Source organism: Girardinichthys multiradiatus, chromosome 15 (genome assembly GCF_021462225.1).
Source record: "Girardinichthys multiradiatus isolate DD_20200921_A chromosome 15, DD_fGirMul_XY1, whole genome shotgun sequence".
NCBI lineage: Eukaryota > Metazoa > Chordata > Actinopteri > Cyprinodontiformes > Goodeidae > Girardinichthys > Girardinichthys multiradiatus.
In genome coordinates, this window is record NC_061808.1 from 13,673,902 (window position 1) to 13,817,910 (window position 144,009).

Genomic DNA, 144,009 nt, shown 5'->3' on the forward strand with positions numbered 1-144,009 from the left:
TATACAGATGTTGGAGCTACTATGGGTGTGTTTTCAGCACTTGGATGTTTAAATGAATAATAAATCATTTCATGTTAGATGTTCAACACTCAAAGAATCAACTTACTTCTGGGGTGAGAGAGTTGATAAGGTAATTGTAGGAAAATTAGTTCCAATTCATTTAAAACAAGTACCATCACAAACTAGGGGTAATATACCTTTAGATAGCAGTAGTTACAATCATACAAACCTTGCACTTTGTAAGTTGAAAAGCAATATACTACAAGCTTCCTACTAAAAAAATTAAAGAGTAAAATTGCTGAGAATGACCTATCACAAACAGCACTGTGATAACAGTCTTTGAGGCACTTTCTTTATTTGATGTGAGACCTATCTGGGTAGAATGAGAGAGTGAGAAATGAAGAAAAAATTGGAGTCTCACTCCAATGAGAGTGAGAGTCGGTAACTCTGCTAGACCCTGCCCAAACTGGGTGTGATATGACTCTCAAATCCGATTTACGATACAAACTCACTCTTATTCTAGGTAGATAAACTTATCTCAAAGTAATCTACTTTATTCTAATTCTCTTTTCAATTAATCTCTTTCTTGTGGATAGGGAAAACCAAGAATGTCTATCTGTAGGATGCAGCACAGATTAATTGTTTTTTAAAATCAAAGTGAGCTTGAGTTAAAAAAAAACAAAAAACATTTGGTCTCTCTCCACAATAGTATGCCACTTTTCTACACATTTTGTAATGTGCTTGCGATAACTTTTTGTTGTGTTTGGGAAAACTGATTATATTTTATCATACCTCTCACTTCTATAATGATGCTGCAAGTGTTTGTGTAGTGGTCTAAAGTTACAGATGGAACTCAAAGTGAAGCACGAGAAGTAAGTCTGCCCAACTGCAGTTTCTAGAAGTAGGGATTTGTGGGCATTCGTCAGCACTAAGTGGAAGTGACAGTGTGCAGAGAGGTCCTAATTACTGTCTCACTTGACTAATTGTCGTCTCATAAGAATGTATTCCAACTGAGGACCCTGGGAGTTGGCGAGCTCTGCTCAAGACGTATAGACCTTCACCACACTGTGTTAAAAGGCATTTCCACAAGTGGTAAATGTAAATACATCGAACTCAGAACTGCTGGAGTGAGGCACAAACACTGCAGTGTACTTGCTTGGAGACATCCAGTGATAGTACAGCAGGAAAAGGGAACAGGGTTATACATTTTGCATGTGTGGAGAAAGTGTATGCATTTCTGTTGGGTCTTGCCAATGTGTTAAAACATCCTTAGCCACAGTCATCCTTACAAGATGTAATGAAACCATCTGTGGCTTTCACAAGCCAAGGATGTTAAAATAACCTGTAGCATTCAAAATAATGCAGCAGAGATGAGCCTTTAGTGCAGGCGCAACACAACTGAATGAATCTCTTCTTTTTCAGGGTCTTACCATTCAAAGTGCATCAGCTTTTCGTTTCCATGGTTTCCTTCCCTGTGCCAGTGCTATCTATCCACCAGTCTGCATGTGTGAGAGAGCGAGGGAGGGAGTGTAGTGCAGACAGGAGAGAGAACGCTTTTTGCAGTGGTTATCACTTCTTTGCATAAAGTCCCCTTTGCATTAACTGCTCCATGAATGGAGTTGGAATAAACGCACCAGCCAGCTCACACAGATGTCTCTGTGGGTTACAAGTGAGTGGGTGTGTATGAACTCTTCTAATTTGTGCTCTCCTTCTAAAATGACACAGCCTGATCTTGGATGCAAATAAAAGATCATCCATCAAATGGCACAGGGGTATTTTCCTATTAGCAACAACAAGCTAAAGGAGCGGGAATCATTTCAGCATTACAATGAGGCAATTTGCCATTCCCATATCCCCCTCTTGTCTAACCGGGTTACTCAGAGTTGTCTCATCCACTCTAGCTATTGTAGAAAGCTAACATTTGTAGCTTATGACTGGTAATAAAGGCTTTCTAACATAACAACATGCTAATATATAAATTAGGTAAAGTTATCATTCTAGGGGCCATTGTTTGCATTCAACATTTTTATGCTCATTAAGGAAGAATAGCCAGAATCAGGCTACACTTTCTTCATGTTTTTTGACAATACCTTTGTTTACATAGTTATCAAAAACCATAAAGGTACACCTGTTCAATTGCTTGTTAACAAAAAAGCAACTCAGCGATCACATGACAGCAACTATATGCATTTAGCCATCCAGATGTGGTAAATGACTTGTGTAGTGCAAAGAGAGCAACAGAATGGGGATGGTGGTTGGTGCCAGACAGGCTGGCCAGAGTCTTTTAGGAGATTCCTTATCTACTGGAATTTTCACGTGTAACAATCTTTTGGATTTACAGACAATGGTTTGAAAAAGTGGAAATATCAAGTGAGCAGTATTTTTGTGCATGGGTAGAATGGGCAAATGGGTAGACTGGGTCAAGATTATAGAAAAGTGAGCAGTAGCTCAACAACAGAGGAATGAGGATTTTAATCAATAAATGCACAACACATCGAGCCTTAAAGTAGATGCGCCAAAGCAGCAGGAGAGCAGACTGGGTGAACTGAGCTTCTAATCCCACTATCCCACTAAAATTATAATACTACAAAGTGAGAGAAAATTAAAATATTCACAGCAATATCTCAGCCAAAATGCCTATCCATAGCTAGAAACAGAAACACTGGGACAGGTGTACCGTATATGGAGAGAAAAATAACACAGAACATGAAGTTAGTCACAGCAATAACTACAGAGTGCACAATTGGAGATTAGTAGGAAAAAACAACAGAGTGAGGAAAAGTGGTCATAATGTCCAGCAGCATAAGTCTATACCACCATAACTACTAAGAAAGCTCAGATCAAATCATGCCACTCTACCTAAAACCTTGCACAAAAAAGAAATAGCTTTAGTCTTAAAAGTAGACAGGGTGTCTGCCTCAAGATGATCTGTAACAGCAAGTCAAAAACAGGGACGAATAGCTGTTGCTAGATGACTTGTCCCCAGAAAAAACATAACATGTAAGCCTGGTATGTCAAGATAACATGAATGAAATGTTATCACTACAAAACAAGCTTCTTTACCACAACATATGGACATAAATATGTTGTTATTTTGAAATATTGCCAGGAAAGTAGAGTATTGCTTTTCTTGTCTTTTGTAGATTTGTTTTCTCTGAGATCAATAAGGATTCCTTTGATGCTGTCTAAGGCTCTGCTGACTTATATGGAAACCCCAAATTTCTCCATAATTATGCTAATGGTCCAGATGGTACCATGATGAGTGCCATTCTCTTTGATATTCACACACTTCAGAGTGCTGGTGTGCCGACCCACGCACCCCGACACAGGTTCAAAGTCAATGTTCACACCACCTACTGGATTCCATGTAATTACTTCGTTTTTCCTTTAGGAAGCACCCTCTCCACTGTTAAATGCATTTGCTGGTATTTGTTAGGGGGATTTGACAGATCATGTGAAGTACAACGCAGCAACACTTCAACAAAGAAGGCAATGATGATGAGTTTATTCATGCATTTGCAATATAATTGGAATTCTGCAGGGAAATAAACATAAAGAAGTGGCCAAAAAAACCACTGAATGAACCTACTTCAGTAACATCTTAGTGGGTTTTTTTAAATCAGCAGAGATTAACTCTCCAAAAATCATTTAAATACACAGTAGGCCACCTATAAATACTGATAGTTTTTTTAAAGTGTTTCTTCACTCACAGGCAGGTCATTCACACTTAACCCTCACAATGACTGTGTTCATTCACACTTGGACTGCGATGGCACCAATCAAAGAGCTTCTTTCACATCCCCATGGGGATTAAATAACCATACATCCTCTCAGGGCGGAGGTGCGCCACTGTACCTTTGCCTCCAGCTGATGCACTGGCCTATGAAGAGCTGGTCATGGGGGCGGACACTGATAAGGTGCATCCAGATGGCTTGCGCAAGAGCGACAGATATGCATCTTCTTGGTGCAAAGACATGTCATAGAGTACAGCCTCTTTCAAAAGCATCAATCAGATAAAAAGTGTGATGGGCTCTGAAGATGTTGGTGAAAATCAGCCAGCTTTTCCATGACACAAATACCTTTTCATAAAGGTAGAATGCCTCACTCTAAAGAACTCAAGTGTGTTGCCAAGGGAGCTTTAAAGTCTAAATGGAGATATTTGCATATGTTAAATATTCGATTCCTCTAGCAGCTTCTGTCGACATGACGGATTTGTGGTTCTGCCAATTTTAACTGGTTCCATTCCACTCCTCCCACACTGCTGAGTAGAAAGAATGCTTATTAAAATTCCATAAATGAGGATTTGACAGGGAATTTGTTACTGACAACAACATGAAATAGGCCTACAAAGTTGGGTTATTAGCATTTATAGTCTGCAATGCTGTTATTCAGAAACATGTGTCCTGCATAGTTTGCTTCATCTATCCCGCATGTGAACAAATGTTAAGTCTTACAGGTTGTTTGAACACTTCAGGATCTAGGATTGCAATGTCTCTGTCCATGGTGCTGAACGATGAACACACAGGTGAGAATACAGCTATAGTGCCTTGCAAACATATGTATACCTTTCAAACGTTTTTACATTTTGTCATGCAAGGCATAGTAAACTTTAGTGTATTTCATAGAGATGCTATGTGACATAAATTTAAAGTGGAAACACACTAATATATGATTTTTACTATTTTAAAATAAAATGTCTGAAAAGTGTTGCAAACATTTGCATTCAGTCCCTAAAATCTGATACAACTAAGTAAAATGCAGTCCAATCAATTGCTTTCAGAAATGATCTCATTAGTAAATAGAGCATGGCTGTGTGTAATTTAGTCCCAATATACATAAGCTGTCCTGTAAAGGCCTTAAGGTTTTTAGTGTCAAAAAGACACTAAAAACCTGAAGCAGGTCAGGGATAAAGTTGTAGAGAAGCTGGATTAGGTTTTAAAAGAATTTCCCAAGCTTTAAATGTCTCCGCTCAGGTAAATCCCCTATTCAAAAGTCAAGAGTGTATGGCACAATTCCAAACGTCTGTCTGTCCACGTAAATTAAGGGGTAGGGCAAGGAGAGTATTAATCAGAGAAACAGCTAAGGGGGCCACTGTAACTATGAACAAACAGCAAAGATCCACAGCTCAGATTGGAGACTGTTGACAGTATGACTATTACTCATTCATGCCACAAATCTGCTCTTTATGAAAGGGCCAAAAGAGGTCACCTTTACAGTTTGCCAGAAGTCATGTAGAAGACTGAGCAACAGAAGAAGGTGCTCTGGCCAGATTAAACCAGAACTGAGCTTTTTGGCCTACATGGAAATGTTGTTGGGTAGAAACTTAGCGGTATACATTACCCTGAATACACCATTCTCACTATTAAATATGGTGGTGACAGCACCCTTTTTTTTTTCAAAATTTATGCTTTTTTACAAAGAAGATTCAACAAAATGTTTGACTCTAGATGTGCAAAGATAGAAAAAAACATACTGAAAAAGAATTACAAGTGAATTACTGCCAAAGGTTGTTCTACCAAGTCCAACCCCAATTCCAATGAGGTTGGGACGTTGTGTAAAACATAAATAAAAACAAAATACAATGATTTGCAAATCCTGTTAAATCTACATAAAATTTAATACAGTACAAAGAAAAGATATTTTCTTAACAATTGACTGCTGGAGATAGACACTGCAAATGTTACTGATGAGTGGATATAGATGTATGTATGGATGGATGTAGGTATGGATGGATGGATTTAGCATAATTTTTCTACTTCACTAAGGTCCACTTTGCATCGCAGTACTTTAAATCCCAAATCATTGAATCTTGTGTATTTTAACATGACAAAATGTGAAAATAGTTTAATGGTTATAAAAACTTTTGCAAAGCAGAAGTTGAAACACCAACCACATAAAATTGGTCCCTAAGAATTATGAGCATGTCTTTTGATCACTCCACTGAAATTGCTGTGAAGTACTTTCTTGTTTCATGGAAAAACTCGGATGGTAGTTTTGGAATCATTTCAGAAGTTTTGCTGTCAACGGGCCATATGCGTACTTTGCATATTCATCCAGCTCACCAACAGTTCAAGTGCTTGGCGCCAAGTTGTAGGAAGGCAGAGAAACTGCTGTATATGTGGAAATAATTAGGTTTTCCACTCAATCCAGACTTCACTGATATGCTATCCTTCTCGCTTTACCCGCTTTTGTATTTTTCTTTGTGGATAGTCTCTTTATCTTTCTCTCTCTCTCTTTTGCCCTCTCACTCACTCACGCTTTCCGTCTTTGTGGTGCTCGTTCACAGCACCAACCTTGGCTCGACGTCAGAGCCTGTGCAGCAGTGCAGTATAATGGGAGAGCAAGCAACACAGAGAGCCTCATAGGGGGGCTGCATATCGCTGCTGTCTCCTCTGCTTGGCGCTCTCCAGTATCCTTACCTAAAGCCCGTGCTGGGGTTCCCCCTCCTCTCCGCCGGATCCATACCCTTCGACATGGATGTCCCATCATCCCTCGACCCCGAGGACTGCTGTTTCTTGGCGCAGTGAAGAGGAGGCGGACGAAAGGAGAAAGGGATCATGCCGGGATCGCGAATGGATTTCGGGAAAGCGCGAGTGACCATGCCGTGATCTTGCACATCCAGGGCCGCCGCTACCCAGCCTTTGCCCAACAGTCGTTGAAGAATCACGGGGGAATCAAGCCCGCCGCGCACCGGGGAGGAATTATCCACTGTGCATTTGCTTTGGAAACATCATGAAGATTACCTCCCATCATCTGATGATAACCGGTCTCGCTATCAGGTTCAACCTCAGGCTGATCCCGCTTCTGCTGCTGTTTCTTGGATACACTCGCGGGATGCCGCACGTTCTAAGATTTGGTGAGACAAATATAATCTGTGTTATAAAGTCCAACGGCCACTCTGATAAGGCATGAGCAAATGTGTATAATCTTGCCTGTTGCTCTTATTGTTAGAGTAGATCTGAGGAAGAAAAATGTACGATGCGCTTTGTAAAATAGTGTATTTTAATAACATGGTTTGCAACACGACTTTATAAGGGTTAGGGTTTCGCTGTGTTTACAGAGTTTTATCACGTACACAACTCCATGGAGGACATGCTTGTTTTCCATGAAACATGAAATCACTGTCACACTAACTCGAGAGACCGTACAGTAAATCTGAATGAGTAAGCAATAGTTTCTGGCAACTGACTGCAAATGAAACTCAAGAAACACCGCTTTTAGGCTTATATGTCCTAACAGGTATCCAGCCGAGGATCCCTGTATCTCAGTGGCCGTTTAAAACCCCCGACTGCACAGCATGCCCGCAGCATTGAAGGTTTCACATGTAAACATAACCCCTGAAGCTCTGAGAAGATACAATCTAGTGCGCCCTGCGGTGCTTTTCAAGTTTAATTCAACATAGAAAATTCCCACGGTTTTGCTTGTACTCACACAGTAAAGTAAACGTATACTTTGAAAATCTTACTTAGAGAAAAAGTTTCAGTTACTGAAACTTAATAGAAACTGGCAGCCAGGATTTGTTGATTGCAGTCACCACTTATGTAAATAATGTTTTGTAACTTCAATACACTAAAGCAATTAGTGCGTGTAAAGCAACCAAAATCAGACCTCTCCAGGTTTCTCCTGGTGCCTAATTAGATCCTCATCTTTCAATATGGAGATGGAGAGAGCTTCTTGCCTCTCTATCCAGCCGCTGTATTTACAGAAAACATCTCGGAGTGACATAGAAAACGAATGTCATGTAGTCCTGACAACTCATCATTTAACGAACCCCCCAATATCTTTCCCCACACCCCCGTGGGAGTCCTGCTTAAGAGTCAGGCCGCGTCCACTATAGCCGCCGCTATGGCAACGGGAAGTGCTTGTCTTCCTGCTGCATTTTCATCCCGATAAGTGACTTTAGGTCTCACACTTTGTCTGACAGACGCCAGGCATCTATTCTGGTATTTTATTTTAAATAGCTTTTAGGTAGACGGTTATTGTGGATAAAGTGAAAAATATGAGACATATAAAGTATTTTACACTTTAAAGCGAAGTTCAGAATAGAATAGAATAGAATAGAATAGAATAGAATAGAATAGAATAGAAATAATGTTTATTGTCCCCCAGTGGGGATATTCAGGTTTACCAGCGGCAAATTGAAGCAAGCAGATTTACACAGAAGTAACAACATAAAAACAGAAATTAAGAATAAGAGACCGTACAGTTACTGTACAGCATTACATTGTGATAAAAAAGTATAAGATAGGATAGGATAGGAGTATGATAATTAAAAAAAAAGTACAACATGTGTGTATCTTTGTGCAAAAAACCAACAACACACCATTTACAAGAAATGTAAAAACTGTGCAAATAACAATAGCTCCACTCAAAACATACATAGTCCACACTAATAAAACAAACTGTTATAATTTTACCAATAAAACTGGTGAAACATATTGCACACATCCTATTTGTGTACATTTTAATTAGTAAGTCTGAGTAGAAATTTTGTATCTTAGCATCCAAACGACTATTAAATTAAGTAGTTAAATTCTAATAATTTTATGATTAAATCATTTATTACTCAAATTAATTTGGTTCTACTTATTCTGTTTTATGCAGACTTCACCTTTAGACAAAACAGTCAGTATTTGTTAATTTATGTTTTTACTAATCAAATCAAAGTACAACAAATCTACACAATCAGTAGATCACAACCACCAAAATATTTAAGTGTATTACAACACATTACTCAGTCCAAAATATTTTTGTTTCCTTAATATATGTATATTTAAAAAACACAAGCTAAGATTGACCAAATACACTATGAAACATTTGTTGAGTTGTCATTTAGCTACATGCTTTGTACTTATGTATACTGATGAAATAAACCACATGCAAACCAACCTTTATTGTTGCTATTACAAAGTGATGTGTTAAACAGAAATAAAAAAAATAAGAAATAGCTTTTAATGAATAAAATGTTACTGAAATCGTAATACAGTTTTAAAATATATTCTAACAAAGTTACATGCAAACCCTTTTCTCTGACAACCACAGCTACTATCTGCCCTTTATTTATTATAGCCATTCATGCCTCTGTCATATTGAGTTTAAAGGATTTGACCCACATGCAGAAAGCAATTCAGGAGACGGTATTGTTCGGTAATGTGTTTATTTACAACTGGGTGAATAATGCAGGGAACTGGAACCAGGATGCAAAGTGTAGAAATAAACAAGAAGGTAAACAGGGATAACTCTGGGGCTGAACTCATGAAAATAATAAATCTGTCTTACAAAGAATGGTGGAGGGATCCGCTAGAGGGGGAGTGGAGAAACCAAGTGGTTGTTTGCCGGTGAGAATGAAGTTGGTGGATATGGTAAGCCAGGAGAGTTTGTAATCCACAAGGTGCGATGGAGGGAGACGGTTTATCCAGGCAGGATTCAATGCAAGACAAAATCAGGTTCAGGAAACCTGCAGGATACAAAGACAAAGTTACTTGGTGTACAAGGCAAGGTCAAAGGTAACATGGCTGAGTAGTATCACTAAGGGCAACACTCTGGCATGTGCTGAAGACAAAAGGTTTGACTTGAGAGACATGAAATACAGGGTGGATGCGTAGACTGGAAGGCAGGCGTAGGCGAAGAGCCGATGGACCGATGACAGAGTCAATGGTGTAGGGGCCAATGAAACAAGGAGACCATTTTTTAGACATAGCCTTCAAGGGTATGTCTCGAGAGGACAACCAAACCTTTTGGCCAGGCTGGTACGTGAAATTGCTCAAGGTGTGCTGAAACAAGGAAGCGAGTTGTTCGATCTGCTGATTGGTCTGTTTCTGTTGTTCAAAAAGAGAACGGAGAGAAGAATCATGAATAGCGATCTGGTGGTGTTGTTCAGATAAAGTTCTCCTGAATGCTTCTGCTGGGTCAGGTTGGCCAGAGTGTTCTGTCATATTGAGTTTAAAGGATTTAACCCACATGAAAATAATAAATCTGTCTTACAAAGAATGGTGGAGGGATCCGCCAGAGGGGGAGTGGAGAAACCAAGTGGTTGTTTGCCAGTGAGACTGAAGTTGGTGGATATGGTAAGCCAGGAGAGTTTGTCATCCACGAGGTGTGATGGAGGGAGGAGGGTGGAAAGGGTTCGCAGATGGAGGTCCGAGGTACGCAGGAATCAGGAGGCTGCCAGCCGGTGTGATCCAACGAAGTCATGAGAGACTTGAGTCTTTGTTCATGGAACTGGATTGCTTCCTTCCAGATGACGGTTTATCCAGGCAGGATTCAATGCAAGGCAAAATCAGGTTCAGGAAACCTGCAGGATACAAAGACAAAGTTACTTGGTGTACAAGGCAAGGCCAAAGGCAAAGGTAACGTGGTTGAGTAGTCCCACTAAGGGCAACACTTTGGCAGTGAGTTGCTGGCAGCCTCCTCCTTAAATAGTCCTCTGCAGAATAATCAGGGGAATAGCGTACACCTGTCATCTCTCCTCCAGATTCCACGCCATCTAGGGGCTGAGCACAGTAAAAGCACCAACAGACACACAAAGCACAGATCCTGACAGCCTCAGGGTTACAAAGCTCAGCTGGTTAGCAAGTTTGACTTTAGCAATAGCATTAGCACTGTTGCTAAACTAGTTGCAAACTGGATGCTAACTTAAATAGTTGCTGCAACACAGAAACTTTATCAAACAGGGCTTTTACTAGTAAAATGAAGTCCAGCTATGTGAAATCTAAGTGTCACATGATCTGTCAGTATTATCAAACCTCTTCTTAAAGGATCCAGAGACTGCAACACCACTTATCAAGAGGCATCACACCATTAGGTTCAAGGAGCTCTCCAAATAAGACAGGGACAAAGTTTTTGAGAAGTACAAGTCAGGGTGGGGTTACATAAAAATCTCCTTCTCGGAAAGCTGGATGGTGCTAAATACAGGGGGATTTTTTTTCAGCAAAACCCGTCTCATTTTGCCTGTGGCTAAGACCGAGATTGAGAACGGGTTGACCCGAAACATACTGCTAAAGCAGCACTCAAGTGGTTGAAGGGGAAACATTTAAATGTGTTGAAATGGCCTTGGGAAAGTCCAGACCTCAGTCCAGTTGAGAATCTTTAGTTAGACTTGAAGATTGCTGTTCACAAGCTAAAAACATCCAACATGAAGGAGCTGGAGCAGTTTTACCTTGAGGAATGTGGAAAAATCCCAGTGGCAAGATGTGACAAGCTAATAGAGACATATCCAAAGCTATTTGCAGCCGTAATTGCTGCAAAATGTGGCTCTGCAAGGTATTGACTCTAGTGGTGGGACAGTTAGGGATGCTAAAGCTTTCTGTTATTCTGTTATATTTGTGGTTTGTTTTACAATAAAGAAATATACATCTTTAAAGTTGAAAATGAAATGTTGCAAACTCTCAGACAATCCAGTTTATTTCCAGGTTGTGAGGCAACAAAACATGAAACATGCCATGTGGGGTGAATACTTTTGCAAGGCACTTTAAATTCTAAATACAATGTTTGATATTAATTGTTAGCATAATAATGTAGTGTGGTTAGAATCAAATCATTATATAATATAAACTTACAAATGTGATCGACTAAGTCATTTTGATGGCTTAAATTTAAAAATCCTCCAAAAAATCCTTCTATAGTGTATATATAGTTTCTAAAAGATTTCATGAAGCCAAACTCTGTGTAAATTTATTTTATAAATTATTTTTATCTGTACCTGCTGTACTGTACTTGTCATTTCTGCTTAGGTAAAAAAAAAAAATCCACAGGGCATCTGGCATCAGTTGTGACAGACACGACTAAGTGAGATAAGACATTATTCATACCACTGAGATCATTTGCTCTACGGTTAAAGCTCATGCCCCACTCCACCAGCGAAAAACTCGGGTTTGTCTCTGTCCATGGTTCTGAAAGAAAAAACTGAAGCTATAGAGCTGTTTGTTCAGAACCATGAGCAGAGACACACATGTTCAGCACGACTGCTTGCTACTGAACAGTGTATTCAGTCACATTTTGTTACACGTTTAAATGAAGGGTGTTTTTGTGTGAAGCACTTTCTTTAGAAAAAAATTATACTATTTGTTCTTACTAGTCCAGTATCTAATATTTTAAGAAGAATAGTGTTTTCAATAGCTGTGTGCATGTGTATGTGAAGGATTTTTTTCAAAAAACCAAAATGTACATGTCAGTTAGAATGAAAGGAATTGCAAAAAAGAAAACCGTCATGTGAAGCAGGAGTCCTTTCCAGAGCCTTTTCTTGTCCTGCAAGATGTGCTTACTCAGCAGGATAATCCCAGCTGCTCCTGCAGGAGGCCAACTGAACGAGGGGGTCAGCTCCCCCGAGTCTGCCTGTTTCCTTTCTTGCCCCCATGCTACATTCTGTCCAGACAGGCAGCTGGCATTGTGCAACTGCTGTTCTCTTGTCAGACTGAAACCTTTACACACTGTAACACCACAGCACAGTCGGGCTTTTGTATTCTTAGCATCGGGCTCACCAGGGTAGAGCGACAAGTGTCAGAGGAAAATGGAAAAAAAAAAAACAGGTGTTTGGGCCACCAGCTGCAGGCAACGTAGCCGATCTTATTCCCACACAGAATTAGATTTTTGTGTTTAATGTTTCTTATATAAAACATGGAAGATGTACAGTGTGTAAACAGCGTACAGAAGATTTAATCAAACACCCTTTAAAGGTAGATTCTCTCTTTGACAGGCTCACACCCACCAAATAACACTTTGCAGTGGTGCTAAGGGTCTCCTAGATCGAGACAAAAATATCATGTTCCACCTGAGCAGTCACCACAATCAGAAATTTTACTTTTTACTTGCACTGACAGCTAAACATGAACTTTCATTAAATTAATTTGCAAGCTAAGCTGTGGTTTTCTTGCTCTTTTGACATTCTTTCTGAAATAAATAATAAATGTGCAGCAAACTCTTTCTCAGTTGTTGAACTTTATCTGTGAGATTTATTAAAAAATGAAATTTCCGAGTTGAGGTAAAATTTGTAAGATCAGATTCTTTTAAAGTGACATGAAAGGGCATTTGTATTTTTAGCCAAAGCTAAAATTTAGTACCCAGTACACTTAATACAGCTGCATAGTTAAGGATATACATTTCCCATGTATTTATACATGTATAGTTTACCCTTTGTATTTACACTTGTATTTAAACTTAATGTTTTATTGTTTGTTTCTACATGTTTGTAGTTAAAATGTACTTGTTGCTGATTCCTTAGAAATTTCACTGCTTAGGGGCAGATTCTATTCTATTCTATTCTATTCTATTCTATTACAAACCGTTCTATTTGACCCTATTCTGTTCTGCTGTTGCTCTTTCAACATAATGTCAATTCTTCTATTATATCATGTCCTATTCAATTATATTCTGTTCTCTTGTATTTTTGAAAAATTAAATAACTCAACACATTTGTGTTCAGCAGAGACTACTGAGCTATCCTGATACTCATATACTCATGTCTGTTAATCTTAATATAGAGGGAACATACTTTAACTTGGAATTGAAACACTCTGTTTTTTAGTATAGGGTCCACAACTTGAGAGTGACTGTGAAAGTATTATCGTAGCAATCTGCAAACAGAATCTTCTAAACCAATTTGTCTCTGGGCTGTCAGCTACTGGTGAAATCATTGTTGACTCATAAATGCTCTTTTTTTCTCCAATGGTTCTGTTTACATTTTCTCAGTATAGGCATATGCTGGATATATTTCAGACGGAAATGCAATCATTATTTTTCATTTTGAAGAAAGGAAAAAAAATCAATTATTTTCTTTCAGTCAACTGCCAAAAGACAAGAATCCCCTTTGGTCATGGGGTGGGGGGGGTGGGGGGGGGGGGGGGGGGGGGGGGGGGGGCTGTGCCATGATATGGGATCTTTTATAGTGTTTCTGATAATAAAGAGGTTTTATCCGGTGAACTATGTTGTGGTGAGGTAAAATTATAAGAGTGAGAAATTCAAGAGGAACAGGTCGCTAATTGACATTATTTGCTTTTGGTTTCTGCCGGTCTGAGTTATCGTCAGGCTGGAGTTCAGTTGAGGATTGTAAGAATTATGGCTAACACCCAGCACCCTGGCCGGCTGCCAGCATGTTCACAGCAAACCCATTTAAATACGCACAAAGCTGCTTAAAATATTCATCTGTCACTTGGCCTCGCTGTAGCTTATAGAAATGTGAAACTATCTCTGCTGGCAAATGATTTCCATGGTTTAAAAATACCCACTGTGGGTTTCAAGAACAAAGAGGAGATCTGTCTCACATTAGCATGCAGCACCACACGTGGACTCGAAGCACAGAACTATCTAGATGGATTTCTAAAACATGTTTACAGTCCCGACTCTTTGAAGGTCTCGCTGTCATGCCTCTGTTACGAAAAAGATCAATGTTGATTAATTCTAGGGTGCAGATTGTTACAGTTTTGAAATTGCAAATATCCGTGAGGTATGAAATTAGTTTTCTTGCTTTGCTAAGAATTAAGCCATTTTTGCAGATTTACCAACATTACTTTATAGGAATATTTACATAGGAGGTGGCTTTAGCTGATTGACCTTGTCTGCAGCATACACATGAGACCTGTGATTCCCTGTTGTTGTCTTTGCTTCTGTGTTGGATTTTGCTTTTCACAGCCTTTCACTCACTGTCATCATTGCTCATGAATTCATGTGCTAGGGTTAAGGGTTACATGTGCAATTGTTCTGTGAGAACTGTCCCTCGAGAAGAGTGCTTTACTGCCTGTTTGTCCTGCTTGAAGCTAACTGAAGGTCAGAGCTAAAAGCCCTAACACCAAAGAAGTTTTTTTCGTTGCATATTTTTATACATGCAGAGCTGTCCTTCTCGCTGTCCCTCAAAAGGAGATGGTGGCAAACACTGGTGTCATGGAGAGGTGTGAAAAAAGAATAGAAAAAAGAATGAGTTTGTTGGAGTGGGGGTTTGTGTAGAGTGTGAGTGAAAAAAAAAAACAGTGAGTGTTGAGGCCAGCAGATACAGAGTAAAGATAGATTAGTTTGCCTCAGAGCAGTCCACTCTCAACCCACTCTCAGTTGTGGTCTGTTATTGCCGTTTTCTTATGGCTTTTTGCAAAGAGAGACAGAAAAGGAGAGAGGAGTTTGCTGTGGAAATGTGGTGGGAGGCCAGGAGTCATGCACTGCATCTCTGAATAAATGTCAACAGAATCGTATTAGCGAGCTGAAAGTTTGCCTGTGTCTACAGATACAGATGGGAGGACTTTAACACAAGAGAAACATGTTGGTAACACTAATGACTTTGTGGTTTGTATGAAAGTGTAACTGGGGATGTGTCTTTATTAGGCTTTATTAGCAGTGTGCCTCGACCAACTGTAAACTGTAAAATGGTGGAAATCAATACAAATCAAAATGCTGCTAAGGGGAATTAAAAAAAAAGTGGAGAAGGAATCAGGCAGCAAAAAACACATAAGCAATTATAAGTACCAGATGCCATCGTCTTTTGTAGTATAACAGGTTCCCATCTATGGGAAAAAACCATAAAGAATTATAAAAAAAAGCAAACATTGATGTGTGCTCTAAGTTTGTACCATTTCCTGGTACAAACAGGAAATGTTTTCCTGGTACCAGGAAAACATTTCTCTGTAGAAAATCGACAATTAATGAAGAAATGACATGTTTCTGAAGTTATTTGATCAAGGCAAGATCTACAGTTAACTGATTTAATTTACTTTTAGCTTTTTACAATGTTCTTTTAAATGCTCACACAATCTTAATGTAGTGTAAATTTGCAGTGGGACCACCATGAGTTTGACTTTTCTAAAAGTGTACCGAGATTATTATTATTATTTTTTATTTGATTAATATATTAAAGGTACAGTTCGGGCGCGGCGCTGATGGTGTAGGTGTAGGTGTATGGACAGGTTCGAGTCCCGCACCTGGCGACATTTGCCCAATGTCTCCTCCTCTCTCTACCACTCTTTCCTGTCTGCCTTCTGTCAAAAAAAATAAATAAATAAATAAAGGCCACTACTGCCATAAAAAAAACTATCTTTAAAAAGGTACAGTTCAACATTAATTAACAAGATCAACACTTAAATGTGTCAGATTTAACAATTTCAATAGTTTCCCTTTATTGGTACTAGGCATGTTGATTCATTAAAAAGGAGACCAAATAAACAATATAATACACATACAGTTTTAAAATACATACTCTCTTAAAGCTGATGCTTTATGGGACAGACAACACATTTTGTCCAGTACCTCCAGTTCTGTATATGACTAAATCACATAACGAAGGTGGAGAGAGTCCATGCAAAGTCTTATATGTAAAACAAGCATATCTTAATTTAATATAATTCTCAAAACCCAAAAAAATGTGTTTCTCCCAAATGTTACAGAGGCTTTTAAAAAAGTCTTGATAGCTTTCTTGAACACTACTTATATTATTTTGTTTTGTGTTTGCAATAATTTGTGTTGGTCTTTCATATAAAAAAGATATTGAAATTTGTGAACATAAAAAAAAAGCGAATTAATACTTCAGCCTAAAGAAGAACAAGAATTACTGGAAATGATGGTATGGCCCCCTCAGAGCCCTGATCTCAACATCATCAAGTGTGTGCGAGATTACATGAAGAGACAGAAGGATGTGAGAAAGCCTACATCCACAGAAGATCTGTGGTTAGTTCTCCGAAATGTTTGGAACAACCTACCTGCCAGGTTCTTTTAAAAACTGTGTGCAAATGTACCTAGAATAATTCAGGCTGTTTTGAAGGCAAAAGGTGGTCACACCAAGTATTGATTTGATTTAGATTTCTCTTTTGTTCATTCCCTGCATTTTGTTGATTGATTAAATTAAATGATTAACACTTCCATTTATGAAAGCATTCTTTGTTTACAGCATTTTTCACACCTGCCTAAATCTTTTGCACAGTAATGTATATTTATAGTTCATATGAACTTCAGGGAAATTCGGGTTTTTTTCTGAAAACCGAGGTATCAACATGTTTATTCCAATCACACAGCCAAAGTAAACAAACCTGCAGCCAGATGCACCACAAATGAAATCTCTGACGTCCACACCTTGGAGGATTCTATAGTCAATCAATTACAGAAAGCCCCCCGGGTCTCTTTGCTATGATGTTAGACCCTGATCAGGTTGGATTATCACTTTCCAGCTAAATAAAGCTCTATGAGGACAAGTGGCACAATAGTTTAAAGGAGAAAGGACAGAATTCAGGCTTCAATTGATAAAAAAAAAAAGCCCGATGGAGGTGAGAACATTTCTCTGTGTGAACCAAGGACACAGGGAGAGATATGCTCTGTGGGGGCACATATTCAGGCAGGATTAATTTAAAATTATGTTCTTTGAATCAGCGTGGTGCTCTTTTGTCTAAAACATACCAGGGCTATACAGAATGTCTCCCCCTTAAACCTTGAATTTATCTTTCTATATTTTCACTTGTTTTTCTTTGATAAGTTGTGTGTTTTGCTCTCCAGTGTTTTTAATTCAAATAATCTAGTGAATGGAGATGTGAGATTAGAAATATGTAAGAAAAAATGTGTTCTAGACAGGCAATGCTACAATATTTATGCGGTAAGCTTAACAGTTTGATAAAGCTTTAACATTATTTATTTGGATCAAAGGTTTTGTTTGAATTTAGTATGTGTCCAAAAAATTACCAACCAATGTACAATCCCAATTCCAATGAAGTTTGAACATTGTGTGAAATGTAAATATAAACAGACTACAATGATTTGCAAATCCTGTTCAACCTATATGTAACTGAATACACTACAAACACAAAATGTAATGTTCAAACTTATAAATGTAATAGTTTTTTTGCGAATATTCACTCAGTTTAAATTTGATACTTGCAACACGTTCCCAAAAAGCTCAGACAGGGGCAACAGAAGACTCGGAAATTGAGTGAAAACCATAATATCATCAAAAGATTGAGAGAATCTGGTGTTAGTTGACAACTAACATTGAACATTTCAGGAGGCCCTGCATTAAAAACAACATCATTCTGTAACAGATATTATCACAGGAGCTCAGGAACGCTACAGAAAAACCGTTGTCAGTTAACACAGTTCTTAACTACATCTACAAGTGCAAGTTAAAACTCTGCCATGCAAAGCAAAAGCCATAAATCAACATCACCGAGAAACACCGCTGGCTTCTCTGGGCCGAGCTCATCTGAGATGGACTGACGCAAATTGGAACAGTGTGGTGTGGTCTGAGGAGTCCACATTTAAATTGTTTTTGGAAATCATGGACGTCATGTCCTCTGGGCCAAAGAGGCAAAGGACTATCTGGATTGTTATTAGCACAAATTTCAAAAGCCAGCATCTGTGATGGTATGGGGGAGTGTTAGTGCCTGTTACATGGGTAGGCACCATTAATGCTGAAAGGCACATGCAGGTTTTGGAGCAACATATGATACCATCCAAGCAACGTCAACAAACTCTTTACTATGCTAAAACAATCCAACTAAACTACCAAGCAGAATTAAAGAATAACAAAGACTAATGGGCTATGTACAATATAAACAAATTGATTAAAGATGGTTGAAACCATGACCGAAAAAGTGATGCAATATTACCATGCAATGTTTATGTTTGAGAACCAAGGATTATCTTGAAGAATCTGGAAACGGAGTTAAGTTAGTCTTGGAACCAACTTAGGCAATAATCAGCAAACCTTTAGACAACCCTTCACAATGCAAGATCAGATAAAATATTATTTTAATAAAATAATGTTTTAAGAATGATCTGCTGAATAAAACCAACCTTCTGGATGACTACTTCTCAACGGTGTCTCATTAGCTGCCTTTACTTATTAAAATAATATTCAAAGAAATATTATTAAGGAAGTGGTAAAATATTCAACGAAATATTTTGGAAAAGAGCCAAATCTTTCTGAAGAAATGGGGCTTAATGGTGTTTACTTAGTTATCAAGTTTAGTAAAATAATGTTTATGGAAATATTATTTAGTGGATTGAAAACTAACAACCTTTCTGGGTAAATATTCTTTAGCAGGCAAGCACATGTTCTTAGCTGTTAGCAGTTAAAGCTAACAAAAGAAGCTGATAGCTTAGCACCAAAATCAAACACACACCTTTAAAATACCGTTAATAAAAGGGTTAAAATGCATAAGCGCGGACGGCTTGTTATGATCAATCTTCTGTGTTTAAAATCACCCTTCAAGTAAAGTTTGTCTTAACTTTAAAAACACAAACACAGAACACAAAGCTGAGCACTTGTGCTGCAGATAGCCTGCTAGCACCAAGATAGCAGAGATTCACAAACAAAACCAAACTTCATAAAATGAAAAACATTCAGATCATTTCATCCTAAATCACTTCTCTCTGCCCAAACCCCTAACCTCTCTTGAACCATGCTGAGGAGAAGTTGTCAGGGCGACGACGAAGTTTGTAGAAAGCTCTGTGAACAAAGGGTTAGCTTCAGCTAACCTCCGTAGCAGTGGGCGAAGGACGGCTTGCTCTGTCCACCAACCAACTGCACAGTTACTGTAACCACGGTGATGCGGTCCCTGCTGTCCTCCTTTCAGACCAGGAAACTGCTTCAATCTGCGTCGTAGAGACAGCGTCTCTCCTGGGAACAAAGTTTAATTTGTAGGCCTCAGAGAGAAAGTTAAGCAATGCTTGTACCTTAATTATCCCGTTCATGAATGAATCTACCGGATACACGAACAGTAATTCATTCGTACTTAACTTAAGTATTTCTCATAAAACACATATTTGTTATACAAAGGTTTAAATAATTTCATATTGACGTTGCTGCAGTTTCCTTCTGTATGACCTTTTATATCATTTTAACAATAATTCAATAAAACGTTCTTACCACATATGGAACGTGGAACATTTTCCTAGGTGTAGTAATATCTGAAAAACAAAAGGAAAAACCTTCCACATGTGAAAAGTTTTCCTAATGCGGTTTGACATGCGGTAATTATAGTGTGTAGGACCATGTACAGTACTGCTACATGTTGAATGTTTTCATCAATGGTTTTATCATATAGAAATGTGTAGTAACATTTATGAAGCACCTTTGTTCATGTAAAAAATGTAGTAACATGTTAAACACCTATGGAAATGCCCTCTACATGTGATAAATTTACATAAATGTGTTTTGCATGCAGAAATTTATTGCATAGTAACATTTAAACTATACTTCATGTACATTTTGCTATAATTATTTTCACCTGTGCTTTTTGCTGTTGTTGCTTATTTAGCATGCTATCATACTGTATATGAAAAAAATGTGAATTCATGTTAGTATTTTCCTTTTTCCCGTAAATAGCATTACTGTGGATTAAAACAGACATTTTTTCCATTTTAAGATTTTGAGGAAACATAATTAAGGCCGCAGCTCTGTTTCCTTTACATAACCACGTGTCATACATACAGAAGCCACGACTTTTTTTAACATGACAAAAGACTTAAAGTTTGCTGCCTGTCAAGGTGTGACTAAATGTCAAAAATAGTGAAATGTTGCAGACTGCAGATGAGGAGTGAGATTAAAGCAAACCTTTTGATTTTCCTGTAATTTCATCTCCGTTGTTTCTTGTCCCCTTACCCTCAATGATCCTTGTTTACAAAGAATAAAGTGGGCACGCATTTTTTGAGGGACTTCATTATTTCTTCTGTTCATTTCATTCATCTGCCTCTGGCTATTTTCTTTGCAAGAGTCACTCTGCAGGTCTCTTTCTTTTCTCTCACTCTCTGCTGCTGTGCAATTGCTAGTGGTTTTGTAGAACAAGTGAGGAAAAATTGACACACCTTTGCAGCAAAAGTGTACCTGCAGCTCTGATCATGAGCTAGCTTCTGAACAACATGGGAGGCTGATGAACCCAGACCAGAAGCTGACATTTTCCTGCCCTGCAGCAGAATGAATGGTGAAGGGTGTGCAGGTGTCTGTTCGGGTCTAATGGGCCATCCATTCAGTGCTTTAATTGAGTGTCTTTTATCTTCCTCTAGTGACTTCTTTTATTCTCAATTCTTCCCTCTTCGTTTCCTTCGCTAATCCATTTTTTGGGCCCCACCCATCCTTCCACATTTTCCTTTTTCTTTCCTTGCTGCCACAGTTCATAATTTTCCTCCTTTCAGTTGCAATACCACTGCTTCTTTTCTTCTAGATTCAATGTAACCTCTGGTATCTTGTTGTTTTCTAAACCCATCTGATGGGATAAAAGGAGACAGTATGACGACACGTAGCACTTTCAGCATCAAAATGATGTCTGTTTTGCTCTTCTTTTTTTTACCCACTTCTATTCATTTGTCCTTCACTGTCCTTTCACTCCCTTTGGCTCTCAGCTTGTCTCCTTGTACGTCCCCTACTTTGTTCTCCCCCTTTTTACAATCAAGCCATGCTCCAGTCTGTCCTCTGGTCTCAATATGCGCAAAGACAACGGCACAAATCCTCATTTGACATGCATTGTGAAGACTTGGATTTTCCGTTGTCTCTTTAAATCTTAAAGAAAAGAGTACTATCCCAGCTTTGCACTGCACATTTTGCATCAGGATTACCTTAATGAGGGATCTAAACACATTTGACTTTGTACATCTTTGTGTACAAAGATGAATTTTGTCTGAAAACTTATTTTCCAGTGCAGAAAAAACAGTGCCTTGATAAAAAAAAAAACCCGTACCCCTTAAATTTATTAACATTTTATAGAAACACAGACATTGTATTTTAAACTCCTACTTTTTATTCAGCCTCCTTTACTACGTTACCAATAAGTAAAATCCAGTGCACCTAAAAGCCTTCAGACGTGTTACAAAACAAATGCTTTGTAGCACCCTGAGGACATCATCCCTGCCATAAACATAATGGTGGCAGCATCTTGCTATGGGGGTGCTTTTTCAGCAGGGATGGGAAAGCTGTGAAGAGTTGGAAGAAGATGAAGATCGAAGGATCTAAACAGATGTCAACCCTGGGGATAAAAAAAGTTTAGAGGCTACAATAGACTTGAGACTGGTGCAGAGGTTCATCTTCTAGCAGAACAACAATCTTAAACATACAGCCAAAGCTACAAAGGAATAGTTTAGACCAAATCATAGATATATTTTAGAATGACCCAATCAATGTTTAAAACTACACTGTCTGGCCAAAACAAAGTCGCCACCAAAAAAGAAAACACACTAATATTTTGTTGTACAGCTTTTAGCTTTGATTACAGCATGCATTCGCTGTGGTATTGTTTCGATAAGCTTCTGCAATGTCACAAGATTTACTTCCACCCATTGTTGCATTAATTTTTCACCAAGATTTTTCATTGATGATGGTTGAGTCTGACCGTGGGCAAAGCCTTCTCCAGCACATCCCAAAGATTCTCAATGGGGCTAAGGTCTGGACTCTGTGGTGGCCAATCTATGTGTGAGAATGATGTCTCATGCTCCCTGAACCATTCTTTCACAATTCGAGCCCGATAATTCCTGGCATTGTCATCTTGGAATATGCCCGTGTCACCAGGGAAGAAAAAGTCCATTGATGGAATAACCTGGTCATTCAGTATATTCAGGTAGTCAGCTGATCTCATTCTTTGAACACATACTGTTGCTGAACCCAGACCTGACCACCTGAAGCAACCCCAGATCATAGCACTGCCCCCACAGGCTTGTAAAGTAGGCACTAGGCATGATGGGTGCATCACTTCACCTGCCTCTCTTCTAACCCTGATGTGCCCATCACTCTGGAACAGGGTAAATCTTGACTAATCAGACGATATGACCTTCTTTCATTGCTCCAGAGTCCAATCTTTATGCTCCTTAGCAAATTGAAGCCTTTTTTTATGGTTAGCCTCACTGACTAGTGGTTTTCTGTTCAGTCCCAATGCCAGTTTCCTTCACATTGTGCGTGTGGAAAGGCTCTTACTTTCATTATTAAACATAGCCCGGAGTTCTACTGTTCAAACGTTTAAGTCATATTTCTTCCTCAAAGACGATGGGTTCCGACTATCCTTCCAGTTTTTAATAATGCGTTTGACAGTTCTTAACCCATTTTGGTAGTTTCTGCAATCTCCTTAGATGTTTTATCCGCTTGATGCATGCCATTGATTTGACCCTTCTGAAACGTTTCCATGACAACGGGATGTGTCTTTTGACATGGTTGTTTAAGAAATGAGAAGCAACTCATTGCACAAGTTGGGGTTAAATAACTTGTTGCCAGCTGAAACATAATCACACATGTAGTAATTATCCAATGGGAGGCTCGTATCTATTTTCTTAGTTAAATCTAGATAATATGTGGCAAGACCTAAAAAATTGCTAAACACAGCTGCTCTCCATTTAATTGTACTAAACTGCAGTTATTTGGCAAAGAAGAGTTGGTCAAAAAATGTTTACATCTGGAAACATTTAAAGAAATTTACAGCTGTGATGGCAGCAAAAGGCAGGTCTACAAATTAATGAGTCAGGGGGGTGGGTATACAGACATGGCACATTTTTCAGGTTTTTGTTCTTAAAAATGTTTGAAAATTAAGCATAATTTTCCTTCCATTTAACAATAGTTGTTTTGGTCTGTTACCTAAAATCCCAATAAAATACATCAAGTTTGATGTTGTAATTTAATAAAATGTGAAACAGTTCAAGGGAGATAGAATACTTTTGCAAGGCACTGTAGCTTGAACAAGATAAACATAATTCATATTAACTTTCTTACACACAGTTTTAATTCTGTGCATCTATATCATAACAGCTGATATTTATTTTACATATTTCAGTTTTAAATAATATATGTTAACATATATTACATTTTCCAGACTGTGTTTCATTGCCTGAATGAATCACTTAAATGAAAAGGGATTTTTATCACATATGCATGGTTCTATATATATATGTATGAAGATTAAAGATTATACTAAACCGATTAACGAAACCTTTTCATTTTCTCCCGCTCTCTCCTTTACCCTGCTGTGAACATTAAAGAGCTGCCTCCTGAATTAATTTTTGACCTTTGGCTCTACAGGGAGATAACATCTACCCCTCTACATGGAAGAAAGTCTAATTTTACAGACATTTTGTTCCAAATTACATCGGTGAGTGTAATACAGGGCCATTTTAATGTGCAGGAGAACTGAGAATGGGAACGGGAGCTACTAAGGGAGCATAGAGGACAATAGAGTCTTGTATAATTTGCTGTGGCCTAATTGCAACACCATAATTTGAACTTTTCAGCTTCATGCCAAGGTCTGTTAAACATCATAAATATTAGAAAATTATTGTTACATATTTTTTCCTGCCATCCAGCTGGAAACGTGTGCCTATAAAGATTCTACATTTTTATCACATAGAGACAAATTGAACTCCCCATGCGTAACTTCGTGAGAGTTTGTTTTAAGACTCCGGGATCACTGTTAGCAGAGTCCTTATCCATATTTAGTTTGCTGACTGATGCTGCTCGAGGGTCTGAGCATCCTGGGACGCACCAAACAGTCCATCCTGCCTTGCACTTCGCATCTGCAGTGCCAATAATGGTGATTTTATCACAACAGGGGAAAGCGATAATGAACCAGTGATGCACATGCATAGTCACAGTATTCTCCAGGTTGGACTCTCCCAGCCCGCAGTGGATAATTAGCATCTCTCACATGTGCTTAGACTTGATTAAAACTCAGTTTACAGTGAGCGGCGCTGTGAGGTTGCCATCTGTCACCTGCAGAGGCCACCCTGTGATGTGCTCTTGTCTGGGAAAGCTGGTTGGAGTGTGCGAATGTGTGTGTGTATATATTTTGATGAAGGATTGAAAAAGATGTGGCATAGACAGAAATGAGAGAAACAAGCGAGGCATGAAGCCATCGGAAGCATTCCATTAAATAAGAGTTCCTGCTCTCTCCCTATGGGCTGTTTATTAGAGCCAATATACTTATTTTCTTTCTACAGAAAAGCCTTTGACTGCAGTTTTGATGTTTGTATTACTATATTTACTTGAACCATAAGACTGCAGCTTGCATCTTTGTGAAGTGGGTTAAAAAAGTACGAAAGCTTCATGGTTCATAAAACATTCCGTGTTTTAATGTCAAAAATATTTTTCCAAACAAATGCATGTTTACTGAGCCCTTTTATTCTTCTAAAACTAAACATTTCATCCCACACATGCAATAAAACGTTCATCAAACCTGCCACATTTACTGCAAAAAACACATTTGCGGTATTATTTATTTTTTTGGTATGAGATCACTGAACTTGTTACATGTAATAAATTCTGTTGCCATAGTGATGTCTTCTGAATTTAATGTTCTCTCATAAAATGTTTGGGCAATTGAAGAGGACACATGCAGAAATGAACCCTCATCCATATGTCAGATAAGGAGACAAGTGCCCTCTGGAAAAACAACATAGAGGAAATATTTGTTGAGGTCTGAGTGATTTTCCTGAGGCACTGCTGCATTATGCCACCAACCGGAACCATGTTGTTGTCTCTTGTTTTTGTTAGATTAGAGCCACTGTCGGGGACTTTGTTTTTGTTAGCTGTGAGTGCTTCTGAGGAAAAAGAAAATCTACTCTTTTATATGAATTGGGTATTGGTTATGGCTGTGGTTGGCAGGAAATCTAAAGTCAGTAAGCAAACGTTTATTGAATGAGGTGCTGCAAAAAAAGAACATTGTCAGTAAGATGTCAGAGATGTGAACAAAACCTTTCCTCTTTATGTGCATAAGTTATCACCTGCATTTGCAACAAACATACTTTACCAGCTACGCAGGTATGCATCACTATGGTGCTTCAAAGTAATGATGAGGTAATTACATTCATAATCAAATTTATCACTGATGCCTGACCTTTGACCACTTCCTGAAAGGGTTTCTGAAATTCCACTAAATCTAAATTGAGGCAAGCTAATTTACATACAGTAGGAATCATGAGTCCTCTAAATTACTTTGTTTTGAGTTCAGAAACGTGCTCTGTAACCAAAGATAAAATGCATCGGCAATAACAAGTAGCTGTATTTTTTTTTGGCCGTTTGTAGAAAAACGCTAACCTTTCAAGAATGTCAACTAAACTGAAAAAATCTGTCAGAGCAAAACAGTATTACTACTTGCAACCTGTTTAAAAGCCTCATTTAGTCATGTTCACAGGCCTTTGCCTTTCTCATGATAAATACAACCATCCTTTGAGATTTCTCTCCATATTTGGTTTTTCTTCCGCTCTTTTCTTTCACCATGTGTCTATCTCTCTCCAACCGTTGTCTGTAGACTACTATTAGGGAGAGCTGGCAATAAGCCTCAAAGAAACCCAGAATGCAATGAAGTCGGTGTCCATTCCCTGTAAATGAACAAAGCATACTTTACATGTCAAAAATCAAGAAACAATACAATGTGCCTTTGATTCACTTCCAATGTAAGTGCATAGGAGGTTTTAAATGGAAATTTAGCAGAGCTTCAGTGCTGATGCTTGATTGCAAATGTAGACACAAACAAGGCTAAACACAATGGAAAATAAACCACGAAGTGCAATCTTCATAACAAAATAAATAAATAAAAATATCTCCATGTCTTTACATAACTTTTATCACAGGTTCAGGTCATAGTTATTTAGCTTCTATTTTTTTTTTTTTTTTTTTTTTGCAGCTAACTGTTTCATCAATGCTCACTACAGTGCTTGCTAGCATTAAAGAAAAACAATGGTAAACACACTGAGGAAATACAAGTAAACACTATGTATTTGTCAAAATTGAATAGACATTTACAAAGTGTGTTTGTGTCCCTTTTTATGTCAATGGGAGTTTTAAACTGGTGCTTTTTTGTGTGTTTGTTTTAACAGCTAGCTTTGCTGCAATGCTAATGCTAACATGCGTGAACAGAAATATCGATACAGAGTTATTTTATTTTTGGTAATTTCTTTAAGAGTACTATTGCAGAAAATGTATTGTTAGGGTTTTGATCATTTCACTCTTCATCGTTATTTTACCAGTACAGTTTTGGTCGTTTTGTACCTGACTTTTTTGGGCACAAAACTGTTAAAGTTATTTGACTCCTAGAACAAATATCTATCAGCAGGGGGTCACTTATTATTTATTAGATTTGTTGGGTTATTTAGATTTGAAGAGGGATTTGTTGGGACCCACAGCCATGAATACAACATGAAAGATGCGGTACAAACTTTTCAGGAACTTTCAAAATAAATTGCATTTAACCAACCTCCAGAAACTGAGGAAAGGGGGGGTAGCAGCAGACTTCCCATGGTGCTGTATAAAAGCACCCCCTTTCCAAGGAATCTTTCTCTTCCACTGCTCCTCTGCAGGATCGGGACAGGAGAGGCACAGCGCGTTAATGTCTCTTTGATGGCAAACAGACATAACTCTTCAACTGGATCCAAGAGTGTCATACAATCATCGATCATATGCACTAAGATAAGTCAAAATGAATCACTGTATGTGTATCCGGTAGATTCATTCATAACGGGATAATAATTAAGGTACAAGCCTGGCTTGACTTTTCTCTCTGAGGCCTATAGAATCAAGCTGTTTTATAGAGAATTCCCGGTAGAGACGCTGTCTCTACGAAGCCGAGTGAAGCAGTTTCCCAGTCTGAAAGAAGGACAACAGGAGCCGCATCACCGTGTTTAGGGTAACATGTAGTTTGGTGGCCGAACGAGCCACTCCCCACAGCTAATGTGGACGTTTCTTCAAACTTCATCTCTACGACGCAGATTGAAGCAGTTTCCCGGTCTGAAAGGAGGACAGCAGGGACCGCATCACCGTGGTTGCAGTAACTGTGCAGTTGGTTGGTGGACAGAGCGAGCCGTCCTTCACCCACTGCTACGGAGGTTAGCTGAAGCTAACCCTTTGTTCACAGAGCTTTCTTCAAACTTCGCCGTCGCCCTGACAACTTCTCCTCAGCACGGTTCATGAGAGGTTAGGGGTTTGGGCAGCGAGAAGTGATTTAGGATGAAATGATCTAAACGTTTTTCATTTTATGAAGTTTGGTTTTGTTTGTGTTGAACTCAGCTATCTTAGTCCTAGCAGACTATCTGCTCACCACGTGCTCAGTTTTGTGTTCTGTGTTTGTGTGTTTTTGAAGTTAAGACACACTTTATTTAAAGGGTGATGTTAAACACAGAAGATGCATAAGCAGTCCGCGCTTATGCATTTTAACCCTTTTATTAACGGTATTTTAAAGGTGTGTGTTTGATTCTGGTGCCAAGCTTTCAGCTTTTTTTGTTAGCTTTCACTGCTAAAAGCTAAGAACACGTGCTTGCCTGCTAAAGAATATTTACCCAGAAACGTTGTTAGTTTTCAATCCAGTAAATAATATTTCCCTAACATTATTTTACTAAACTTGATAACTAAGTAAAACCCATTAAGCCCCATTTCTCTAGAAAGATTTGGCTCTTTTCCAAAATATTTCCTTGAATATTTTACCACTTCCTTAATAATATTTCTTTGAATATTATTTTAATAAGTAAAGGCAGCTAATGAGACACCATTGAGAAGTAGTCATCCAGAAGGTTGGTTTTATTCAGCAGATCATTCTTAAAACATTATTTTATTAAAATAATATTTTATGTGATCTTGCATTGTGAAGGGTTGTCTAAAGGTATGCTGATTATTGCCTAAGTTGGTTCCAAGAATAACTTAACTCCATTTCCAGATTCTTCAAGATAATCCTTGGTTCTCAAACATAAACATTGCATGGTAATGTTGCATCACTTTTTCGGTCATGGTTTCAACCATCTTTAATCAATTTGTTTATATTGTACATAGTCCATTAGTCTTCGTTATTCTTTAATTCTGCTTGGTAGTTTAGTTGGATTGTTTTAGCATAGTAAAGAGTTTGTTGATTGAAATGTTTGACTTTGAGTTGACTTATATTTGTTAATAAATTCTTGTATTTTAAGAAATTGTGTGAATTCATTCCATGTGTGTGCAGAGTTTATGCTGTTCAGTAATGTCAGAGCTTGGCTCACTCTTTTCAATCTTGTCCTGATACCACCGCCTTACTGGGCTGGTATTCACAGGACAACCCTTAATAGACCGAAATAGTATTTGATAAAATATTAAAATATTAATATTAAATATTAAATAATATATTCAGATTCATAGTCACAACAGATCTATATATTTTGTTAGAGACACCACATATAAATCAGATCAATACAATGCAATACAAAGTTTTTGTAATTTAAATTATGCATGACATTTGAAAGTTTTTATCATGGTTCAGACTCAGAATCAGAATCAGAATCAGAAAAGCTTTATTGCCAAGTACGTTTTTGGACATACAAGGAATTTGTTTTGGCGTAGTCGGTGCAATACAATACAAATTAAACAGTATAAACATATCTACAATATAATATAAATATATGTGCACAGTTTTAAGTGAGTGAGAGTAAATATAGAGCAGTATAGGATGCAAGAGCAGTACAACAGTGCAGGTGATCATTGTGCAAGTAAAGCAGGAGTCCATGCTGAGCGTTAATGTAACGCATAGAGTTGCAGGTTACAGGTGTCCTGTCAGCAAAAAAAAGGGGGTGGGGGGTGGGGGGAGGGAGAGTGTCAGTCAATATTCATCCCCTGAGTTTGTCAAAATACTTGGTTATAGTAAAAACTAAACTCATACGCCATGGTTTAAGTACATGGGTATCAAATTGTTTGATTATTGGTATGAAACAGAAACAAGAAGAGATTAAATGAAAAAAATGTAGAAACAAAATAGCAAAGTGGTGAATTGCCAACAAGCAATTTTTTAAACCATTTCGTGCTTAAAACAAATAATCTTCTCTGCAGCTTAATTATTCTTTCCATAGTTGTGTGTGTGTATGTGTGTGTGGCTGAGAAACACAGTTTACATAAAGGCAAATTAGTTTTTTATTCAGACTGAACAGTCTACAAACGGATTTTTTGTGAAAATATTTTGTTTTATTTTAATAAAATAAAAACAAATCATTATATGCTTATTCTACCACCGGTGGTGTTGCAACCTTGGTAGTACGTCCTTACTAATGTAGAAAACAGCTTTTCTTTCACAATGTCAGTTTAAGCCGTTAATAACACATTCTCCTCTTCCTCAAATTTGCTCAGACTTGTAAGTGTGTCTACAGAAAAACTGCTGAAAAGATACATTTATTTTAGTAACATCTCTATCGAAAATTACATCTGCACAAACTGCATCTTAATAATGACCTCTGGTAGTGACCTTATATTTATTCTTGTGTTTTGATGATCGCACCATAACATCATAACATTTTGACTTTAAAGAGCTCATCTAATCTCAAGAGCGGCCTCATATTTCATTGAAATCTGTGTGTCCGCCTGTTCCCTTCGCCAAGCATGTGCTCTTAGCACCCATGAATCTTATTTTCACAGCAGATAGGGTTTCTTTTCATTCACATTTGCATTTCGAGAGCTGTGAAGGGCTTGGAAACAGCCAGCACACAGAAGTCATTTAGGAATTCAGCAATTCAAGGCCCCTGGAAGTGTATACTCACAGTTTGGCTCAATTAGTACAAAAAAGGGGTCCCTGCTTGACAAATTAGCACACAAAATGTCAGCTGGTAGTTTAGCACATCCACAAAGAGTACTTGCAAATTAGCACATATTTTGAGGAGGGAGCTGGCACATCATTATGAACTGAAAGAGCCCAGGAAATTAGCACATCTGTTGCCAAAGTTGAGAATTAATACATGTTACACGATCACAGGTTTCCAACTTGGAGCTGGGTCAGGAACCATGGCCATGGCAACCATTTCTAATTGAGGAATGTGTATGTGCTCATTAAAAGAGATTGATGAAATTGATCTTGTGGCAACAAACACGCTAATTATTACACAGAGTGCAGGTATCCCCGAATGCTGCAGGCGTGCACTCTAAATTCCCACATCAGTCACATTTTCCCTGGACTCAGTTGTTTCTTATCCGACAGATTTATTTAGTCTCAATCATTGCTATGCGTGCTCATGTGTGTTCACACTTGCATCGTCAAGTGTGTGAGTCAGCTTGAGGCTTAGTGTCCAGCAGTGGCAGGTGACAGTCCACTCTAATGTCAAGAGGCTTTAGGTTGGCAGCATTAATTCTGTTCTGGAGGGAACAATCCCAACAAGCTAGACAAGGAATGGTCAGATGATGCTATGTTTAGTTTTCAGACTGTATCAGTTGCCAATCAACTGATCGATTTCAGATATTGATTTACTGACGGATTTGCTGTATTAAATAATAACCTTTAGTTATTTTTATTTCATGAATAGTGCAACTGTAAGAACTGGTTCAATTTGTGGTGCAATATCTTATTGAAACAGATGCATAAAATAGTTTACTTACTGGCTTCCATTCAGTTTTACATTTTATTTTATTTCATATAACTCTTTTACTAGAGTATGTCAGCCTACCTCGATTTCCTGCAATTAATTAATAGACAACCTCAATCTTATATTTTGCCCTTCATTTCAAAGTAGGCAATCACAGTTGTTTCTGTAGAGACGCCTTTGGGCAGACAGGCTTTGTTATTTACCCCTTGAAAACAAAAATTTCAGGGGCAGAGCTGTGTTTTTTAAATCAACTCACAAATGCAAATGTTTTCTCATTTAACATATTTTTAATGGCTCAAAAACCATCAAATGTCTATTTTGAACTATTTTAATATACTGTCTTACATTTAGTATTATTGTTAAACATTATTAACAAGGATAAAATTAGCACAAACGCTGAAATTCTTACATTATTACCACTTCTTAATTAAAAATATTTAGCCACCATTAAAACCATTATGATGTGTCATTTTGTTCGACATCATAGTCAAATTGTCTCAACAAGCCAAAAAAAATAAAAATTAATAGAACAATATTTGACTGTTTAAGCCTAATACCCATAACATTAAACATTACGCACCTCTTGGATAATATGTTGGTCCCCCTTTTGCTGTAAGCAACCATAACCCTTTGAGGCACTGTCTTTACCAGACCCATGAAGGTCTGATTGTGGTGTCTGGGAGCAAAAATTGACCAGCAGATCCTTTAATTCCTGTATGTTGAGAGGTGGGGCCACCATAGATCAGACTGGCTGTTCCAGTGCATCCCAGTCATCCTTGACTGCACTGAGATCTGAGGACGTTTGTTGTACAAAAACTCATAGAGTGTTTCTGAACAATTTTTGCTATGTGACGAGGTGCATTATCCTGCTGCAAGAAGCCATAGCCAAAACGGAATGCAAAGGAATAAAAGAAAATAAAGGAATAATGTGTCAATAAACGAATGTCCAAGGTATGCAGTAATTCTTAGGTAGGTGCTACTTGTCAAAGTAACAACAACATGGATGGCAGGACCAAAGGTTTCTTATCAGAACATTGGCCAAAGCATAATACTACCTTACCTTTTCCCTTAGTTTGTGTGGGTGCCATATACAGTATTATTGAATAAATTCGAATATTCATAACTTTCAGTAACTCAATCCACTAAGTAAAGCACAGTAAATTGATTAATTACACGCAGACTGATGTTCTCAAACCTTTATTTCTGTTAATTATGATGATTTTCCACTTTAAGACAATGAAAACACAACATTGGAGTTTAGGATTTTACATCAGACCAATATAAAACAACAGAAATGTGGGCTTTATGAAAAGAACAGCATGTTTAATACCTGTTTAAAGGTTGTTATTATTAAGATTCTTTTAATCTGACAAATGATCCTCATCGGAATGCATTTTCTAATTTAATAAATATGACTGTATATTACCCAGGTAAGCAATGCACATGCATCTGGCCATTTACTTTATTCTACAGACTAGGTTGCCTTGTTCCATGGTCCAGTTTTAAACCTCACATACCGATTATTGGCACTTTTGACATAAAAGCTGCAGTTTCTTAAGCTATCAAATTTTTTGTGAAACTCTCAAATCCTTCCTATTTTCCTTGCTTCTAACATATCAACTTTGAGGACATGATGTTGCCTACTTTTTACCACCTAATACCAGGGACTATGATAATCAGTGTTATTCACTTCACCTGTTAGTGGTCATAATTCTGTGCCTGATCTATGTATACTTTGACTAAAAGAACACCAAAATTACGGTAATGTCTAGGTTTGGTGTGCATATCTGTCCCTCGAGGGTTGCTGCCCTGTGGGTTAAATGTGTTCATGTTAGATCAGCTTCTTAGAGGTGTGTGCCATTTCTCAGTGAACTATTTTAACCAAAACTTGAATGAAGTGAAAGGAGACTGGGTAGGGGAAGGGGTAACACTAAAATTGGATTCACCGCTAATCTTAGCAAACATATTTTCTACATATTATTGTTTTGTTTTATAAGTTTTAAGTTTTATCAAAAAATGTATTCAATTGCAATGTATTTTACGTTATTATTGTAAAAGTGTTTACCGTAATTCAGAATGCAGACTCAAATAATTTTAAGCTGAATAATGATCATGCTTCATAAATCAGTGCTTATTAACTCTGAGCCAGCTGCTGAGTTAAGATTATTACCACAGATTTATTTATTGCTGATCACTTAACCAGTATAATTGTGATAATCCTAACTTTTTTATTTATAATGTTCATCACAATTTTATCTCTTGCCACACTACAGAATAATCTACCAAATAAGAATCTACAATAAAAGTAGAACCTAAAGATTAAGTCTTAAATTATGCATTGTAAATCAATGTTTGATGTGATTAAAGAGAATTAGTAAACGTATGGAAAAATAGATCTCTTTTTTGAGGATTTTAATGAACTGATCATCTTGTGATAATTAAAGTCTTTTATTATTTCTGACATTCCTCCTAATATCTAATTATTTTTCATGTAATTTTCGGTTTCTTTCTGTTTAGTTAGGTAGACTGAAATAAAAAATAGCATCAAACCGCAAAAAAAATAAAAATTAATGACAAATGATTACATGTCAAGCAATGGCACACAGATAATTGAAAAGATAGTTTTGTGCCCAGTACACCTACTATTTGGTCTGTTTATAATAGGTACTAACGACACATACCCTGTGCTCTGCTCAGATATCTGGGGATATATTTTCAGGTAGAGAGAGAGAATTGGCCCCTGTGCAGCACAGAAAGGTCACTCCACCACTCTACCAAGGGGAGCATCAGATTAATGACCGGGGGTGGCAACTCTCTGCAGGCCTTCATGCATCATGTCCCATTCACTGCCAAACATGTTGGGGAGCACTCCCACTGGGAATTTCAGTGATATTTATGGAGCATTCCCATCACTTTTGCCTCCTGCCTATTGGCTCTGAGTACTGATCCTCATTTGTTGAAAAATGGAGGGAGACAGAAACAGGCCATGGGGGGTTGGGATGCAGTGGGTGGTCAGAGGTCTTAGAGCCCCTAAGTGAGGGACTTCATGCATATACCTGGGCCAGCTGCCTCAGGCAGCCACCCTACAGCCCACCACCCTCCTGAAGCTACACCATTAGTCACAGAGACAAGTCGTCCATATTGTCACAATGCACACCCCCACCCCTTGCAGCAAGCCGCTGTTCAGATTCCAAAACTGTCAATGCTTCAGCACCATAGCATAGATGAGTCACTATGGCAACATATCTGAATCTCATCGCTCATTGTACAGAGCAACCTTGGGTGGAAAGAGCTGGCTGGATTTCTATTCATTGGTGTGTAAATAACTTTTTTCTTTTTGGAGCCATTTTCTCTGCAAAGATTCGAAGCACTCTGAAGTCACAAAAAATAGCCTTGGCTTTAATAACTTCTCAGAACAGCATGTGAACTGAAGAATGTTTTACGTAAACATGAATTACAATGATATTTTGTTAAGATTGCATGTGAAGATTTCTGTACACAGAAAAATAACATTTAAATCACACATTTTCATTTAGCAAACAAGGTGTCAACCAAGTTATTTATAAGGTGTTTAACACAATACAAAACTATAAAGGCTTGGAATTAAAGATTCTCTTGCATTGTATTTTCATTTTTGACTTTCTGCTCATTTTTTAAAATCCTATTCTGCTCCAAACACAGACACACACAAAAAAGCAAACATTGCATACACACACACAAACACATCTAAATACCCACAGACCATAAAATCAGCTGGCCTGTTTTCTCATCCGGTTGGTTATTCAGCTCATAACCCACTCTGAGCTTTCAGTTGCGCCATAATTTACACCGGTCCTGGCAAATGTGACTGCACAGTTCACAGAAACAGAAACACTCCCGCATATGCACACACACACACACACACACACACACACACACACACACACACACAGGTTTGCTGATTATCCCTGCTGTAATTCACTCACCTGCAATCAGACAGACCACAAAAGCAAGCATGAGGAGGATGGAGGAAATGATGAGATAGGTAGTATTATTAGGCTTTAATCAAGGAAAATATACCAGTCAGACGACAAGTAGGGGGAAAGACTTTTCAAAGGTTCATGAAGTTACTTGGGGAGAAATGTCATCAGTCACAGCAATCAATATAGGGACTATTTGATCTAAAAATTTTAATTAAGTATTCATGTTAAGTGTTGCATGCAACTAAAAATTAGCAATTTTTGTTTTCTAGTTGGTTGTGCGGTGTAAGTGTAAGTGACACATCCATGGCAAGTGTGGTGTGGATTCAGCCCCCTGAGTCAAGCATTGTAAAACCATGCTTTGCTGCAATTTTGGGTTGTCTCTTCTTCTAACATGATTTAACCCAGATTTGCCCTTTAGTTAGCTCCTTCCTTTGTCTCGTGATCTCTGACCAGGTTCCCTGTCCACGCTAAAGAAAAACAGCGTGATGCTGTGCCGCCGTGCTTCACTATTGGAATATTGTTTTTAGGATGATATGCAGTATTAGATTTCAGCCACACATGAGTGTTTGTATGAAGAATTATGAAGAATTTTGATCTCATTCGACCCGAGGATCATCTTCCACATATTTGCTGTGGTCCCTTGCTTGACTTGTGGCAAACAATGATTGAGACTGCTTATGGATTTCCCTCAACAATGGCTTTCTTCTTGCAACTCTTCCATAATTGCATAGCTAACAGTTGTCCTGTCAACGGCTACCTCAGCTGTGGATCTGTTCCACTCCTCTAGAGTTACAGTGGGTCTGTTGGCTGCTTCTGTCATTAATACGCTCCTTGCCTGGCCTGTGACTTTAGCTGGAACCGCATGTTTTATATATATAATTTTATTTGTAGATATCAAAGAGAAGAGGGTTAAAAGAACATTTATACCACACCTTTCAGATTTTAATTTGAGAAAAGATGTTGAAAATCATTTATTTGATTTTGTGTCTGCATTTAAATCTGAGGTTATACAGTTACAAACTCTTATAATGTGCAGGGCATATGAATAATTTTGGATGGTACTGAATGATTTCTGTTAAATCATGTTCAAGTCATTTAGCAACTCAAAGGAATCTGATGAGCATAATTTAACACCATTATGCTTAGCTTCACACTCACTAAAATAGGCCTGCAGTGTTCAATGTGCTTCCCTTGGGATTACATATAATAATTATCTATTAGGTCAGATAGACATAATTTCTATCATTCTTTATGGTATTCATTCTTTTCAAGACTAAAAAGAGAATGTCTACCACATCATACTGCTGTCTAAAAGAATTGCTGAAACAGGAAAAGTAATAGTTCCCCTAATTGCATACAAATAGGTTCAAACATTTACTATATTGCTTTGGAAATGTAGCCCATAATTCCTACTATAACTCCTACTTCAAAAAATGTTTCCTTAGTCTACACTGTGCTACCATAAATGCAGTATAAATGAAAATACCATACAATAGAGTAAAATACCCTAAAGTCTGGCTTCACAGTGGTGACAGTGATAAATCTCACTTTCCTGGGTTAATGACATGTTTTTTGCCCTCCTGCACAGACTTTCTATCACTCTCTGACACAGCCACATGCTATTTATAACTACAATGTCCAATACAGTACAACTACACTTCTTTCTTTTCACCATCTTTAAAAAAAACTTCAGTCTTTTTGTCTATTTTTCTTATTTTCCTTGTCTTATTTTCCCTCCATGTCATTAAACCAGTAAACAGGCTTTAAAGTTTTTCAGTTTAGATTTTGTCAATCCTTTTTTCTGCCCTCTGAGAAGACGAGAGCTTTGAATGTACTCCTGAACTCCACTCTCATCCCCAAGAGAATTTTGCAGACTTGCTCTCACCACCCTCTTTCATCTTTTTACTCTCAAATATTCCCTTTTAAGTCTGAATTTTATAAGCTTCCTTAAGATTTTGGTTTACTTTCAAAGGTGTGGCAGAGTGTTGAAATGCGTTTTTTTATTCTGTGTATTTTCATAGGTGGAAATATGGGTATGTGTTCCAATGAGGCTCATTTGTTAGAAAAATAAGTACCTTTTAAAAATAACAACCTTTAAGCAGGTATTAATCATACATTGCATTAGGCCCACCATTCTTTATGAAAAGTGCTTTTTTTTGTTCCAGTGCAATATTGTAATTTTTGCATAAATTAAATGTCGTGTTTTCATTAGCTGTAAGAGGAAAGTCATCATATGTAACAGAAATAAACGATTTAAAACATCAGTCAGTGTGTGGTTATCCAGTATTATGTTTTACTTAGTGAATTGAGTTACTGAATTTAATGAATTTTCCAATAATATTCCAATTTAATGGGATGCACCTGTAGTTGGGTGATTCTGTTGATGCACATTCATCCTAGTGAAAGATGTGTGGAAATACTTTGCCGTCATTCTCCCAAACTTAATTCAATTCTGAATTTATCTGTACCTCCTCTCATGGTAACTTATGGTTTGGATATTAGATGACAAATTTTTATCTCACCCAGGTCTTTCACATTTTGGCTGTGACAGCAATCTAGCCGCATAGTGTTTTTTACTTGTGGTGTTTGTTTAATGCATCCTCTTAGATTAGTTTTGACATAATCACAACATGTGGCACATTTTTCGTGAGTCGACTCCGAATGCTCGTTGTTTGAGATTGTAAATCACGTTGATGGAACATCTGGGGCTTTAATCATCTCTGTTCAGCCCAAAATAATTGACGAGTCTGGAGGGAGCTGTTAGAAACAGACAGCACCTTACTTCGCAGAAGCAATTATTTGTCTGATGCTGAAATGCTGCTTTTTCATACTGTGTCTTGGTTTTTTTTTCGTGGATTTTTTTTTTTTTTTGATTACGTTTTGTTTAGTAAAGGCAGCAATGTCCTACATATATCTTCATTTGTGATTTGAATGACCTTCTCCTTCATCCTCTTCCCCTCACTTCTCATATTTCACTTCTGAATTGTCCCATTAATTGTTATTATCTATTGTTGTGTCCTGATTTGTATCTTCTATTTTTTCTCTGTTGGCTGTATTTGTTTGCTTTTTATTTGAAAAATGTTCACATTAAAGGACCAAAAGGAGAGAGTGAGACTGTCTGTGCAAGGGAATTTAGGAAGGGCATCCACCCCTGAACTCACCTCCCAATGCAGCTAATAGCCCATAATTGCACTGACTGCTCTCACAGAATGTAAATCAGCTGAAATCCAAACATCTTATCCTCATTGTAAATTTGTTTAATGCCCAGGTATACCCAAACTTTGCATAGTGAACACAACAGTTCAACAGTATGGATTTAGGAGGAAAAACTAATGCTCTGCTTAAACTGTAATCGCCTGGATTAAATTATCATGTTCTTGTATTAGGCCTCCTGTAAGGGATCTGTTGTGATTACAGTTATCTGAATAGACTCTTCAGCAGACTCATTACTTTTATCTTTATTTCTTTTGCTTTCAGGGGGAATATTTGAATCCATTGAGAGTGGCCCCTCTGGAGCAGAGGAATTAGCCTTTAAATTTGCCTTGAACACAATCAACAGGAACCGCACATTGCTCCCGAACACCACACTTACCTATGACATCCAGAGAATAAACATCTTTGATAGCTTCGAGGCCTCCCGGAAAGGTGAGTTAAGAATTAAGGGAAACGTGTATAGCTCTGAAGTTCATAATTTATCAGAGAATTATTTTTTTTATAGTTATTCAAACAGTTGGTGCGATGCCCCGAATTTCATTGTCTATAAAGAGCAAATTAATGCTTTTGCTTCTGAGTCTGAAACATATGCATATTTTTAAATTACAGTAGAATTTAAAGGTAAAGGCAATTCTGCTTTCTGACTAGTGCAGCATGGCTCAGTGTCCCAGGGCAACATGGCCTTGGGGATGACACCCACACATAAAATAAAATGCATCTGTCAGTTGTTTTCCAAACAGGTTTTCTATAATTTATTGGCATATCCAGCTAATGTGGGATCAGGCACCCTCAGTGTAAGAAAATATTGCTAATAAACTGCAGATGGCTAATGACATCAGGTGGATATCTGATTGATAGCTTCTTCTTTATGTTAAAATAAATGAGTTTTTAGTTCTTTTTTTAAAGGAATGTGAGATGCATTTGGTCACAGAAAGCTGAAAATCTAAAATATCCTAACTGACTGGTTAAACCTCAGCTGAATTACCCTGAAAATAAATTGATTAAAACACAGTTTGAGGTTTATGAAACAGCATTTTTAAAGCTTTTTTTAATATTAGAACCATGAATGAAGTGTGAAAAACACAGTATATAGACCGGTCAAGCCCAGACTATATCATTCCAAACTGATTAGAGGTATTTAGAGCAAAGTTCGTTTGGTTTAGATTTTTATGGTGAAAAAATTTCCGAGTCATTTCCTATGCATTTTGCAACAAAATTAGGAGTATACAGTGCATAATAAATTAGGAACTTGGCTCAAAATTTCTCAAATCCTTCTGTTGTCAAATTGCTGCTCAAAACACGAAACAAGTTGTGAATGAGGAGAAAAATGATCCAGTAGTTTCTGACACATCTGTAACAGTAGTTTATATATATTGTGTTTGTGTATTATGCATCAAAAAGGACCATCTCCTTTAAACAGTGTCTATATTTTGCAGGGTGTCAGGAAATTATCCAGTAGACTTTTGTATATCTGCATTCCTAAAGAAACTAGAAGCATTGACCAATAATAGCCCAAAATACCAGAAAATAAAAACTTAAGCCTAAACATTTGTCCTTATCATTATTATTATCATATAATTTTTATTTTCCTCAACTAGATTTCTTCTTGATTTTATGAAGCAATACTTCTAATATTTTATTGTTATGTGACCATATTTTTGGGCAAAAATTCACTCTGAAGTTAACCTAACCAAAAATGAAAAATAAAACTGACTCAATGTATAATCTTTTTACTTCCATACAGCATGTGACCAGCTTTCTCTTGGAGTGGCTGCCATTTTTGGCCCCTCGCACAGCTCTTCTGCCAATGCAGTCCAGTCCATCTGCAACGCTTTGGGAGTGCCCCACATCCAGACCAAGTGGAAGCATCAAGTCTCTGACAACAGAGACTCATACTATGTCAGCCTGTATCCTGACTTCTCCTCCCTCAGTAGAGCCATCCTCGACCTGGTGCACTTCTTCAAGTGGAGAACCGTCACTGTGGTCTATGACGACAGCACAGGTACAGGTAGAGTCGGTGTTTGTCCTTATCCTCTACATTTACACTATAAATGTCTAAGAATAAAGATAAAAACAGGTTGTAGGTGACTGCAAAGTGTAACACTACTCCTGAGAGTTCAGTGAATGCTTTGTAACCTGTCAAGTTAATTCAGAAATCAATAGCTTATTGTTCTGTCTTAGTCCTCCAGGTGCTGCCAATGTCAGTCTTCCAAGAGACTGAACAGCAGCACAGAAAGAAAAAAAAAACATAAAGAAAATTACCCAGAATGACCCTGTGTCTCTTCAGCTTAATGTAATGCAAAACTGTAGTATGTGGGGGCTGACAACAGCCATTAATAACACACTAAGACACTTGATCTCCGAGGGTGGCTATCAAATGTGTCTGCAAGCTATTCTGTCTGAGCTGGAACTTTGTGGAGTGGCTTATAATATGCATTTAAAAGGCAAGTCATATTTTAGCTTGAGTACAGTGATATTTTTATGAGGTATAGTGTAATCACTCCGAAAAGGATGACAATATTCCAATGCTTATCCTCAATTTATGAGCTATTTGGCATGATGCGTCTGACAACTAAATGTAAGTAAATTACACAGAGACACAAGGAAAATCACACTTCAGAAGGATTGTCTGATGAATTCACTCCCCTGTTCACTCAAATGGAGAGTGTCTTGTGCTTGTTATGTGTAATTGTGCTGGTAAATTTATAAAACCCTGTTTTGTTGCTTTTCTCCATATACAGTGCTTTGCATAACAATTCATACCCCTGGAATGTTTTCATATTTTATCATGTCGAGTGATTTAAGGTATTTTACAAATAAAACCAAAAAAGTGGGCAATTCATGTTGTTCAGCCCCTTTGAAATTGATTACCCTAAATAAATTTTAGATAAAGACATTTTCTTCAGAAGCCACATAATAAGTTAATATTGTCTACTTGTGTGAACAAACGACATCTTAAATACCAAGGAACATGGCAGATAGGCCAGGAAAAGAGATGTGCTGCTGAATGTATCATCTATACATAGGGAGTATGGCAGAACTTCAAACCTTCTAAGAAATTCTTGTCAACGGGTGCAGCGCTGGTGGTGTATGGGTTAAGCATGCAACCATATGCAGAGGCTATAGTTCTCAGTGCGGCTGTCCTGGATTCGAGTCCTGAACCTGGCAACCTTTGCCGAATGTCTCCCCCTTTCTTTGCCCTCTTTCGTGTCTGCCACCAATTGGAACAATGAAAAAATAAAGGCCTCTATTTATAAAAAAAAGAAATTATTGTTCATCTAAACTGACAGGTCAAGGAGAGCATCAATTAAAAAAGCTGCAGACAGGCCCTGTTAGGGCTTGCGAGATATAGGACCCCAGAATGCAGACTAGAAGGCAGCATGTCGGTAAGTAAAAAAGGTTTAATAACAAAAACTCACTCACAGCAGGAGCCAGGAACAAAACAACAAACGGGCAGGCGAGACAGGCATGGCATGATCAAAAAACAAAACTTGGTTTGAGAAATGTTTCCACGATAAATGACAGAACAGGTGTGTATTTATGGAGTGTGACCAGGTGAAACAAGAAGACAGATTAATAGGTGCAGGTGATCCGAATTAACAGAACAAAACGTGGCTGGAGCAAAACAGAGACTCTTGAACACAAACTAACAGAAACTAGAAAAACATGAAGCAAAAGCATAACCAGATCCGAAAATCAAACTTAACAAAACGTGAACAAGATGACAAACTAAAGCACGACCAGGAAAATAAACAGAAACATGATTCAAAACTTGAACTGTGAATAAGACCAACAAAAACCCAGAAACCAAAAACCAAACAACCCCAAATCATAACAGGTCCATGGTAACTTGAGAGATCCACAGCTCACGATGGAGAATCTCTTGACCAAACAACAATTAGTCTCACACTCAAAAACTCTGGCCATCATGACAAAATACCACAAAGAAAGCCATTGTTACAACAAAGCCACAAGACCTGTTGTTTGCCACAAGTCACAAGGGGACAGATGAGATCAAAATTGAACAGACTAGCCGACATGCAAAATGCTATGTTTGGAGGAAATCTAACACCATTTAAGGTGAAACAAGTTGGTTTTAGAATCCTTGTGGAGAAATGCTTCTCTTTAGCAGTGACAGAGAAGCTGGTCAGAGTTGATGATAAGATAGATTGAGCTAAATACAGGATAATTCAGTAACTAACATACTGCAAAACACCGGAGACTGGGTCAGAGTTTCACTTTCCAGGTGGATAATAACTCTAAACATACAACCAGAGCTACATGTGTGATAATGGTCCTGTCCCAATGGTCCCAATTAAGAATATCTGGCAAGATTTGAAAACTGATGTTCACAGACTTTCTTTGTGTAATCGGATCCAGCATGAGCTATTTTGCAAAGGAGAATGGGCAAAACTGTGTACAGATGGTAGATACATACCTCAAAGGCCTTGCAGCTGTAAGTGCAGTTAAATGTGGTCCTACATGTGGCTGAATAGTACTCCAGACATTCCAGGTTTGGATTTGAACAGAATTTGAAAAACCACTGATGTTTTTGCTTCCATGTCAAAATTATGAACTAGTTTGTGTTGATAAAGACAGTCATGGGGTATGAAGGCATATGCGATGCATTATATTTCACACACATCCATCACATAAGTTTCAGCAAACAGTCAATCGCAGCGCATTCCAGCACCATTACGACCTCTTATATCCCATAAGCTCATTCCACTTGCCACATTATTCTGAATCATCTTCATCACCGTTCTTCACTTCCCTCCTCAGAGCTTGGCACCTTTCACACCCTTAATCCCCTTAAAATTGTCCCACAGAGATGCTAGCAGACAACCTCTCACTTTTCCCTCTCTGTCAGTCGGAAGTGTCCCGGGCCTCCTGCATGAATGTTTTTTTTTTTTTTTGGCAGTAAGACACCTGACTTTCGGAAAAGTGAGACAGCTGCATAGCCGTGTTCCATAGTCTCTTCCCGCTTCCCGCCCGGTCCCAGTCTCAGGCTGTAATCACACAGCTTCATGCTCCAGGGCCCTGCACCGCTGATTGGAGTCTATCTGACGGCTGGGAGGAAAAACTATCGGAGGGGATAAAATATTCACACACGGCCGTTAGAAGATCCAGGGGGAAAGTCTGAAGGCATTAGCCAGAGCTCACAAACATCCACACTGACAGTGTTTCCCAAACGCTGAGCTCCCTTGACAGATTTTTTTTCCTTGCTTAACACCTCCCAAAGTGTCAGCATGAACAAAAACAGAGAGAAGGAGACATGCCCCATAGTAGGGATCTACAGCGATTACCTGGGGACACTCGCGGAGTTTTAGAATTCCTTCCTCCTGTAGTTTTTTTTACAGCTAGACTTGCATGGATCTGTTACATACCAATTTTTCTATAGGCCTCAGGGAAACCAAGCCCTACGTACAGTGAGACCATTAAACTGCTCATACAGCACTTCGTTTAAAAAAAAAAAAAAAGCTGAGCTAACTTAAAGTGGTTCCAAAGGAGAAAAAAATAAATAAAAAATCCTATCTCTCTCCAGTTCCCTCTCAAACAACCTTTCTGCTCTATCCATTTTTATACCCATGACAAGTAATCATCTCTCCTATCAATCCAGCTCCTTTCATCCCTGGACTCTGAAGTTCTTTACCGAGGGAGAAACTCATTGTAATCTCATCACAGAGTCTCCTGGAGAGCTGTCTACCTGAGCGTGCGGTCGAGAAATGAAAGGTGAAGATTGTAGCTGAATATGTGACGGTGGTGTCGGGCTCCCCCAGGGGGGAAAGTACAAGCTGGGCAAACAGTCTCTCTCGTCAGAACACATCTGAAGTGTGTGAAAAGACAGAAGAGGGAGAATTGACCGCGACTTTCCATCAGGGTAAAATTGAAACAATTCTGCACTTTTGTGTGATGTCGTGGAACACAAGGAGCAAATAAACATTTTGCAGGCTGCTGTCAGATTGGAAGTTAATGTAGGAGGGTGCAAATCAAGGTTTTTCTCTGTTTTTTGCGCTTTTGGTTTAAAAGCACTGTGGTGGCGTGTTGTAGCATTTTCTTGATAGGTCTGTAGAAGTCTGCTTGCTTGCCAAGCATGTGTAGGAGGATCAATAGAGTGTGGATTAGAAAGGCATGCACATGAGCCTTTTTCTGCTGAGAAACTCTGATTCCATTTTTTTTCTTATGGCAACCCTTAGAATCAGAGATGCTTCAAAATGGCGACAGATCAAACAGTATGTTGCTCCATCTTTAAAATTCCTCTTTCTTGCTGTATGCTACTCTCTTTGTCCACAGGTCTCATTCGACTGCAGGAGCTGATCAAGGCTCCGTCACGATACAACATTCGTTTGAAGATCCGACAGCTGCCCACGGAGACCAAGGACGCCAAGCCACTTTTGAAGGAGATGAAGAAGGCGAAGGAGTTTCATGTCATCTTTGATTGTGGACACGAGATGGCAGCCTGGATCCTGAAACAGGTGGCGCCACCTTAATGAGCTGTGATAGCTTACTAGGCTCGTTGAAAAAACAAAGAGCTAGACTTTTTTTTTTCCTCAATCATATGATGAGTATTAATAGGAAGAATTGTGTTCAGCAAAACACTTGCAAATTATTCAACCCCAGAATTTACTATGTACGAACTGAGAGAAGCTAAATTGGTGAATAAATGAGCAATTTTATCATATTATGTTTTGCATTTAATTAAAAAGCTACCTACAGGAACAAAATTTACATAATTTCCCTCATAAAGTCAGGACTGAACACAGAAGCTCATCCCTCATTCATTATGTATAAGTGCTAAAACAATAGTGTGTTCACTTTATAACTTTTTCTGCTGTTGGATTTCTCCTCTCCTCTGCTCTGTGCATCTATATTCCCCTTGTAGATTATGAGATCTTGAACACTGACCGGTCCTAACATATGCTCTCCATTGCACAATAAAGTTTTTTTATTTTTTTTTATTAGAATGTATAACTCTGTTCACAGGCATCTTGAGTTCATTTAACAGAAGGTCATTGATTATTTATGACATTTGCCAGGGCCCTTACTGGAGTGAAGTGTTAAGTGAAGAATATTGTACCCAGTACAAATCTTCAAAAACCTTTCTCTATCATAGAGGAAAAGAAATGTCAATGCAGTCATTATTAATGAATTTACTGATTTAGTATTTTTGGGTATCAGTCTTGGACCTGCTAGACAACAAAGAAAAAATTGACCATCTTAAGCAAAACATCTCCTAGTCAATTTGGCTCAAGTTCAGTTCAGTCCTTGGCCAACTGGTACTCCCATTTTATCCCATTCTACCTCCATTTACCTGTAAACAGACCACTACGATATATTATTATCACATTTCCATTAACTCAATTAATTCAGTTACCTTTGCAGTAATTCAGAGCATGCATGAGGAAACAGTTGAAAGTAAGGACTCCCTTTTAACAGGAAGACAACTACAGCAGAACCAGGCTCAGTGTGAGAATATTCTGAAAAAATGCACCATTGATTTTGGTTCTGATCCCCATTAGGACCGTTCAGTGCTGGAAATTAATTAATGAATTGATGTATGGGAGATTATTTATTTTGCATATTCCATGTTTTTAAACCAACTCTGAGCGATCTCCTCTAGCAGATATTATTTACTGGAGTCCCACAACCACATTTTCTTACAATATGGATGGATGAATCAAAATTACTTTGCAAATTTGGATGATAAAGAGGCCCCAAAGCTGGTATGAAACATTCCTAGGACAAGTACAAATTGATGCACAATCAGTCTAGACCATCTGGAGGCAGAAGGCTCTTTGTCGAGTATGAAACTACCAAAGCACAAAATTGCAAAGTGGTGAAATGACTAGCACCCATTAATTTCTAATTTTGTCTTCAAGGATGCTCTGTAAATTATATTCTCACATAACTGCAAAGATTTAGTTTTAGACTAACGGGCCGCTTTTTTTAATGTGTTTGCCAAAAACAAGGTACAACAGTTTGCAGGTACTGCATCAAGTGAGAGCTGTGAAATAAAAAAAAATGTATCACTGCAAATAACACATTCTGTGTGAAAACTATACTTCAAACTGCTTTCTAAAGCAGATATTTCAACACTATATGTGAAAACAAATAAAAAGACAAAGCGGGATAGTTTGATTTCTTGTGAAGGCGGGTCCTGTGAAGTTCTTCATTGTAAAAAAAAACAAAGAAAACAGTAGGCTTCTATATATATACATATATGCACATAAAATGAGGCAACTGCGGTGTAGAGGTTTATAAAATAGGATTTGTGTGAACCACTAAAGTATTTTTTAGGAAAGAGCTGTTTGAAGATGAGAGAAATCCACTTTGGAAATCGGTCCAGTCTGACAAGCCTGTTAGCTTGATTCTACAGTATTTCTCAAAATTAGGCTCCTTTTAGTAGTGTGTATTGCAGGCAAGGTAATAAAGGGTGATAAAACTCAACAGACTGAATAGTCCATAGATCATGGTTTTTCTAACTGAAGGGTTCATAAACATATTACTTGTAGTTTCTATAGCCTGCCTTTAGTTAAAGATGTATTTTTATTCCCATCATTCTTACAGCCAAGTAGTTAGTCACTATGTAGGGTTAAATTAACAGCTGAATGAACACATCTTAGTTACTATGTCATTCTTGCAATGATTTTTAAATTCAAGTTATGCTTGATTTATACCTAACTATTTTTTTCTTGTAGGCCCTGGCCATGGGCATGATGACTGAGTACTACCATTACATTTTTACTACCCTGGTGAGTAAATTGGCATTGTTTTTTTTGCTGTTTTTGTTGAATGTTTTTTGCACTCCTGGTGAAACTTAGTAATATTTGTTTTGAACATTCCCTTTTTACCCAGGCTTCAGTTTTGTTTGTCGGAAGACAAAATGCATCTGTCTGGGAATCTGATATGAGCTTTTCTTTTCTCAGAACAACATTCAACTTACAGCAATCTGTAGAGAAAAAAAAGTCCAATCCCATTTTTATTGTGTGTGACTCACTGCAAAAAACCAGGTAGCTTCAACAAGCGACAACTGTGTTGTCATTGTCACATAGTCTGTACTCTCTTTACATGTTAAAATCGGTTGTGAAAGGTTAACAACAATAGATTTTCCTAATCCAGCGCCCACCTGGCTGACCTAAAACCTGGGTGTGGAAGACCAAAGCAGGTGGAAACATTTTATTCTGACTAGGTGCCACTAAAGTTCTCCAGAAAATCTTTGATCTTGCTTCTACAAAGATTGCCCACCACTGTGTTTCAGATGAAAAGCAGCACACCCCCACTAAACCCAGAGAACAGAAGACTGAGAGCTCAGATAATAGCCCCAAACAGATGATAGTGTCATCCATTTGGTCCATTATAGCTCTAACAAACAAATGATGCACTATGTTGTTTGGAAGTCCAAGGTAAAGACTGGAGCTAGAAAGAAATCCCGTGCATCTACACACATGTAGAAACCTGTCTGTATGTTGCAGTAGAGAGTGACAGCAGGTATGTCATTGAAAGACGAAAGAGAATGGTGATTTTGGCTGCTGAGATGGAAACATGCCCACTTTGAAACCAGCCAATGTTTGGCAGCATAGGGGCCACTGCGCTGGCCTGAACTACTGTATACTGGTACCGAGCCATCCGTGCTGGTTTCAAAACAGCAAATATTGACCATGGCACCCGTGTTCCACGTCCGTCACCTGCTGTTGCTCTTTCAACTGTGTTGTTGTGTCCCAGAGACATCTGCCTGGTTAGATGCCGGATATGCTGTATGCAGGACAATTAGGTTGTCCTTTCACATCCACATGATAAATGGCAACCCACCAAAAGCCTGACTGTAACCTTGAAATCTTGCCTTAATCAAGGCTACTGCGTCAGTATGAGGAAAAAAATAAAGAAATACCTTTAGACAAACCTCTTTGCTTCCAGTCATTAAGCCAGGACTGTCAATGAGCTAACTTCTCTTAATTATTAAAATGAAAGATGTATGGAAAACCTTTTTCAGATCAAACACAAATTACCCTTTCATCTATTTTTGCTTTTAGGACCTTTTTGCCCTCGATATGGAACCATATCGCTACAGTGGAGTTAACATGACTGGCTTTCGTATACTTAACACGGAAAACTCTCAAGTGTCATCAATCATTGAGAAGTGGTCAATGGAGCGGCTCCAAGCCCCACCCAAACCGGACTCAGGCCTGCTGGATGGATTCATGACAGTAGGTTTTAGCTGCTTGTACACTTACATAATCCATGTGAAAATATGCTTGTGGTCACAGAGTCTTTCTGTGTGACTGACCAAATCAATTGGACGCCATCGATAAAGTAATAGTAACTTTGACGATGCAGGAAATTCTGCTTGGGAACAGTCATCCATTTTTGTAATTATTTTTTGAATTATTCACTATTTACTTGAGTATAAAATAGCTGTGTGTGAGTTGTCAATCATAAGGCCAATGCTGCTGAGTTCCTGCGGTGGAAGCTGGAGCAACATAAATGCCCTCTGCATGGAGCTTTGGAGTTGGTGCCCCTGGGTCTAAATGCCCAGTAATGAGCCGGTGTGAATGGTAATAGCCGTTTATCTGCCCTCCTGCCTCTCACAGCACTCCTCTGGGAGCATGGCCAAAATATGACAATCTGTCAGTGTTCATGCAGGGAGAGGAAGCAAATTGGATGGAAATTATGGCCTTGGTTTTTTTAGGACGGCATCCAGAAAAACCCGGGGATAAGGTGATTTGAAAGTGAAAAAGGGAAGGGAGCTCGTCATGGACATTCAAGGTCCCTCTCTGGGTCTGTTGTTGTAAACAGTCAATTTACTTCACCTCCCTCACAGCACCTTCCTCTGAGACAAACACCATTTTTTCCCCAGCAATCCATTCTGTTTTTCTTGGCAGATTTAGAGTGTACTATGTAGAAATCTGTGCATTGAAAGAAATGTCTTTTCATCTGAGGTTTTCAGACCAGTCTTTGTCTGAACTAGGCACAGGTCTTAGTGTCTATTCACACATCAAGACATCAAGAACAGTCTTAATTCCCTTACTTATGATAAAAAAGAAAAAGACCATCAATAAAATCTATCTATCTATCTATCTATCTATCTATCTATCTATCTATCTATCTATCTATCTATCTATCTATCTATCTATCTATCTATCTATCTATCTATCTATCTATCTATCTATCTATCTATCTATCTATCTATCTATCTATCTATCTATCTATCTATCTATCTATCTATCTATCTATCTATCTATCTATCTATCTATCTATCTATCTATCTATCTATCTATCTATCTATCTATCTATCTATCTATCTATCTATCTATCTATCTATCTATCTATCTATCTATCTAATGGTTGATGCTTTTGAGATGCTTTAATCTAAGATATTGTGAGGGCACTGCTATTGTAACAATAGAAATGAATAACATTTCCTCTAAGCAGATGCATAAGCTTCTGTTTTCCTCTGTAGCACTTCATTTAAAACAAGTGATGGATACAGAAGGATGAAAATAACGCAAAAAGAGGTTCTTCACCAGAAACACAATTGTTTCTGTTAGTTTTAATTGTTAGCATTGTATAAATAGCTAAATAAGCTTGTGTGGTGCATACAGATTTACACAATTCTACTATAAATATGGTTCAATAAAAATAATTAAGTAAACACAATGTTGTTAAACTGATTTACTAGAATGGTCTATTCAAAGAGCCTTATGAAAATATTCATATAATTTTCCAATTTAGAATCCAGTTAAGAATCTGTGGCTAGATTTGAACATTGCTGTTCACAAGTGAAAACCATCCAACATGAAGGAGGTGGAGCAGTTTTGCTGCAAAAAGTGGCTCTAGAAAGTAGTGGCTTTTAGGGGTTGAACAAGAATGGACGCCGAAGATTTCTGTTATTCTGTCCTATTTGTTATTTACCTTACAATAAAAAATAATACATCTTTAAAGTTAAAGGCATGTTCTGTAAAGTAAATGTTGCAAACTCTCCAACAATCCAGTTTAGGTTTTGGCAACACAGCTTGAAAAATGCCAAGGGGGTGAATACATTTCTAAGTGTGGGGACTTTCAGTAATTAGAGCAGTTGTTCTTTTAATAACAGTTACCACTTGAGTGATTCTTAGGTTTGCAGGTATCAAACATAGTGTAAAAAACATCATACAAGAGCAATAAAAAATAACTAGTTCAAGTTCTTTTTTATTACTCTTGTATGATGTTTTTTTCTTTTTTGCTGTTTTTTTCAAAACACTAAGGCAAGAAAATGTTAAGATCCATTGGTGCTATATTTTTGGTTCAGGATGGGGTTTAATCATGCATTACATTTTACCTCAAAAGTCAAAACTGTGAAGTTGTAAGTTGAATTCATAAGCAAGTAGGTCTCATCAAGTCGGAATCCTTAGGAAAGCAGCAATGACTCAACAACACTGACTTCAAAATCCATTATGTGTTTAAAATGTAACTGCAGAAATAAACTGCTAATTTCCACTTGCAAGAGTTTAGATCCTAAATCCTTTGCACACAGAATACTGTACCACCTGTGTTAGCCAACATGTTCCTACAGGGTTTCAATAGACTAAAGGTGACAAAATAAACTGCTACTAGCTTGTATTACTAATTGTCAGCTTGTCACCTAGCACTAGCATATCCCAATGGTTTAATGATAGAGTTAGATATGATGTTATTCCTAGATACTAGACTCAGTCATAAAAAGTAGTCCACCTGACTTTTTCTTGGTTGTTTGTTTTCTACTTCAGTTTAAACTTAAAGTTCTTAACCCTTTAATACCCAATGCAAGAAATAATTGTAAAAAATGTTTTTTTTTTATATTTTGAGAGCATAATTGATACATTAAGCTTAATCATGTAATAATAACAAGCATAAATATATATCTTTGCATGCATTATAACTTTCCTGTCTCAGAAATATTTAAATACTTAAAATTATTTTAACAAATTCTGCATTTTCCATTATAGAGTTAAAATATCCTCCACAGCAGCCCTCATTTGAGTATTTTCTGTTTGAAGCAAAGGTTGTTTTTTTGTTTTGTTTTTTTGGACCAACTCCTCGTTTTCCCTGCAGCTCGCCAGCTCTACATCATAGTTAATTAGCAATTTATTTACTTTGTAAAGGGTCGATGCCAACATTTCTTTTAAGTACCCCTAAAGTGATGCTTGTGTCACAGGTTAAGAACCTAAGCATTGGAGCATGCCCACTTAAGAGGATTCCATGTCAAGATTGAATGGAGAGATTTCATGGTAAATGTAAAGGAAAGTACTTCCAAGGGTATGATAAAGGCATAGAGGAGGAAAACTTCTGTAAGTTTTAAAATATATATATAGCTTTTACCTTTTGTGTAACACAGATTTCTTTATTTAGCAAGCAGATTGCCTGACATTTATGCTGCAGCACTTTAGCTGAAGAATCCAACGTTAATGGCATCATTAAATTAAATAGAGGGTGGACTGCGGTAGCCAGAGTGTGACCCTGCACCCCCCCTGAACCTTCCACCAGCCTTTTATTGCTTCTCTTCAATGCCTTGTTCAACATTTGAGCTGCTCTGGCCCCTTGCTGGGCTTAGAGCTTGTTTGCACTCGTTGACCAGGCAACAGTTGTGTAGCAATGGTTACCAGGACAACACTGTACATGTCACCTTGTGATTTCATGAGTAGATTGATTGACTGAGATGGGAGGAAGGAAGGAGGAGTGTGGAGGAAGGTGACAGAGATTGCGGGCAAAGAGGGCTTTAATGTGAAGAAAGACAAAGGAATGGGCAGGAGGTATGATGTGAAGTTTTTCTTCCTTTTTCAACTGTTGGGAGTTGAACACAATGTTTTCTCACATCACAAGGCATGTGTAAATGCAGACCAGTGTAAAATCACAATGACAGTGCCTTTTGGGTGAGGCCGAGTTTCATCTCAGGCAAATATTCATTCCGAGAAGTCCATCCTCAGATGAGGCAAGCTCGCAGCCAAAAACATGCTCAGTGCATGCCTTCTAATTGTGTTTGAAAGAAATGTATCTGACATGTAGGAACACATAATGAGAGAATGGATACTAATTAGTACATTTTATTTTTTATAAACTGAATGTGTTGAACAGTCTCAGTTTCCTAAAGTGAAATATAGCTAGTGGAGGGTTGTTCTCTACATAATAAAGGAAGCATAGCAATACAATAGCATGCAAATGTTTGTGCATCCTTTTAACCATAGTTCCTCTTTTGTTGGTAACACAGTGTTTTAACTAGATTGTGACATCAAGGAAAAAAGCATCCCATTCTGAAGAAGAGAACTGTAAATGCAGAACCCTTGATCACAATACACATGCACCATTCAGAACAGGAGTACTTAAAAATGTGCCAAGTCTATATATCCAGCATAAATTTAAAAACATCATTGTGGGTTGGGGGATGTTCTGTTTCAGTATTCCGCTATGTTTAAGATATTGTGGTGTTTACAACACAAGGCCAAAGCAATGATACATTCTCAGGCTCTAAAGTTAGAGGTTTTCTTTTTGCCAAAATCTTCTCTTTTTTTCAGCAAGCATACATTTTACCAGTTCAGTTAAGAGGTTGCCAGAAGTTGATTTCTTCAGTGACTCCAGTGCTGGCTAGGATGCCGAGAAAGGCGTCCTAGCCAGCACTAGTTTTATTATGTTGGTTCATCGGTTAAGGTCAAATTTCTGTCAACGTTGCACATTTTAATATTGCAGCTGGACTAGTGTCTGCTAAACCTTCCAAGATGTTATTTGCCGCCAAACAATGGGTTTAACTTTTGCGCAATCCTATGCGCAATTCTCCCTAACGGATTACTATAAAATCAAAAACCTAACCTCAGCTATTCCTTTTATCTACTATTTCTCATCTACATTACAAAATGAGGGGGCACACTTTCAAATATTGTCTTTTAGCCCATGTTTAAATTTTATGATCATCATTTAGACATTAGAATGCCAAGCAATGGGTCTGGGGACTCCATGACTGCTGGTAGTTTGGAGAAATGTTTGAGCCGTCTGAGTATTTCTGTGACATTGAAATGAGAATCGCTTATCCACATTATTAATAACTGTTGGATATGTGGGTTATGAGAGCCTATGAGTTTTACAGCATCTATTTAATATAAAACTGTGCAAATAAAAATCCAGCTGTTATGCTTAAAATAATGAAAATAATGTTTCACTTTGAATACCTCAGCTTTGTTGCCTTATAGCAATGCTTCTGTTTGAAAGAGTATAGGCGTTCCAGCTGTGTCTCACACTGCAAAACCATAAATGTTATTTTAATTTAGTCTTAAAATTACTTTAGCAGTGGTAAAATGTGTGCAGACATGTCTGTCTTTAAGGTGGACTGGTGATAGGTTCAGAGTATGTTGCATGTCTTCCCTGACAGCGCAATGATGAAAATGAAACAAATATGCGTGTGAAAATAAGTATTCAATTTATTTTTCTGTTGCAATTTTCCTTTAGAATTAATTAAGTATTTGAACTGAACTAATCTGAATTTAGCACCACTCAACCTGGCTAGTGACAAAAATATGCCAATTTTGCCACAATTAGCTTTGAACAGTGATTAAAAAGATACTCAATAATCAAGATGTATTACATGCATCAAAGTTGAAAACTACTACTATTTTCAGTTCATAACGCATCAACAAAAAGCATCTTCTTTGTTGGACTTTTTTTTGAGTTCATTAAAAATCAGATTAAGGTTAGACATGGTTTTTGAATGGATTAATGGGGATAATTGTGTATTTACTTCAATTTCCACTGGATTCAAAACAACTTCCTCTAACAAAAACCTGCTCCACATGCTTTCTTTTATGATTGAAGGTTTAAAAATAAATGTTTGGATTAAAACAATGTTTGCATATCAGTGTGCATGCATAAAGGGTCTTAGAAAGAACATCAGAACTGGCCAAAATTAGAATAGGCATGTCTAACTACAAAGAAAAACACAGCATTGGTATTGGCCACAAATAGCATGACGCTAATGGATATATGAATGTGCAGAGTTACCACCATGAAAAGAGGTTCCCATCTGAAAATAATTACTTCCTACGAATCTAATGAGATAATTTGTTGGGATGGTTTACTTTAATTTAAATTCTTTAATCCTGATTAAATGAATTAAGAATGCACTTACATTTAACTAAGGGAATAGGAAATTGATCATATTCCCCTTTATGAGGCCTTAGACAGTTATTTTTCACCTCTGAATAATTTCACTGATGTCTGCATTTCACTGAGCTGTAATTACCTCCACAGAGAGCTGGATGTTCTCCAGTGTCATCAACACAATTGAAATTTCTGGTGTAATAGCTCACAATAATGACTTTTATTAATAGAACGTACACATGGCGGGGACCTCCTTTTGCTCATGTGGGGCACTGTGAGAAGCATGTTAGACTTAAAAACGTATAACGAACTGAAAACACAGCCAGCACTTGGGAAAACATGCAGGTTCACCAAACATTTGTATGTATGTTGTATTATATGTATTCAAACTGGTTTAGGAAAAATAAAATGTTATTTGTACCAGATAATGTGATTCATAAGAAGCCTTTTTTTCAGAATGCTTGTACAAATATTTCTTATCTGTAACTGCCTTCTTAAATAATTCTTTATAGCAGAGGGCCATTTCCCCAATGGGAAATAAGTGGCATGCAGGAGTGTACCAGCAACTGTTACATGCACATACTGCAAGCAGGTTTACCGAAGTTGCAACATGCTATTTAGCAACAGATAAATTAATTTATATTAATGTTCACACAACGCACTGACCAAGACTTTCTACGTCCGTGACAGGACCTTAAGCATGTATAATTTAAATGTGGAATGGCAGGAGCAAAGGATGAAAGAGGAAGACAAAAAAGCAGGAAGCAAGTTTGCTGGGATACACTTAGGGGCCAATAGAGGCTGGGTAGACATGTAGCTGCATTAATATGCACTGCTGGGAGAAGAGTGGATGATAACCACAGTGAGTGCTGGAAGAACCTGCAAAATGGCAGCTATACACTCCAATTAGAAAGTGTTTATAATGCATGTTTAGATACATGTCTGTGCTGTCCTGCCGGTAAGCCTTAAAAATGCTGAACACATGCTGAAAAATGTCTGATTCAGTTCCCTATTTTATTTTGCTCCCAAAGAGGAGTACTTGGCTGTGGATTGTTATAGCATTCACTTGTCTGAAATCTGGCAACTGAAGACACACAAGTCCCTGGATGCTTCATTTAAGCAACATTTCAACCAAATCAGGGTCCTCAGTGAGGGTTTTGAGCCAAATTAGGCAATCCCTAGTCAGTTTAATATTGAACAGAAGATGCAGGCAGTAGTTTTGCCTGATATGAATCACCGCACAAATAAACTTTACACAAAATAAAATTAAGCACTTGGGAAATCTTTTTATCTGCACAAACTGGTTGCTGTTTCTATCCTGCAGCCTATATAAGGTTAACATCTGAGAAGATTTCATACAGTTAATAGTATTGAGTAATAGGCTTCTCGTAATTCTGTTTGATGCCGTGTTAATAAGAAGCATTAGCATGAACAGACTGAGCAAAGGGAAGTAGGAGATGGAAAGAAACTTCCACAGTTTCACGTTAAGCTGTAATAAAGCAAATTATAAAATGTATCTGATGATCTAACATAAAAATATTGCCTTTTACTGCTGCCTCTAAAATAGCATCCACCTTCAGTGTAATATTTGATTATTATTAAAGGTATTTATAGCTATGATACTATTTATGATATGATAGTTATTTCAATATTTCAGCACATATTCAAATAAGAAAAAAACCACATTGGATTTTTTTGTTAACATTGTCAGCTGGTAGTTGATATACCAGATATTAAGCAGACCATTTGGGATTTATTTGAATAGAAGTTTAAAACAGTGGAAACCTCAATAATACTGGAATAATACCATCAAAGTTTAGTCCCTGTGCTGAGGCAAAATGATCCATTGCTAAACTTAACCATTCTATAATACATCATGGCAAAGTGAAGATTGACTAGTCAGTTTGCCTAAATAAAAGTATAGATTTAATCTCAAGCTAGCATACCATAAATTCAATGAGTGTACAGTCTATGAGCATTAAGTCATTATAATGAATAAATATTTTCCGTTCAGCTGAAAACAAACTGAGAACACCACACTGCTGATCGCTTAGCTTTAGCCAGAGTTAATTTGTTTTTCAAAACAAAATTTAAATACTGCTGTCAAGGTTCTCAGGTGAAAAGGATTGACGTGGGGCCAAACACCACCATTGGGAGTTGTATTCAGTGAATTATTACAGAAATGTTTTTTGAGGTGTCATTATGTCATTGATGTATTTTGCCTTGTAGGAGCCTGATCCTGGCAAGCTAGGTGAGGCAATTTATTAGCCATGTTTTCTGCTTCGATGGCTAACCTGCAGTAGGCTATTTATTTTGCAGACAGACATGCTACGGTTTAATTCATACCTCACCGTCCACTCTACTGTCCCCCAGACCAGAAAGTCTGTCAGATGTAGATTTTGCTATTAGTACCTACTTGCTATGACTCCCCACAGAGATCTGCACAAATCTGTGGATTTTTCTTACTTTGTTGACTGTGTGCACCCACACAGCCCTTAATAGTTTCAGTCAAAGGGTAGTGCCAATTATTCAGCAGATAAAGAAAAGGATTAAAGTTACAAGAAATTGTAAACAAAAAAATTGTAGTTTAATCTAAGGGGGAAAAAATGATCCACTTCTTTTTGTGTTTTCAGAGGGACTTAAAATAACACAAAGCTTTAATTATGTATTTGATACATTAAAGATGGAGCGAACAAAATGAGTTCCACACGAGTTCACAGGTTGATTGTGTCCATCGCAGCAGTGTGATCTGCCTCCCTCTGATCCTTCTTGGCAGAGAGAAGAGCCTTTTAAAGACAGCGACTGGGGAGAGCAGACACTCGATGCCCTGTGCCGGGCATCACCAGCTGGGCTTGGCACAGCATCAACATTATTAGCACCACTGCTGTCTTGGTCCATAGAAGTTATTTGTAGATGGGTGAAAACAGGCGTGGGGGAGAAAAGGAATTTAAAGTTAGGATTTATTGTCTCTTTTCTTTTTTGTTTCCCTTTTGCTTCATTGCAGTTCACAGCAGAGGTTCATTGATTTATTGGCATTACATTAGAATCACCTAATAACAAAAAAAGAGAATTAAGTGCAACAGAAATAGATAAAAAAAAGGACAAAGTCAAACAGATACTTATGCAGTAATATCCAGTAAATCATAGGTCCCTGCCCACATGTTATTGCACACCAGACATACCTCAACAGTAATGGAAGCAAGAACCTGCTGATGTTATAGAGCAATAAACACCTTTGCTATCAGGGACTACAACTATCATCAGATCAGTATCATACAATCGGCCCCTGAAGGTTAATGCTGCCAGAAGCAGGGGGTGAGTGTTTTATGCTCACCCTTGGACTTGAGGATATTGGATGGCCCTAGGACCCTGTGACACGCTATTATCATTTTCAGGGTTGATAGGCTGACCCTTATCATTTAGGTTGGGTATTTAATGTACATATATGCGGTAGAAATAAGTATATAGTAATGATGAAAAGAAAGTACACACCCTTAAAATTCTAGATTGGTATACATGAGCTGACCCTTCCCAGGTTCTAGGATTATTTAAATCTAATTTAAGTGTACAAAAACAAACCACCGATCTTTCCATCCATTTTTTTAAGAAGCAAAAATGAAGAGGTTTTGAGTATGCCCCAGCAACAATGCATCCAAAATATACAAAACCCTTAAATGTTTTTCAGTCTTAATAAATCAAACATAATTGATTATAAAGTATTTTACATCAGGATAAACTTGTCAAAGCGTTATGAACCAGTTAAAACTAACAACATAAAGCATCAATAAAAAATTTTAATGTATAGGGGTGCAAAAACACACCCATGTCAAATTGAATGAAAATATGTTTTTGGCAAAACTAAGAATGCATAAGTATTTATTGTATTTGTTTGTTGTTAAATATCCCGTAAGAATGTATGAGTCACAAACTGTTTTAAAAAAATCTGTGATCAGCGTAGATTATTCCAGTTCAGGTTTGGTCACCCAGACATTGTATAAATGCCACTTAATGATAATTCTAAGGTGACTCTACGATCACTTTTACTGTGTTTTCACAAGGATATAAAAATTTTCAAAAATTCCAAGAATCCAAGAATCTCTGTTAGTGTAGAATTATGCAATTTAGGTTTCAAACCAGGGATGATCAGATGTAGGGAATTGGGATTGGTGGATGAACAAAGCTTACACATCATGTATCACAGGCGTCATTATGTATTAAAAATCGTATTAGTCTATCGAATAACATATTAAGTATATCATTCTCATTCATTCATCTTCTATAACACTTATTCCATAGTGGGTCATGAGGGAGCTGGTGCCCATCTACAGCAGTCTATGGGCGAGAGGCAGGGTACACCTTGGACAGGTTGCCAATCCATCGCAGGGCAACACACAGACACACAGGACAAACAACCATGCACACATTCAGTCACACCTAAGGGCAATTTAGAGAGACCAATTAACCTAACACTCATGTTTTTGAAGGAAGCTGGAGCACCCAGTGAGAACCCATGCATGCACCCACGTAAAGACCCCCAGCCGAGAGACAAACCTAGGACCGTCTTGCTGCAAAGCAACAGTGGCACCAACTGCGCCACCGTGCAGCCCTGTATCAGTCTCAAGCCTTTTAAATGTACTGTTCTGGAGATAAGTACCAGCAGCCCTTGACAGAGTCAATGGAAAATGTATATATCTATATATATATACATTTTATCTATAATGTATATCTATATATCAATCTATATATGCAATTCGATTCAGTTTTATTTATATAGCGCCAATTCACAACACATGTCGTCTCAAGGCACTTCACAGAGTCAATTCAATCGAATCCTACAGATTTCAAGTCAGGTACATACATTCCAATTAATCCTAACTATCGAACAGTGCACTCAGATTCAGTTATTTATTCAAATTGGTTATAAAAGTTTTTCTATCTAAGGAAACCCAGCAGATTGCGTCGAGTCAATGACTTGTAGCAGTCACTCCTCCTGGATGAGCATGTAGAGACAGTGGACAGTCACTGGCGTTGACTTTGCAGCAATCCCTCATACTGAGCATGCATGTAGCGACAGTGGAGAGGAAAAACTCCCTTTTAAAAGGAAGAAACCTCCAGCAGAACCAGGCTCAGTGTGAGTGGCCATCTGCCATAGGCGACTGGGGATTTGAGAGAAGGGGGCAAAGACAGAAAAAGAACACAGAAGCACTGATCCAGGAGTACTTTCTATGGGAAATAAAGTAAATGTTAATGGATGTAGCTCCTTTAGTGGTTTCATCTAGGAAGAAAAAACAGAAAAACTCTGAGCCAGATTTCAGGTTTAGAGTATGAGAGAGAGCACATACAGTTAGTCACAGTAAAAGTTATGTAGCTATGTCAGTAGCTATGTCTAGCAGAAAAATAGGGTTAAACACTGAAAGACAGGGCCATGTGGATCATCGGTAGAAGATGAGCATTAAGTTGTTGGTAGCAGAAGCTTGGACGATGCCTCCCGTCGAGGAAGGTGTCACAAGTAGATACAGAGTCAGGCCAGGTGTAGCTTCTAGGAAGAGAAAAGAGAGAGAACATAAAGTTAAAAGCTGAAATAAGAGCAAATAACGCAAAATTGGAGAGTAGTATGAGAATGTAGCAGAAAGAGTGACAGTGGTCATTATGTCCTCCAGCAGCTGAAGCCTATAGCAGCATAACTACAGATATAGCTCAGGATAACCTAAGCCACTCTAACTATAAGCTTTATCAAAAAGGAAAGTTTTAAGCCTAGCTTTAAAAGTAGACGGTGTCTGCCTCATGGACTAAAACTGGGAGCTGGTTCCACAGGAGAGGAGCCTGATAACTAAAGGATCTGCCTCCCATTCTACTTCTAGAGACCCTAGGAACCACCAGTAAACCTGCAGTCTGAGAACGAACTGCTCTATATATATTATAATGTAAAAGGAGTATTTATATTGCTTTAAGCCGATAAAAGAATCAACAATTAAACTATTTGCAGTCACACTAATATAATAATTAACTAACTAACAAGACATACAAGAGATAAACAAACATGACATTTAAGAGTTGGAGAATGAATATCTAGGTTTTCTTCAGTTGATAAACCCTATAAAATGGTCTCTCTGGAACAGTAAACTCACAGTTTATGCACATAATTTGGATTTCTTGACTTGACAGGTAATACCTGACTTAACAGCTGAGAAATTTTGGAAAAGAAAAATGGAAGAATGAACTCCTGTTCAACCTTTTGTTGTCCAATATCAGAATATGTGTCACATCTCTTTTTAAACTGAGTTTGAAACTCAGCAAGTGTAGTTCCCTCACTTCCACCTCTCTGGTGCTGTCAACAGGGAATATCTTGAAACACAGCTAGTCAAACTAGAAGGTCTGTCTCCTGGCACTGCCTTACCATGTTTTGGTGGTCCCCTCATTTAAACTTCGCAAACAAACTGTAAGCAGTTCAAAAGACCATATTGCTGCTGAAAGATGTTGATTCAGTTGAGTCCGTCTTCTTGTTTCTGTCTGCTGACCAGTCAGTCAGTCATGGCCCATCTCCCTGGCTCTCCATTCTCCCCCTTAACACTTTTGCACCACTGACTCAGCTCTCAGAAGCACACAATAGTCAGAGAGTTATTTTGCCACGTCTACAAAGACAACTGTTAGGACCCACCAGTGGGTCCAGCTGACGTGATTTTAGAGGCGTATTTTTCTCCGCCTCTAAAATCATGCCGGACACAGCTGTTTTTTATTTCTTCCTAAATCCCTAACAAGAGGAGGCTTTAATATTTATAAAACTTTTTTTTTTTTTTATTTATAAAAAAATTTGTTTTGTCCCACATACGTTTGGTTTTACAGCAATTTAAACACCTACGATCACGTTTAAAGGTCCCTTAGACAGGGGTGACTCTAAGCAAAACGCAAAATAAAACCCCTTTCTTTTTGCAGCAAACACCCATGTCCGGACATGCTGGGGTTTAAAAAATTGGATTTTAATAAATATGTCAAATAAATCAAACATAGCAAGAGCTGCAATAGTGGTTACACTGGAAAATGATTATTTTATATCTTGCCATTACAATTGCTTCTAAAACCCTTAGGGCTTAACAGGTTAATGTCTGACACATACACTTCTTCTAAAAGGGACAATATCTTGATGTTCAGGAGCTTTTAAATTAACAGGAAGAGATTGCAAAATTAAAAACTTTTAACATAAAAAATACAACCTGTGGAATTAAAAGATGTTTAGTGATGTGTTTACATTGGTGTAGGCATAAGTATGTTCAAGGTCAGTGTTTGCTTGTTTCTTAATGCTACACTAGATTAATTAAAAACAGTGAGATAACTCTTTAGTTTGGTGTCATGGTTAAGAAGCAGATGCAAACTTTATTGTTATTAGAAGCCCGTGTTTAGCCAGTTGCTGTATGTTTGCAATGCCTACAAATGATTAGTATCATGTCTTTTTCCGGTATCCAAAATGCTGCCACACAAAAGGTTTAAAGGTGGGAGCTTTAAATATATCAGGGAACGTGGTTTATTTATATCTCTAAAGATTTAATTTCATAAAACACTTTTAATATAAACATATAATAATTCCAAAAGATGTATTTAAAGGTACATTTTGTCCTTATTTAGTTTCTGTGTAAATCTTTTTCATGTTGAAGCCACTGACGTTATGAATCTTTCTACCTGTATGCTTGTATTCTGGAGAATTTCCCCCTCTAACCCCTGCAAAATAATCTCTCTCTGGCTGCAGCCCCAATGTAATTAAGACTGCCTATATTGTTTACACCGGGAATTAGGTTGTAACTCCCTCCACATATCTCACACTCCTCCCCCACTGTCTTTTCGGTTGCCTCCTGTTCTCTGGCCACGAGAGCTCAACAGATGGTAAGTGAGATTCAAAGAACTGTTTAGCCATTCAGCAACCCTCCTTTCCTATTTTACTGCTTTGTAGAGTTCATCTCTTACTCCTCCTTCGAAGATATGATGGGTTTAAAACCTAAGTGATTCACCATTTCATCACAGGCGATGTCCTGGCCTGTTTATTGCCAAAGGAAGATCAAATTTGCAAAAGCCTTTCAAGCACAATTTGGCTGAGGGTTGATTGGAAATGACGATGGGGTATCATGTAAAATGGCTACTTAATCAGATATATGTAAGGCAGGGTGGCATTTATTGGAGGGGACTCTGAACCGGACTGCGCTGCCAGCTGCATGCTGTTGCCTGAGGGGTCATGTGGGACTCAACAGCTCCAAGCAATCACGGCCTCTTTTGTCAGACCTAATAAAATAGTTAGGCACTGCAATGTATTTGTTGTTTGTTGTGTGCAATGACAATTTGAGATATTTTTAACTATGCAGCCGAGTGGTTTGGCTCGAAGGATAGCTAAAGCAGTCTGTCACACGGTCTACCTCACAGTGGATGTAATAAAATGGATTAGCAGATACAGACAGCACAGCATTAATTTATTTATAACCCTTATCACCTGATCTTGATGCTAGGGCAAATTCGAACTGAATTTATTCTTCATAAAAATGTAAAACCAGACAAAAGAAAGAGGAAAATGATGTGAACAGGGTGTCTGGCAAGATCACCTGTAGTGTGAGTTGAGGATACTGAAGAAAACCTAGATATTTGATATGTGTATATTTAAATAGTTTTCCCCCAATACAAAACAATTATTTTGAAAGTCTGTTAAAGAACTTAACTCTGATTGATCGTCTTTTATAAAGTGTCAACACAATTTATTTACAGCGGGACATAAAAATGAACCCTCTGTGGATAAAGAAGGGTTGCAGTGTGAGTGGTGGTTGTGGAGGGGTTTCTCGTTTGGTGTGAGGTTCTGAGGGGTGGAGTGATGATTGGGCATGTGGAGTTGGGTGGGTGTAGTTTGAGTGTTTTTCTGTAAGCTGTGCATTTGTGTGCAGTTAGGAAGGATAGTTTTGCAAACCTCTGGTTCATTTTGGTTATGGTTTAGGAGTGGCTTGGGACTATGCATTAGTATGTTCTGTTGGTGTCTCCTCAGGAGGTCTCCTGGTGTTGTGTTGATGCCTGATGGGGCTGCATGACTGATTTCATGGAGGCGTTGTGTTCACAGTTCTGCTCTGGGTGGGGTGCCGATCTAGCCATATTAGACGGTCAAGAGTGATCGCTCTGGTTGACTGTGCCGCACGACCGTTTTTTTTTTACCTGCGAGGAGCGATATTTTCAGTGCCCCAAGTCCATGAAATTCTGCAACACTGATTGGCCATATATTTATTCATTTGCCCTAGCTACTGCACACAATTGGCTAATCGGCTGCACCGCTGGGGCACTTTGAATAGTGTCCCATGATAGAAGCATAGAAACTGTCTGTGGGAATTCACTGGTGAATACATATCAGCAGGTAGGAAATGTAGTTTATATATATATATATATATATATATATATATATATATATATATATTCATTGGCCCATAATATAATGCCCCTGGAACTGCATGCGTCTGTCTCTTGATCCTTGCAGTGTGTTGGATCTGCATCCTTTGCTGCTTCTGGGTTTCCAGGGGCTTCCCCCAGATCTGGTGTGAGTGACTCTTGTTTTCCCGTCTGACCTCTCACAATTTAAGAAAACGTCCGCCTCTACTTATGTGGATACCTTCATACAAGAACATCCAAACAAACACAAAAAAACATAGATGGATGCATGCACAGACATATTTACATGCACACAATTACATGAAGAAACTGCTTCCTTTCTTTATTTGTTTTTTTAAGGGTTATTTTGCTTTTTGTTGTTTGTCACTGTTGTTGTTATCCCTTCCCTAGCTCCACCCGCAATCTTTATATTTGTATACTTCTTGTTGCCTGTCCACTTCATTTCCTGAATCAGATACAAACTGTTGAACTATTGAGTTAATAAATTCAATTATGCGAGGAGGAATATTTCACTTTCCTCCTTTTGTAGAGCAAAACTTACTGGCACTGCAAGGCAACCAGAATCACAATGTTTCATTCAAGCTACAAGGACAGCACACAAAAAGAGTGCTCAAATCCATTATTCTTAAACAAAAAGGTAAAGTTAAGAGTACATTTCTAAGATCAAAATTAAGGTTTTACAGCTCACTTAGTTTTTCAAGGAAGTACACTATTAATCAATCTATGTGTGCATACATTTAAGCAATTTGGGCTCCCACTGGGTCTTTAAAAGCAAAAGCACTTCTGCACTATGGTATTTTATCCTTTATTAAAGAGAGGCAGATCTAGAGTGAAGACATGAATAGCCTGCCAAATAAATAAATCTATCACCCTGATGTATCTATAAACCAGAAGTGCTTGTTGGAGAAGGCAATATGTGACAAAATCTTTATTAAAATGTAGCTGAACTCCTCTGTTGCCTCAGTATGCAGAAATGCATATAAAAAATGTTAAAATTTCTAGTAACGGCAACTTCAGCCATTTATCCACCACTTCGAACAATGCCGGCTCACAGTTCTGTGAAATACTTTAGAGAGCAGCTGGCAAAGGCAGAGAATTAACAAAAGGGATATAACGGAGGAAAAGACAGGGCTGATGGAAGGAGGAACCACAGCAGAACACATTCAGTAAAGGGGCAAGGATAGACAGAGTGAGAAAAGTCACAGGCAGAAAGAGAGAGAGAGATGACATTTCTCTGAATCTCACTCCAGGGCTTTTTTTTTTTTTCCACTAAAGTGATCTGACACCGCCTGTTCTCCTTTTTCCACTAGGAGACCAGAGACAGCTATAAAATGACCCATAAATCACATATGTCTCATTTCAGTGTTTTTCAGCCTTCATCTTTTCATTGTCCTGCTTGGACTTAGTCAATGTAGGGACTATTATTCAGAGTCTTTGGCACAAGATTTATGGCAGAAATCCAAAAAAGTGCAGATGTTTCAGACGCAAAAAGGAAATAGAGATATTTTCAAAATAATCACATCAAATACCATAAAAATTGTTTTTTATCAATTAATTTCTCCGTATTTGGAAAAAGAGCAAAACCTGAATAATGTCAGCATCCTTTTGTGGCTATCAGTGATTTTCCAAATAGAAATGGCATCATTATAAACATCCCAGTAGTTTATTTCAGACTTTATTTGTTCTGTCTGAACTCAAATATGAAAGCCTTATTTTAAATAGCTCATTTATAAGCCATAAAATCTATATGGTAATATTTGCATTCGTCTTCAATTTATTTGACTGCTTTGCAAGGGTAATGATGCCACACACATAATATTTAGTAAATAATTGCAATGTTACAGCATCTGTCCTCATTTTACTGTCTCAGAGTGATGCACCACCATCAATTTATGATAAATACATTCTAAGGTTGTATAGAGATTTCTATTGTTGTTTTTAGCACATATAAGAAAAAGCTACATAGTGGTGCATATGACCATAAATATGTTTGTTTGTTCATGCAGGATAAAAAAAAAACTGATGACTATTTATGTAAAATAGCTCCGTTCCTGTAATGACTGAAATGTATCAACAGCTTATCCCTAAATGTGTCTTTTTTAAGTGTACTGAACAAACTTATTAACAGCAACCAGAGAGACAAAGTAGCATTGAGATATGAGGCAGCTTTAGAATTAAATGTATCAGTAATTGATCCTAAGTGTGATATTACCCGAGATGCTGTTACAAAAATCTTTAGTGAAGCATTTTGCAATTTTTCCAAGCTGTTATGCCATCTTAACGCCTGTGTGGGGAAACAAAGAACTATTACACATAAAGGAGTGATTTTTCTTGCCGTATGGCACTCATATGCACTGAATCTGTTCTGATTCAAACAACTAAATAAAATCAAAAGCTTGCCGTTAATTCTGCAAAAGATTTTTGTAATCAACCACAAATCTGAATAAGGTTGATTCAAACAGGCAATCTTGCAGCTGTGAGGAAACAGCAGTAGCTAACCTTCAAAACAGCTGTGGAATAATCAACCGAATAACAAGTGATCATTTAAGTCAGCCAAACGCTGTTTTAAATAGGAAGTGATCAGCTAACTGTCTGCACAGTGTAGGTTTTTCTCCATGTGATAAGACTAGAAAGGCCCTTTTGTTGTAAATTAGTTTATATAAGGATCAATTTTAGAAAATGGTTGGAATAATCCTAAAACAAAAATTTTTATTTGATATTGTGTGAAAGAAGCGACACTTTTAAATAAGCCTCTTTAATCTAAAAATGTTTTGGATCACGTACCCTGAGTGACTCTTAGTGTATTGCAATTTAAGACACTTCTGCTTTGGCTTCACTTGTCATACCCAGTGGCGATGCTCCATCTATGCAACAGTCTATGCTCTGTTTCAGTGGCTGTCCCAGTCTGACTCATACATGTTAAGATGAGGGCGCCGTCGGAGCCATACCATCTGTTTACGCACTTTGTTTATCCTGCAGTTGATGCTAAAGCAGTTATTTATGACTCTGGCTGTATGTTTATCACCGTTGTGCTGAATGAATAAGGGAGCAATCAGACACCTCCCTAAACCGTTTTTCATCTCATCCTTGTTATTGCAGATAATAACGTAACAGCTGGCTACTGATTTGTTTTTGGACGGACAGATATTGGTCTTCGTGGTTTTTATCAAATAAATCAGCCAAATGAATATATTTCTTCAAAATTGTCACTCCTAGTAATGAGATTGGGGACACCATAAATCTTCATCCTGGCTGAGTTCACTTTAATTTATTAACTTGACTGCCAATTACCTCCCTGGTCAGCAGTGATAAGGTCCAGCTATCTCTCACACGTGTCCATTATGAGCAACAGACTTCCACCTTGACATGTTTCTCATAAGCTTGAGGTCACATTTGTTGCGCTCATAGTAAAGGTGCGTAAACGGACATTAAATAATATCACACTGAAAAAATTTGGAATCATTCTAGAATTTTAGCATATTTATTCAGCAGGGAAAAAATATCTGTGTCGAGAAATAATCCTTAATAAAACCACTGATGTCACAATTATTTGTACTGCTATGAATCCTTTCAAAATAATTTTTTATACTTTCTTAAATTTATCTGAGATTTAATGAGCCTCCAATCATTAATCCATGACTTTCTGTGTAAATATCACAGAAACCGTGCCAGTTTGCACAATGAGGAGGATGGTAAAAATATATCTCCAAAGGTCACTGTAAGAAAACAAAAGGAAAGAGTGGCATGTTATGGTCACCAAGTCCCCATAACAACAGTTTAACACCATCTATGTGTAATTTGACTTTAATTGGAAAGCTGTGCTTTGGTCAGAACAAACTAAGATTGCTGGTTTTGATGTGAAACTAAGGATAAATATGAAGAAAAGCCCCCATGTCCCCTTTTAATGGAGATTTAGAAAGAAAAAAAAACATGGCTGGCTCCTATCAGAAAACTGGTAAGGTATAATCATCAGATCTTAAATTGGGAAAATGATCCAGAAGACACAAAATATCTCAGTGCATGCTACCTTTTAAAATGTTATAGGAGAAAATTAAGTGCTGTATAGACTACAGGGATTTCACTAATTGTGCCTAGAGTTGTTTTGTTGTTTTTTAACTTTCTTGACATGTTTTTTTTTTTTTTTCCACTGAATAAATGTAGTCATATTTAATGGATTTAAAAAAAAATGTCAGTGTGAGATTATGCTACTGCAACAAAAGCTGACATTTTTAAGATGTTTTACATATTATTGCCAAGGGTGAAAATAAATGTGTTTGTAGCTTCCTTTACATGTACGCTGAAGTATTTGCCTACTGAAAGTGAAAAAAGACATTATTTTTGACTGCAATACTTTCACTGTGAGCTCAATGAAGCAACACAAATCCATACAAACTCTGGAATGAAATGAATAATTACCTCCCTCTTCAATCAAATCATCAATCCCCATGGGTCCATGTTTGATCTGAGGGCATAGCGACTTCAGCACCACTAAAACAAAGACATTCTCTCTCTCTCGCTGACACTGTGATGCTGGTGGCAGAGCTGGTGGGATACCTTTTTGTTTTTTTTGGTGGGGGGTAAATGCCCCAACTTGCCAGTTCATATGTTGATGTAGCTTGCCTGTGCCTTGTAGCTGCAGCCCAGTGATGCATGGTGAATAACAGGCTCTTGCAAATTACATTAGCATTAATCATATGTATATGATATGTATGAACAGTGGAATTCCATTACACATCAGTGGCAGCAGTTCATGCCCACCACCAGCCAGGTAGTTGAGTGTGTTTGTGTATTTATTAGAGGAAAGCTTGGAAGAGGACAACTTTCTGGAAGGAGATGAAAAGAGAAAAGGAGATGTCGTTTTTCAGTGTGCTGCATTATCTTATGGAATTATGCGCAGATGGAGAGGTGGTGTAAATACTTATGTAGCAGAAATGAATATATCTGTATAAACACACACACACACACACACACACACATACATGCATACAGGAGCTTGCTTCAGTAGTGATGCTTACCTGTTCTAAATGAGGGAACAGCCAGCAACAACAACAAATGAGGTTTGCCGACGGGAAGCTTGCAATTCGTGGGTTTGTCACTCTGTCTTGAAGTGATCATGTTTTTTCATGAGTTTGCATGGTGCATACACATCGTGCTAATTGGTTTGTGCACACGTGTTTGCATTTGCATGCTCCTCACGTATTACTTTTATGAGAGGGAGAAAATGCAAAGAAGAACGAAGACATAAAGGGAAGGAGAAAAAGTGAGTTGTTACAGAAAGGAAAATGACATCAGGACTGGTATATTTACTGAGCCAAGAGAGGTTTTGCAATTCCAGATGATAAGGAGGACATCTAAGGGTGGGGAGAGAGAGAGACAAGACAAGGATACAAAGGTTCTGGGTATCTTCTTTGAGACCTTTTCCCTTTTTTGAGTGTCCCAAAGATGCAAAATGGATTCCACTTAAAGCACTTAAAATTCCCCAGTGGATCTTTGCTTGGCTCTGTAATAAATATCAAGATAGCTCTTGAATTGTTTTTAAATTGAATGCAATCTGCCACAGCGGTGAGGCATCATTTCATCTTTTTCCCCCCTTGATCTTCACTTCCACTTGATGCAAGCCATTTTTTGTTTCCAGCAAATAGGGATTTGCGAGCAATTGTATGGCTCCAATGTGGGAAAAAAAAGACCTTGCCTTAAAAACAATTGGAAACCAAAGCTCAGAATGGATGTTTCACAGCCATGTAAAGTTAAAAGATGGGAAATAGAACAATTTCTAGGAAGAGAGAAGTTTGTGCGAGAAATAAAAGAATAATTTAAATTAGTCAAACGAAGAGGCTGATGGTCGAACCAGTAGATTATCTTGGCAAACACAGATGCTTTCTGATCTGTATTTATATTATTCCACAGCCAATATCCAGCTTGCAAATAAAAGGATGGATCTGATCAATCTTTATGTGAACATAAACAAAGCCCTGTCTTCTACAGTGCATAGATAAAACATTTTTACATCGCTGCTAACAAACTGTCGCTGTTGCACTTTATGACCCATTTCCAGAGTGCTCTTAAACATATGACTCCTTGCTCCTAACTTAAGTTCCTCAATCTTTTTTTTTTTTTTTCTAATAACATGTCCTGTCCAGCAAAGAAGCACTCAGTGTTGTTGTCTGACTGTCAAGAAGAAGTCCAACAAATTTACTTTCACATTATGGCTTTCGCTATAATGCTATGCTTGATATACAGGGGTTGGACAATGAAACTGAAACACCTGTTATTTTAGTGTGGGAGGTTTCATGGCTAAATTGGACCAGCCTGGTAGCCAGTCTTCATTGATTGCACAATGCACCAGTAAGAGCAGAGTGTGAAGGTTCAATAAGCAGGGTAAGAGCACAGTTTTGCTCAAAATATTGAAATGCACACAACATTATGGGTGACGTACCAGAGTTCAAAAGAGGACAAATTGTTGGTGCACGTCTCGCTGGCGCATCTGTGACCAAGACAGCAAGTTTTTGTGATGTATCAAGAGCCATGGTATCCAGGGTAATGTCAGCATAATACCAAGAAGGACGCACCACATCCAACAGGATTAACTGTGGACGCAAGAGGAAGCTGTCTGAACGGGATGTTCGGGTGCTAAACCGGATTGTATCCAAAAAAAAAAAAAACATGGCTGCCCATATCACGGCAGAATTAAATGTGCACCTCAACTCTCCTGTTTCCACCAGAACATCCGTCGGGAGCTCCACAGGGTCAATATACACGGCCAGGCTGCTATAGCCAAACCTTTGGTCACTCATGCTAATGCCAAATGTCGGTTTCAATGGTGCAAGGAGCGCAAATCTTGGGCTGTGGCCAATGTGAAACATGTATTGTTCTCTGATGAGTCCACCTTTACTGTTTTCCCCACATCCGGGAGAGTTACGGTGTGGAGAAGTCCCAAAGAACCGTACCACCCAGACTGTTGCATGCCCAGAGTGAAGCATAGGGGTGGATCAGTGATGGTTTGGGCTGCCATATCATGGCATTCCCTTGGCCCAATACTTGTGCTAGATGGGCACGTCACTGCCAAGGACTACCGAACCATTCTTGAGGACCATGTGCATCCAATGGTTCAAACATTGTATCCTGAAGGCGGTGCCGTGTATCAGGATGACAATGCACCAATACACACAGCAAGACTGGTGAAAGATTGGTTTGATGAACATGAAAGTGAAGTTGAACATCTCTCATGGCCTGCACAGTCACCAGATCTAAATATTATTGAGCCACTTTGGGGTGTTTAGGAGGAGCGAGTCAGGAAACGTTTTCCTCCACCAGTATCACATAGTGACCTGGCGACTATCCTGCAAGAAGAATGGCTTAAAATCCCTCTGACCACTGTGCAGGACTTGTATATGTCATTCCCAAGACGAATTGACGCTGTATTGGTCGCAAAATGAGGCCCTACACCATACTAATAAACCAGGTGTTTCAGTTTCATTGTCCAACACCTGTATATATAAATAAACATTATTAGAAATTCCTTTGGGATTATTCTAAATGCAATGGACACGGAGATGGAAACAAAAGGGAAAAAAATAAAAAATGAAGGGAGAGAGGTAGGGCAAAAAGATAAAAAGAAGAGAAAGAGATACGATTAAAGAAGAGAAAGAAGGATAAAGAGAATACTGTCGCGTTCTGAGGTTTAGAGTGACCAACGTGCAGACAAGAGCTAGGCAGCGGCATATTTAAAGGAGTCTTCAGCTTTATTTCCCAAGTTCTTCGAAAACGAAGCAAAACATTGCAGGTACTTAACAAATACGAAAAGTCCACAACTTACAAAATTGTCTTAGCAGGAACATGGTACAAAAAGCACATAGACATGGGTGGAGAACGGAAGGAACCAGCCAGGAACAAACAAAAACAGAGAGCTTATGAACAGAGGGAAGTGGAGTATAGACCAATGAGAAACTGAGGCAGGTAATCAGATGAGATGGAATTCAGGTGTGGACCAGGCTATAGAGAACTGAGGGAATGTGAATTGGTGCTAAGGTGACAAGGCTAGAAACAAAACAAAACACGAGGGAAGCTAGATAAGAACATAACCAAAAGACTACAAAAACAAAACTATAAATAACAAAGCTCAAGGAAACAGAACTAAGCAAAACTATGGACGAAGATAATAAACCAAAAAAAAAATATAAGAACCTAGAATAATCATTAACTAAAGTAAACCGAGAAACTAGAGGGAATAGAAGAAACACCAAAACCTAATAATTAACAAAGAACCCATAAAGAAACCTTGACCGTAAATAAAACCTAAACCACAGAAAGGGAACCAGGACGAGGAGGAACAGAGAAAATAAACTAGTAAACAAAGAGTGCAGGTGAACAAATATTTAAACATAAATAAACACAGATATACTAAAAGGGAAACTAAACTAGAAACTACAAGAAAAACAAGGGAACTAGAATACAACGAATATAATAATAATCATAAGAAAACCATAACAAATAATAGAAAATAAACTACTAAAAAACCTAGAGAAATTCCAAACTAATAGAAAACACAAGACCACAACAAAACCAAAGAAGTTGCTTCACGACAAATACAAGATAACACCCTAGAAGACTGCAGAAAAATAGAGACACCACCACAGACAAACAACAAATGCATCTATAACAGAATAACATTACTGAAAAGTACACTGTACTAATTAATACAAGATGTATTTAGTGGCAACATCTGTGGCTGTGTGTGTGCGCGCTTGTGTATAAAAGGTATCTCCATAAGAATATTCAATTGTGGGCGTGACGAGCCACAGACCTGGTCCTCAGGACCCGAGGTAGACACGGAAAACTGGAGCAGATCCAGCCATGGACCCAGAGACCCGAGACACAAGTAGCACCCCGTGTACAAACAGCAGATCATACTTGACTTTATGCTCCTCAATCGACAAATACGCTAACATCAAATCGTAGGCAACTGTGGATCCAAGTTTGAAGAATTAGTCCAGCCAGCCAGCAAGTCAGACGTTCAGTTTTGCGCGATGCCCCCCTGTTAAGAGTCCAGGTTTTTATCCATGGCTGGACACAACAGTAAAGACACACAAGAATGGATGCTGTAAACTCACTTGCACTCCCCATACACACTCCATTCTCCCAGGTCCAGGTACCGATACCTCAGCGGGACAACCACCCCTGGACCAAGGAGGTCGTCCCCTTCACTACGAAGTGGAGATCCACCAGTCCAGATCACCCAAACCCAACCCCCTACCCCGACCCCAGAAAAGGGGCAAAAAAGAAAGGGTTCCACTTGGTCCCAATGAGACAGCCAACCAGAGCTGCCCCAGGAGGAAACAATCCCAACCCTCCAGTGAATTACATCTCAATCCCATGAACCTACCACATTCCATGAACCCCAACATGAACCTCCCCAAAGGGCCACCCACTAACAGGACACAGATATTGTTGGAATTATGAATCTGAGAATATTATTTAATATTTAATATTAATATTTTAATATTTTATCAAATAATATTTTGGTCTGTTAAGGGTTGTCCTGTGCATACCGGCCCAGTAAGGCGATGGTATTAGGACAAAATAGAAAGGTGTGAGACGAGCCCTGACATTATTGAACAGCATAAACTCTGCACATATATGGAGTGAATTCACACAATTTCTTAAAATACAAGAATTTATTAACAAAAATAAGTCAACTCAAAGTCAAACATATTTCAATTAACAAACTCTTTACTATGCTTAAACAATCCAACTAACTACCAAGCAGAATTAAAGAATAGGGAAGACTAATGGGCTATGTACAATATAAACACGTTGATTAAAGATGATTGAAAACCATGACCAAAAGAGTGATGCATTACCATGCAATACCAAGGGTTATCTTGAAGAATCTGGAAGTGAAATTGAGTTAGTCTTGGAACCAACTTAAGCAATAATCAGCAAACGTTTAGACAACCCTTCACAATGCAAGATCAGATAAAATATAATTTTAATAAAATAATGTTTTAAAGAATGATCTGTGAATAAAACCAACCTTCTGGATGACCATTCCTCAACAGTGTCTAATTGGCTGCCTTTATTTATTGAAATAATATTTGAAGAAATATTATTAAGGGAGTATTTTGGAAACGAGCCAAATCTTTCTGGAGAAATGGGGCTTAATGGTGTTTACTTAGTTATCAAATCTAGTAAATGATGTTTAGGGACAATTATTTACTGGTTTGAACACTTAACCTTTCTGGGAAAATATTATTTAGCGCCAGAATCAAACACACACCTTTAAAAATACCGTTAATAAAAGGGTTAAGATGCATAAGCACGGACGGCGCGTTATGAGCAATCTTCTGTGTTTAAAATCACCCTTCAAGTAAAGTTTGACTTAACTTGAAAACACACAAACACAGAACACAAACAGGGCACGTGTGCGGCAGATACACTGCTAGCAATAAGATAGCCGAGTTTCACACAAACAAAACCAAACTTCATAGAATGAAAACGTTCAGATCATTTCATCCTAACTGTTAATCTGCCCAAACCTAACCTCTGACCATGGTGAGGAAATGTTGTCCAAGGGGCGAAGTTTGAGGAAACGTCCACAGTCGACAAGCGGTTAGCTTTCAGCTAACCTCGGTAGCTTTGCGGGAGTTTGAAGGTGCGTTCGCTCTGTGAACAAAAGGGTTAGCTCTGGAGCTGTAGCTGGGCGGCCCATCCTGTCCGCTGACCACACGGGTTAACACGATGATGCGGTCTCTGCTGTCTTCCTTCCTGACTGGGAGACCGCGTCTTTGCAGGGGCTTCTCTCGAACACCGTTTGCTTCTGCAGGGCTCGGAGAGAAAGTCAGCAATGCTTATAGCTTAATTTCCCCTCTTTATGAATGAAATCACCGGGTACACAAACAGTGCTTCACTCATACTTAACTTGTGCATATGATCGTGTGATCTTATGACACTCTTGGATCCAGTTTGAAGAGTTTATGTCTTTTTGCCAGCAAAAGACATTAGCGCGCTTTGTCCCCCTCCTATCCCAATGAACACCGGTGTGGAAGAGGTCGGCTTGTTGGAGAGGGGGTGCTCTTATTCAGACAGAGGCATCATGGGAAGTCTGCTGCTACCCCCCTTTCCTCAGTTGCTGGAAGTCAGTTAAATGCAATTTATTTTGAAAGTTCCAGAAAAGTCCGTACCGTAGTTTAATGTTGAAATCCATGGCTTGGTCCCAACAATATCGAACACCCACACCCACAAGAGAGCTCTAGCCAATGAAGACACATCCACACAGTGCGAGCCCCTCATGTGTTAGAAATGTTAGAAATTTCTAACAGAAACGGGTAATTTTTTTTTACTTTCTATCTGTGCCATTTTAGTTTTGTTTAACAATTCCCTGTACATAATTTTTGTCGTTTTTCAACAAAACTGCCACCAATTTTACCAATAATGCTCCCTTATAAGTCCAGAAGTGTTAAGCAATGTTTTGTCATTTAAAATAAAAAATATGTTAAATTAATTTGTCTGAACATTAAAACTATCTGTCTTGCATTATGAAGGTCTCTTTACCTTCTTACCTCCATAGCACCGCTTAAGTGCCTGTGACACACCTTTCCCACAAATGGAGAAATTAAAAGAAAACATCTTAACATCAAAAAAATTGGGCAGTTATTTACATTATATTACAATTTAAGACGTGAAAAAAGACAACTGTGACACAAAATAAGCATATTTCTTTGTTAAATTGTGCAAGTCCAAAGTCACCCGGAAATGACATGAAAGGGGAAGTCTCCGCTCATTCAATGTGTGAGTGTCAATGATAAACGGCTTAGGTAGAAGCCAAGTTGCATTAAAAACAGCATTAATTTAGTGAAATGGTTCATTGCTGGTGGTGGCAGCAATACTACTACAGCAGCCATTAGTCTGCCCTTCTTTCGTGAAGTGAAGACTATCAGAGCTGCCTGGATCAGGGCTGGGAAACTGACGAGGGACATGGGCTGCTCCCACCAAGCATAGCCAGTTGTGATCGGTTGACTTTTCAGCAAACTGCTTCAAACAAGAAATGTCTAAATTAGCAAGAGAAATTATGTCAGAGGTCGGGAAATCTTACAGACAAAGGCCAATGCTGAATGCAGATGCTATAGCCACGCTGTTCAGAACATCTGATGTGAAAAGATCCTTAAAGAAAAGGTTGTTGTTGCTGTTGCCAAACGGATCAAGGCTCAGCAGGTAACACTTCCTTGTCACAAAAGTACATTTAGATATCTGTAGTTATTGTTAATTAGTTTATTATTAATAATAAAAATTATCTGAATCTGTTATTATTAAAATAAGATCAATTACAAGCACATACGATATATTTCAATAAAAGTTTTTCTGAAGATTCTATTACTGCTCCATTTTGCTCAGCTTCGCGTCCGGTTGTTTCACTCAGTGTCGTATATACTGTAACCCTGGATTTACACTATAACTGGTCCGCTGCATTCCGGTCCGGTGGCGAACTTCTCCGCACCTCTCCAGTCCACTGCGAAGCCCAGAGGAGCACCAAGAACCATACACAGATCACGCAGTAAAAGCCGGTGATAAATGAGAAAGCAAGTTCAAAGCAATTTTAAACCAGTTAAAATGTCATCACTTTTCGTTTTATTCATCCAGATATTTTCCTGCTTTGTACTACAATGGGCGAGTACACTAAGTTCAGTGAAGCTATATTTGTTGCTTAGTTTGGTGCATTTACTGTTTAATTGTTCTGTTTAGAATACCATAGTTAATGTAGCCAAGTAACCGAACTAACTGATCTAATGTAAACAATCGCTAGTACATACACGTGTATATATAAGTATATGCGTGTATTTATTGATATAGCAAGAGTTAGTCCATCTTCGGTGACTTATTTTAAAAATCCTTATGTTGTGCTCATTCTGTTTCCTGTTGGTGCGGTATGATTCCTGCATATTGACTCCGGGCGTGCTCCGGCATCCGGCAAAATTGGATGGCCGTCCACATGTCGCAGCAACTTGTGCTCTGCCATCAGATGACAGCTGACTTTCTTCTTCTGACTCTGCTTCGTCTCTCTCTGTTAGTGACTGAAATATATCTAAAGAAACATCTGACTATTTGCTCCTGTCTGTGTTGCTGGCCATTGTAGCAGTATTCAGCTTACGTGCCAAGGTTCCCCTATTACGTCATAAAAGAGCACAAAGGAGCAAGTGCAAGTGCCTTTAATGAAATTTATGACCATATCTCCCAGAAACTGTTCATTTGCAGTGGCATGAAAATACTTTTTGGAATATTTTATTAATGTTTCCTTTCCATAAATATAATTGGATTCATCATAAAAAAGTCAATGTCACAGGCACTTTAATACTTTAAATAGAGAGAAATTTGTGTTATGCTTTAGCTCCACAGGATGCTGTTGGGATGTGTATGCATCACACTTATTCCAGTTCATTCCACTGATTTGGATCAATCCTTTTGGCTATGTGCTGAATAGATTTGGGGACCAGGCGGCTACTATCGAGAAAACTTGCTGTCTTTCGAAATTTCAATAATGCCAAGATGATAATACATTCGGGTGTAATGATATATACATTTGTACTGATGTCATTTGGGGGTACATGCTGACAGATGATGAATACATTAGCTACACTCACTTCCAGGAGAGGAGTAGATGAAGATGCTCTCAAAATCTGCCCATAATGACAGTATGCAGGGGGCTGAACACTCTCCAGCTTGTTTTTAATCAGAGGTGCACAAAGGTTTCGGGAGGAAGCAGCAGGGAGCAAGGGCATGTATGGCAAGCCCCTGCGTCATATATGTGTGTGATTGCAAGACCGAATAGACTCTAAAGGTGTGTTTGATTTGTCAGGGTACAACCTGGACAGATTGCCAATCCATCACAGGGCAACACAGAGACATACAGGATAAACAACCACGCACACACTCATTCACACCTAAGGGCAATTTAGAGAAATCAGTTAACCTAATAGTCATGTTTTTGGACTTTTGGACTCACAGGAGTACCTGGTGAGAACACATGAATGCACGGGGAGAACATGCAAACTCCATGCAGAAAGAACCCCGGCCAGGAGTCGAACCCAGGACCTTCTTGCTGCAAGGCAGGAATTATCTTTGTCATTATAGAGAGCAAAGGTTTCCTCCTTGCAGGCATTCTTAAAAAAAGTTACATTTGTGCTGCGTCTTTCTGATATTGCTGGCATGTACCACAAAAGGTAGCATAGCCCGAGGATGGAGGACCAATCCTGCCATAATTAACAATACATACAGAAATAAATAAATGACTCAATAAAAACAATAACTACAGGGCCAAAAAACAGCTAGACATAAATTAGAGTACCATTAAATGCAATAAAAGAAGAAAGATATTTATTCAATAATTCATAATTGATCTGAAATAATTATATATTTCTACGTTAAGCTTTAGCTATTGTAGTTTATCTCTTTGGTATTACACTTATTTTTTAATTTCAACCACAAATTTTCAATGATACTCTTTTTCTCGAACTCTGTATTTTTCCTTTGTATATTTATCACAGGTTAATCTTTTGCTGTTTTATTTTCCCTAGACATTTTATTTGTTTCATATTTATTACCACCCAAATGTAAGTATTTAAAACATGTTTTTTCCTCAAAACTATATTATAATTCAAATTATTTTTTCTGTGTTTTTACTTACTAAGCACTGATATATTTTCTCCTCTAATATATGCCTGTAGTATTTTCTTGCCCAACAGATTTCCCTGAGACCCTTTTATTCTGTTTTTCTAATTTACATTCCTTGGTCACAGTATTGTCTTTCCCTATCAACATGCAGTTGGAGTAACAGGTCCCTGGATGGCGTTTCAGGATTTTTGGAGACTTCTTTTAACATCTTGCGGTCTGCTTTCGAAATAAACCTGCTCAGATGGCCAGACCTGGGGATGTTGGCAATTAATTTAGACTATTTTCCTTACCCTGAAATGACTGAATTTAAACTCTTCAGAGACTCTCTCAATCCTTTCCCAGACTCTGAAGCTGCTACAATCTTCTTTCTAAATGGCTGAGGGCTATTTCGATCTTTCCATGATATCCACTCTCTGTCAAGAGCACATAAGACTGTATCAAATATATCAAGTTTATACAGGGCAAATATCCTTTAAAATGCTAGCAATGTTCTAATTATGGCTACCTAATGCAATATACCTATGTGGGACCTTTTCTAAGTGCCATTTTAAAAGGGAACACATATGGAGTTATCTTAATTTATTACTAAAAATGCATTTTATACCACATTTTACAGACAAGTTAAACACTCATTTCTTCATTTTTACTGTTAATGTATTGTTTTATTGCTTAGAATTATTGTAATTGATATATTTTTATGTTCAAGTATGTTAGAAAAGCGCAGGGTTTATAGGGTGTCCAGATTTTTTCACATGATGTGGAAACCATGACGTGTATCATGGTACACATACTATGTACTGTGGCATCCTAGGTTTATCCCTTACAGAGGACACAGCACCTGAAAAACATCATTACTTTTCACCTCATACCACAGTGGTTTTGTTGTTGTGGCTCATTGCTTTATATCCATTCTGCACCCATAGCTACGTCTAATGGTATTTTTGAAAAATTAAAGCCTTGGAAACACAGAGTATGTTTCCTAGTAGTGAAACTGTCATCTAAGTACAAATCGGTACAAAAACCTTTAAAGTATTATGACAGTAACAGAAAAAATTAAACATTTTCGTAACAACAGGAAAAAAGTAATTTATTTCACTAGTTTTGTGATATTCAGATCCATTTACACAGCAGAGTAAAGAACTTCATGGAGATTCACAAAAAACAGTGCAGAAGAAGTTAAAGTTGGTCTGTTAAGCTTTCATAAAATGAATTGTCAGCCTGCTGTCACATATCAAGGCTGCGCTTAAAGCAATCCAGCTGGATTTCAGACTCAGGCATATTTCAGAATCAAAAGTAAACTAAATATAAACTTACGGGCTGAACTTTCAGACTGTATCTGTTTTTCTGTCAAACAAGCTGTCAGATTTTTATTCCCAGAAGTGTTTTTTTCCATCTGAATAAATTTAGAGCCAGGCTGATTAACTGAAAATTCAGGGCAAATATAGTTGAAGTAAACGAAAGAAAATTTAAGCTGATTATTTCTGAAAGGAGAAAATCAAGTCTGTGGCTAATGAAAGCATAAGAGAGAGCCAAAAAACTTCATTATATTCATTAAATCTGTAATTTAAATAAATTGACGGTGAAACATGTATTTTTCTAACGGCATCTCAATATTACTGTCTTTATCTTTTCATAATTTTAGCTCTGGGACACACACACACTCGCACAAAGAATTTAATCCACCAACTTGACTTTAAATAACTCAATAATTGAAAGATAACTGCATAACAAACTTCCCTATTAGTCATGAAAATAATGTTTGAAGGTTGTGTGTTAAGCTCCCCTCAATCCAATAAACAGAGCATTGAGATGACGGACTGTTTTCATAATCAGCTTTTGTCATGATCACCACACTGACACACTACACGCTGGTACTGGAAGGAAGCAGATATTGCCTCAGCCCGTCCCTTTCCCTGGAAAGCAGAGGGGGTATTAAAGAGTCCAGAGATGTCTCCCATTCTCTGCTGCCTTTTACATCAGCAGCCACCCCTTCTAAAAGCAGAGAAAAAAAATGAAGAAATCCATCTCCTTTTCTATGCTGAGATGTAATCAAGTTATCATTGTCTCATGCTGTTGGGTGCAATACTAATTTCTGTGATTACCCTGTTATCATTAATAAGGCTTGAATACACTGTGCATAGAGTATAATTTTGCCCTGCTGGAACCCCTTATATATCCCTTTCCTGCTTCATGTATAAGCTGGATCCCACAGGGAACCAACATGAGATGAGCTGCAACCCAGCTCGCCATTCCTGACAGCAAAGACACCTACAAACACTCAATAGTTGTAATCCTTAGAGGAATTTTCCATATTACCTTGCAAGTTAGTCATCAAAGAATTGTTCCATTTGATCAGTACAGTGTATTTGAGCCTGCATGGGACCATGCAGAAATGACATGAGCTGACCTGACCAGAGTGTCTCAAACTGAGTGGACAGAGAGCATGCAGGGAATTCATGTGTGCCCGCTGGAGCAGTTAAGAGAAATCTCAGCATGCCAGAGTAGGGAATTTAGGCTTGGTGAATTTATAGTTTTTATTACTTCTTTCTAGAGTTATGTAGAGGCTATGGTGGACACATCCAGTTACAATCACAAGCATCAATGTACTTTATTCGGATATTTTTTTTTTGATAGATTAGAATAAAATAGTGCATGACTGTGAAGTGGAACAAAAATTATACATGTTCAAATTTGTTACTAATAAAATCTGTGTTGTGCATGTGGATTCAGTCCATTGTTAAACAGTGGACTGAAATAAAATCAGGTTCGGTTAAATGTTTTCAGAAGTCACCTAATTAGTAAAAATAGTGTTGATTTTAATCTCAGTATAAATACGGCTGTTCTGTTAAAGACTCAGAGGTTTGTACGAGAACGTTAATGAAAAAACATCATCACGAACAATAGCAATCCTACCAAGACAAAGTCATCCACCTAAACAAGTACAGCATTAATCAGAAAAGCAGCCAAGAGTACCTTGGTAAAACTGGAGGAGCTGTAAAGACCCATTATTCAGATGGGAGACTCTATTGATAGGACAGTATTATTTCTGACCTTTGTGAAAGAAAGCGATTGTTCAAAGAAAGCCATGAGAAGGCCTGCTTACGTTTTGCCACAAGCCATGTAGTAGACACAGCAAAAATGAGAAAGAAGGTTCACTGGTCGGACAGGAAACAAACTAAACTTTTTGACCTAAATGAAAACTAACAGAGCATATCACCCTGTACATATTATTCCCACAGTAATAATAGTGGCAATCCTAAAAAAGACCTGGAGCTTGTGAGCAACCTTAAACATACAGCTAAATCCAAAATAGGCTGGTTTAGACCAATTTATATTCATGTATTAGAATGGCCCAGTCAAAGTCCAAAAGGAAATTCAGTCATCGTTTGCAAAGACAAAAGCAATGATATTGAGAACCTCAATACAGTCTGACTGAAATCGAGATGGACAAAATAATGAACAACATCATCAAGAGGTTCAAAACTAACAATTCCTAAAGACCTGCAGCTGGAAGTAGCTCTTCAAAGTGTTGATTTATGGGGGCTGAAAGCCAATGCAGGACCCATCTTACAAATGTTTATTTTTAAAACCATGCATCCTTTTCCTTCCACTTCACAGTTATCTATTACTTTCTGTTATTCTATTGCAAACATGACAATAAAGCATATGTTTTGTGGTTATAATATGACATAATGTGAACATTTTTGGATAAAAGACATGACACTATATAATGTAATTGAATCATGTAATTCAACCAGTATCACAGTAATTGTTTTTGTTTTCTGTACCTGCATGCTGAGTGAGCCTGTCAAAAATTGTCTTGTCTCCACTTGTGGAAGCTTTCTCTGGAAAATAGGCACACCCATCAGGCCCCATTAGTCTTTACACTGACAGGCCAGCCTTCCACTGAAAGCCTCTGTCTGGCAGAGGTTTCTGATTGCCTCAGACACTGGTTGGATATTTTTACTAACAGGCTAAGACACAGTGCCATTTGTTCAGGGCATTTACTGCTGGTGATAATTCTGATTTAAGTCCCCCGCAAGTAAGGAGAGACACAGAAGACTTTAAATAGTTTCTATGTTCCTTCCGCAGGTGATAAAACAAGGAGGAGGAAGGTCATGCAGATGGACTTGTCAACAGGTCTTGTAAAAATGTCTGATAATGTTACCTTCTTGTTTGCAGACGGACGCAGCTCTGATGTACGACGCCGTGCATGTGGTGGCGGTGGCGGTGCAGCAGTCACAGCAAATCACCGTCAGCTCTCTGCAGTGTAATCGCCACAAGCCGTGGCGGTTTGGAGGCCGTTTCATAAACCTTATCAAAGAGGTAAAACGGCCATCACCTTCAGATGGGCTGAACTCTGCAGCTCTCTCTTTGTTGCATGTTTTACATCATTTGCTTTGTGCAGTGTTATTCTTTCACTTATCAATTTTTATTTTGTTTTCCATGGGCAACATTTTGTCTTTGTTGTCCCTCGTGGTGATCATTGTGATCAAATGGACATAAACATCTCAAAACATTTCCCAACCTTGAAATTCTCTTCAATATTTTTGAAAATGGAATCCAAAGAAAACAGCTTTACTCAAGATAACTACAATTTTTTTTAGATGTTTCATTATCTTTCCCCCTCCATTTTCTCTGTGCTTATCACCTCCTGTGTTTTTATCAAAGCCTTACTGTCTCCTTAACTCCAGTCAGGGTCAGCCATTTGCTTTGTTCTACAAAGCTCTTTCATTCTGTGGATGGTATCATTGCAGGTAATTTCACAATGAGCCATTGTTGCAGCCGGTGCTTCCAACCCCCCACTTCCACACCTCATCCTGCTTCTGCCGTTGCTCTCAACGCCCGTCTGTTCCTCCAAACAGCTTTGATGTTAAACTTCAAGCCCAATGAACCACATGCATAATGAACTCTTACCTGTCAAACCTGTCTCTGTTCTCACTGCTTTATTGTTTCTTGTTATGTTGCTTAGACAGCAAAGGGAAAACCAGGTGGAATTAGAAATATGGGAGAGTAAAATGTTAAGTTAAGAAAGGTTGGATTTTCTTGAAAAAGGCTTCAGGATTTCAGTGTATTCCTGCTTCCAGGCTCACTGGGATGGTTTGACGGGACGTGTTCTCTTCAACAAGACAAATGGGCTGAGAACAGATTTCGATCTGGACGTCATCAGCCTGAAGGAGGAAGGGCTGGAAAAGGTGCGTGCTTAATTGTTACCATTTTTGGTAAATGATGTCTAAAGCTTTAGTTAAAAAAGACAAAATGTTGTTCTTTCTGCCTTGAAGTCACAAAAGATGATGTGAACTTGACACTAAACTGTTTCAACAGATTGGAACGTGGGATCCTCCCAGCGGTCTAAATATGACGGAGACTCACAAAAGCAAGACATCAAACATCACCGACTCCCTGGCAAACAAATCCCTGCGTGTATCCACCATTCTGGTAGACTAGAGAAAGCACAGATGCACTGCACACTTACAGTGTAGAAATATATCAGTTGCAAAACACTCTGATTTCTATATCAGCATGTATTTTAATGACAGGAGGAACCATATGTGATGTTCAAGAAGTCGGACAAGCCTCTGTACGGGAACGACCGCTTTGAGGGGTACTGCATCGACCTGCTGAGGGAACTTTCTGGTATCTTGGGGTTTCGCTATGAGTTGCGATTAGTGGAAGATGGGAAGTATGGAGCACTGGACGAGGGCACAGGCCAGTGGAATGGCATGGTGCGGGAGCTCATGGACCATGTGAGTTGACATTCACCAGGGCAATATGCATAATGTGTATGTTGAAGCACAGGGATCTGTTGTTGTTCTCCCTTCACTGAGGCTAGAACACATATTTTATAAAGAATTTTATTTGAAAACACAGTATGTCTTCAAAATAAAATTACATCTCAGTCCTGCTGCTTTTATGTGTTTTCTCATGTCTGCTCTGTACAACTGTGTTAAAAAAAGAGAATCCTGACAGCTTTACTGAATAAGTGGCAAAATGAATTTACAATAAATGCATATGCAGGTGTTATCAGAGCTATTCAAAATCCCCAGGCTTGTAAAATAAGCTTTTCTTAAGTCTCAGCTTTTATTGCTCATAATTTGCACTCACCAGCCACTTTATTAGATACACCTTGCCTACCCTTATACTCCATTGCATAGATTCAATGAGGTTTCTGAAACGTTCTTCAGAAATTTTGATCCATATTGGCATGAAACAGCATCGCATATAGTTGCTGCAGATTTAGCAGTTGCACCTCCACGATGTAACTTTCTGTTCCACCAAATCCCAAAAGTGCTTTTTTTCATTAAGATCTGGTAACTGTGGACACCATTGTAGTACAGCAAATTCATTGTCATGTTCAAGAATACAAGTTTTGGAAGATGGTGTATTATCCTGCTGGAACTAGCCAGGGGAAGATGGGTACACTGTGGTCATAAAGGGCTGGGTCAGCGAAATTACCTGGGTAGGCTGTGGAGTTTAAACGCCATTAAGTTGGTGCTAAGTGGCCCAAAGTGTCCAAAAAGTAAACCACCATTACACCACCACAACCACTCCTGCCATCTGAATGTTGCAGCCGAAGTCAAGACTCAGGCAACGATCTCTTATTGTCCAATTTTGGTGAGTCTGTTTCATTGCCTCAGTTTACTGTTCTTAGCTGATGAGAGTGGCACCTAGTGTTGTCTTCTCCTAATGTAGCCTACCTGCTTCAAGGTTCAACATGTTGTAGATTCAGAGCTGGTTTTTCGCAAACTTTGGTTGTAACAATTGGTTATTTAAGCAACTGTTGCCTTTATATCATCTCAAACCAGTCTGCCAAACAACTTCTGACCTCCAACATTAAAATACATTTTTGACCACACAACTGTTACTTACCTGATATTTTCACTTTTTTCAGGTTAGTCTTTGTAAACCTGAGAAATGCTTGTATGTGAAAATCCCAGCAGATGAACAGTTTCTAAAAAAAACTCACACCACCTCTTCTGGCACCAACAATCATGCCCCTTTCAAAGTCCCCTAATTTCTGTTATTTCTATTTATTTCCCATTCTGATACTCTGTTTGCATTCAGCAGGTCATCTTCACCTTATTTAAATACCTACATGGAGTTGCTGCCATATGATTGGCTAATTTGCTAATGGTCTTAACAAGCAATCAAAGAGGTGAACCTAACAAAGTGGCCGTTCATTTAATCATTTAAATCTATATTAGTATATACTGTATTTTCTAACAATACCTAATAGGCAAAATCAGCCCTTAAAGAACTTAGATTTGGCCCTTGATATTCTAAAACAAGAACAACTTAAATAAGTAAAATGGATGAAAATAGAAATTTTATTGAATCTGATTTATTTATTTATTTATTATAATTATATGTTTTATTAAAGCTAATTATAAACAAAAGACAAAACATCCTAAATGTCTAAATCTGTTGGGTTTAAGGAAAACATAGTCCTAAAGTTGTATTCATAATAAAGGTAATAACCTTTGCACCAGGAGACCCAAATTATGGCTAAACGTTTTTTTTAATAACAGAAGAAAAGGTTTTGCATTTTTACCAATCAAGACCTAACATTTAATTTTATGCATTGGCTGTATTTTTTGTGTCATAGTGTTTTATGTAAGATAAATAACCTGGTTGGTTGATAACCATCTTAAACATCTTCCAGCTTTGCTGCCTAAGAGGATATTCTTTCCATGGCCCTTTAATAGCTACAAGTGAACAGTGTCATGGAAAATAAATGCTGCCCACTGCTGGTAAAAACCATAGAAATAATTTGAGTAGATGATTAAAAAAAAAAAAAAAAAAAAAGCTCATCTAAATGCTGGAACAAAATACAAACTGATGTTCTTTTTATTACCTGAGCAAAGATAGCCATGAGGAAAAGAAATCAGTGCCAACCACAACATCAAAGAAAGTCCTGAGTAGGAACTCAAACTAAATGGGGTACACACAGCTGCTGTACAAAATTAAATAATTCTAAGAAGGATTATGTAAAAATACTCAGGCACAAGTGCTAAGCAGCAGCCCAAGGGTCTAATGTTATGTTCAAAGGGGACACAAGGCTAATTTGTCACAGATTAATCTACAGCAAAGACTGTTGCCTGTGTGACTCACCTTTGGCACAATATAAGAAGGATTAGACATATTACCTGTAATTTCCAGAAAATCTTTTAGCTGAAGCACTGGCATTGCCAGTTTTTTTCCTTCATAGGTTATGTCATTCTTCATTGCAAATGTGATGTTTATATTTGTTTTGCATTTCTTATGTGCTTTTTAAAGCACTTTGTGATTTTATCTGTGAAATGCCCAACTAATAGAAATCAATTATTTATCTAATTATATTAATAATATTCCTTTTTATTTATTTGGTTGCTGGTTGGTTAGGTGGTTACTTTGATAGTCATTTCTGTAGTTGCTCATTTTATTGTTTGTTTACCTATTGTTTGCTCTATTGATCTGTTTGTTTAATTGGTTGGTAGGTTGATTGCTCTGGTGTTAGGTTGTCCAAACAGTTGATTGATTGACTGATTGGTCTGTTGTTTTTATTTTTTATTTTTTTGTTTTGAGTTGTATTGGGTAATTTACTTTTCCTACTCAAAGCTAACTCTATTATCTGATTGCAGAAAGCAGATCTTGCTGTTGCTCCTCTGGCCATCACCTACGTCAGGGAGAAGGTCATCGACTTCTCAAAGCCCTTCATGACTCTGGGGATAAGTATCCTGTACCGCAAGCCCAACGGCACCAATCCTGGGGTGTTCTCTTTCCTCAACCCGCTCTCCCCGGATATCTGGATGTATATTCTGCTGGCTTGCTTGGGTGTCAGTTGTGTGCTGTTTGTCATAGCCAGGTAACATGTCAAGCCATCCTATTTTATCCCTCCCACCTATTGTCTTCCAGTCAACTTGCCTGGCTGTTATTCTGACATACAGGTTACTTCATTTTGGAGCAGCAATGGCATCTGATCTGAAATTATTGTAAATTATATTTCAGGACAAATTATTTTCCCTAAATACACTGAGACTTACACCAGTATGGTCATTGAATAGAGCCCCTAATACCTTACAATACAATACAACTGTAAAACCAGCAGCCATGTCTCCTGATCAAGTTGTGTACAGTCTTTACTCCATTTTGAAGAAATCCCTGATGCACGGCTGATGCAGTGTGATGCGTGGTAACCCCAGGGCTCTCCTCCCTTCATCCGGAGAGGTTTGGGTTTAATGCACATCTCAGCAAATGTTACCGGCAAAATGATCACATGAGAGGAAAGCAGCAACTGTCACCCAAGTTAGTTCAGAATATGCAACTTAAAAAAGCATTTATTTCTACAGTTGGTCAGGGTAAGTAATTAGCATAAAATTACTGTTAAATGTATTCTTGTTTAAATAAAACAAACCCTCTGCTATTTTATTAAATTACAACCTTCTTTTTGTGTGCTTACGATGTGCATTATATTTATCGTGCACCATATCAATCATGCAAATAGACCTGGTTATTTATTCAAGCCTAAAAATATGCAGTCAAATCTGAAATACAGTGTTCTCTACAGTTCGCTGAGTTGGTTTTCTCATAATTGTAGTATTGATTGCAGAGCTGCCGGATTGATTAAACAATCTCCCCAAAAGAAGGGTATATTATTTTCTTTAATCCCCTGCAAATAGACTGAGTGAAGTGAGCTTATGAAGTCTCAGTTTTGCACAATAAAACACTAAACACCTCAATCTCACCAGGGACTTGTGTCTTTGACTCAATTCAGTTAAATTTTTCTTCACTAAATTAGCTATCTCATTTCAACACTCCAAAATAATAATTAAAAAAAACACATTTTACTCTGGTTTCTTCCAACTCCTTTTGTGGCTGAATTGATCGCTGCAATTATTTACAAAATAAATGGTGTTCTCTCAGATCAAAAAAACAAATTTCCAAGATGCTGCCTTCTGTCTAAAAGAGTAGAAGATTTAAATTGCATTATTATGTGTTTAGATGATTTACTAATCATTGGAGCTTTGTAAGCGCTTTACAAACACCTTTGCAGCAGGTTTCAGGTGCCTGCAATTTTTAATACCCTAACCAAGACACCATTTACACTTGGCCTTAGATGGAAAAGACAACAAATATATCAGCCCAGTACGAGAAATTGAATCCAACAGGAAGGTAATGGAGAGAGCGTGTTTTGTGCTAATATTGTAGAGACAGGTGAAAAAAAAGATGGGGAACAGTTCTCTTAAAATTCAGCTTGTAATTCAACATGTCCCATGAGCTGATTCTGAGGAGGTGACCTTACGTCTGCCTGTTCCACTCCCACCCCCCTCCTTCTGATTGGTGTGCATGACGCGGTTCTGCAGAAATACAGGCCAGCCACAGGCAAAGGTCGTATAGAGCAGCCTTCGGGCCCTGCACGTACAGAATACACATGTAGAAACTGACAGACACAAACACAATACAATCAAGAGTGCATTTTATAGATCTGCACCAACAACCTTGCTGTCTGCATACATCTTACGTCGCCCTCAGTCTGCCTCAGGCTGCAGCTTCACATTATATGTAATAACTGTGAACAACCACATACCTGTTTGACTTGGAGATAGCTGTGATAGTGACAACAAAAATTTACAGCTGCTTCTGCAGAACTTGCACAACTATAAAGGCTCTTGCAGAAACACAATGAATGAATGCAAGAATAAAAAGGAGGAAAAAACATGTGCAAGCGAACAAACTGAAATCCACTTAGCTCCACAAGGCCATTGTGTAATTACTGTTGCCTGTGGTTCCAAGGAGACAGAGCTCATTGACATTCCTGTAAATCAGGCATCCTGATTGTGTTGACAGGAAGAATTATAGTGTGTCATCACCACCATGTCCACACAGATGATTCTTGAGGGGATAGAATTGCAAAATGCTCCCAAGGAAGGGCAACATCTCAAAAATGTTGCTGCATTCTGAATACATCTACAATCAGATCAGTAAATTAGGCAACCAAGATTAAAGAAAAGATTAAAGTGAGATCACTTGACATGTCTATGTTTATATATACAGTTATCAAGCAAAAGCCTTTCACTTTGTTTCATCACAGATTTCAGGAATTTGAATTTATTTGTCAGATTCACTATGCAACAAACAGCTTCCAGCAACATTTTACATAATTAAAGACTGTAAGAGTAAAAAGATTAAAAAATGTGTGGAAATCCAAGAAGACTGAAAGAAATTCACCAGGTTACATAAACATTATTGATTTGTGGTGATACCTTCCTGTAAGGGACAAGTAAAAGCCAACCATGCCAGCATTATTCTCTCAAAGCATCAAGCATTTAGTCCTCTTTTCTCCTCCCAGTAAAAGATGACTCACCGGGAATAATCACTTTTTCTTCCCTCCACATCTCTGCAGGCCATCACCTGTGTGTTTTTTCTTTTTTTTTTTACACCACTGAAGTCTTAAATGTGCACTCATCTGTGTAATGAGAGGTTTATGTACTGCAACCCCTTCATAATATCCCTCACTTTGTAATTGTGGACGGACTGTTCTTGCTGACACAGTCCGGTCACGTCCTGCATTGACATTTTGATTCACCTGAGGAAGCGTTACACACTGCTTTCCTTAAATATCAAGCCAATGCACAAGCACTGCAGTTTTCATGCAGTGTTTTAGAAAAGTACTCATACCCACTGAGCTTTTTCACATTTTGCTATGCTATAATTACAGATTTCAGTGCATTTTCTTGGGATCTTATGTGATAGACCAATAGAGAGTACCACATAGTGGTGAAGTTAAAGGAAAATAGTACATGCTTTTCAAAATTCTTTATGAATAAAAATCAGTAAAGTTTGTCGTTCATTTCTATTCAGCCTCCTTTAGTCAAACATCTCTTGCTTCAATAAAGGCTGCAAGTGTCCACCAGTTTTGCACATCTAGAGACCGAAATGTGTGTGCATTCTTCATTGCAAAATAGTTTAAACTCAGTCAGATTGGATGGAGAATGTCTATGAAACTTCGATGTTCAAGTCTTGCCACAAATCCTTAATTGGATTTAGGTCTGGATGTTGACTAGGTCATATGAATATGGTTTGCTTTAACCATTCCATAGAAGCACCGGCTGGTGTTGAGTTCTAAAAAACTTTCAAAAATATTAGAAACATTATTTAACAGCAGATTAGAATAATTTATAGAAAATGTGAACTAATTAGTGAATGTCAGCAATTGGCAATCTTAGAGTCCTTAGAAGAAATAACATCTGTGTAAGAATTATGATGATTGATTAATTAATATTTATCAAGAATTATAATTTAAAATCATAATTTGAAAAAAAAAATAATTTCTTAATCAAAAATCATTACTTACGAATCGAAATCAGAGATGACCAACCAGTGGAAAAACACGAAGGTTGCAGACAAAGGAATAGGGAGTTTTCACCATGAGGTTCTAGCAGTCCAACTTTAAGTTCACCTGAGTCTGTGCTCAGGTGTTCAAAAACACCGTTAGACATGCACAGCTTCAAAGCGTGCCAGCTTTCAGAGTCCAGCAGCAATCCAAGTTTCAAAAAGACATTGCATGCACATACAACTTAGAACACATTGGACTATAAGTGGCGATTCTAAATCGCCCTAAAATCCTACTCTATCCTGTCCAAGCTATTTCTAATAGAAATAAAAACAAAACACGATTACTTGCTGTAGTCTTCTTTAGAGAAGGGGGAGCAGTTACGTGTCTGTAACTAACTCAGAGGGAAGCAGTCGTCTTCGTCCTTGGCCTCCTTTGGCAAAGGGGAAAATTATGACGGACCGTCAGCAGTCGACTGGAACAAAAGAAGGAGGAAGATTTTGTCTCCTTGAAAACCTCCATGGGTTTTGGACACGTGTCCACGTCTTTGATCGGTAAAGTAAAGTTTCCTGGTCTTCTTATCCCATCAACCTCTTTCATGAATTTGGCCAGTGGGGAGAATGAATGAAAACCCACGTGTGAGTTTCTTCTCCAGAAGGATGCGTGCCTCAGTTGCGTGGGTAACCGGTCTCGGTTTTCAGCGTGTAAAGCAAAGGGGAGAGGCCTCATGTTGTTATATAGTCCACTGTGACATCAGAGCTGCGATGCCCCTTCCTATCAGCTGCAATCCCTGCTGGGAGTTATGGTAGCAGCTGCAATCCCTGCTGGGAGTTGTGGTAGCAGACCATACCGGGGTATGTAGTAGCAAACAAATGGTCCAACATCTGCAATTGATAATAAAAAGATTGTAACAGGATTGTTTCTCGATTTAAAAAAAGCATTTAACACAATAAATCATAATTTACTAATAAATAAATTAGAAAGGTATAGGATCAGGGAGATTGTGTTGAATTGGGTAAAAAGCTACTTCAGAGATAGGAAACAATATGTACTGTTGGGAAATATCAGCTCTAAATGCTTGGGCATTGCTCGTGGTGTACCCCAAAGATCAGTGCTTGGGCCAAAGTTTATTATTATGTACATAAATGATATGTGTAAAGCTTGTGAAACTATGAGAAGTGTATTAATTGGTAATGACACAAAGATATTTTTTGTGGGAAATGATATGGAGGAATTGCTTAACAATGTAAACAAAGAAATAAACAAACTGAAGGTATGGTTTGATAGTAATGAGTTATTGTTAAACTTCATTAAAACTAAAACAATGTTATTTCGAAATTGGAGAGCTACTGTGATGTTGTAGGAGAAGGGGTCGGTTTTAATAAGTTTATACTTTTACCCACTCCTTTGAACGTCTATCATTTATTGCATTACTGTCATTATTTGTAATTTACAAATGTTCAATAAACTTTAAAAGAAGAAGAAAGAAGAAAAAGCTTTCCTACTGGACGATTGATTGGCACCCCACTCTTAAGTTTTTTGCAAACTCTTACAGTATTTCTTTAAAAATTGCCCTGAATTTTGCTTTAATCAACACAATTCCCATCAACACTGAACCGCCATTTGTCCCTGGTAAAGAAAAGAATCCCTACAGCAAAATACTGCCACCACCATTTTTCAGCATGGGGATGGCATGTCTAGGATGAAGTGGAGTGCTAGTTTTTCACTAAACGAGGCATTATATTTTCCTTCCACTTTATAATTATGTGTTGTTTTGTGTTGGTCTATCACACATATCCCTATACAGCATACTGGTGTGTGATTATAATGCAAAAAAAATGTGAAAACCGTCTAGCATTATGAGTACTTTTGCAAAGCACTGAATGTCTTGGAAGCTATTTCTGAGGCTATTTTCCTATTTGGCTTCCCCATAAATATATATGCAGATAGATTTTTCTATTATTTACCTTAGTCTGTCATCCTTTTATATATTGAAGATATAGTAAAAGCCATTTTTAAGTTAAGTGCTTGATGAGGAATTCTGTCATTAAATAACTTTGCCCAGACAAGCCATCCAAACAATCCAAACAATGTGTCTTTTCCTCTGCATCTTTAAAAGCCACAGTTGACAAATTGGCATCACTTTTCCAAACAGACTAAGCCTTTAAGACAGGACCACAGGCTTATTAGCATGCACTAAGTTGCAGGAAAAGCTCCTCAACACCATTACCTGACAGACCCCTCGACTCTGCATAAGCAATGTTCTCTCTATCAACCACTTCAGCACAAACTCAATCAGTTCCCATTGCTTAACACTAACCCAATCACCTTGTGCTAATGCCATGCCACGTTTGCTTAGGATAATAAATGGGAAATGTCCACAAGTGACCTAGAGACACCAACAATCTGCCAAAACAGGCAGCAGATGAATGGGGGTAAAAGGGGGAGGTTCACAGGGGAAGTGAAGCCCTGGGGGGTAAAAAAAAAAAAAAGAGTTTGCTGTTAGAATGAAAAGGGCTGCTAGTGTGAAGGGAGGATGAGAAAACAGGAAAAAGCTGGAAGAAGACAAGCGATGTCCAAAAGGAGCAAACAATGTAAGGAACATTTATCTGTATGCAGACAAACGGTGATTGCAGCTGCTGAGGAAATATTTAAACGCTCCACAGTAAGTTAAAGGTAATGAAGGGCAATATCATCATGCACTGGGACATTATCACCAGTGACAGTGTTATTTCAGCGTATTGATTTGCTCCACAGTAAACCAATGGCATTTAAATATGCCAATATGTTGATTTCAATGAAAACATGAATGGCTTGCTTTACTTTCTGCAGGAGCTCTAATTTCAAAGGCATGAAAGCACATTTTGTTACACATTTGCAATTCTTATATCCCTGCTGCTTCAAAGTCCTGTTTTCTCTGTGATTTACATCAGGGAATTCAGTGTTCTGTGTCCATTATACTGACCTTAATGTCTTTCTGCTCTTTGTCCTCTAGGTTTAGCCCCTATGAGTGGTACAACCCGCACCCATGCAACCCAGACTCCGATGTAGTGGAAAACAATTTCACACTGCTCAATAGTTTCTGGTTTGGAGTTGGGGCTCTCATGCAGCAAGGTATTTGCCTCAGCCTGTGATTACAGTTGCTCTATGTAGCTGAAGCTCTCTGTATCCCACTGTCCTTAAGGGCTGGAAGTTTTAAAAAAACCCACTGGCAAAAGAAAAGGATGTCAAAGGATGCTTGGCAGCTCTCTGTTCACACAGACTAAACATGCATTTCTAAATAAGACACACATGTCACAAAACAGCCAAAAGCTTCACTACTTTTTTTTCATTTTTGCAGCCTATAAGACATTCACAGGACAGCTGTTTTTGTGCATAGATTAAATTACACAGATTTGGACTCTGAAGGCTGTTGGGACTGGGTTTTATTTTGGGGTATCTTACTAAAATGTCTGGACACAAATGCATTTGAGCATTTGCGAACTATGTCTCATTTCACATTTATGTACTTTTTTTTGGTCTGTGAAGCAAAATTCTTGTGATACATCATAGACTGTGGTAGTAATGTAATGAAAGTGAAAACATTCAAGGGTTTATTGAAACATTTGCAATGGCATGTACTGTAGGTCATATAAAATCAGACCAAATGAAAATTTGCATGGTTGCACTAATATTAATGCTTAACATAGAAAAATGCAGTAGAAGTTGGCATAGAAGTCAAAATTATGTTATCTCTAAATACCAAATATGGGGAAATGCAGCATATTTCAGGCTTGGTCTGTTAATGTATTTTTTTTTACCAAACTTTAAGGCTGTTCAGTACATTGTACATTCTGCCAACCAACTTAACATTTTTTCTTCAAATAATTTCCAGTACGGATCATTTAAGTAATGATCAAGAAATTTTTTGCTGCACCTGAGCATGCAGCTGCACCTTGAAAAAAAGCCATTAAAATACTGAGCACTACGAACTCAAGGATGTAAATAAGACTTTGTTCAACATTTCTAAGAGCAATGAATTGTGTTCAGATTGCGGTCAACGGTTTCTTTAGGTAAATGGACAAAGATAACAGCTTTAGAGCAATAACAGTTCATTATCAGTTCTTCATAAAGGGAACCTCCAAAATTAGATATTGTTATCTAGTGTAACATTTGCACAACTGAAGGCTTTGAAAAGCATCACAGTTTAAACACTTGAAAATTAATTTTTCTAACACTTGATTTTCATAGTAAAAAATCTTTAATGTTTCATCAGAGAAATATCAGAACACATTTCACACATTCTTAAACGGTTCTGTTCATATGTCTCTATTTAAAACTGAGTTTATTTACAAATGTTTCTACACTGAAGTTTCTATCTTCTCATTCCTCCAATCCTTGAAATCCTAGGGCTAAGTTCAGTTGCTGTAGATTTTTTTTTTCTTCTTCTTAGTGCTAAAGTTTTATTGAATAATTTAAGTTGTGTGTATTGGCCTGGCTTGGAGGAAAACTTAAAACACAGCGTTTATGTGACGGTAGCACTAACCTTAATACTTTGGAGATTACAAGCTCATGATTACACATCTGCCAATATCCAGTCTCCTCTTCTCTTGCCAGTGGCCTCTCAGCACCTTGAGCTCAGCGGGGTGTGGAGTCAGGATGTGAGGTTACCTTGGGTGCATGACTCTCTGGCTCTTCCTTCTCCACGCTGTTCTGAACAATCAATACCGACTGTGTTTGATTTATAATCGTTGATTTATGCAAATACTCTCCTCCCAGCAGACGTATTTGATAGTACTTTTGGGTTTCTCTTGCATTAATTAAAGGATTCACTTCTAGATAATTTAGCTTGTTTGAAGTGTTTGAAATCATCTGGTGTTCAGAGGTCTCTTGAGTAATACACAATTGAAGGTAGTTGCAGATGTACTGAAGCTACAAAAACTCAGTTCTCAAAGCAAGTTTAACTGACACAGTCGTGTGGTGTTTTTAAATGATGATGAGAAGATTAGAACCATAATGAGATAAATCTGTTTTGCAGCATAACATTTATTCCTGCCACTTCCCCCACACCTCAGGCTCCGAGCTCATGCCCAAGGCCCTGTCGACTCGAATAGTCGGAGGCATCTGGTGGTTTTTTACCCTCATCATCATTTCATCATACACAGCCAACTTAGCTGCTTTCCTCACTGTGGAGAGGATGGAGTCCCCAATAGACTCCGCTGATGACCTGGCTAAACAAACAAAAATCTTGTACGGGGTGGTGGAGGATGGCGCCACCATGACATTCTTCAAGGTAATGTAAATATCTCCCAGCAGAAATTTACCTAGCGTTATTTTGGTTTGTTTACGGGTCTTTCGGATTTGAAAATGGTCAACTTGCCCTAACAGGAGTCAGAAACAAAAAAAGACAAGTGGTGTAATGTACAGGTTTCAGAAAATATTAGACAGCTTAATTTCTACATGAGATTCAACCATTTACATTGCTATTCATTCCCATGTTTTTTTTAAATACTTAACTATACATAAAACTGATACGCAGTGATTTAAGTACATGGATAAAAAAATGTTTTTTTATGTGTATAAATTGGAAATGCTTAAGTACAAACTGGGGCCACAAACTTGCAAGGTGCAACTTGACCTGAAGCTTTTGTGGATGTACACACACAATCATATGTTTTCCTCAAAGGTACACCACTCACTGTTGTTTGCCAAAGAAAGGCTGCCCAGTTCCTTTTAATTACTATCTAGATGTGGTAAATAAATAAAACATTGAGAAATGCCCTTAACCTGCATTTCTACTAAAAGATCAGCAGGGGGAGAATCAAAGGACTATAAAAAACAACTCCCATTTTGTACTAAAGGTCAAAACTTTAGAGCTCCAAGTTGGGAAAATCTAACTTAAACCCTCCCTGAGGAAGACAGAATTAGAAAAAGGTGTTGTTACTGGGCTTGCTTGGATAAAATGCTTAAAAATATCAGCTTGTATTGCTAACATTAGCTGGTCTGGTCAAATAGTTCAACAATTTGCAAATCCCAATTATTTTCCTAAGTGGAACTTAAATGCGATTTCGTTAGGTTTGACGTCATTACCAGATCTTTGTTCCAACTGTTGTGGTGAATACAACACAGCATGTATACTGTATAATGTATAGTGGAAGCCTATGGGAAAAATTTCACTTGATTTATGATTTCAGGGAACATTACCCCATCCCTGGTCTTGATCAATTTTATGTAATAGATGCCGATGTTCATTTTGTTACTAGTGTTCCAGTTTAGGAAGAAACTTTAGAGTAACATAACAAAGCTTGACATGGTTGTTGTCACAGCTGTATGTTTCCAATGCATATAACTAAGTTAAACATACACTTTTTTCTGCTCTTCAGATACAGTTTCATTTTACAAGTGCAATGTCATATTCAATAAATTAGAATATGCATTCCGATAAAGCTCATTTGTTGGTTTAAAAATACCTTTTGAAAATATATTAGACATGCATTTCATTAAGCCCATATTTCTGTTTTAAAAATGTTTTTTATTGGTCTGATTCAATATTCTAATCTTAAATGTCATATTTTTCATTAGGAGGCTATAGTTCATAATCAGAATTATTTTCCAACTTTTAAATAGGACCCTAATAAAATGGTATATGTTTTGGCTCATAAAAAGTTTATTGAAAACTTTATTTCCCTTACTTTTTCATACAAATACTTGTATAAATTTGTGTTTCTCTAATCAGAATGCAATGACCTGCTCTGCTCTGGCTATTTGCAGAAGACAAAGATCTCTACGTATGATAAGATGTGGGAGTTCATGAACAGCAGGAGGCAATCTGTGATGGTGAAGAGTGTGGAGGAGGGCATCCAACGTGTTTTGACCTCCGATTATGCCTTCCTTATGGAGTCCACTACTATTGAGTTTGTCACCCAGCGTAACTGCAACCTCACACAGATTGGAGGCCTTATAGACTCCAAAGCGTATGGAGTAGGAACACCTATGGGTAAATCACCTGAAACCCCATTCTTTTTCTTTGGATTGATTTGTATTTGCAATGTTAATCATAATAGAGAGATATAAAAAATACAACAATACTGATAAAAGTATGTTTTTGGATTATAATTAGTCTCTGGGAATGTTAAGTATGAATGTTTTCTTTGTTTGTTTTTGTTGCTAGAGTCATGGTTATTAGTGTTTCACAGAGTTGGATGTAGATAGATAAAAACCAAATCCCTCGAAAGGTTTGATCAAATTTTGTCTCTGTCCACACTGTAACCTTTGGGATCACATAGGCATGACTGTGGAAAACAAGAAGCCTCTTGAAAGCCAAAACGTCATACAGCACCTTGCATAAATATTCATACTTCTTGTGCTTGTTGGCATTTTTGCTTTTCTAACTACCAACATCATTGTATTTTTTTGGGATTTTAAGCAACAGAGCAACACAAAGTGGAGCATAATTGTGACATGTAAGAACATTAAATGTGGTTTTCGATTTCATTTGCAAATAAACATCTGAGACCCTAAAATAAAATCCAGACAGAAAAAACATGTAAAAGAATGTGCTCCGATCAGATAAGACTATAACTACCATTTGTCATGGCCTACTTTCAAAGTTTTATGTTCTGTGGAAAACTAACTATACAGGTCCTTCTCAAAATATTAGCATATTGTGATAAAGTTCATTATTTTCCATAATGTCATGATGAAAATTTAACATTCATATATTTTAGATTCATTGCACACTAACTGAAATATTTCAGGTCTTTTATTGTCTTAATACAGATGATTTTGGCATACAGCTCATGAAAACCCAAAATTCCTATCTCACAAAATTAGCATATCATTAAAAGGGTCTCTAAACGAGCTATGAACCTAATCATCTGAATCAACGAGTTAACTCTAAACACCTGCAAAAGATTCCTGAGGCCTTTAAAACTCCCAGCCTGGTTCATCACTCAAAACCCCAATCATGGGTAAGACTGCCGACCTGACTGCTGTCCAGAAGGCCACTATTGACACCCTCAAGCAAGAGGGTAAGACACAGAAATAAATTTCTGAACAAATAGGCTGTTCCCAGAGTGCTGTATCAAGGCACCTCAGTGGGAAGTCTGTGGGAAGGAAAAAGTGTGGCAGAAAACGCTGCACAACGAGAAGGGGTGACCAGACCCTGAGGAAGATTGTGGAGAAGGGCCGATTCCAGGCCTTGGGGGACCTGCGGAAGCAGTGGACTGAGTCTGGAGTAGAAACATCCAGAGCCACCGTGCACAGGCGTGTGCAGGAAATGGGCTACAGGTGCCGCATTCCCCAGGTCAAGCCACTTTTGAACCAGAAACAGCGGCAGAAGCGCCTGACCTGGGCTACAGAGAAGCAGCACTGGACTGTTGCTCAGTGGTCCAAAGTACTTTTTTCGGATGAAAGCAAATTCTGCATGTCATTCGGAAATCAAGGTGCCAGAGTCTGGAGGAAGACTGGGGAGAAGGAAATGCCAAAATGCCAGAAGTCCAGTGTCAAGTACCCACAGTCAGTGATGGTCTTGGGTGCCGTGTCAGCTGCTGGTGTTGGTCCACTGTGTTTTATCAAGGGCAGGGTCAATGCAGCTAGCTATTAGGAGATTTTGGAGCACTTCATGCTTCCATCTGCTGAAAAGCTTCATGGAGATGAAGATTTCATTTTTCAGCACGACCTGGCACCTGCTCACAGTGGTAAAACCACTGGTAAATGGTTTACTGACCATGGTATCACTGTGCTCAATTGGCCTGCCATCTCTCCTGACCTGAACCCCATAGAGAATCTGTGGGATATTGTGAAGAGAACGTTGAGAGACTCAAGACCCAACACTCTGGATGAGCTAAAGGCCGCTATCGAAGCATCCTGGGCCTCCATAAGACCTCAGCAGTGCCACAGGCTGATTGCCTCCATGCCACGCCGCATTGAAGCAGTCATTTCTGCCAAAGGATTCCCGACCAAGTATTGAGTGCATAACTGTACATGATTATTTGAAGGTTGACGTTTTTTGTATTAAAAACACTTTTCTTTTATTGATCGGATGAAATATGCTAATTTTGTGAGATAGGAATTTTGGGTTTTCATGAGCTGTATGCCAAAATCATCCGTATTAAGACAATAAAAGACCTGAAATATTTCAGTTAGTGTGCAATGAATCTAAAATATATGAATGTTAAATTTTCATCATGACATTATGGAAAATAATGAACTTTATCACAATATGCTAATATTTTGAGAAGGACCTGTACTCATCACCCTGAACACACCATTCCTATGATGAAACATGGTGGTGGGAGCATCATGCTGTGCAAAAGCATTTCATCAGCAGGAACAGGCTGGTCAAAGTCCATGAGAAGATGGATGGAGCTAATTATATAGTAGCCCTGAAACAGAACCTGTTGCAAGCTGCTGAAGACTTCAAAATGAGGTGGATGTTCACCTTCATCAAATTCTATTTTTAGTTTTCAATTCAGTTTATTTATATAGCAAGACATGTCATCTCAAGGCATTATATTATTCAAATTGGTTAAAAAGTTTTTCTATCTAAGGAAACCCAGCAGATTGCATTGAGTCAGTGACTTGCAGCAGTCACTCCACCTGGAAGAGCATGTAGCGACAGTGGACAGTTGCTTGCATTGACTTTGCAGCAATCCTTCATACTGAGCTTGCATGTAGCGACAGTGGAAAGGAAAACACCCCCTTAACAGAAAGAAACCTCCAGCAGAACCAGGCTCAGTGTCAGCGGCCATCTGCCACGACCGACTGGGGGTTTGAGAGTACATACAGAAGCACTGATCCAGGAGTACTTTCTATGGGAAAGAAAAGTTAAACATGAATTTTAGTAGCTCCTTTAGTGGCTTCATCTAGGAGAGAAAGACAGCAGATGAACTCTGAGCCAGTTGTCAAGTCTAGAGTATAAAGGGAGCACATACAGTTAGTTGCAATAAAAGCTCAGTCAGTAGCTATGTCTAGGAGAGAGACAGGGTTAAACACTGAGAGACAGCGTTTAATCAAAGCATATTTAATTGTTAGAATGGGCCAGTCTTGAGCCGGACTTCAATTTCATTTAGTCAGGAATTGCAAGTTGCTTCAGAAGGTCCTTCATCCCTTCAGCTGTAAGACTCCACAATAAAAACTTATAAATGTACAATACAGCCAATACATGTGTATGTTTCACTTCATTTCTAGCTCTTCTTTCTATGTACATAGTGTTCATTTTTGTTGTAACTTTATTCTTAGTTTTGGCATTCATTTTTCATGTTTCATTTTTATTTTTTGTTGTCTTGATTGCACGTTTTGCTCTATTTGTTTTTATTATTAGTTTTTCTTTAAATTATCCTTGTAGATGTGTACCTTTTCACTCAGTCTTCCTCCTGTGACAATTAAGTTAGCCCATTGAGGAAAAATAAAAATCTTATCTTTCAAAAACAACAAAATAAAAAAAAATATTTATCATTTCCTTCCTTTTTACAATTATGTATTATTTTGTGTTTGTTTGTCACATAAGAGACATGTGAAATGCATTAAGGCTTGTGGTTCTTCTGTGCTAAAATGTGAAAAACATCACAGAACATGAAGACTTTTCCAATACACTAATCCCTTTTACTAATTTACTAAAGTTGTTTTTAATCATTAGATAGCAACTAAAAGCACTTAAGAAGAAGGTTAACATGAGCACCTGCACAAGTTTCAGCTGCTGTCGTGAGCCTGCTTGTGCCAAAACTATCATTATGGTCCTGGAATAAAACATCTTTAAAAATATATTATTGTTACCACAGAACCAGAACAAAATAGCACACATATCAAAGCCATAACATACTGATAATGCTGGCCAGAGGCTGTAAATACTTCTAGGACCAGTATAACAGAGGTTAGTGGTTGCGACAAGGCCACAGAGATGGCTCTTACCAGCTGTAATAGTGGTGCCTATCATCAGTAATATGAAAGCCATCAAACTAGAGAGAATCATTTCTGGCTACTCACATCTGGACCTGGCCTATGCCTTTGACTGCGGGCCAGTTATGAGTCGGCTGGGATGCAGTCGTCGCCATGGTGATGGGGAAGCTAAAGAGAGGCAATGAAATATATCATTGTGGCTGCGTAAGTGCAGAAATATTTACAGTAACGCCCTTGAGATGACATATAGAACCTAAAGATGGATTTGCTGTTTCATTCATGTGGGGATACAGTGTAGGATAAAATCAAATCAGTTTTCATAAAAGTTCAAATTTAAATGTTTAATCCCAAAGCAATTACTGACCACTAACGCTTTTCTGCCTCTAACAGTGTTATTCATTGCTCAATAGGCAAATTACAGCCATATTAATGTTTCCGTAGAGGTTTTGAGATAGTTAATTTTTTTATTAGTTCAAAGGAAGGAACAATACAAGTATTTTTTCCTTTTCTTTTTAATGGTGTCTTTGTCCTCATTTCTTTGCGCAACAACCATGAAAACCTCAGCTGTTACATCAACTTTAAAGCTTTTGCAGCTTTAAACTAGAAGCAGCTACGTATTACATCTTAACCTTTTGCAGCTTCTCAGCTTTCAAACATCTTTTCGCCCTAAAACACAAATGCGTCATCTTCTGCGCTATTGACTTAAACTGTGATCCTATTAATGCTTGAGGCCAGACAGTGGTAAGAATGATGGATGTCCTCGGGTGTTGAATATCTGTTAGGTAGCTGCGTATGCACAGGGTGTCGGGAACAACGCTTTTCCATTTGCCCAGATCCCGCACTCCATATCCTCCTCTCTAAGGACCCATCCTATTAGCATTTATCCAAGGCCTGCTTTGTTAGGCCATCATTAATCATTTGAAATATGAGAGAAGCCATAACCGGGGGACTCTGAGACTCGATAGATCTCTCATCTTTAAATGAAGTGGGGAAATGCTCCTCACATGCAAGCTCCCATGCATACACACGAGTGTGTTTTGGGACCTGTACTTGCTCCAGAGTGTGAAATGCATACAAGTGAGGCTAAGTATCTCTGGAAAAAAAAAATGCTGCAAAAAAACTTTACTTGCTCAAAGTGCCATATTCTGTTTTGTTCCAACACTTGTCAGTGTAAACACATAGAGACTGAAGATGAAAGGATGATGGATGGTGATGTATAAATGATAGATGATACAGCGGGGAATTAGCAAAAGAAGCTGACAGGTTAAACTCTATCAGGGTGACAAACAAAGTGATGCTACCAACTACCTGGAGCCATATTTTATTAATTTCCCTTGAGTTCAGAACAGAACGTTTTCATGTTTTTAAAAATAATCTATAACAAAACATATTTGTTTCTAGTCACAGCTTGTAATCCATAGAGCCAAGTGTCTAAAATAGAGATGTACAACCAGGCATTAATTATGCATGGGTTTATAATCACACAAATAGATTAATACGCCTTTAGAGCAGTGAAAAATAGGAAGCATGCGAGCTCAATGTAAGTGTTAATCTTACTTTTGGTTTGATTAAGAGTATAGCTCTGCCGTAAATAGGAGAGGGCCGCGACTCAGCTGCTGTGTGACAATTGCTCCAGCTTTGATCATGCCAGCACCCACTGAGCCTCAATGTCACTAAAGTCTGGCTCTTTCCCACTTTCCGTGGATTTGGTTCCTTTCGCCTGACATGCACAAAAAAACATAGCAATTGTGGAACTTTTATCTCCAGTACCCACATATAATCCCAAACATATACGGGAACCGTGTGATGTTCGCCCCATAGGGCTTTTCTTTTTTTTAAGGCGCTATTTCTGTTGCATGAAAGTGTCTGCGAACAGCAGCTAATTTGTCAAAATCGACTGCGGTTCTGCTGCACAAAAAGCCAAATTATTGTTGCCAGCTCCCTGCACGTTATAATCCGCATGCTGCAAAGATGAGTGAGAATTTTGGAATCATTCTGTGAAAATATGGATTAGCGGGATTTGAAGAAGGACTTACAAAAAAAACTCCCTCTAAGAAGCTAACAATGACATGACAGGTTTTATGATCACAAGTCTCAATGTGTTTCACACACCCACAAACAAAACAAGGACTGTACCAGACCCTCAAATATGTTCCCCAGTCTCATGTTGTGCTTTTTGTATCCACAGGCTCTCCTTATAGAGACAAGATCACAATAGCTATTCTTCAGCTGCAAGAGGAAGGGAAGCTGCACATGATGAAGGAGAAGTGGTGGAGAGGCAACGGCTGTCCAGAGGAGGAGAGCAAAGAGGCGAGCGCTCTTGGAGTGCAGAACATCGGGGGGATCTTCATCGTGTTGGCTGCAGGGCTGGTGCTGTCAGTCTTTGTTGCAGTGGGGGAGGTCCTTTACAAGTCCAAACAGAACGCCCAGCTGGAAAAGGTACAGGAGCCATTTCTGTCAGGATTATGGGAATTGGCCACGATGATAGCTAATGGTGAACAGTTGCAGGGTCATTGGTCATTGTTCAAAAACGTGTTTGTGTTTCACACTGTAATAGAGCTTCAAATCATGTGCACTGAGACAAAATACATTTACACTCCAAAAACTGGGTCAGGTGCATAGCTGCAAAATGAGTATTTAAAATCATAAAAAGGCTCAAACACTGCAGGAGTCCATTCCTGGCTCATTTATTGCACCATTTTGAAGCAGAGAGGTGATATTTTGAGTGATTCCCTCTGCAGTTCAGTCCTCTGAATTCTGCAGATTTTAAGTCTTTTTGTTCAGTCAAAGTAATCATCATTCAATCAAAAGTGTTTTGGGTGAAGTACTTTTAAATCTTTGAAAATGGTTTAAAACATGCACAGTGGGTTATTTGGGATAAACTTAACAGAAAAATGAAACCGTTGCTTTCAGTAGCTCTCTGAAGTCTGCACATCCCTGTTAATTAGCCAGTTTTTTATGCCAATGTGATAAGTCATTTCATACCTTTTTTCACCTTTAATACAATATTTTTACTGTACGATTCAACTGAGATAAATGCAAAAGCTGCAAGTGTAGCCACCCTCACACTAATACTTTGTTGAAACACCTTTTAGCATTCAGCTTAAGCATTCGGTCTTCTTGAGTTCAAACCAGCCCTCAGCTATAATGAATCTGATCCACCTGAAATAACTAAATCTGATAGAAATGGGTTGTGGACATGAGATATCCTCATAATCTGACAGGTTTGGAGAACATCTGCAAATTAGATCAAATATTCATAAATAAAGATGTGGGACGCCGATAGAGTCCTACTAAAGACTGAATGATTAAATTAATTCAAAATATGCTTCAATAAAGTATTAGCTTAAGGCTGATTATCGTGACCAGCTTTTTAATATTTTCCTACAAACAAATGTGTTTATTGTATAAGGGTTTGGAGACATAAAAGAAGAACGTTTTGAAATTATTTATCATGGTCTAAATTTTTTACCTCACATAACCCAGAAATCTTAACAGGGTTGTGCAACAGGTTTGATATTCACTGTATCTTTGTGACCCAAACCTGGAGAAGTAAGCTGTAAAATCATAAAAAACGTAAATTACGTGTTATTTGTGTTTTACTTTTAGCATTTAGGTGAATGTTGCATTCCAAGATTCCTGACCATCTGGCATATTTTCTTCGAAAGATTTGAAGGAAGTCTCTAGGATTTAGCTAAATCTTACAGTCTGCCACACCAGACAAATGTGGCTATATTTACAGTGAAAGAGGTAGTCAGCACTCAGATTTTTGCAGTATTTCACTGTAGTAAAGACATTTCAGAGGAAGATAATAAAACAAAAGGCACTTTTCAAAGCACTTTGTTTTTCATATTCTCTCTCACAGTATTTGCAAGGCTGAACTTACAATATAATCAGTCATCCAACCTTATTCAGCCAAATCATACAAAAGATTAGAAACATTCATGGGCAATACAGGGAGCTTTTAATGGGTAATATGCAACAAGTTTCAACAACAGAGCTTTGGCTTGGGTTCGGTAGTTTTCTCTGTTTTCCAGGGTTTAGGAAATTGTATTGGTTGAAGTTTTTGATACTTTTTTGATACCTTAAACCATTTTCCACAGAAGACTTCTTAAGAAGGAATTTCCACCTAAGCTGTTCTGGTGCTAAACCAAGGGCCAGCTTCGCACCATTATTTTTCTGTTTCTATCCCTAAATCACTCACTCGAGAAGTAGAAACTAGCAATATATTGGCACCAATACTTTGCTGGGCCAGATAAATAATTGTTTTATCAGGGGTGGGTTCATGTAAAACAATGAGTTTACTGAGTTACTTTCACTTTTAAGGCTGCATAATTTAGACAAGAGCAATAAAGTGATGAGCTTTAACAACAGGGAAAAGTAAAGCATAAGTTTATTGTCTCTCATCCGCCATCTGTTTTATTTTTGGATCAGCTATCACAACGTAAAGATAGATTTAACACTGCACAGAATTGCTTTTAGTGCTACCTTTTCAGTTGAATTTATAAACATTGATTGTGACTCCATTTATAAACAATGTTGATGGTTTAATATCCCCAGCTGGCATTTAAAACTCTAGCTTGAAATGGTGTGAGTAACTCACTTTTACAGCGTGTTTATTGATCCAAATATGAATTACTGGTTGGATACGCCAGTCGGCACTCTAAAAAGGAAGAAAACATGGACTGTAGCTAAAAACAATGATTATAAAATAAATTGGTGGTATTAAGATATTGCTTTGCAGAGATACTGAGATAAATACTGTGTTTTGTGTACATAAAGAGTGTCCCTGCCCTGTGATCCTCAGCAGAATATTACAGATGGAAGCTGTTAAGAACCAGCTCTTGCCTCAGCCCTGGTGTCACACTTGAACTGGTTTGGTGGCAAAATCTTCCTTTAATTCTGTTATAGATCATAATGTGCATCATTTAATTTTTGCTTAATTATAAATAAGACTGAATGTTACTAAATACCCACATGCTAGGAAACATATTAAGCACTTACAGCTGGCATCACTGTAAATAAAGCCACCTGAGTAAAATAATTACTGCAGACAAAAATGTATTTTAATGAGCATACATTGCGGCATTTTTGCCCTGTCTTTCTTCCCCCTCAGGTTATGTTTCTAGAGACTAAAAATATTACATACTCCACTATCTCTGCTCTATTTTAATACACTAGTGCACATGATTCATCATGCAGAGTGGAGTATGTATTTTAGTACAATGTAATGCATGCAATTGCATTTCCACATAATTGCTAAAGTCCCTAGATAGCATTTTTAAATTATTTACGTCTCGAGAATTAACACAGTGCAGCAGTGTTACTTTATTGCAGTCGCAATTATTTGTATCTTTTTTTTTTTTTGCAGACTGCATATATTTCATAGCACATCTCAGCTATCATTAATCAAGAGCTTCAGGACTGGGTCACAATATTCAGATGATTTGCAAATGCCAGGATTTTCTAGGCTTCCAAGGTGCTTCTAATTTGCATACAGACAACAAGCCTGTCCTTTCCCAGCCTGTAAGCCTTTTCTGCTTTTTACCTTCCTCCTTTTACACTATCTATTTTCATTTTCTTTTACACCCTTTTCTACTTCCCTAATCATTTTAGTTCTCTAATTATTTATTTTCTATGATATATATATATACAAAATGTTATTCTTATTCCAGACAACGGTGTCTAATAAATAGAAAACAATGCCTGGTGCTATCTACCGATATCTATCTCAAACACCCACACACATAAACAAACCAAAAAATAAATAAATAACAGTGTCATATTTTTGTATATCTTCTCCCCTCCTACACCCTTTGAATTTGAATTACATCCTGCATAATTGGGTCAGGAACGTATGAGAACTGGAATTGCCAAAGTTGGTGCGAAGGCATATTGACATTTTATAGGATTTTATTTCACATACATAATTTAGGCACAACAGAATCTCATATTGCCGAAGTCACATAACACCAAGATGTTTTAAACAGGTTACCAATATTTTTGGATTTAATCTTCGTAAGTGGGTTTTATGACCTCAAGGTAGCATCAAAATAGCTATATATATATATATATATATATATATATATATATATATATATATATATATATATATATATTATATATATATATATATTGCTATTCCAATCTGTATAGCCAAAGTATCCTGATTTTATTTTTTATGTTTGCAAACAATATCTGCATTTACTTTCATTAATGCCTTTTCAATCTTTATGTTGTCCATAATAATCCCCAGTATTGCAGCAGCAATCAATTTCTTAACAAATATTACATCATTATTGTCAGTTTCTTGCCTCAAGCAGCAGCAACTGGAGCTTTAAACCCAGTTGGTTTTTATTGTTTGTGGCACTGAAGAAGCATTAGAAAGTGTGTTTTTTTTTCGGCTGTCAAAAAAGAATTCAGTCTCTCAGTCCCTGCCACTTCAGTTTTATTGTCTATTCATTACCACATTGATTTTTAGGGCTGCCAGGTCTGCACTCTTCTCTCTAATGGCTGAAAATATAGCAACTTATCCCAAAAGTTTATGCAAGCAGCAGCAAAATAATATATATTTTTTATATACAGTAAGCTAAGATGCAGTAAGGTTACTTATAGCACTGCAAAAGGAAAAGAAAACACCTGAAACCAAATGTCCTTCTGTTGCTTCTATTTGTGCAAAAGCCGACATTAGTATGCAACACAGCTAGCAGCAATTTAAAACCCTCTTTATTTTTTCCATGCGGTGACCAATAACGCAGTGACTTCTGTAACAAATGTCACTCTGGAGTGTCCTTTGTCACTCTAGGAAAATAAATTTATTTTTGGCTCAATCCACTATAAAGCAGGGGTTTTGTTTTTTTGGATGAAGATTAGCTCATTGATTATGTCTGTAAGATAAGTAATTGCTTCTTATGGAAAAAAAAATTTATAATGAAATGCTGAGGTGGCAACGATCTCATCAACTGAGAATGCATAGAACGTGGAGTGCTCAAAATGGAGACTGGGCAGCAGAGCTGTAAATCTGAACAGAACAATTACATGACTACTTTTTTAGAGTGATTTGATTTTACAGCTGCATGTACAGAAACAGTATTTACATGTGTTTTCATAGCTCATTGTATGGGTGCAGTTAGACATGCTCTGTAAGCAGCAAACGTACTTCTATGCAGACAAAGAATTGAGTGTCTGTTGCATAAGCCTCTTTTTCAGGATCTACTGTGCAACTCTGAGTTAAGAATCAAAGCCAACAATGAAAAGGTAGAGACTTTCCCAATCAATCAGCCAGTACATAAGTTGTATATCTTGGAGACTCTGGATGCAGGCAGGTGGACAGACATATCTGATCAAAGGAATTACACTGAATTTATTGGCAGGTCTTCCTGCTGCTTGAAAATTATGAGATATGACACTGGCTGCTCCTTGTTTGATCTCCTATCAATTAAGAAAGGCATCCCCTGGACAGGAAAAACTGTTTTTTTCATTGTATATAAAATGACATAAATGTTACTTGTTGCTTGCATTTAGTGACTTTGCTAAATAGTTCTCAGAATTAGTATTTATGATAAGGATATTTTAGAGAAACTGTAGTAGCATCCTGTGATAGACATGCAGATTTAGTTAGTTATGAGAGCTGATGTGAGACTACAGCACTACTCAATATCTTATAACCAGGGTTTTGCAAATGCTATTTTAATACATAAGATAATACATTCAAGATATTTTTGGTGAGAGGGTTATGCATTCAGTTTTTGACTGAACATTAAATCATATCCTTATTACACAACAAAATCTACAAATATTTTAGATTTGATAACAGAAACACCAACTTATGACAACATGAAACACCAACAGAAATGTATTATGTGCTACATAGCAACTTTTGGAAAAAACACATACTGCAGGGCAATTCCATGCAAACCTCAATAGCTACTGTTCTGTATGCACTTTTGAGGCTTACAAGTATATTTTATGCAAGGGCTAGGTCTGCTATGAAATCTGCCTCCAATCTCTTTACCCTGTTTATTGGCAAATTTACAGTGCTTTGCAAAGGTATTTACACCTTTCAATATGTTTTTTTCAAATTTTGTAACATTACAACCACAACTAGAGTATTTTATTGTGATTTATGTAATAAACCAGCATAAATTAGTTCATAATAAGTGATAGGGAAATGATAAATGGTTTTTCCATTAGTTCTGATCAGCTTCCCTGTATCTGCTGAAGAAAAAGATCCCCACAGCATGATGCTGCCACCAAAACATTTCGCAGTTGTGATGGTATGGTGTGTTCAGAGTGATCTGCAGTGTAAGGTAGTTTATGAAGGGCAAATAGTTCAGCTTTGGCTTCATATGACTGAAACGCCTTCGTGTGGCAAACTCCAGACAGGATTCCATCCGGCTTTCTTGCAACAATGGCATGGCTTTCGTCTTGTCACCCATCCATAATGCCCAGATTTCTGAAGCGCAAATAATAGTTTTACTATAAAAAGATTCTTCACCTGGGCTGTAAATTTCTGTAGCTCCTTCAAAGTTACTATGGACCTATCCCTGCTTTTGTTTTTAATGATCTCTTAGCCTGCCCTGTCAGATTAGGTGGATAACCAGGTCTCAACAGGTTTGGAGTGGTGCCACACTTTTTCTGTTTTTGGATGATGGACCGTGAAATGTTTAAAGTTTATGATATTGTTTTTAAACCTAAACTGGCATGTCACACTTTTTGAATTTGCATTTGAAAAAAAAGTAATGAAAACTATATGCTCTTTTCTTTCCCTGTTTTAATTCCACATCACATCAGCATTGATGATGTTCAGTTTGTATAGGTTGGAGGACTGTAACAAAGAATAACAACTGTTCAACCTTTTTCCTTCTTCTGCATTTCCTTTTGCAGCGATCATTTTGTAGTGCCATGATGGATGAGCTGCGTGTCTCTCTAAAGTGCCAACGTCGTCTCAAACAAAAGCCTCAGCCTCCCGCCATCGTCAAGACAGAGGAGGTCATTAACATGCACACATTCAACGACAGGAGACTCCCAGGGAAGGAAACCATGGCATGAAAACTGACAACACCCTGAAACATTCCCCTCAAAAAAAAATCACTGAGGGGAGACAGGGGTCAAATTAACAAAGACCTATCCACGGGCTGAGGTTAGAAATAACAACAGGATTCCCTTTTGAACCAACATGCTTATGTAGACAGATGTTTCCTGTGGAAATACAGATACCTGAGCAGTGTCCCCTCACTGTGACAATGACTTTTTGAAAGGAGCTGGAAACTGCGGGCTGTCTCCCAGGTTGGAAGGGTAACGTATGTAAACTTGAAAGCAGATCCAAGCAGGTTTGGGACAATAAACATATGCTGGTTCACACCAGAAGTGGATTTAAACACAAACACACATGTATACACAGACACTTACTTTGTAATTTGACACTCTTTACTGCTGAGTATAAGGAAAGACTCAGTTTGAACAGTGAATTCAGTTGTAGTTCTTTTGTTGATGTCATTGCCCTTTATCTTACTTTCATGTCTGTGGCCCCTTCCTTCAGTGGCTTGAATGTCTCTTAAATCATTTAAACAAACACTAATTTCACACCAAAAACTTTACAAGTAGTCAGCACCATCTGGTTTATTATGAACTGATGTATAAAAGTGATAATTAGTTTGGAATCATCTATGCCGATCTTGTCAAATACTTGTCATTTTCTTCTATATGTGCCAAAGTTCTGCCATTGTGAAGAACCTCCTACAACGTCTGTTTCTGTTTGACGCTTCTACAAGCAATGTAATCTGTCAAGCTCATTACTCATGTCCGCCCTTAAACACTGTCAGCGGTTTTCACTCTGTATTGATTGTTGTTTAAAAGGCGGGATTTCTACAAAAGTGTTCGTTTTTGTACAAGAACAACAAAGTTTTGTAGTACTTTGTATAGTACAGTAGCCCCTCCTGTGAACAAAATATGTAGCAGATATCAACTCAGCCCTCAGACTCTTGACAACAAAGCTTCAGGCTCTGCTGTGTAGAGTCCATTGCTTTCATCAATATGAGATTCAGTCTTTTGTCTGCCAGTCTCAATGGGGCCAGCGGTACATACTGTTTTGGGACAATGTATTGGACTTCGGTGGGGGGAGAGCAAAAGAATTGTAAATGAAGAGATGCTCGAAGTAGGCAAAGGTGGTGATTACCCACACTCTTGTTCCATCAGCAAAGGGTGTGTAATGAACAGTAGCTGTGAAGAGTCACCATGAAAGACATTGTAAAACATGCAAATGTTGCTTTTGTGGAATATAAATACAACCGTAGTTTTGTAGATCTGTTGTACTATGATGAGATTTTTTTTCTTATAGTAAGTCCTAAAAGTTTTATTTTTTAAACTAGTGAAACCTATAGGTTTCACATATAACTATCAGAGACTTAAAGATAAAAAATACATTATTTAAATAACATGAATTATATAAACAGGCTTAATTAAAACACATATAATAAAAGCTTTTCATCAATGAATAGCTATTTTCAGTTCATATATTGTGTATATACTGCAATTAGTTCCGACCTAGTTTGAAAATTATCACTTTTAGGACTCATATTTAGTGGCATCTCAATAAATTAGAATATCATTAAAAAATGTATTTCAAATTCAAATTGTTTACTCATAATATATAATTATAAATGTGGCTTACAGCTAAACGTCAGCTAAATCAGCTTCTCATAAAATTAGAATATTGCATAAGACTTAAAAAAAATATGTTTTATTATATAAATGGCATCATGCTGAAAAGTATTTTCATGTACTGTAAAGTACCTGGACTCAATATTTGATTGGGGCACCTTTTGCGTGAATTACTGAATTAGTGCGGTGTGGCATAAAGGTTCTCATCCTGTAGATCTTCTGCGTTAAGAGAACCCAGAAAAATTTGGATTTGAAACAAACAATAGTTCTGGATTGTGTGCCTCTACACTCTTCATCCAGACTATCAGGCCTTGACTTTCAAATGAAATGCAAGTCACTTGTTTCTAGAAAGAGGACTTTAGTCCAGTTCCTTTTCTGTTTCCTATTTGTAGCACAAGAAATGTAACAGTTTTTCCCATGATGTGAATAAGTTTGTGTTTTATGGCCCCTTAAGCACTGACTCCAGCAAATCTTTCATATTTGTTTCCAGGCTGTGGTGTTTTCCGCTTTTTGTGCTCCTTTTTCTACCAAAAATGTTCCTTCCACTCAACTATTCATTAATACAACTGGTTATAGCACTATCTGAACAGCCAGTGTCTTTAGCAATAACCTTGGTAGTTTACTGTTATTTTGGAGGGTGTCACTGATTGTCTGTTAGACAAGCCAAGTCTGCAGTCTCCCCCATGACCTCTTTGCCCATAACATAACCTTTCTGTGTTTCAGAATTATTTTTTATTGGTCTTGTGTGATATTCACATTTTTCTGAGAAACATACTTTTAGATCTTTCTTAGCTGTGAGCCATAATCACAAAATTGCCAGAAATAAACACTTGAAATATATCAGTCTCTTTGTAACAAATTGTAATATAACTCACTATTTTAACAGCATTACAAATAAATCATAAATTTTTAGTGATAATCTAATTTTCTAAGATGTACCTGTAAATGACCTCAAAAGTGGGCCATAATGATAGGGGTGGGCATTGTATGAATGCTCAAAACAGTGCATTTGCAGGAAATCTGAAGGTGGGATAATCAGTAGCTTGAATAGTAAATGTCCCACCTGAGCTCAAAAACCGGGTTGTGCTTCATTCTTCTTACCTCGAGTAGGCTTCATGATCTTGAGTGCTTGATGTTGATGATAGCTTGTGGGCTGAGCAAAATTATTTATCCACTAATTGTCTCCAGATGTGTGTTCTCTTCATGATGTAACACGATAACATTTGGTCCAACAACCCTTCCTGTCTGTTAACTCTGTTCCCTGCAGTGAAATGACAAGCACACTTGATAGGTTACTGCTCCCACTGGCCCTACCTTGACCTATTTATTCAATTCATCTGGTATTGCAGGTGTTAGAAGACACAAATGCTTACCCTCTAATGATTGGACATTTAAGGGGTACTGTAATTGAACTGTTATATAAAAAGTGACAAGAGGGATTATATATTTAAGCTTTTGGTGAACTACTAGTGTTGCTTGTCATTTTCCATTTAGCTATATCTAGTGGTGCAAACAGATTGAAAACCTTAAAACAATCTTCAGTTGAATCCAAAGGCTTAGTGGTCAAAAAAGCAATGTGAGCTCATGGAGTTTGACATTGATGCAAGGTTTTACAAAAACTGTCATTAAAGATCTCATAACTGTAGTTCTGCCTCATGTTTTTCACATAATTCCAATTACACTTTGTAAAAAAGATCAAGTAATCAGACATACGGTGCTTACGCTTTTTATATTTTGTCATGCCATGTCTAGTGTGTTTCCACATTGTTCCCAAGGAGCCTGTCTTTCTTAAAATCTTTATAAAATAAAGGTTTTAAGACAGAGTCCAACTTAAGTTCCAAATTCAATGTATTTTTCAAAGACCGGCAATATTTTCTTTTTTTAGACTTAATTCTGATCTGCTAATATTTAAGCATAAAAACAACTTCCAAACTCAAGAAATTAACCAGTTTGGGGTTTGCAAGTAACAACTTAGCAAAGAGATATTTCAGATGTATAGACTGATTTATCTTAAATCAACTATTTTTATTTTTGTGTCGCAAAGACTGTCTTGTTTTAAGCATATACTGCACAATAAGTGTGGGACAAAGAAATATCAAAAAATGACAAATGAAGGTCTAAAGAATAATTTTAAAAAACTGTGAGACAATTACCATCTAAAAAAATTACAAAACAATCTGATCTTCTCTTTTTTTAAAGTCTTAAGGCACTTTGTAACTAGCAACCTGTGTTGTTAGCAGAATCTATGAAAAACAAGATAATACAGTTTGTTACAAATAAAATAGGATTTTGCACCAACAAAGTGGTTCTCAAGAGCTATAAACTGAAAATGTGACTTAGAAGATTCATGCCTTTGCTCCTATTTCCGGTGTTTGCATTTTTATTTTCCTAAAGACAAATACTTTCAAAGATACAATGCATTTTGACATTATGTCACAACACAACCACAAACTTTGATATACTTTATCAGTATGTTTTTTGTGATAGATTAAACACATACAGGGGTTGGACAATGAAACTGAAACACCTGGTTTTAGACCACAATAATTTATTAGTATGGTGTAGGGCCTCCTTTTGCGGCCAATACAGCGTCAATTCGTCTTGGGAATGACATAAACAAGTCCTGCACAGTGGTCAGAGGGATTTTAAGCCATTCTTCTTACAGGATAGTGGCCAGGTCACTACGTGATACTGGTGGAGGAAAACGTTTCCTGACTCGCTCCTCCAAAACACCCCAAAGTGGCTCAATAATATGTAGATCTGGTGACTGCGCAGGCCATGAGAGATGTTCAACTTCACTTTCATGTTCATCAAACCAATCTTTCACTAGTCTTGCTGTGTGTATTGGTGCATTGTCATCCTAATACACGACACCGCCTTCAGGATGACAATGTTTGAACCATTGGATGCACATGGTCCTCAAGAATGGTTCGGTCGTCCTTGGCAGTGACGCGGCCATCTAGCACAAGTATTGGACCAAGGGAATGCCATGATATGGCAGCCCAAACCATCACTGATCCACCTCCATGCTTCACTCTGGGCATGCAACAGTCTGGGTGGTACGCTTCTTTGGGGCTTCTCCACACCGTAACTCTCCCGGATGTGGGGAAAAGAGTAAAGGTGGACTCATCAGAGAACAATACATGTTTCACATTGTCCACAGCCCCCGATTTGCACTCCTTGCACCATTGTAACCAACGTTTGGCATTGGCATGAGTGAGCAAAGATTTGGCTATAGCAGCTCGGCCGTGTATATTGACCCTGTGGAGCTCCCGACGGACAGTTCTGGTGGAAACAGGAGAGTTGAGGTGCACATTTAATTCTGCCGTGATTTGGGCAGCCGTGGTTTTATGTTTTTTGGATAAAATCCGGGTTAGCACCCGAACATCCCTTTCAGACATCTTCCTCTTGCGTCCACAGTTAATCCTGTTGGATGTGATTCGTCCTTCTTGGTGGTATGCTGACATTACCCTGGATACCGTGGCTCTTGATACATCACTAAGACTTGCTGTCTTGGTCACAGATGCGCCAACAATTTGTCCTCTTTTGAACTCTGGTATGTCACCCATAATGTTGTGTGCATTTCAATATTTTGAGCAAAACTGTGCTCTTACCCTGCTAATTGAACCTTCACACTCTGCTCTTACTGGTGCAATGTGCAATCAATGAAGACTGGCTACCAGGCTGGTCCAATTTAGCCATGAAACCTCCCACACTAACATGACAGGTGTTTCAGTTTCATTGTCCAACCCCTGTAGATCTGCAATGATGGTAAGTTAGAAGACAAAAGGGTACAAGGAGTTCAGACTTTTTTTCTATAAAAATCTCAAATTTGTTGCATACATTTGTGTTGATGCTCAATGATTCAGTGCTTTGTAGAACCACCTTTTGCTGCAATTACAGCTACATGTCTTTTGGGTATGTTTCTACTGGCTTTGCACATCTAGAGACTGAAATTGTTGCCCATACTTTTGTTGTAAAATAACTCAAGATCGATCAGATTGGATGAAAGTGTCTGTCAACATATATGCTCAAATCTTTCCACACATCCTCAAGTTGTTTTCAGGGTCTTAGATTTTTGTCACACAAAGTGTTTTGCATAGAGAGAAATGTAAAATGTAAACGTTTGGTCTCATTTGACCAGAACGCCGTGCTTGTTGCACGCCCTACATGGCTTACTGCAAATTGCAAAGGGAATATTTAAGTATTTCTTTCAAGCATTGCTTTCTTTTACCATATTTCCATACGCCAGATTTTTTGAATAGCTGACAGATTATTCCACCAGAGCTGTGGATCTCTGCTGTTCCTCCAGTTACCACAGGCCTTTTGGCTGCATCTCTGATTAAGGATTTGCAATGGATTAAACCTGTACATGTTCAAAACTTGAAATATTGTTGCTGTTTTAAACCTTTTTGCTGATTGATCCAAATGTTGTGTGTTCCTATGGCACTTCAATAATGCACTTCTTCACATAAAGTCCTCAAGGAATTACATTGAAATTCGTTGTTGTAAAGGGATAAAAATGAGTATTTATTTCAGCCTAAAACATGATTATCTGTTATCAAATCTTTCATGTTTCTAAGCACACATTGCACAATATTTTGTCATGGTCAGACAAAAGACCTGAAAATAAAATGAGTGAAAAAGCAGCCAAAATCCAAAGGAAAAAATAAATAAAGAAACCTTGAATAATTACGGTTTGCTTTAAAAGATTACAAGAAACCCAGGCTCCTTAGAAGCAAAATGTAAAGAAAATAGGGACAACTTTAGATTTCTGTGGAGTAAAGCTGTTGCCATCATGCATAACAACAAATATAACACCTCACAATATTCTCAAATGTCAGGTTAACTTATTAAATGCCTGAAATACTTGACTTATAAGTGAAGACAGAACTGAAAGCATGTTGGACAATATTTTATTTTGCACTTGCTCCTAGGCACTTGCATACATCTCCTCAGCTGTGAAACTTTCTCTCTGACTCAGACATGGTTCTCTGGAAGTAACACTGAAAATTGTCTGCAGCTGCAGCTCTGCTGCCACCACACAAATGGCCACCCTTTTCGTCCTCCAAAGTGACAGCGAAGGTCAGAGCATGCTTCAGTGCGTTCAGCGGGGACCGTTTAGTCTGTCACACTTATTTCCATCATATTAAATCTTCTTCCTCCTTCTCCTAAGTGGTCATTGGGAAGGTATCCTTGGATAACATCTTGTTCATCAGGCAATTAATAGCCAAGATTGCATTGTGGACAGAATATTGCTTTCTGAATGTGACTTTGGTTTGTCATATAGATATCATAAGCAAATCGAGTCTGTCAAGAAAGGTTTTGCAAAGGAGGACATTGGCTCTTCTGCTCATTTCCTTGTGAGTTTAATAATTCATGATCACAAATCATAGATTAATATCATGTATGTCTGCTTGATTTTTCTTTCCTTCTGACAAGAGTACAGTCCTTGTACAGAAACCACATCCAAAGAAGAGAATATATAAAGTAAAATATATTCTTTGTTCATATTTTTCACCAAAGCACTATTTTTTATTAAGTCCCAGGTTTTGCAGGGTATTTTGTAGAAACCCTGACTGAAAATATATTTAAAGTTTTGATTTGCAGCACCTATTTTATTTTATTAATCCTGTATCAAGCCAAGAGGATCTCTGCTTGCAAGGACCTTATGTCAAGATAAGAATTTTTTTTTTTTCCAGAGTTGCAGTGGTACGTCTACTACTAAGGCTTTATCTTGAATACCCTAACACCTGTTAGGTTGGTGGTTATTGCATTTTGGTACAAGATTTATGATTCTGAGCTGATTAAAATGGTCATATGCATCATTAAACTCTTCCCCTGAGTGGGATTCCCCCCTTAAAATTTTTAATAATATGAGGGTTACATTGACAAAAGAGTTTTGTATTTAAGCTAAAAAAATGTACCTTAACATGCATAAGTGGGCTCAAAATGGTTTTATTCTGTAAGAACTTGTACAATGTGCTCAGCACTGATATATAATAGGGGTGTGAATGCAGTCGTCCATTGTATTTGCATGCCTTGCTTTGTGCAAAAAGCAAGCTGCAATAAAGCATACTGGGAGGGTGGAACACATCACGACAGAAATGGTTCAAATGCAGTTTGTGACAGAGCATCTTTGATTGCAGCAGAATAAGAAAACAAGATGACAGAGAAAATTAAGAAGAAAGCTACAAGCTAATCTGCATGATGATGGTGATGAATATGTTGCTGTCTCCAGCATTTCTCTGCTTCGCTTTCCTGTCTGCTGGCAGGCTTCCAACATAAGATAGCTCATTGTCTCATTTTTCTTAAAAAGATGTCTCGTATTTGAACATATTATGGGGTTTTTAAGTTATTTTTGGTGGCTGTGGCTCAGTGGGAAGTTTAGTTGTCTAACAGTTGGAAATGTTTGGGTTCAATTCCTGCTTTGATGCCATCTTGGGCAAGGCACTTAACCCCAAAATGCATAGTGATCTGTGTAATGGTGTATGATCAAAATATGTGTATGCATTGTGAGTGTGGCTATAGTGTAAAGTTACTTGAGGTGTTATGACTAGAAAAGCATTTATATTTTCAATTAATTTACTATTTATTTAGAAAACAGACAATAAGACGTAAAGGGGAGTTACTTGACAGTTTTTTGAACATTGAGTAAATGCTGTAGACAGGAATAAGGTTTAGTCAGACGGTTCTGCCAAAGAGATGAAGGACACACAACTAGTGTTCAAAAAGATATAACAACAGAATCAAGCTGTGTTATAGAGTTCCCGGCAAAGATGCTGTCTCTACGACTCCGAGTGGAGCAGTTTCCCGCAGGAGGACAACGGACGCATCACAGTGGTCACCAGTAACTTGCCGTTTGGTCAGCGGACAGAGCGAGCCGCGCCATCAAACAGCTACGGAGATTAGCTGGAAGCTAACCCTTTTGTTCACAGAGCTTTCTTCAAATGTCGTCGTCGCCCGGACAACTCCTCCTCAACACGTTTCAAATGAGGTTAGGGTTTGGGCAGAGAGATTTAGGGTAAAATGATGTGAACATTTTCATTTTCTGAACTTATTTTGTTAGCTTGAACTGCTAAGAGCTTAGAACACGTGCTTGCCTGCTAAAGAATATTTACCCAGAAAGGTTGTTAGTTTTCAATCTAGTAAATAATAGTTCCCTAAACATTATTTTACTAAACTTGATAACTAAGTAAAACCCATTAAGCCCCATTTCTCCAGAAAGATTTGGCTCTTTTCCAAAATATTTCCTTGAATATTTTACCACTTCCTTAATAATATTTCTTTGGATATTATTTTAATAAATAAAGGCATCTAATTAGACACCGTTGAGAATTAGTCATCCAGAAGGTTGATTTTATTCAGAAGATCATTCTTTAAAACATTATGTTATTAAAATAACATTTTATGTGATCTTGCTTTGTGAATGGTTGTCTAAAGGTGTACTGATTATTGCCTAAGTTGGTTCCAAGACTAACTTAACTCCAGATTCTTCAAGATAATCCTTGGTTGTCAAACATAAACATTGCATGGTAATGTTGCATCACTCTTTTGGTCATGATTTCCAATCATCTTTAATCAATTTGTTTATATTGAACATAGCCCATTAGTCTTCGTTATTCTTTAATTCTGCTTGGTAGTTTAGTTGGATTGTTTTAACATAGTAAAGAGTTTGTTGATTGAAATATGTTTGACTTTCAGTTGACTTATTTTTGTTAATAAATTCTTGTATTTTAAGAAATTGTGTGAATTCATTCTATGTGTGTGCAGAGTTTGGCTGTTCAATAATGTCAAAGCTTGGCTCACACTTTTCTATTTTGTCCTAATACCATCGCCTTACTGGGCCGGTATGCACAGGACAACCCTTAACAGACCGAAATATTATTTGATAAAATATTTAAATATTAAATAATATTCTCAGACTCATAGTCACAACACTGTCGTTCTTGGAGTTGGGTAAGATATTCCTTACGCAATCGTTTCCAGAAGACATCCGAAAGATACTAGATCTGTCTCCATCTGCGTCTAACGTACTGATCATCTTTGTTGAACATCTTTGAATTTGTTAAATCAGGTTTGACTTTGAGTAAAAACAGATGATTAGGTGTTAACGCTTCTAAATAATTCAGATCTGAGGATGCTGTTGTTATGGGCCTGCTGTTCAAGATTGCTTCAGCCTCACACAGCAAGGTATGGAGCCCATCTTCATCCAACATCTGCTCCTTAACAGTGGTGTTCAGAATCTTTCTCACCGAGCAAATCAAACGCTCCCAGCTTCCTCCAAAGTGGGAACCTGCAGGAGGATTAACGTACCACTGAACACCTTTTTGCTGCAGCGTCTTTGAAGTTCTGTTTGTGTTCCATTCACTAATAGATTTCTTCAATTGCAAATCAGCGGCTCGAAAGTTTGTTCCATTGTCAGAATCTCTTTAACCTGTCCTCTTCTGGCTAAATCTTCTTATTGCATTGAGGCATGTTTTTGTGTCGAGTGATGGTGCAACTTCTAAATGTACGGTATGATGAGACATGTAAAAATAACACCATATCTTTTTACCTGTCGTCTTCCCCTTTTTATCATGAATGGCCCAAAATAATCAACTCCAGGGCACGGTGCTGGTGGTGAGGAGGTTGGCATGCGACCACGTGTGGAGGCTGTAGTCCTCAAGGTGGCTGTCCCAGGTTCGAGTCCCGGACCCACCAGCCTTTGCCGGGTGTCTCCCCCTCTCTTTACGCCACCTTCGTATCTCCCTGCTGTCGGGGATGGAGGCCTCTAGTGCCAAACAAATTCTTAAAAAAAAAAAAAAAACATTTTGGCAAGTCAGCCATAAGTTGGTTGCCAGGTGTGCAATGCAATCTTCTGCATGTGATGCACTTGGAGAACAACTTTCTAATGGTTCCGTTTGCTCCAGGTATCCAATATCTCTGACGTACTTCAGCCAACATATGATTCCTTCCTGCGTGACCTGTCATGTTATGAATGTATCCTAGGACAAGCCTAGTGATGTGGGAGTTCTTTGGCAGAATGGCTTGCTGCTTACAATCATGAGGCAAAGCTGCCCGACTCAGCCTTCCTCCTACACGAATGACCCCATCCTGCAAAACTGGATTAAGCTTGTAAAGTGAGCTGCACTTTTTTACCTTATGATGTTCTTTCAGGAATGCTAAGTCTTCATTAAAGTCCTTTCTTTGACAGTGCTTCACAATTTCTGCTTCTGCCTTCTTTAAATCTTCACAGGTTAGCTGCCTTTCTTTGCCAGTTCTGTTGAGAGTTTGAACTTTCCTCTCTTTCTTATCAGAGCTGTTTAGTTGTTTATGGCTAGCTGTCAGCTCTCTCAGAAGGTCTTTCAATTTCAGAAACCATGCTACAGCAAGCTGTAATTTTATCCAAGAAGAAAAGTGTTTCATTAGCTGATCTGTTGCATCCTGTTCTACTTGAACAACAGTCACTTGTCCGAAAGTGATTCTTTTGACCTCTGGGTCATCAAAGTCAACCATCATAGGATCTGGGTTCCTGGGCCACTGATCTTGAGGACTGAGTAAGAATACTGGTCCTGTCAGCCAGTTTTTACAATTCAAAAACACTTCAACACTGTCGTCTAGAGACGGGATCGGCTGGATTAAGAGTGGTATTGACATACCTCCATTGTGATGTTTTTGTGTTTTCTAGGATTTTTGAAACTCTGTTAGCGACGAACGTCTTGAACCTTGTACTTTTACTATTTAAGTACTTTAGCACTGCAGTGCTATCAGTCCAAAACACAGTCACTTATCTCTAACTCCAGCTCTTTCCTTAGAATCTTGTCCATTTTAACTGCTACTGTGGCTGCAGTCAGTTCCATCCTTGGAATAGTTGGAGCCTTAACTCGTGCAATCCTTGCCTTTGCCATGATAAGAGTGCATTGAGCATCTCCTTTATCATTGCGCAAGAGCAGATAATTTACTGTTCCGTAAGCATCCTGTTGGGATTATGATTATTGATTGAATAATCTTGATCAATAATTATAATTACAAATCATAATCTGACAAAATCAATTTCTTAACCAAAAATCCTCATTTACGAATCGAGACCAGAGATGTTTCTGGTGTTGTAATTGTGGCTCAACGCCTCTGACAATTACAACCGTTAAATACTCCGTAATAATTAATAACTATAGCCGGAGATGTCACTGTTTAATCGACCGTTTCTGCCGAAACGTGTGGAACTTGAACTTTATTTTGACTGACACATCACTTTTGCACACAATGAAACACCTAACGCTCTCTCTTTATCTATGTGAATATTTATTAATTTTCACCTACTCAACATGCAAAATTCTACAAACACAGGGGTAACACATCTAAATAAGCAAAATCAACAAACGGTAGTGGGTATGTATTGAGTCAACCAGCAGTTTATGGCACTACAGATGAAGGGAGAAGGGGATATGAGTGGTGGCGAGTGGTGGGGGTTGGAGCGCAGCTCCGACTGTCCTTATGGTCTTCTGATCATAAAACTTCCCCCTAACTCCTGAGCACAAAGGATTGATAACTTTTGGCGGCAAGCTAGCACAGTGAGATTGAAGACAAAGGTAAAATGGAGAATTTTACCATGAGGTCGTTTTAACAGTCCAGTCTTGCAACGCACCCGCGATGACTCTCAGATAGTAAACACAAACAGCTCTGGGAACACGGCGGATCCCGATATCAAAATAACACATCAAAGTTTCAACAAGCAAGGTTACATGCACATATTATTCAGAACACATGAGATCCTAACCAGCGATTCTGATCGCTTCTACAACCTCTGACCCTGCCCAGGCCTTCTAATAAAGCAATAAAAGATAAAATAAAAAGGGTTGGTTTTACTTGGTGTCGTCTTCTTCCTGAGATAGGGAATTTGAGCGAGGAAAAGTGGGGTTAAGTTAATTGTGCGTCCACAATTAACTTCAGGGGAAGCGATCAGTTTTCATCCTTTGGTCTTCTTGACAAAAAGGAAAAATATGATCTGACATCAAAGTCGACTTGAAAATGAAACACGATAGCGGTTCGTCTCTCCGAAACTCCGTGTCCTCAGTTACGTGTTAACTCATGTCTTCGATCGGCAAAGTTAAATCTCTGGCCTTCTTAGTCCAAAAACCTCAGTTATGAATGGTTCGTTGTCCAACAAGAGAGAATGAATGAACTCTGCACAGAGCTCTTCTCTTAAAGTGATGCGCTTCAGTCGCTAGACCGGTTACTAGCAGAAGGCGAGTTTTCAAACATGAGCGCCTCCTATATAGCATCCTGTGACGTCAGACTGGGGACGCCCAGTCATATCAGTCGCAATGCTCGATGGGATATGTAGGAGCGGGCTGTTCTGGGTACAAAATGGCTTGAGGATATAGATTGTAGTCTGTTTGGCATGGTCTATGGTGTCGGGGGTTTGAGTCCCCTGAGGTCTTCCTTCAGTCATCAGTGACGGAAGACGGATGTGTTTACGGTATATGTCCCACGGGTCTAGGCGCACAAAGACCCTCTGCGTGTGGAGTCTACAGCGCGTAATAAGGAGCCCGGGGGTGTCTTGCAGGACTGTGCCGGTTGGTGGTCCTATCTGTACTACGCCGGTTGGTAGAGCAAGTGTGGAGCCAATAAGAATGCCAATCATCCAGATGACCTCCATCCTGCAACAGAGAAATCCTGATTATAGAAGGGAAAAATTTATGGATGGAGTTGTTAGTGGTTAGTGCATGTTAGTGTGGAGTTTATTTACATGCACCGATCTGACTGACCCTATGCGCTCCCCTCTCCTCCCTCAGTTCCAGAAGGGAGCCCTGTTTCTGTGGAGGAGAGTCTGTGGTAGGGTTTGATCTGGTTCGCGTGAACCCATTTGTACATCGGGGCCTGTTTGGATTTTGAGATTCTTATTCTGTAGGCCACTGGTGAGATGGCCACATGCCAGGAAGAGTTCGGAGTGTTTTACCTCTTTATTCCTGGCATTCTTCATTCCATTCTCTTTTCACACCGGGAGATGGGAGACGAAACTGTGCCGGGCATAGTTGGAGTCGGAGCAGATCACCATTTGTTTAATGTCCAGGGCTGTAGCCTGCTGGAGGGTGATGAGTACTGCTGCGATCTCTGCATATTGACTTGTTTTCGGCCCCAGTTGGTAGTGGTTTGGTTCGGTGACGTGGTGCCCAACCCAGATGATGCCCACACCAGCCTGTAGTTGACCTTCATGAAGAAAGGCGCACCCGTCAATGTAGGCTCTTGGAAGCCCTTCGCACACGTTTTCATCGAAATAGCGGTGATTCGAGGAAGACTGGGAGGTGGCCGGTTTGTCAATGGTGGTCGCTACGGTGTCGCATTCACAGTGCTGACATTCTGCTAACCCTTGTCCCAACACCATTTTGTTATTCTGACCGTACTTGACCTCAACGTCATAGCCTTGGAGTGCCATCATCCATGTTGCGATGCGGCTGTTGGACACTCTTCCTTCTCTCAAACGTTCGCTGTTCAAGAAAATGACCGGTTGGTGGCTCGTCTCAATAATGACTTTCTGCCCCCCAATGTAACTGCGGAAATGTTCAACTGCCCAAACTGTAGAAAGCAGAGCTCTCTCACAGTCGGAGAACTTAACCTCTATGTCACTCAAGGGTCGGCTTGCGTATGTGACAACTCGCATGTCCTGGTCATGTTTCTGCTTCAAAGCAGCACTTAGACACTTGGAGGAGAAACCCGCTTCCAGGTAGAACTCCTTGTCCTTATCTGGGTAGGCCAGGCAGGGAGCAGAACCAAGTTTCTGTTTCAGGAGTTGGAAGGCATGCTCTTGGGGTTCCCCCCATGTAAAAGGCGTGTCTTTGCGCAGGAGTTCTGTGAGGGATCTGGCCATCTCCGCATAGTCCTCAATAAACTGGCGGGAGTAGTTACAGACCCCTAAGAAACTCAGAAGTTCAGACACGTTCGTTGGAGCCTTTATGTCTTGGATGGCTCGGATCCTGCTGGCTTGGGGCTCAATGCCATTTGGGCCCACAGTTAAACCGACGTATTCCACCTTTGTCCTTCACCATTGGCCTTTGGCGAGTGCTAGCTTAGCCCCTGCCGTGCCAAGCTGGTCCAGGACGTGCCGAAGTTCGGCTAGGTGTTCCTCGAACGTCCTGCTCCTCATAAGGATGTCATCGACGTAAATGAGGTTTCCCCGGGTTGCGGCATTGGACATGGCTTTGTGAAGGAAGATGTTAAATTCAGCCGGAGAGTTTGAGTACCCAAAGGGGCACCTGTTCCAAGTATACTGGCGGTTCCCGAAGGAAAACGCCAATTTGTACTGGTCGGCCGGGTCTACCTTCATTGTCCAAAAGCCATTCGCCACGTCCACTGTGGAGAAGAAGTGAGCGTCTCTCACCTTAGCCAGCTCCTGGTCCAGATGAATCATGGGCCAGCGTGAGAGGGGTACCTGCTTGTTCAGTGAACGGTAGTCTATTGTCAGACGCCATTTCCCGGTCGGTTTCAACACCGGCCAGATTGGGGAGTTGTACGTGGAGTTGCATTCACGTATTATATGTTTCTCCAACAGCTTGTCGAGGATCTCTTGAATCGACTCGTAAGCGGCCAGAGGTATCTTATATTGACGCACGAACGTGGGGGGTGTGTTTGGGTTCGTTGGAATACGAACCATGTGGAGGTCGGTGACCCCACAGTCATGGGAGTCCTTCGAGAGGACTGACTGGTATTCATAGAACAACTTCTTAAGAGCCGTTCTTTCCTCTTCCGTGCTTAGCGCATTGGCTTTCTCCAGCTGCTCGTGGACCTCGGTCTCAAAACTGGGGTAGGGCTCGCTAGAGGAGTCCTGGGTCCAAGTCTCTTCTTGAGCTGGCTGCTCTGGGTGTGTCGCCAGTGCGTGCACTCCCAGGTTGCCTTCAGGCCCCAGGGTAGCACCACAGGTGGATTTGGTTGTTAAAACCTCATGTCTCTCAATTGTGATCATGCCCAACGGGAACGTGGACACCACATCTGGAGAGTCCTGTCTATCGGATACAAATAAGGGCATGTCTCCAATCACGGGGATGGTTAGCTCGAAGTCATGATGCGAACTGTTTATGAGCATGACCAGGGGTTTCCTTGCGGCTACCTGGATTGGCACTTGAGTTGGATTCTCCACCAAAAGATAAGTCGAACGGTTGTTCAACTCAAGCATGGGCATGCCACAGACCACCAGGTTCAAGTCCCGGAAGTAGGGAAGATGTTGGAAGAAAACGCGGGTGTTCTGAAGCTTCTGTCCGGTTTTGACCGTCAGTCGCATCGGTACCCCTGCTGTTCGCTGCGGTATTAGTGACTCGGTCTGACTGATGGCCTGGCAGGCCTGAGGGGTAGTTTGTCCCGACAGCATGACCTCAGGGGTTCCCAGGAAGGGGCTTGAGGGAGCGTTGGCTCGGGCCCAAACAACCTGGTTAAAGGTGTCTAACTGGGCGCCCAGCTGAACCAGTAGATCTGCCCTGATGAAAACCGGTGGGTGCAGATGTTGAGCAATACTGAAGGTATGGGCGAGCTGTCTCACGCCCAGCTGCACCTTGAGGATGCAGACTCCGGTTGCCTTCAGCAGGCGGCGTGGCCAGCCTGCTGAGAAGAGACTGTGACTACGCCGCGCCTCAATTAGATGTGGGTTTTCTTGGGACAGACGGTCATATAACTCCCTGCTGATTGCGGACTTCTCCAGCCAAAGTGCTAAGATCACTTCCGGTGTGAAGGTGTCCTCCAGGTGCACACCTTCCACTATTTTGGGGTTGTAAGGTTTCACTCCTACGTTTCCCAGAGAGCAGAGAAACGAGTCATGACCGCGAAGGGCAGTTCCCTGGGTGGCCGGATGCACTTGTGCCCCACAGGTGCCCGAGACTGGTTCTGTCGAAGGCATAAGCTTCGCCAGAGGTTCTTTGGGACCCTCCACTCTGGAAACTTGGTTGGTGGAAAAGGGCGGTTTACTGCTTGTGCCCAGGGGTTTTGGCGTCTCCACCCGGGCCCAGAGTTGGCCGTGGTGGCAGTCAATGAGCGGGGCTAACCTGCCCAGCAAGTCCTGGCCGACAAGTAGAGGCTCTGTGTCCAGTGTGCAAATGTAAATGGGGTGGACCAAAGTCATGTCTTGGAATGAAACATCCAACCACACCCAACTGGTTATGTATGAGCGGTCTTGGGTGTAGCTGGTTATGCTTACATCGCAACCCTCAATTTGAAATGGTTTACCGAGAGCGAGCATAGCTCTACTTACCTCCTCAAACAGGGTTGAGCACATCAGGCTAATTTCTGATCCGGTGTCCAGGAGTGCGTTCGCCTTGATGCACCCCCCTATAATTGTCGGACAGTATAGGCGACCGGCATGTGTGTTGTGGGTTAGTTCACCTAAGAATTTTAGGAAGGGAATCCGGGGTGTTTTTCCTGACGAGGTCTCAAGGGGTACTTGAGGTTTCTCAGGTTTTTCTCCCCACCCAACCAGATAGACTCTGGTTGCCGTGGAGGCGGAATCTACGCCTAGTCACGCTGACGGGGGTTTCGGATCTGGTTTATCCAGGTGGTTGGTTTCGCGTTTTGAAGGTGGTGGTGGTGCGGTGGCCTCACGCACCGTTTCTGGTACCATCTTGCGTAAGGCCTCCTTCATCTCTCTCCCCATAATTCCCTCTGCAGGTCGGTCCCACCCCTTTCCATCAGTCTTACCTTTCGGCCTCGCTTGGTAGTCAGGGCGCCTGTTGGACCTAGGGTTATCAGATTTACCAGGCTTTGGGTGCCGTTCATTGCCACCCCCCCCCCCCGGTCCTGCGGACTAAACCTGCGTTGTTCCCTGAACCGGTTCTTGGCATGGGTTACTGCTGGAGGTATTTCCTGACCTTCTAACGCGAGGCTGGTTCTGTCAGTTTGGACCTGTAAAACCCTAGCCTCGCTCTTCGATCCCTTGGTCGGGCGAGCACGTGTTTCCCACGCCATCTGAGCATATTTGCGGATCTCTTGCATGCTCATGGCCTTGGTTCTGCAATACATAGTCACATCGTATCGCACACTTTCATGAAGGTTGTGGAGGAACAGGGATTTAATAGTATGTTCCTCCTCAATGCCTGGCGCATTGCGTCCTTGGAAGTAAACGGCTCTCAAGCGCCGGTAATACTCCCTGGGTACTTCGCTTTTCTTTTGCTGGATCGTGAAAGCACCAAGTGTGGCTGAGGCCCAGTCCATGTACACAGAATATTCTTCCCTTAAAGCTTCGCAAAGGGTTGAATAACGGTCTCGGACTGCGGGTGTCAGGCTCTCCATGAAAACATGGACGCTCCTGGATGTTGTCTTCCAGATGAGCTTCAGTTTCACCCGTGCTGATGGGCAGTACAAATCTAGAAGACAGCGTTCCACTTCCCTAAGGTAATCATCAATGTTTGATTCTGCCTTATTAGGGTCGAAACGCTCTATGTCTTTAGCAAGGGACTCAAGCTGGCGGGTGCGCAATCCACTCTCAGGGATTGGTCCCGGCCCATCTGAGTCATCATCGGAGAGTTCACTCCGGCTGCACTCAGAGGGTATCGGTGCATCACGCCTCATCCTCGGAGGAGGCAGTGGAGGCTGCTCCCTGTATAACTGTGGGCCCTGTGCTTCCCGGACTCGGGTCCTGGGCAGCGGTTGAGGGCGGTAGGAGCCACCTGAATCCCAGGGGCGGCACTCCTGTCGCCGTGGCGGAGGTGAGGGATCGTAGAGGACCGTACTGCGAGTCACGTTTGACGGCTGCTCGCATCTGAACCATGAACTATTTACACCTGCTGGGTCCCCAGCCAGGTACTGTTCATGGCTGCTGATTGCAGTGGGGTGGGGCACCGCACCACTGAACCTATTCTGACTACTTACCCCGGTTCTTGCCTCGGTGGATGCCTGGGGAACCCTATGAGCCTGGAAAGGTAATCTCTGGAGAGCAGCTTCTATATCCTCCAGATCTGACCTGCAGGTTCTCTCAGGGTTTCGCAGGTGTGGCTCACCTCCAAAGGTTTCAACCTGTGAGGTGGGTTTCGGTTCGTCCCCCCATTCTTCCAGGGGGGGCGGGGTGGCATGGCTACCCTCTATTGCTTCCAATCTATTTCCCACTTCTGTTATTTCACTTCAAAGGACATCCACCGTCTGCAAAGTATCATTCAGCTCGAACTGCAGTTTAACGCGCTGGTCAACTTCCAACATTAACCTTCGCTGATACAACAGAGTGAGCTGTCCTAACACATCTGAGACCCGTCTGTCCTTCGGTGGGTTTTTAATGACTTGGAGCAACTCCTGAATCCTGGCTTCACATTGCTCGATGCCATAATCATTGAGGCCTTTACGCTCCTCGGGGGACAACAGAATCAATGACCCAATCACCTCTTGCGCCTGCATTCCTATGGGGTCCTCCACCATACACACATCTCCAGCTGCAGTCTGGGATGTTCCCTCCATCTTTGGCCCAAAATGCACAATGCACACACACAAACTGTTTATTTATGAACCACCACTAAAGAAATTAGCAGCAATTCAACAGGCTAAGCTATTCAGTGATTAACGATTGCTAAATTAATTAGCTGCACACAAACAGGCTAAGCTGTTCAGTGATTAAGGATTGCTAAACTTAATTAGCTGCACACAACAGGCTAAGCTGTTCAGTGATTAAGGATTGCTAAACTTAATTAGCTGCATACAACAGGCTAAGCTGTTCAGTGATTAAGGATTGCTAAACTTAATTAGCTGCACACAACAGGCTAAGCTGTTCAGTGATTAAGGATTGCTAAACTTAATTAGCTGCATACAACAGGCTCAGCTGTTCAGTGATTAAGGATTGCTAAACTTAATTAGCTGCACAAGAATCTCAAACTGGATGCTCTTTCCCGGCTTTACTCACCTGACACCACCGAGAAAGAGGCAGAACCCATCATACCATCCCATTGGACTCTTGAATCTTTAGTTTAGGAAGTGGAGGACCTTGTAAACAAGGCCAAACGAAATGAGCCGGACCCAGGCACTGGTCCTCCTAACAGGTTTTATGTCCCTACGTCTGTTAGGTTTAGGCTAACCCGTTGGTTCCATACTGCCAAATTCTCAGGTCATCCAGGGGTTAGCAGAACCATCTCACTCATTTCCAGGCAATTTTGGTGGCCATCCCTTCACAAGGATGTCACAGAATATGTGCAGGCTTGCTCGGTCTGTGCCAGGCAAAAATCGGGTAACCAGCTTCCTTATAGGTTACTCCAACCTCTCAGTACTCCCAAGCGCCCTTGGTCACACATAGCCCTAGATTTTGTAACTGGTTTGCCCATATCCAAAGGAAATACGGTCATCCTTACTATCGTGGACCGCTTTTCTAAGTCCTGCCACCTTGTACCCCTAAAAAGACTTCCATCTGCTTTCCAAACTGCTCAGCTGTTAGTTAAGCATGTTTTTCGCCTTCATGGCATACCTCAAGACATTTTGTCAGATCGTGGCCCCCAATTTATTTCTCGTGTTTGGAAACAGTTTTGTTTAGCCCTAGGAGCCAAGGCCTCCCTGACGTCTGGTTACCACCCTCAATCTAATGGACAGACCGAACGCATGAACCAGCAGATGGAGTACATGCTCAGATGCATGACAGCTACTGAACCTCTTGACTGCTGTGTTTCTCCCCTGGGGTAGAATATGCAATCAACTCACAGATTTCATCTGCTACTGGCCTCTCACCATTTGAGGTATCTATCGGTTACCAGCCACCTCTGTTCGCAGATGAAAAGGACATAGCTGTTGCTTCCGTTCGGCACCATATACGTCGTTGTAAGCGGATCTGGGGTAATGCTACCAGAGCTCTCCTTCGCACAGCAGACCAGAACAAGAAATACACTGACCGCAGGCGGCGGCCTGCTCCTGCATACTGTCCTGGCCAAAACGTTTGGTTGTCCTCTCGGGACATTCCTTGAAGGCTATGTCCAAAAAACTGTCTCCTCGCTTCATTGGTCCCTACATTATTGACTCTGTAATCTGTCCTTCTGCCCTTTGTCTTGGACTGCCTTCCAGCCTATGTATTCATCCTGTGTTTCACATGTCTCAGGTCAAACCTTTCATTTCCAGTACTTCTTGCCCTCCGGCTGAACCCCCACCACCCACCCTGGACCGGTCGGGGCACCCTGTCTGGACGGTCTGATGGATCGTCGATTCCCATCGACGAGGTCGCGGATGGCAGTATCTCATTGACTGGGAGGGGTACGGTCCGGAGGATCGTTCTTGGGTGCCCCGGTCATTTATCTGTGATCCATCATTGATCACGGATTTCATTTCTTCTCGTCCTTCCACGTCTTCAGGTCCACCAGGTGGTTGCCGTTGAGGGGGGAGGGGGTGATGTCAGGATTTTGCTATGTCTGTTTGTTTGGTGCTGTTTACTGTGTTTAGCCTCTAGATGGTGTTGGAACCTGGAGGAGAGGTGACAGGTGTTCTCTATTCTCCCTGATCATCACCAGATGAGTATTTAAGGAGAAGGCTGCTAGCAACTCATTGCCAGAGTGTTGCCGTTAGTGGTATAGCTCAAGCCACATTACCTTTGCCTTGACCTTGCTTTGTTACTTTTGTAATTCTGGATTTGCTACCTTGCAGGTTTACCTGAACCTCACTTTGTCCTCAGCATCGAACTCTGCTTGGATTACCATCTTCTGGAAAGAAGCTATCCTGCTCCATGAATAAAGACTCAAGCCTCCCGTTACTTCGTTGGATTAAATCGGCTGGCAGCCTCCTGGTTTCTTCGTTCCTTGAACCTCCTTCTGCGAACCCTGTCCACCCTCCTTCATCCACTGCACCAACATCAGATACTCTTGGACCTATTAACATCCTGGCACTCCAGTATTCACAGTCTCCAGTCTCACAGGTAAACAATCCTTTGATCTCTCCACACCCCCTCTGGCGGATCTCCCCATCTATCCAGTAAGACTGAATTATTATTTAAGAATATAGGTCCTGAGTTTTCCCTTGCTTACCGTTCTGTTTATTTTTACAGTTTGTGTCCCAGTTCCAGTTTCCTGCACTTTCCAGTACACTGTAAATAAACTCCTTACCGTTAAACTCAGTCTCTTGAATTGCTTTCTGCATGTGGGTCAAATCTGTTAAAAACAATATGACAGAAAGTAACACATTCCTCATAAAACTTGACATCTTTAGAAAACCTTTTTCGTAAGTTGAATGCACGTTGTTCTGCAATAAATCGATTATTTGGCAAAGTCCGGGACTTGTTTCTCATAGGAAGGCAAATGGTGTAATGACCGTCAACAAGCTTTGAAGACTGAGACACCATCTCAATGAACTTGTGATCTTCTTTAGATATTTCTGTGTCTTCACTTTGTCCAATGTCAGGAAAATCCTGTTCGAACTGCAACTGCCAAAGTTCTTCTAACCTGGCAACTGAAATCCTGTTAACAGTCACTTCTGTAAGTTGATTTTTGTGCACTGAAGCACTTCCACTTCTGAGTGGTCCATTTATTGTCCATCCTAACCTGGTACTCACACTATATGGTCCATTTCCGACACTGCTGATTATCTGTAGTGGTTCCATTGCCTCGGGAACATTTGCTCCAATCAGCAATCCAACTTCAGCTTCGATTGTAGGAAACTTTACACCCTTCAAGTGTGGACACATATTAATGTCCTCCTGACAGGGAATATTCTCTTTGGCTGCAGGAATAGTTTCTTGTGAAAATACTTCTGGAAGTTATATGTACTGATCACCATACAGGCTACTGATTCCAAGCCCACTGACAACAGAAGAGTTCACAAGAGATTCTTTTCCCATTGTGCACAGTAAAATGTTGGTATTACGCCCTTTCATACATAGCCTGTTTATGAGCGACACTGTGGCAAAGGTGGCAGAGCTACCTGGATCCAAAAAGGCATAAGTAGTTCCTTCTTCCATTCCCTTTTGTGACTTAACATGTACTGGGATAGTGGACAGAACACAATCTTCCTTACCGACCCCATTTGCCCCAAAACTTTCACTCATCTGGACAAGAGCGCTTGATATTGTCTGTCTTTCACAGCTTTATCTTGTTACCTGTCCTGAATCTTTAGGAGTAACATGCAGTAGTGTAAGATGCAATCATGAACATTCTTGACACTGAGCCCTTTCTTTGCAGCTGTTATTCATGTGACCATGTTTTAAGCAGCCAAAACAAAGCCCCTTACTTTTCAAAAAGTCTATTTTCTCAGGATGTGTTTTAGTCCTTAGTTTTCTGCAGGATGAAAGAGTGTGCTGCTCTCCTTTACAGAAACCACAAGGTTTCCTCTTTGCATCCAGGTGGGGTGTCTGGGCGTTTTGACTTCCCTGCTTGCAGCTGTCTGTATGTCTGTTTTCACCTTTGGGGTGAAAGACTGTCGTTGTGAACACCCTTTTTTGTTGAACTGTTTGTGAAAGTTGCTCCTTCAATTTCTGTTTTGCAGGTTCCTTTACATTTGCTGAATCTTTAATATTTCCATACAGTGGGTGAAGCATGTACTTATCTTGCTTATTTATAAAGTCAACAAAGTCTTTAAACTTCACTCTTTTCTTTCTGTTTTCTTGCAAGTCACAAGCCTTCTTTCTCCATGTTTCTCTGAAATTGTACAGAAGCTTGTTAACCAGAGCCTTAACCAAACTGTTTTTCCTTAACACATCTGGAAACTCCAAAGTCTTTAAGAAGTTGCAAACTTTCAACCCATTGTTTAAAGTTCCTTACAATGTTTTCTGGGAGATTTTGATCCCATCCATATTTTTCTTGGCACAGATTCTGCAGGATTCTTTTGGCAGGCAGGCAGTACCTTGATGTTAGTCCTGTTATCCAAATCTTCCATGTACTTAATATCTGCCATGGCATTGGAGCATCCTGTCAGAAATAATGCAAATGATTGTAAAGCACCACCATCTTCTGGGTTGATTGTCTGCCAGCTCAATACTTCATTTATATATGCTTCAGCTATTTTATAGTCATCACCAAAAAAGTCATTCAACATCTGTTTAGCATGAGCATAACACACTGAAGGTTCCATGTGGAGGCAGCTTTTTACTAGTTCATGTGGTTGTCCACCTGTGTACTGCAGCAAAAACTGAAGACGATCTGAATCATTGTCAGTACGACCTTCAATTCCATGCTCGATTGCCCTGATGAAGGATTTGTACTCCAATGGGTCTCTTTTGAATATTGGAATTGTTAGGTCAGGCAAAAGTGATGCTTTGTGATTCTTAACGAGATACTCAGTTACAGTAGCCTGCTGAGATACTGCCTTGCAAAGACCATCTAACACTGATCCATCATTGAAATTTCCAATCGGAGTATTTGGAGAACTTCGTGGTTTAATGGACTGAACAATATGATCCTCAGAAGGTGTTGGCTTCACACTATACAGCTGCTGTGGTATGGTGGCATTTGTCTTTCTTTTATCCTCCCTTTTATCTGTTCCTACAATGCCTTTAACCCCCTGAGTACTTTCATTCTTTTGCAAAACTTCCAGTTTTGCATCTGCCTCAGCCAAGGCAGTCTGTATGGCGTGCATTTCCTTCTTAGCCTTTATAGCCGCTTCCACTCTTTGCTGCTCAGCTTCAGACTCTGCATCTCAGTTTTTCTTGAGCTAATCTAAATCTTGTCTGTGCATGTCAATATGCTTCTTCCCTTTCAATTGCCATTTTTTCCTGCAAAGCAGCAGCTTTAGCCTGTAATGATGCACACTCCATTTCTGCCTTTATTCGTATGGATGAAAACGTTGAAGAAACGCTTCCACTTTGTGATCCATGCATGCTGTGCCTTGTAGACTTTGACAAAGCTGACCTACTGTCTTCAGGTGTTACCTGTTTATCACACCTTTCAGCCATTTCAGTACGTTTTAAAACCTCTTTTATCCAATCCTCGCATTTCCAGAAAAACGTATTGATTGTATCCATTTTAGGATCGAACCAGTCCTTTTCATCATTCAAAAACTACTCCTCTGTCATGTACTGCTGCAGTCTACTAAAATCAACACGGAGATTATTTTTTACCGTGTCAGCATTTCCATCATCGTTCATTAACTGCTCAATTTTTTGTTTCATGGTAGTTAGCTGGGATAACTTGTATCTGTGAGCTTGGATTTGTCTACCCTTTGTTCTTCCATAGCTTTTTCAGTCATTTTTACTGTCTGCTTTCCAATATCCTGTTCATCCATATTGAGCAAGCTGTCCACTCGTTATTTACTAAAAGCCACTGCACCTGGCTGTCCTCACAAGGTAGCAATTAGCCGAAACATCCAGCATGCAGCGGTCCTTGTTATCAGCTATCCATCAACAGAAAATACTGCCAGTTACACTTTCCGTTGTCTATTCTTTCCAGCTTGATCTTTAATCCAGAAAATATCTAGTATGTCTTTTTAAATCCAGAATTCATGTGAAGCAGTCTTTTGACAAAAATGTAGATCCTCATTAAATGAAACCTGAGCCTGACGCTCCCATTACCTCCAGCATGTCTCATCTCGACAAAACATAATAATAATTCTCAGAGATGTCTTGCATTTAATGTTTACTTAATGAACCTAACATGTACAACAAAAGAGAAAAATAAGGAAAAACCACTTATCCACATGTTGTTAGTTAAACAAATGGAGAGAGGGAGGTAAAAAGACTGTTAGGCTCCACTCCCCATCTTTTCCGTCTCCCACCTCAACCTTCCTTCTTTCCCTAGGCTCCACCCACATCATCTGACCAAATTAAGCATGTTACCAGCCTCATAACTAACAAACACCCTGTATAACACATTGTTTAGGCTCCTACAACAAGATTTTAGAGACTTAAAAAACAAGACTCTCATTCATTTCTTCATGTGGAGATAATAGCTCTCGCTGTGGTTGGCTGGAGTCCAGAAGCCTTAGAAATGGCTTTGTAACTCTTTCAAGGCACATAGATGTCAGTGTTTCTCGTCTCTTTTTCTCCTAGATCAGAGTATTATGCATTGGTTTGTGACTTCTCTTAGCCTACTTCATGTTATTATGCAGGTTTTTTTCAAGTGATTTCTTGATTCTGCGGGTCAAGCAACAATCAGGCAAATTCCTTTTATATAGCACTGTATATTTGTTAGCAGGCTGGTGTTTGAAGGCTTATGTACTTGGGCTGATTTTAGTGGTACTCAGAAGAGTATAGTTTGATTTTAGTAATTTACTATGTAAACATGAATGAATCAACAGTCATGTAGAGCTAATAAGTATAACAGTCAACAGCTTCAGTTCCAAAGTTCTGAAGCTGGTGACCAGGAAGGAGTGCTGCTGTGTTAAGGGAACCGTTAAATCTACAAAGTGAACCTATAAATCTAAACTTGGATTTGGGAATGACATCAAACTCATTATGTTTCCAAGTTGAAAAAGCAGCAGGTTTTGCTAATTTATATGATCTTTAAATTAAACAGTGGACAGAACAGTACAACTGCCTTCAGTGAACATGTTATTACTGTGTTTGAAAGCACAAAATGCAGAGAAACCCATTGTTAATAGCTTGTATTGCCTTTCTCAGCATTTTGTACTTTCAAACACAGTAATAACATGTTCACAGAAGGCAGTTATACTCTACTGTCCATCTTTTATTTTAGTGAGATTCAAATTTTAAAACGTGCAAAAACAACTGTTTTTTCATTACTTGTCAAAAGTTTGAGATGCAAGGCAGCTTTATTGGATTTTAAGGTTAGCCTGAGACTCTTCTGTTAACTTCTCCATTTTGAAACTTGGAAATATCAACTTCTGTGTGAAAATCCATCCAACCGGTTCCTTATCCTGCTTAATCATTACAAGGTTATCATAGGGGTCTAGTGCCTGGGTCAATGGGTGAGAGTGGGGCATTACCTGGACTGGTTCCTAGTCCATTGTCGGCAATGCAAAGGCAACCATGCATGCATACACTCAGACCTAAGGGCAATTTGTAGAGGGCATTTACCCAGAGATAACCCATGCATGAATAGGGAGACCATCCAAACTCCATGCAGAAAGTGTTCTGGCTCAGATTCAAACCTTGGTTCTTCTTGCTGCAAGACCACAGCACTTTCAACTGTACCAGCACCCAGTTCACTGGGTAAAAATAAAATAAATAATTAAACTGCATCCTTTAACCAGTCACGTGGTGGTAGTGGATAAGAAACAAGACATAAAGCTAAAAATGTTTTGTCCTGTCGCTCTGCAATTTCAAAATGTCTGTCAATTTTGCGGTCTTTGAAAAACTTGGCAATACTGAGATGGTTTATCTTATACAATATTTGAGAGCAGCTGCAATGGATAATTCTCCATCTGCGTACATTTCAGAGCTGTAGAAATGAGCTTTGGCTTATGCCTGTGAGTTCAGCCTGTATAATGTGAATTACAATAAAAGTGGAACTGCTGAAGGTGATTATTAGCTACACATTTAGGCGAGCCTCTTCCTCCAAGAGATAAGACAAGAGTGGAGTTCATTATAATAAATGTTGGCCTAACGCAAAGAAATTAAATGATCTTCTTCAAACTACAGGAATTTCTTTTGCATGTTTGCGTGTGACCTGAATGTGGGTTTCTACAGTTCCACATGTTCACATGGATACAAACTCAAATTTAGCTGCAAATTAATTTCAATTTAAAGGAATGATCTTTTGCATCTTGTAGCAATTCCTTGGGTTGTGGTTGTATATCTGTGAGTCTTTTCTCCCAGTGGCAGATGTGTTGTGGTGGGTGGCAGCTGCAGAATGGAGGAGCACAGATTGCTAAGTGATTCACCCTGCTCTTGGCATCTCCGTTACCCCATGAGTCTTTTCACTGACAGTGTTTTCATTTCTATTGGCTTTATGTGTAACTAGCATAGCTTGGTGCTTTGACAGTTCTGTCAGGAAAATTACAATTCAGGTCTCTTTGCTTGGAGGTTATTTCCTTTCCCGTGACCCATTCTGCAGAAAAACAGAGAGGCTGTAACTGAACATGACACAGAATCCCATTTTAGAAATGGACATGTTGATGGTGCTAAGTCTGATAAAATCCCCAGACTGATGTTACAAATTAGCTCACCATCTGATGGCATATGCTGCACTTTTATGCAAACACCAGAAATAACAGTGCTGAGTATTGAACCAGTCACATCTCCTGATGTGCGAATTGTGTTTTGTTCACTGCTGTCAAACAGTACCCTCATCCCTTCTCCAAAAAACCCCCCATTTGGTTCTCTCAAACAAACGTTCTGCCTCCTTCCCCCTTCCATCTGCCTTTGAGTCATTCATAGTGTTGATTCCACCTCTGGAGGAATACATCAGGCATAACGCCTGTTTCTTTCATCAGGACATCAGCTTTAAAGTAATTTTCCTGCTCTCACAGGGAGCCAAATGGAGACGAGAAGATGTCGATTCTCTCATCTCTTTGTCTGTCCCCTTTGATCTCTTCCAATATGAATTCCCAATGCAAAAGAAGTAAATGGGCTTTTTCCCCCTCTCTTTCTCTGGAGCATGGTTGATCATACAAAATTGACCAGAAATGACTCCTAATGACCCCTGTGTTTTACTCGGAAAAGAGAATACCCCCACAACACACTCTTTACTATCATTATGCCAAGTGCATTTTAGCGATGGATGAATTTTTCAGGGTGCACTTGTAGATATAATACTCCAAAGAACTGATCCTGGGAACATCTTTGTGAGTGTGTGGAAGAGATGAGATGGATTTTGCAACCAAAAGACAAGGGTTTGAGCAGAGCACACACGCCAGCGCGTATTGTTGACTGTTGCATTTACAGTCAGCAGCTGTGATTTATCTTCTATTCCCTATGCAGGAGCCCCCTCTATCTCAGAGAAAAGGTGAAAGCATATAGCCTGGAGGCAGTGCTACAAAGGTCAACATGCAGTTTAGGCATGAGGAATACAGAAAAGGGATTGAGAAGATATGTAGTTTTCTCCTATTTTCGGCCTGCATGCTACCTCTGATACCCTGAAAACTACGGTGGCCCTGAAGTGCAAACCACATCAACAAATCACTAGTCACAACTACAGATTTAAGACCACAACAACATATCCGAAACAGTATGACGTCTTACCAAAACACAACAACATTAACTAAGCACAATTACAAATAACAAAAAAACAACAACATTAACTAAATGGAAGAGGTAGGTCCCAGTGGGAAAACCTGGGAAATCTCTGATTGGATGACGCCACTTTTGGCTTTTGAATCGGATGTTTGGGCTTTAGCGCATTTCTTGTAAACATGAATATTACTGGTGATCTAGATGTAGCTACCGCTATGCACAAATATTTTGAGTCAGGACATATATACGAGGTGTTACTGGACATGCTTAGGACTAACCACAACGTTTCAGTTAGTGTGCGTTCGCTGAAGACGCATTTAAAAGAAGCTGGACTATACAGACGACGCAACTACTCACCACTTCATGAGGTGAGACATGCCATTATGACAGAGCTGAGAGGACCAGGGCAATTGTTCGGCTATCGGACCATGTGGCAAGTTCTCAAACAAAAACACAAGGTACGTGTCAAACGTGATGGGGTTATGAGACTGCTGAGACATCTGAATCCTCAAGGAATCGCCCTGAGGACTCGCAGGAGGTTTACGAGATGCACGTATCACTCCATGGGGCCCAAATACATATTGCATGTAGATGGTTACGACAAACTGAAGCCATTCGGCTTGCCGCTCCCAGGATGTATAGATGGTTTTTCAAAAAGAATGATGTGGCTTGTTTGTGGAAATACAAAGAACAATCCTTTTGTGATTGCTCTCAATTATATAAATTGTGTCAAGAGTCTTGGAGTGATACCAATGAGACTACGAACAGACCTCGGGACTGAGAATGGGACTATGGCAGCAATACAGTGTATCCTCCATCATGCGCATACGGACTATGCTGGATCATCAAGCCAGTTACGGATCGTCAAAAGGGAATCAACGCATCAAGTTATGGTGGTCTTTTTTCAGAAGAGTAAGGTGGGTACATCTGTGTTTGGTAGATGCGATGTACAGTGGAAGCTGATCAGCATTGATTTTATAACATTTTCTTGGTTTGCAAACTATCATGCCATATTGAGTTTGCTCTCAAAATTACTTACCATAAGCAAATGAGTATTTTCCACTGTCTGGTTACAGAAGGTACATCAACATTTTTAGGCTATGTCTGTGGAATAGACACAATATCTTGTTTAACACACATTTCTATCATACAATACCAATATGAGTAGAAATGGAAAGGGGGAGACATTTCTTTAATAATGATTAAATGACCAGGAACAGAACAATTTTGAATTTAATGTATCCCCAGGTCTCAGTTTTGGATGGACTTGTTTGGAGATCTAAGAGACTCTGGAAACTTCCGTGGAAGCCACGAACATCAATGCCAGCTGAGATTCTGCATCAGCAGTGTTTTGCAGAAAGACCTGATGAATGCAAAGATCTCTGGAACAAACACAGGACTTGCATCATGTCCTGGGGGGATTCCAAATGAACTTTATCTCTTGCCTCACAGGTAATTGGTATCTTCACAGAAATAAATCACCTTTTGTATTACATAATAATGCAATATTGTTATAGCACAAGTTGGTAAATATATTTTAATCATTGTACAAGATACAGTTGTTAATTTATGAGCAGTCACTTCTGGTGCTAACATATACAAATCCATTTACCCAGCAAACCAATCTGACATTTTAAACTATTTGTAGTACATGTGGAAAATATCCTTCATAATTCTATTATTAATTCTATTCTGATTTTGCAGATATGGTTCAAGAGACTGTGGATTTGCTGTTGAGAAGAGGGAATTGGATGTGTTCCCTGTAGCAAGGCAAGCGACTGAATTGTGTGGTGATCAAAACAGTGAGGAATACCTTCAACAGGCTGTACAACAAAATGGACTACAACAGCCACAAGACTGGGAATCGGCCACAGAACTGTATTTTATTGCTCAAAGTCATAGCCAGGTTTTAGACAAACTATCTGAACCTAAATTTTTAATCTTTTGTTTCCTGTTCCTTCTGCTAAAATGAAAAGTGATACATTATTCAGAACATACAAAACAACAAATGGATTCAAACATTTAAAATGACCTGTATATTCAGTCTAAACCCTGAAGTCAGACTTAACACTTCACATTGTGAATAAAACTCTGTAGCAACATGTCCAGCATTTCTTTCAACTTGCCTATACTGTAAACTATTTAGCTCTGAGAACTAAAAACAGCAAGAATGTTTAGCAAAATAGAAAAGTGGCTTTTTGCAACAATGTGTTACAATAGTACCTTACAGTGGTAGTATGCTAACATCATCTGAACTAGGCTGGACGGGAATCAGTCACTGACATTTGACCTTTGAGATTTAATAACAGCCGAATCCTGGAGCATTCTGGATCCCAAAGTCCATGTTTGCCTTAAAAACACTGTATGATTCAAAAAATTTGGAGCTTCAGTGTATGTGCACAGGTGTTGGAAACTGGAAAAGGGGAATTACTTAAAAACTCGAGGTGTGGAGGTGGCATTATGCCTACTGGTGGACATGCTGCCAGACCTGTAGCAAACATCAACAGCTCTTCCATAGATACAGCCGTCATTTCTTCTGAAAGAAGGTAAACATTGTAGTTGTTGGACTCTGCATTTAGGACAATTAATTTGTTTATTTCTGCATTCCTTTCATTATAACAAAAAAAATGTTTTAATGATAACACAATCCGTCCATGCAAACCTTCAGAATCAAGGAGCTAATCTGCCCAAAAGCTTCGTGTTTTGGCCTCCTTCTGCCACTTGTTGCTTCCTGCTGGGCTGAGATTTGGTCTGAACATGGTCTCCAAGTCTGAAGCAGTCAGGGCCTTGGCAGAGAAGCATAAGACTGGGGACAGAACACTGGAATGCTGCTGCAATGCATGGATGAAACCAAGACTTGCCTGTCCATCTTTGAATCTGTTAAGCATAAATGCATAAACAGGTTTGTATTTGATTTATACCATAGATATGAACTATTCCATATCCGTCAACGTGTGTAAATGCCAATGAGAGCTTTAGTTTAATATATTTGGACAAATTTTAAATTAATAATGTCATACAACAAGTAAAGCTCAGGTGTTTATGTAGGACCACTCATAAATAAACCATTCACAGTGTGCAGAAATCCTTAGTAAAAGCAAAAAACAAAGAAACATAATTATGATTTAAGCATTTTTTGAAATAATGTTTTCACACTGCAATAAATCAATGTTTGTCAAATAGGCATTTTTTTTTAGAAATCCCTTTTAAAAAGTAGTCATGTAGCATGAATGATTCTAAAGAATTTTAAAGTTCTGGTGACAGACAAACTCTATTATACATACATTTGTTAGTGGATGATACAAGTGATGAAACTTAAAAATTGGCAAGTAATAATTTGCTGTTTCTCATCAGATTGCATGGTTGTTACTTAATTAGCTTTTCATAATAAATAAAGTTCTCATGATATCAGTGGCTGCTGTAAACAACTGGCAATGCTTAAGTAACAAGCTTAGAACCACGTATTAGTTTTTAAATATTTTCAGCCATTAATGGCAGACAGATTTAAACTTACCGTTGAATGGCACTGTGGTTTCTGTCAATGATGTACCATTTAAGATACTCCTCCACGAAAGCTTGCTTCTCACACATCTCCACACCTCTGAGGCATCCAGCAGTTTGGAACATGGTACTGTTTTGCAAAATTACATGTTGCAGAGATTCCTCTGATTCTGCTTCCAGGACCTATAGAACAAGTTTATTGTAAGGAAAACTACCAAAATATCAATTTGACATCTTTAGACAAGTACAGGATTAGAATTATTCAATTTGTGACTTCACATTTGTTGAGAGAGACTGACATATGTCCTTTCAAAACCAGAAATAATTAATTCAACCATAATCTTTATCTAAACAGCAAAATAATCTCCACTTGTCCTGCAGTAAATCTGTTCCCTGAGCCTAGGTTATTTCTTACCTGCTGTAGAACTTTCCCTATCTCCTCATCTTTCACATCTTCTCCTGTGGTGTTGAAACTTGGATTCCCTATCATGTGGTTGACCCGGTTCTTTGAGAGAAAATGTGGTGCTGGTCCTCCATGTACAATGAATACAGCAATCATCTTTCCTGCTAAAAAATACTTGTCTTGTTATTATTTGTGGGTGTTTTGGGGTTTTTGTTGGTCTTATTCACAGTTCAGGTTTTGAATCATGTTTCTGTTTATTTTTCTGGTCATGTTTTAGTCTTGTTCATGTTTTGTCAAGTTTGGTTTTTGGTTCTGGTCATGCTTTAGTTTTTGTTTGTTTGTATTCAAGAGTCTCTGTTTTTGCTCCAGCCACGTTTTGTTCTGTCTGTTAATTAACTTTATCCGGTTCACCTGCACCTAGTTAATCTGTCTTCTTCTTTCACCTGGTTACACTCCATATATACACACCTGTCTTGTTTACTCCTCGCGGAAATATTTCTCAAATCATGTCTTATTGCCAAATCATGCTCACGTCTTGTTTTGTGGATCATGCCAAGCCTGTCCTGCCTGTCAGTTTATTGTTTTGTTCCTGCCTCTTATGAGAGTGAGTATTTGGTTTTTATTAAATCGTTTTGCACTTACCATCATGCTGCCTGCTAGTCTGCATTCCGGGATCCTCTATCTCGCAAGCCCTAACACATCTTCCCTGGCA

At 38.9% G+C, this 144,009-nt stretch overlaps 1 protein-coding gene across 3 annotated transcripts; it reads left to right on the plus strand.

The window, feature by feature from the left end:
* The first annotated feature begins 6,261 nt into the window (after positions 1–6,261).
* LOC124881923 (glutamate receptor ionotropic, kainate 2-like) lies at positions 6,262–114,067 on the plus strand. 3 transcript variants are annotated; one of them, XM_047387873.1, is made up of 16 exons: positions 6,262–6,856; positions 38,667–38,834; positions 40,147–40,410; positions 44,697–44,878; positions 47,102–47,155; positions 48,434–48,607; positions 82,752–82,895; positions 83,657–83,764; positions 83,895–84,008; positions 84,110–84,316; positions 87,191–87,414; positions 93,878–93,996; positions 95,937–96,154; positions 97,633–97,858; positions 103,949–104,199; positions 110,647–114,067. In XM_047387873.1, the coding sequence occupies exons 1-16, from the start codon at positions 6,733–6,735 to the stop codon at positions 110,809–110,811; spliced, it is 2,742 nt and encodes a 913-aa protein (XP_047243829.1). In that variant the 5' UTR covers positions 6,262–6,732; the 3' UTR covers positions 110,812–114,067. The 3 variants fall into 3 exon arrangements, with proteins under 3 accessions (XP_047243829.1, XP_047243830.1, XP_047243831.1); XM_047387874.1 differs by having other exon boundaries at positions 40,147–40,404; XM_047387875.1 differs by lacking the exons at positions 6,262–6,856; positions 38,667–38,834; positions 40,147–40,410 and adding an exon at positions 43,494–44,135.
* Positions 114,068–144,009: the final 29,942 nt, after the last annotated feature.

Coding starts and splice junctions, on each gene's coding strand:
- LOC124881923 (XM_047387873.1), top strand. CDS start 6,733: ATGAAGATTACCTCCCATCATCTGATGATAACCGGTCTCGCTATCAGG. Junction 84,009..84,109: donor TGCGTGTATCCACCATTCTG/GTAGACTAGAGA, acceptor TTTTAATGACAG/GAGGAACCATATGTGATGTT. Junction 96,155..97,632: donor CCACCATGACATTCTTCAAG/GTAATGTAAATA, acceptor GGCTATTTGCAG/AAGACAAAGATCTCTACGTA.